Below are 113,539 nucleotides of genomic sequence, written 5' to 3'. Positions count from 1 at the left end.
AAAACAATACAAATTTCAGATACGGGTACTGTACTTATATTTACAAACAATGTGAATTAGTATAAAAGATCATTACAATATTTTAAAATGTAAAAAAACGAAGTCCAAGAGTTACATACAGCCTGAAGTATAGGTCTACAAATGATTATGTAGTATTTCTATGAAGTATTTAAAAATCTAGCCTTATCTTGTGTAACTTATATGTTGACAAGTGACATTATAATGTAATGCTGAAGGCAATACCGGTGTCAAGAATTATGTCAGTCCTATGTAATTGTTGCGAACAGGAATGCATTTTTTAAAAAAGAGTCAGAGGAACTTACAGGTCTGTAGTTAAATGGATCAGTTCGAATTTTATTTGGTTTAGGAATCATCACAATATTAGCGTGCTTCCATGTTGAAGGAAAATATTATAAGTGTATCATTGCATTATATATGTGTTAACTATACTATAGCTTTCTGGGCAGTTGCAAGAGGAGAAGTATTATATAGTCATGCCCAGGGGTTTTTTTTTGCGGGTAAGTTAATCTGTTAATCGTGTTTTTAACTTCAGCTGAAATAAATAGTTTACATATTGGAGACAGTTGTAGAGGCTGGTCTAAAGTATTATTCACTTCTAAAGTTGTAGCTTATTATTATCTTCAATGTCATTAGGTTTAAATTGGCTGTCTTAAATTTTGGAAAATATCTCAGTTTTATCATTCGGGCTTGTGAACCATTGATTATATTTTAGTTGTGGAATCTTTTTTTTTTTCTTTAGTAATTTGTCTTGTTTTACGCCATAGACTGTCATCCTTTAAATCTAAGGATTTTAGTCAGTTGTCTCCCTGTATAATTCTTTTAGAACTAATTTTAGTACTGGTACATGTATAGCCTTATTATAATTTTGCGAGAAGGATATTTTGTTCTTTGCCATAGTGCTCTGGCTAACCTTTTTACATATTGGAGCTGCAAAATATGCGGTGAAAATACTGTTTTTCTTCTAATCCGATTAGAGTTATTGGAAGAAGCCGTATTTGCTGCTGTTTTAATATTATTGACAAGTGTATTTATTGCCGTATCTATATCTCTTTTATCTTTTAGAGGAATCTTCAAGTTAGTAGAGATATCCAGAGAAGATCATTCCAGTTAAAGGGTGTCTTATGAGCGTCTATTTATTACATAAATTGGGAATAGCTGCTGATAATGTCAGAAGAAAAGGTAAATGATCTGAACTCAATTCATGCATAACTCTTGGAACACTGCAAAAATGTTGGAATTGTTTACCAATAAGAAATCAAGCAGGTCAGGCATATGTCCTGAATCTGGATAATGTATAGGTTCTAAAGCAGGGCTGGGCACTGGGAGCAAATCCAGGTTCTAAATGGGGATGCTTAATATTCATCCATCATGGCATCAGCGCTGTGCGGTGTTCGACGGGGAAGGAAGGGTTGAAGAGAAGTCATATGGTTCCCTGTGAGGGAGTAGAATCCGCTCTTGGTGCCCAGCCCTGTTCTAAAGGATGTGCTATTTCCAAATTGAGTTTAAAAATTTGATCATATAGCATAATGCCTTGGGGATTGGTTATGTTGGATCCCCATGTAGGTGTTTGCTATTAAAATCACCTCCTAATATGAATCTGAATTTCATTTCATGAACTATCCCCCAAATTAAAGTGGGTATGACATACTGGTCCGAAGCAGAATAGAATGAACCTATCTGATAGTCTGTATTATCAATTTTTATCTGTACTCATTCTCTAAAATTGCGGGAAGTTCGGTATGACACAAATCTGCTCTGATAATTACTGTAGATCCACCTTTTCTGCTTCCAGAGAGATGATTTGCTCTAGATATCTTATATTCAGATGTGAAGAAGTTTAGATTTGGGGCAAGTTTAGTCTCAGTAATCAACATTATGTCAGTATGATAAGTATTCAGGAAGAAAACTAATTCATAATATTTTTTTTTTTTTTAATTTATTTGACAATTTTTGTACATTAGTACTATCAATTGTGCTTAAATAATTAACGTTACAATAATATGAGACTTGTGGAGAGGGTGACGTCCATTAACGTTCCTCAAAGCATCAACAAATCAGTGTGCCTTTTCCTCTTGAGGCGACGATCAGGCCGTGCAGGGGGCAGGTTCCGAGGAATCTGGTTGATTAAGTTGTTAGAATGTGTTGACAATGTTGCAAATAAGCGTGTGTAGGAAGAATGAATTACAGTGTCTATTTTGGCTAGGTCTAGATCTGAATGAAGTGTTTCATTTCTTACGTACCATGGTGCTCCAGTGATTATCCTTAGTGCCCGATTTTGGAATGTTTGAATACGCTTGATTTGGCTTATAGAAGCCGATCCCCATAATGAACATCCATAGAGCCAAATAGGTTTGAGAAGCATTACATATATTAACCTTTTGTTGGAAAGGGAAAGACTAGAGCTGGAAAGTATTGCTTTCAATCGATGAAGTCTGTATCTTAATCTCTGGAGGGTGTAAGTGAGATGTTTATTCCAGGTCAAGCGACTGTCTAGGATGAGTCCAAGATATCGTATTTCTTCATGCTGTGGTACTGGTGAACAGTTGAGGTATAATGGAAGTACTTTTTCTTTTTTGAGGTATGTGAATGTTACTGTTGATGACTTATTTGTGTTCATGACTGTTCTCCATTTTTTGTTCCATATTTCAATTTCCTGAAGAAAGTTTTGTAGAATGGTTGTCACTTGTTCACCAGTATCTCCTTTGCTAAGGACAGCAATGTCATCAGCGAACTGAGCTACAGTTAGAGAATCTGATTTAGGTGTTGGTATATCATGAGTGTAAATTAAATAGAGAAAAGGGGCTAGAATGCTTCCTTGAGGTACACCTGCAGAAATATATCTAATCTGAGACTGTATACCTTCGTATATTACTGAATAAGTTCGTCTTCTAAGAAATGATTGAATTAAACGGTAGTATGTGTCAGGAAGATGGTTTTTTAGTTTGAATAAGAGGCCATTATGCCACACTTTATCGAACGCCTTTTCTGTATCAAGGAAAAGGCCTAAACAGATTTGTTTCTTTTCATAGGTGTCAAGAATTATGTCAATAATCCTGTGTAATTGTTGCGGACAGGAATGCATTTTTCTGAATCCAAATTGAGTATTTGGTAACAATGATTCGAGATGCGTTAATAGTCTAGGTAATAAAAGACGCTCAAATATTTTTGAAAAGAGAGGCAGAAGACTTATAGGTCTGTAGTTAAATGGATCAGTACGAATTTTATTCGGTTTAGGAATCATCACAATATTAGCGTGCTTCCATGTTGAAGGAAAATATGATAAGCGTATCATTGCATTGTATATCTATGTTAACAGTACTATAGTTCTTCTAGGCAGTTGCAAGAGGAGAGGTTGTGTTATATAGTCATGTCCAGGGGCTTTTTTCGCGGGTAATCTATTAATCGTGTTTCTGACTTCAGCTGGAGTGAATAGTTTACAAATTGGAGACAGTTGTAGAGGCTGGTCTAGAGTATTATTCACTTCTAAAGTTGTAATATTATCTTCGTTGTCATTAGGTTTAAACTGGTCTTCTAAAATTTTGGAAAATATCTCAGTTTTATCATTCGGGCTTGTGAGCCACTGATTGTCATATTTTAGCGGTGGAATCTTTTCAGTTTCTTTAGTAATTTGTCTTGTTTTACGCCATAGACTGCCATCCTTTGAATCTAAGGATTTTAACTGAATGTCAGTTGCCTCACTGTATAATTCTTTTAGGGCTAATTTTAGTTCTTGTGTAGCCTTATTATAATTTTGCTTATGAGGAGGATATTTTGTTCTTTGCCATAGTGCCCTGGCTGATCTTTTCACATATTGGAGCTGTAAGATATGTGGTGGAAATACTGTTTTTCTTCTAATTCGATTAAAGTTTGAACTATTGGAAGAAGCCGTATTTGCAGCTGTTTTAATATTATTGGTAAGTGTATTTATTGCCATATCTATATCTCTTTTATTTTTTAGGGGAATCTTCAAGTTAGTAGAGATATCAAGACAAGATACATATTCATTCCAGTTAAAGGGGTGTCTTATGAGCGTGTATTTATTACATGAATTCGGAATAGCTGCTGATAAAGTCAGAAGAATAGGTAAATGATCTGAACTCAATTCATGTATAACTCTTGGAACGTTACAGAAATGTTGGAATTGTTTACCAATAAAGAAATCAAGCAGATCAGGCATATGTCCTGAATCTGGATAATGTGTAGGTTCAAAAGGGTATGCTATTTCCAAATTAAGTTTAAAAATTTGATCATATAGCATAATGCCTCGTGGATTGGTTACGTTGGATCCCCATCTAGGATGTTTGCTATTAAAATCACCTCCTAGTATGAATCTGAATTTCATTTCATGAACTATTCCCCAAATCAAAGTGGGCGTGACACGCTGGTCCGGAGCAGAGTAGAATGAACCTATTTGATAGTCTGTATTATCAATTTTTATCTGTACTCTTGAAATTTGTACTTCATCCTCTAAAATTGGGGGAAGTTCGTTGTGACACAAATCTGCTCTGATAATTACTGCAGATCCACCTTTTCTGCTTCCAGAGGGATGATCAGCTCTATATATCTTATATCCAGATATGAAAAAGTTTAGATTTGGAGCAAGTTTAGTCTCAGTAATCAACATTATGTCAATATGATAAGTATTCAGGAAGCAGACTAATTCATAGTATTTATTATTTAAACTCTGGCAATTCCATGTGCTGATAATGAAACTTTTCTGTGGAATGTTATTCATTTTGCAGTACTCTTGGGAGTAACAAGTTCAATGAATTAACCAGAGGTTGTATTAATGATATGAGCATATCTAGTTTCTTAATCATATCAGAGAATAATGCATTATTTGCGATTAGGGTATTATCTACAGTACCTTGCTTGTTAACCGAAGATGCTGCAATACTTGAATATAAGGGCCGATTGGAAAATTCCCTGTGTACATCTGAAAATGGAGAGTCCTGTGCAGGAACCTTTTTCAGCTCTGGAGGGGAAGCTGAAGTTTTATCTAAAGAAGATGTTCCTGGTGCTGGTTGAGATCTATATGGAATTGTCTGATGCCTAGTTGCTCCTCTTTGTAGTCTTGTATGTTCAGGACAACCTCTGTAGTTGGCTGGATGATTCCCTTTACAGTTTGTACAAATGGGAGGAGTGTCTTTTGGTTTATTACATTTCTCTGTAGGGTGAAGACCTTCACATTTCACACATCTTGCAGTCTGATTACAGAAGTTTCTTGTGTGTCCAAATTGTTGGCATCGCATACATTGTACAATAGTTTTTCTTGGTTTAGGCGGCTCCACTTTTATTATTCCGTTATAAAGTCGGGTTAAGCTGTATATTTCAGGATTCTTAGGATTGTGTTTTAAATCTAGGAAAAATAAAGGTAACGGTAATTTGGTGATTGGATGTCTAACTGGTAGCATCTGTATAGGTTCATAACCCAATTCTTTAAGTTCTGACATCATGAATTCTATATTACAACTGTGATGTAGTCCCCTGATGACTACACGAAAAGCTTTCTCAGATTTCATCTGATATGTATGGAATTCAGCATGATGTGATTTTAAATAATCAATTGCCTTTCTGTATCCATCTATGAGATCCATATTTAGCTTCACTTTGTTATTTTCGATAGTTATGTGTCGAAAACCGCCACAGTCCAGCGTTTTGAGCTCATTAAGCATAGAATTAATATTCAGAATATTGTGAATATAAATTGGTGGTGGTTTCTTTGGTGTAGATATTTCCATCTGAATGTGATACGAAGACTCTTGTTGGTCTCTTTCGTTCAAGTCAGCTAAAGGTGCAAATGCATTTGATGTCGGTATAGTGGTTTCGTGATGTAGTTTTTGACGTTTTGTTGAATTTGTATCAGTCGCAGAGTTGGACATGTTATTTTGAGACATATTAAATTAATTTATACAAATCAATGTAATAGAAGTGATTGTTTGCAATATGAGATAGTCACTTGTCACTATTGTCTTAAGTTATGGCAAGATTCACTGATAATATTAAACACAATTAATAATAAAATAAAACTTTTCAGTAGAATGAAATGTCACAACACATCAATGAGTTCACAATTAACAATTATTAATACATAACAAATATTATTGAACACGAATTCCTTTTAAAAAACTTAATATTAAGAGCACACAATCAATCTCTATTCTGCTTATTTCACCGCCTTCTTGATCCTCTCATAATATTTATTATTTAAACTCTGGCAATTCCATGTGTTGATAATAAAACTTCTTGTAGACATGTTGTATGGTCGTTAATTGCAGATATAAAAGTATCTATCATGCCACGGACTGTCAGGTCAGGTCTCTTCATCACTTCTTTAGCTAAATTCTACATACTCTGCCATGATGATCTCACCACTGATCCAATATACCTGAGAGGTGGACTGGTTACCTGCCCAGTGAAGACACGGAACAAGCAGCAGGTTCCCACACACCAAATGTGTTCTTATGCCTACCTCTGGTCTATTCTGTCTGTATGGTCCTTCCATTGCCTGTATCGTATTACCGATTCACTTAGACTCTCAATCCCCAGCACTTTTCTTATGTTTTCATTACATTTTTTTTATCTATTAGTCTATGGGATCCGGATCATTCATCACGAATGATATGTCTCATAGATGATTCATCATATATTGCATTTTCGTTACAGGAAGATTTGCCACAGATTAAACTTTTTTCACGGGACGATTTGTCACATGCTAAGTTTTTGTGAGTTTCTACTCCAATTGATTTTGTTATTTGTGTAGGGTAACAATAAGATTTCCATGATAACTTGGTAAAAAAAGTATTGCGTTCTTGAAAATTTAACAGATCATGAAATTACCAAACAATATGGTTTTACACTTTCCAATGATCTTCAAAACCTAAGTGCTTTCGCATTTGCTGATGATTTGGCTCTCGTTGGAAAAGATGAAAAGTCAGCAACAGCTTTCATTGATATGGCTGAAAGTAAATTAGATGAACTAGGTCTTGAAATTAACACTATTAAAAGCAAGTGTATAATTCTCGAAAGAGGTATTTTAACTAAAGGAGCTCTCATTTCACTTCATGGATCAGCTATATAGAGTACTGATGATAAATCTGAAACAATTCGATATCTGGGAGTTGATTTTCGCGACAAAATATACTTAGATAAAAAGAAAATTATAACAAGTTTAACACGTGATCTTAACAATCTTACACAAACTCCATTACTGAAGTCTGATCAGAAATTGAAGATTGTGAATGAATATATATGGCCTGGGCTCATCTATCCTTTGCAATGTGCTCCACTTGATCAGCTCCCTGACGCTTTCTTAAAGATCTAGATAAAGTAATTAGAAGTGCTGTCAAAGAAATAATATCTCTTCCTGATGATACACCTAATGACATGCTATATTCTTCTAAAAAAGTACGTGGCCTAGGACTTATTAAGGCAGAATGGGAAGCTAATATTCAGCATTTTAACATCTGTAAACGACTCCCACAAGTCAGTGATGATTATCTCCTTCTTGTCAGGAATCTTAAAGAGGAGAAGAAAACTGCTCTCAAGCACCTGAAAATTCCTGAAGCTAACATAACACCTCGAACTACTGGCAGACATCTACGTGATGAATTGCGAAAGAGATCGTTTGAATCCTGGTGTCAGTTACCTCATAAGGGGAAAGGTGTAGTCATCTATGAAGAATATCCAAGAGCCAATTCATGAGTCAGCACCAAAAAGAATTTGTCGTCTTCGGAATATATTAATGCAATCAAGATGTCCTGCAACCTTACTGCAGTGCGCTCCGTTCCTGGCAGAGCTTTCAGCACGAGCCATTGCCGTCAACCAGACTGCAACGAGACAGAAACTCTTGGCCATGTGTAGGGCTTTTGTCGGAAAGGAGAGTTATTGCATAACAACAAGCATCATGGAGTCCGTGGAGCTATCGCCTGTCTTCTTTGGAACAAGGGTTGGGAAGTTCATGAAGAGGTCCACTGCATTTCTGAAGACGACTCTCATAGAAGAGTGGATATAATAGCAATAAACAGGCAACAACAAAAGGCTATTATCATAGATCCAACTATACGCATGGAGAGAGATCTAAACCAAACTCCTCAGGTTGATCAGGAAAAGAGGGCCATTTATGAACCTTATATTCCCTACCTTAATGCCAAGTATAACATCCCTCTCTTCAATTGGTCAGTGACAGGTTTTATTTTTTGGTGCTCGGAGTTCTTTACCAAAATTTACATATAATTTTTTAAAACAATTATCAATATCATCTTTTGAAATTCAAAAAATCATCTCGCAAATTCTTAAAGATTCTCTGCAGATTATACAGTTTTATTTATACCACTCAGAAGGCCTTAATTAAGGGTATGCTAATTTTAAATAAAATCTTTTATTTATAAGTATAATTTTATAGTCATCTTCTAAGATTTTATTTTATAATTGATAATCAATGGTGCTTAATTATTACATTTTATTTTTATAACAATATTCATATTTAATTGATTATATTTGTTTGCTATTAATTTCCGGATCCTCGTGGTCATCCTTAATTAAGGCCGGACGAGTTATTTCTCTCTCTCTCTCATTCATTCATTCATTCATTTATTTTATTCCATAGATCTTACATGAGCAATGAAGCTTTAAGATGTGGAACATGTCAACATTTTACAATATTACAATTACAATTTTTACAAAGTTTTATAGTTTTACAATTTAGTAATTTTCTAAAATTTTTACAATGTTGTACAATTTTTTTTTTTTTTTTTTTACATTTTGGCGAGATGTAGTGAGATGAAATGAGGTCCGAGGATTCGCCAAAATATTACCCGGCATTTGCCTTTTCGGTGGGGGAAACCTCGGAAAAACCCAACCAGGTAATCAAATCAAAGGGGGTAATCAATCAAAGGTGTTGATGCCAAGGACTCGCCATAGACCATCCGGCTTCAGTCCCACGGCTGTGGAAAACCTCGGAAGAAACCAAAGTCCAAAGGGGGATCCAACCCAAGCCCGAACGCAGCTCTGGAACAGCAGCCCAGCGAGTCTGCCGACTGAGCTACATCGATGGCTCTACTAAAAGTATACAATACATAGCCAATCAGATTATTAAATTTACAAACGCAAACGATCATTCATAAGTTGAGCTATATTATAATACAAAACAATTTAATTAAATTTAAGGTATAAACAATTCAACCAGTTGTGATATACAGAAATTGATAATACATATCATGCAAACTACTTCAAATTACAAACACAAACAATTTATCAGTAGAGCTATATAGATTACTATTCAATTTAAAGCATATACAATTCATCGGCCAAAACTATACAAATATATACAATACAAAGTAGCATACTTTCATTAAGCTATACAAATTTGTGCAATTAATATCAAGTAGATTAATTCAATTTATAATCATAAACAATTCATCAGTTGAGCTATACATATTACCATTCAATTTACAGTAGGTCTATATACAATTCATCAGTAGAGCTACACAGACTAGTAATCATTTTAAGAACATATACAATTCATCAGCCAAACTATACAAACATATACAATCAAATTAGTTCAATTTACAAACTTATTTTCGTTAAGCTATACAATTCATATGAAGTAGATTAATTCAATTTATAAGCTTAAACAATTCATCAGTTGACGTATACAGTACATACAATTCATCAGTTATGCTAAACAAAAAATACAATACATAGTAAGTTAAACAGATTAAGTCAATATAAAAACATATTTTAGTTGAGCTATATAAAATTGTACATGTCATTTAAGTAGAATAATTCAATTCACAAGCATAAACAATTCATCAATTGTGTAGAAGGTATGAGTATGTAGAAATTTGGTTAATTCTTTTCTGAACCTTTTCTCGTTGTTCTTCAAATCTTTAAGATTATTAGGCAGTGCATTGAAGACTGTTATACATGAATAGCGAACTCCTTTTTTAAAACAGCTTAGACTAACAGAGGGTAGATGAAGATCTGATTTATGTCTTGTATTAAAATGATGAATGTCTTGATTAGTACTGAATTTATCTTGGTTCTTAATATACAGCATCATTAGGGAAAGAATGTATTCACAAGGTAAAGTCAAGATTTCTAAGTTTCGGAAAATATTTTTACATGAGGTCCTTTTATGCACACCGGCCATTATTCTTATAGCTTTCTTTTGTAAAACAAAAACGTGTTTAGCTTCAGACGAGTTACCCCAGAATATTAATCCATATTTCATTACAGAGTGAAAATATGCAAAGTATGACATTTTAAGTAAGTTTATATCACCAATAGTAGATAAGGATCTTAATGCATAACAGGCAGAGCTCAATTTACGAGTAATACATTCTATATGCGTTTTCCAGTTCAAGTGATTATCCAATTCTAAACCAAGAAACTTTGTGCTTATAGATTCTTTGAGATGAGTTCCATTTAATCGAATACTGTAGGAAACCTGAGCACTATTGTGTGTACTAAATTTGACTGCACTGGTTTTATCAACATTAAGTGCTAGTTTATTTGCATGGAACCATTCATTCATTAGATTCAGCACTGTATTAGAAGTGTTTATAAAATGATCGTATTGTTTGCTTGAAATAATTACACTTGTATCATCTGCAAATAAAATTACTTTAGATAAATTGTTTATGGTCAAGGCTAAATCATTAATATAAACTAGAAACAACAATGGACCTAAAATTGACCCCTGCGGAACACCATGTTTAATATTTCTAAATTCTGAATAAGTAACTTTATGACTATTTGGTACATTTATTTCTACTTTTTGTTTTCTATTTGATAAGTACGATGTAAACCAACCCAACATCTCATCTTTAATACCATAAAACTTCAATTTTTTTACTAATATACTATGGTCTACACAATCAAATGCTTTAGCCAAGTCACAAAAAATCCCACCTACATGTAGTTTCGAATTTAATGAATTTAGTATTTCATCCACCAAACTAAAAGCAGCATTCTCTGTCGATTTTTGTTTTCTAAATCCAAACTGTTCTAAAACTAATATATTGTTGGACTCCAGGTAATGATATAATCTATTATACATAACTTTCTCAAACACTTTTGAAAATGTTGTTAATAATGATATGGGTCTGTAATTAGCAATAGTACATTTATCTCCCTTTTTGTATATTGGTTTTACTATTGAATATTTGAGTCTTTCTGGAAAAATACCACATTGCATTGACAAATTGCATAGATAGCTTAACGGATGGGATAATATTTCAGAACAAGCTTTCAGAACTTTACTTGGAATTTCATCATATCCAGAGGAATATTTTGTTTTTAGTTATTTTATCACATGCATGATTTCTGCTGCGGTAGTGGGAATAAATTTGAGACCTAAAAACTCAGTGTTAAATGCATCAGTTAAGTAACCAAGTGCAGCATCTTCTGGACAATCTTGAATGTTTAAGTTCTGAATAATATTTATATAGAAGTCATTAAAATGATTTGCAATTGATTTTGGATTATCTATTTTACTATCATTGATTTTAATGCAAGTAATATTTTCACTCTTTGAATATCGATTAGTTTCATTTTTAATAATATCCCAAATAGTTTTAATCTTATTATCTGAATTTTGTATTTTTTCATTCAGATACATTTTCTTTGCATCTTTTATAACTTTTGTCAAAGTTTTACAGTAATTCTTGTAGTAATTAAGAACATGAGGATCATCACTATTCCTACTCATTAAATATAGATTCCTTTTTCTAGCACATGATATTTTAATTCCTTGAGTTATCCACATGTTTTTACTTTTACATTTTTTCACCACCTTGACTGGAAAACATTCATTGAAATAATTCGTAAATGTAGTGAAAAATGCATTAAATTTAGTATTAATATCAATGGTATCGGTACTATATACATTTTCCCAAGATTCATTTTGTAGACATGTATTTAAATGATGAAGAGATTCAGCATTTATAATCCTTTTTTTTATTTTTAGATTAACACTTTGGAATTTTTCACTCATATTGAAAACACTTAGAATTTGTGCATCGTGATCAGACAGGCCATTGACTAATGGTACTGTTGAATAGGAATTCAATCTACTTTTATCTATAAATATATTATCAATGGCAGTACTACTTCCAGCTTGTGTTCTGGTTGGAAAACTTACTGTGTGACTAAGATTATAAGTTTCAAGAAGTGAGTTTAATTTTCTTTTACGTGAGCTTTCTGATAGATAATCTATGTTTATGTCACCACAGATTACAAATTCGGTATGTGGTTTATAAAGTCTTTTCAATAATGAATCTAAGTTAGTTGTAAATTTCTTATAATCTCCCATTGGCGCCCTATAAACACATAAGATAATTAAATTTGATATCTCATAACCAATTTGTATTCCACAGATTTCAATATCTTGTTCAAGGCAAAAATCAGATATATCAATTTTACTAAATAATAGATCCTCTCTGATAAAAATACAGGCACCCCCTTTTTGGAAGACATCTCTACAGAAATGAGAACCTAATACATATCCATGTAAAGACAGTTGTAGTATTTCCTGTTGCTTCATATGATGTTCAGTTATACATAATATCTGAGGTTTATGCTTTTGAGTTGCTAAAGAAGTGATCAATTCATCAGTTTTTTGTTTTAATCCCCTAATATTTTGATGAAAAATAGTGAAGTTACTGTGTTCATTACTAGAAACAACATTACAATTTAGTTGAACTTGTTTCAAACACCTTACTGGTGGGAGGTTTAACCTAAAAAAGGAGAAGCCCTAGCATTAACTAACACAGGAATATTACAACTCTGCTTTTTAACATGGCTGCCTCTGATGCTATTAGCAATAAGAACCGAAAGGTGCTCCTTGCCTCTACCATTCAGATGCAGGCCATGTGACGTATATTCATACCTTCTTATAGGGCTTACATCTATCAAACCAATGTGTGATGCCCCAGGTCTCATCAGAGCCCGCTCAAGCCGCACATTCACACTCCGCACCCTCCTGCGAAGATACGGCTTGTCGTACCTGCTGAAAAGACTGAGAAATCCCACATTGGTATGGCTGCTCATCTCAATTATGTTGTTGACATCTTTCTCAATAGAATAGTTACAATCGTTATCAATACTATTACCTGGCCCACCCACTATAACTACATTGGCAATGAGTGAAATTAACATCCACTGTACAATATTTTAGTATTATTCAGCAATGGAGAGTGAAATTAGATTCACTTCAACCAAACGTGTGGGTATGAAGTTGATAAGTTAAGTATACAGAGGTTTCATGTTCACGAAACGATAGGATGTAAAAATAGGGCATCGTATAGTGTTGTGACCGACCAACATGAGGAATGTAAATCAACACTGGTATCTACTCCCGATAGCAAGTCCATTGTTAAAGAGTTTACTGAACATTCCCACGCCTCTGACTGGGGAAGAATTCAAGCCCCAAAGTGTATGAATTGGATGAAGACAGTTGCAAGTATATTACTAGAGACTCCAGCTCAAATCATACAGCGACATCTCATCTTGGAAAGGTACAGTATCCAACAAAGCAGCAATGAAACTTCCGAAAAGGAATCAATTCAGAGAAAAATATGGCAAAGTAGGAGAGAAAATCTATCAGAGCCTAAAAACTTAGACGAACTACAACCTATTGCTAAAAGATACACTAAAACTGTTAATGGCAAGAGATGGTTGTTATTTTTTTATCCTGATTCAGATGAAAAAGTTCTGTGTAGCTGGGGCTTCTCCAGATTTCTTCAGAACGAGATGGAAAAATATGACGGTTACAAAAATTAAGATAACATATTGGGATATCTGAGAGCCATTGGACACAATTTCTAAGTTTGTGTAAATTCAAATTACAAGAGTCATTCAATCATACTGTATCATATTTTTATGAAATATTCCAAATATTTACTGTGACGAATAGTTCATGTTATGTCACCAAAAAAAATGGTAACATAATTGATGTTGGGACAAAGAGTCCACATGACGAATTTTTGGGGATGAAACTTCACTATGATGAAATGTCCTAGACCCGAGTCTATCCCACCAAATGTAAAAATTTCATTTCTGAAACATTCATCTTTATTTTTTGTGACAACTCAATGGAGAAATTATAGTGATCCACGGTAATGTGTACTTAAACTGTTTACCACAAACTTTGTCCATGATAAAATACTGGTACTAATTTTACTCCATTTATATTATATTTTGGTTCAGGAAAAATACTCGTCTTTTACGAAAACACTCTTCATTTATTCACTGATTGACAGTACTACTGTGACTCAGTCTTATTTAGCTAAGTCGAACTGTTGCATCCTATAGAACTCTTAGGATAGTCATTAAATTATAAATTTTTGGCAATGTTGCTTTGACAGAATTTTTTAAAATGTCCATACCACATATTCTTTAGAATTTATTTATTTCTTTAATTTAATTCTGACATTTAATGTACTGTAGCTACATGATTCTCTAAAATGGGATAAAAACAGAAGTTGTTTCATAGAACATTATTCACTGATGTTCTGTTAAGTTATTTCAATAAATAACGGCTTCACTAGTTAATCAGATAACACAACAAAAAAAATGTAGGTTATAATGTTAACACAGTGAAGTTATTTATTTACTGTATTTATTTATTTATTTAAATAACAACAGTACATCAGTGATTATATAAGTGTCAAAAGAGTGTATTCAAGACTGAAGAATCTTATTATTTAACCACAGATATAATATTTTTTTTTTTTTTGTGTGTTTAATTTAATATCTTATCTTAGAATATGATATCTGAACGAATGCAAGTCATGATCTTTTTAGTTCTCATTTTAATGTTACTTATAAGTAGGCCTTTGTAGTAAGTTTTGTTATTTGTTTATTCTCTTAACAGTCTCTTAGATAACACAGTTATTACCTGCAATCGCATAACAACCTTGATTACAAAATTATACAACTATCTATGTACTAAGGTACCGGTATTGCCTGTGTTGCCAACTGGCGCAAATCGTCATGCTACATACATATAAGAGATTCTGACTCCAAATCATTTCTGTGTGTAACCTATATTGAATAACTGCATATGAATCTTGGGTCGCAGAGAATAATGTAAGTGCATTTTAAATTGAGGGGGTCGGCGCAACAGTGATCTAACCCTCCTCAATGCGAAAAATTAGATATTGAGACTTCTGTTGATTTTGACGTCAACTATCTTTCCTACGAAGTGGAATAGACCAATCCATCATTATATAGCTTGTTAGGAAGCATGTAATTTTTCCCCTAAAATAAGTTATAATAAAACAAATGACAAATTTTAAACTAAGTCTATAATGTAAATTCTTGAACAGTAATCTCATCGAAATCGTTAAATATTTGAAGGGAGAAGGGAGGAAGAAGTGTAAAAGAAATTGAATGTAACTATAACAAAAGTATACCAGATCAGTAAGAACTGAAAATAACATAAAAATAAATATTAAATGAAATGCAAATAATTTTAGAAAACTATATAGACAAAATAAAAAAAAAATCCTCAAATCCTCTTGATCGAGGATAGCATTTCCTTTTTGAATGCTGATTCTTTGTCGCAGATATTTCGCAGAACGGGAGTTACCATTGAATGGCTCTAGAATAAGTATAAGTATAAGAACCGAGATCAATGCACACTTAATCATGTCATTAATCTGGAAGTGTCTCGAAAAATCTGTCAGTGTTCTTTGGGCAACTTGAGCCATGGTAGCCATAGGAATCAACTTCAGCTCCACAAGGACGAAAACAGATCTTACATCCAAGTCTTAAAACTATGGCTATTTTTAATGACATATTGTTCCTTAAAGTTCCAATATTGGAAGATGGTATTGCTAATTTCTGGTTCCTTCATGCATGAAGCTCGTTATGTAGCTTGATCTACATCTGATGGAGAATATGCAAAATGAATCTGACTGATATTGGAGGTATGGATATGATCCCAGGATTTTTTGTCCCGGTAGACAGGATTAGAAGGAATTTCGTGATTAGCCTAAGCCTATTTGTAAGAAGAGCTTAAGAGCTCCAGCCATATGACAGATCTCGACTTAATCACGAAAATAGTCAGAATAGATGTGACCAAGTCGAAGACTTCATATTATGCAGACGACAAGAAAGAAACAAATATCTTTGACCTTACGGATTTTTACCGATATGGCTTGGCTCAACATGATTGACATCATATTTGTCTATTGTTGTATCAGCGTAATGCTGCATATTATACACTTATTGCCCGAAATGTAATGCTTTGAGAATGCATCATTACTAAAGATGTTTACCTATCTACAAAAATAAAAACATACAAGTTTAGAAGATGCAGTGGGAGGTACTTGCATATACAAAAGACAAAAACAGTATACACTCTTATTCCAATATTTTTAAATAAAGTGAAATCTCGGTATCTTCCTACACTTCATGTACATACAGAAGAGAAAACGCACTTAAATCAATGAAACCTTTTCACTTTCCTCAGCTTCACGTCGATTAAATACCCCCTCAACTAACCCACTAACCTTGTCACATACCTCGGTCTCATGTCACTTATCTATCCCTACATTTAACTCATCTAACCCATAATGAAACATAAATTAGACGTCAGTCCCATATGTGGTGTGTGGACATATCGAAGATTGGCCTAAAAATAATTTCGAAGTCTCATAGCATCCGTAAGAAAAATATAGAAGATGAACTTGCGAATTCTAAATGAGGCTGTAGAACAAGTGGATAGCTTCCAATGCTTGGGATGTACGGTACTATAAGCAATAACATAAGCTGCTGTCAGGAAGTCAAAAAGAGGATAGCAATGGCCAAGGAAGCTTTTAATAGAAAAAGGAGCATCTTCTGCAGACCTCTGGAAGAAGAATTAAGAAAGAGACTAGTGAAGTGCTTTGTATGGAGTGTGGGAGTGTATGGGGCAGAAACCTGGACATTACGACGAAGTGAAGAGAAGCGAATAGAAGCATTTGAAATGTGGATATAGAGAAGAATGGAATATGTGAAGTGAACAGACAGAATAAGAAATGAAGCTGTGTTGGAAAGAGTGGGTGAAGAAAGAATGATGCTGAAACAGATTAGAAAGAGGAAAAGGAATTGGTTGGGTCACTGATTGAGAAGAAACTGTCTAATGAAGGATGCACTGGAAGGAATGGTGAACGGAAAAAGAGTTCTGGGTAGAAGAAGATATCAGATAATAGACGACATTAAAATATATGGATCATATGAGGAAACAAAGAGGAAGGCAGACAATAGGAAAGATTGGAGAAAGCTGGGTTTGTAGTGAAAGACCTGCCCTTGGGCAGAACACTAAATTAATATATGAATAGCATCTTAATATGAGGTGCTCAGCGCACAAATGATCCAACCCACAAAATTTGCATATTGATTTTATTGCGTTAAAGAGCTCTTCATGTTCTCTTCAGTGTTAATCGGTCTAATCATCATTCCCAGTTTTCCATAATATTTCAGCATAAGTTTCGTTTGTGTGTCGCATTTCGCGCACTGTTACAAAGAGAGAAAGTGGAAATATAATTTCATGTGTTGGGCCATTTGTGCGCTGAGCTCCTCATATATTAGAATCAGTACCAGTTGTTAACAATAAAATTGTAAGAAAGTAATTTAATATTGTTTAAATGTCACGTAATATATTTGTAGTGATTACAATAACCTCTTGGACACAACATTAATCCGCGATCACTCACACTATGAGGGTCAATCTAACATTTTTATATTTTTTGCTATAATTTCTTTGTTTTTGATTTTGAATTGTTGTCCTTTTAAAAATGCCTAGTTAGATTATTTGGTCTTGCTGTGATGTCTTTTTCAAGTACCGTAGATGGTATGTTGGGAAGGGAGAAAAGAGTGTGGGAAGCAACGGGTGACACATTGTGTTAGTTCCTGTCTCACAGTGCGAGCTGTCAGATGTGTCTACTGTGAGGAGAAATCTGTGTGAGTGATCACGTATGTGATATTACAAGACAAGACGAGTGTGAATTTAACGTTATGGTTTAATTTAGTTGAATCTCATTATTATTCTGGACATCATGAGTTAAACGAAAATCATTAGTTGGCAGTAGCATAGCCAGGCTAATTGTTTTGGGTGGGCCAGATATGCAGGGTTTAGAAAGTACCTGACCCATCTCCTGACAATGCCACTGCTATCAACTCTCTTGAAACTCATTCTCTGAAGTCTTATTTAATAACATGCAAAATTATGATAAATAATCATGCAAGGCATACCTATACAAACGCTTCCTAAGGTGAACTGGAGCTGTCGAGATTTCCTAGCAATGAATCTGTCGATTGCTGATGATGGATCCTTCAACAAATCCCAACTTTTCTCTCTCTCTCAATGGATAGAATTGTTAGATTACAAAGCCTTGTGCTTGACATGATTGTGGAATTTTTCTTCGTTTCAGAGCTTTGAAAAGTTTCATATCATTGCCTTAATGAAGGACGAACATTTACTAACATCCATTTTTGGAGACTGAAGTGCTTCCGATAATGAATTTGCAAGAGCAAGAATATCGTCTAAACATACCAAATAAAATAAGGTGTCAAATTTTTCTAGCTGATGTAACAATTCAGTAGCCTCCACGGCTTCATTTTTATCACTGCCAGACAATTTTTTAGGCTCAATCCAACACAGTTAAATTGGTTCTTGAAGAAATGAACACTTTTTTACTTCTTACCTTAATGCTATCGACTGTAACTATAGCTCTGGATCCATGGTTCAGTTTTAATTTTGAGTATTTTTCATAAAAACACAAAAATTTACATATTTTTTGGGTAGGCCTGGGCCCACCTGGCCCACCCATTGGCTACGCCACTGTTAGTTGGTTAGAAGAGGAATCGAATGATGATCAGCACTCTATACCAGCTCCAGTTTCTGACTCAGATGGAGATACTGAATACAGCGAACACGATACAGCTTCAGAACAGTCAGATGAAAGTGATACTGAAATGTCTAATGAGAATGTTGGAGCTGGGAGACCAAGAAAAGTAAATGCCATTTATAGTGGCACTATACTCCGTTTCTGAAATCTGTGGAGTAGAGGAACCGAAACAAGTCCTTTGCGCAAGTGGTGAGTGGAGGGAGGCCAATCCAGTGACCGCTCTGGGGGGAAGCATTGATTGAAGAAAAGCGTATAAAATGCCACCCTTACCTATCACTTTCTGTCACGCGCATCTTACCCCTTAGGGGTCATAAGCTGATGCAGTCCATAATACACTTCCGCACTGATAGACTCCGCCCATTCCCTTGTCATAGGCTCCACACAAATGCGTCTATTTACTCCACAGATTCCAGAAATGGAGTGTAGTTATGTTAAGCCTATGTTTTGTTTATTAGATGATGATATTTTGAGTGCAGAGTTATGCTACTTGTATAATCAATAAAATAAAGAATATTAATAATATCACACAATTAAAACCATATAAAAATAATACATTATGAATTTTATGATTTATAGAAAATTATCAGATGTTAGGTACCACCTCACAATGTGAGTGATGGCATTACACAACAAAGCACGAGTAATCGCAGGCTTACGGAATAAATACTAGAGGCAGAAGAAATAGGCGGGTATGGCGAACTCCTTATTCACTACCCCCCTCTTATACCACTCAAAACCTGCTTGTTCCAAATAACTAACTCCTCCATTCACACGTTTCGCACTGTAGGAAAAATTAAAAAGACAAATAAAATAATAACATGATTTCTAGTACAACTACCTGATTTACTGAATATTGTTGTTTTATTTAATCAACTGTTCGAACACAGGTCTGAAACTCATAAGTGACAAAAATAAGGCATCACTCATGAAATAATTAAGCCAGGAGATAATGGGTTATGGTGGTCAGTTCTTTCCCCCTCCATTGTATACATCGCTGAATAGTAACATATTACACTAATCCAGTAGTGTCAGAGTTGTAAGCTCCAAAACCGGTTGTGGAGCTAGAGAGTGCAGTTGGAGCGTGAACTTGCTTATGTCTATGGAAACACTGGAGCATGCAACGAGTCATAGTGGAGCGCTCCGCTCCATTTAGTCTCTGTCTGACAACGCTGCACTAATCAGACTTTAGGTGATATTATCATTTATAATATTTCGCAAGTTAGTCATTTCACAAATGTAATAATTATTATAATGTAATGTAGACCTAATACGAGAAATCAAATATTTAACATTACTCACAAGTATTTTGTTTTTATGTGTTTTCAGAATATTGTATTGAAATAGTAAATACTAAATCATGTTTATACAGTTATCAACTTTGTGAATCATGAGAAAATTAAAGTGCAAAAAAATTAATATATTTTTACTGTGTGTATAAAAAATGTACACGTTATTATAACATGAACGAGTTTCTTAATAAAAAAAATACTTCTGTATTAGAAGCACACTTAAGAATGGCTTAGCTTAACAAAACAAATAACACAATAAGTATGTACAATTTTTGGTCCTACAGAATTTATCTGTTATGCTAACAACTGTTATTAGAGGAAAAAAAATTTGGCGGATTCGATCCAGTACTGTGGATTGAACTTCCGCGTAGTTCAGTGGTTAGAGCACTTGGTATATAGAACCAAGGACCTGGGTTCGATCCCCGGTGTCGGAGCAAATTTTTCTCCTCTAATAACAATTCTTACAATAGTATGACTTAAAAAAATCGTTCTGCACAAATCCTCTGAACCGATCTTAGAGAAACACCACACGCCTTGGCAATGGCCGTCTGCATTGATGATAGGATACTTTTAATATCTTCACAATCTCAGTTCTTTCAAGAAACAATAAACTTGATAATAACGCCTTTAGTATGACTTCTGATATCAGAGCTCAACTGAGACATGATAGCGATTACTTGGATGATTAGTATTTAAGAATACTGTTTATTATGAGTAATTAGTATTTAAAAATACTATTTTTATGATATACTATATTTGCAAACAAACTGTAGCACGATAGTATCACAGATGAGTACCTATCAACAACTAGCATTCGAACGCAGCAACAGGAAGGTCTCTTTGCTCAGGTCACAGTCTAGTACAGTGATGTCAACGAGAGCGCAATCATGCCTCATCGCCCATATGCACTGTTCAGAGCACGTACTGCACCGCAGGTACAAGTCACTGATGAATTCAATGGTTGTACATTATACATTGAGGAAGAAGTCGTTCAGTAAGTTTTAGGCTGACTGGACCCCTGACTTCTTACGAGTGAAAGAGACGAAAATGTTCTTTATCTGATATATGGAAAGCATTTAGTTACGAAGAGGAGCAATGTGAAACGCCTGAAATTATTAATTGATGTACTTAATGATGTATTGAAATTTTGTTGTTTTATTGACATTAAGTAGTAATAAATATATGTTTAGATGTACTGTATAGGTTCTTCCTCGCTCCATTGCATTTAAGAATACAGAATAAAGTTCAAAAGTATGGATGTTAATAGCATAGACTCGTTATGAATTCTGTCTAAAAAATTGTGAAGATATGTCGTCCATAGATTTTCAGTTTGACAATGGTCCGTACCATTGTAATGTCCTTTGGTTAAGCCCAGGAAAAGTTCTCTCCAGGTTCTTTGAATTGCGTGAACAGAGTCAAGTTGGAAGTTCGCTTTGCCTGGTAAGACATCCAGGGTGCGAATATTTGCGATGCAAATTATTTCTATATTTGGCAGTAAGCACGTATGTGAGCAATTTTCCTCACTTATGAACCTCACAAAATCAAGACTAATACCAAGATTATCAGAAGATAATAAGCGTGCTATGCTAGGTACCTACACAGTCTATTGTTCCTAGTAGGCCTACTCTCATCAACTCAAGCTTCATGACTATACACTAGACCAGCGATGTCAAGGTCAAGAGCACGTAGACGCTTCTGCATGCGATCAAGTGCTCACTGCTTGCAATGAATCTATTCCGCAGGCAGCAGCAGAGAATAAGAAGGGTGAGCAAAGTGAACTCTATTGGCCTGTCACTGCAAGATGAATTAAACTGTTTTTAAATAATAACGTGTTGTATTCATACAAGACAACAAGAAATCAGAACATGTTTTGTAGAGTGTGCCTCTCTAATAAATGCAATGAATTATAAAATAGTAGGCTACAATAAAATTGATAAACATAGCTTCTCTTAACGTATATAGTTTCAGATAATAGCTAGAATATAATTAATTTTTATATATTAATAATCCAACTAGTATAAAAACACTGTTTTCCTGTTTTAAACTTACCAATACAAAAGTGAAAGAAATTACAGGACATTATGCATAAGAAAAAATGAAATAATAGGATTGCAACAAATAATAAACATAGTATATTTTTTATCCATGTTGAATCTTTCGTACACTACTTTTAACACTTGAATATAAATAATTGATTAAATGGTGATCTTACTAGTGTTAATTATGTAAGCATGTGCGGCTTACAGCTGTTTCGGTGCTATTCGACACCATCCTCAGAGCACATGCTTACATAATTAACACGAGTAAGATCGCCATTTAATCAATTATTTATATTTTTTTATCATAGAGGTTTTAGATAATGAGACCTACCTAATTAATTGCTATGTAACTGTTACACACTTAATAATGTACTTATTATATAAACAGCACATTTCTCGAAACAAATTTAAATTCCTGACTTCTCGTCTAATACAGAAGTGTTTTTTTTCTTGTTTTTGCCGACACCAACCTTCTTATGTCCGGCGAAATTGTTTCCTGCAATATGACGTACCGGTACTACTTCGCATTGTCTGTGATGAGATGATAGTAGTGATCCTTGTGGTTAGCAACTATCTATGGATACATATTTCCTACGTATTGAGCTTCATGACTGTATATACTAGACTGTGGTTCAAGTCATAAACTGCTAGAGAAAGTGTAGAATGAGTAGTTTCCGCACAAAACCAAAAACCCGCCTATTTCTCCTGCCTTTACTTTTTATAGCATATTGGCTTTCCACACAAAATATCAACGTTGAAATGTAGGTAAGTCATGTGACAAAGGCATTCATCCTTAGTGTTCTGTCCACGGACAAGTCCTTCACTGCAAACCTAACATTCTCCAATCTTTCATATTTTCCACTTTCCTATTAGTCTCCGCATACAATTAATGTATTTTAATGTTGTCTGTCAACTGCTATCTTCTTCTGTCCCAAACTTTTAAAGACAATATTGGAACGATTTTTTTTTTTCAGATATCTCTGTCTCTGTGCAAGGTCACAGTTTGCGACAGGGTATGTTTGCAATGCTTTTAATGCTCTGACACACACGGCCATGATAGAGACATAATGAAAGAACTGTATCTCTGTTCATCTACTGCATGTTCAGTTCAAAGTGTGTCATGGCTCGCTGTATGTCGTCATGTGGCTAACCGATGAGCCTAGAGAATTCTATCTTCCTACACTTCCGCAGAGGCGTATTACCTATGTGCCAGAGAAGTTGTCTAGCAAGTACAGTGTTCATTCTGAAGACTACTTACCAATATGTACGGTAATGCCAGTAGTGGCAGGAATGTGAACTGTTTGGAAACACGTACTTGAGGTGAGTTTTTTCTTACTGTCGGGATATGGGGAGAGGGTTGTATGTATGTATTTTATTTCGTCCTAATGATCATACAGGATGATGTTGGACACGTCAAATTAATACTAAAAAGAGTTCTAAAACTAATACACATTTACAAAATAATGCTAATATATATAACATGGTGTATTTTACTGACAAATGATTGAGCACTACCACTAAAATTGTCAAATCTTCGCACAATAAACCTAGAATGAATAATTATCTATGAAACCTTTATCATCTACTATTAATAAATATGTACGTACAACTCAACATTTAATAACGATTACTTAAGACGATTACTTACGTACAGTATTTGTTGACATTAACTTCGACGGTCAACATGGACACGGAGCATTTGATTTGTATTGTGGAATGTTACTGTACGCAACCGATGATAACAAATACCCTGCATACGACTTGCCCGCACAAAACACAGTTCGAAAGAGGTTATGGTAGCACACAGACCGCCATCTGTTGCTACGACTTTCAAGTTTTACCGTACACGTTCTCAAGTTCAGATTGAATGCCTTGATTAATAGGCAACTTCTCTGACATAAAAGTTGAAACTCGCTTCAAATCGCTGACTCACAACAGTGACGTCATGACACACTTTGAAATGAACACCCAGTATAATCGCGTCATTCTTACGTCATTCAATATCATCATCTCATAAGAAAGTGATTACAGGACGCAGATAGGAAGTGATCCATTTTGTCAACCAGTATAGCAATTTATCAAATTAAGACATACCCATCCAGGTATTCGACCCGAATTCAGAATAGGGAGAAACAAATCTCTCTTGTACTTATAGAAGAATTGAGATAAACCATATGGCGATTGGGTAAATCTTCGATTCCGCTACACACAATACACGGCAAATAAAAACGTAACTTGATTAAATTTTTGAAAATAACCTCAAAATTGTTGCACGCCACTCTAAAGACAAGATGTGATCATTGTGAAAGCACACAATCCGAACCAAATACTTTCGTTTCTTATTACCCGACCAATGATTTTCTCAGATATTTTCACATGAAATTATCACGTAACCAAGTGGTGCCACCATTTTTTCAGTTGGTTATTTAACGACGCTGTATCAACTACTAGGTTATTTAGCGTTTGATGGAATTAATGATAGCAAGATGAGGTCGAGGATTCGCCATAGATTACCTGACATTCACCTTATGGTTGAGGAAAACCTCGGAAAAATCCAACCAGGTAGTCAGCCCAAGTGGGGATTGAACCTACGCCCGAACGCAGCTCCAGATCAGAAGGCAAGCGCCTCTGTCGACTGGCAGTACCACTATTACTGCTGCACGATGCGGGAAAGCACTAATTTCTTCGGTTCAGGGTAAATCTATTTGTGTAGATTACATATCTACCAAAAAGTGTATATGCAATGCAGACCAGAACTTAAACAAACCAAAACTAACTTGTCACTGATCCTCGACCTTAAGAAAACTCTTTTATTTACTTTTCCAGATATATCAGTATTTATAAAGTTGAATTATCTCTCAGACTCCCAGTTTCATTTCATTATGAAACAACGCAACACAACACAAATCAGATGTCAATCCCGTGTCTGGTGCGTGGCGAGTTTTAAGATTCAATGGCGATTGCGGTTGCGACATTATCACCAGAAACAAACATAAATATTTTACAAAACTTACAGAGAATTGGGAATAATAGCTCTTGCATTTCACTTTATTATTTAGGGTACAGTAACTTTGGTTAGAAACTTAGAAGTATTCGTCAGAATAGGAACATTAGAAGTATTCGTCAGAATAGGAACAGAATGAGCAAAATGACACAATTCTTGGAACAATAAATGATAATGTTGTTTCATTTGACAGATAATTTCTCAATTTTCTGCCTCGTTTAGATGTCTAGTTTATTCAGTTTCAAAAGACGGGCCCGAACTTAAGGTAAGACAAAGCATATAAACCCGTCCAAATAAATCAACGTTCTTTAAACATCGGGATGGTAACATTTACAAAGTACTTAGTGTTATCATATTTATAACCGTGTTTATGAGTTCGTAGACTGTGAAAAATAGATAATGATGTGCGTAAATAATACAGGACATATACCAGAGTGTCGTCATATTTACCGCTGTGAACCCTGTTCCTTATTGGTTATATATTATGACGTACAACATGTGGTTTGCCTCTATTGGTTAAATAGTGGTGTCTGCTTGAACAGTTGAAGAGAGAGAAACGCAACGTTGGTTAGCGATGTCACCAGGGAAGAAAGAAGGTGGTGTTGAACATGAAGCTGTTACTAATTTTCGTGAATATTTACGTATTCCTTCCGTTCAGCCAGATGTGAATTACGGTATGTTATATTATATGGATAATTAATCAATTATTTAATATAGTGTTGTAAATAATTAGGGATCCTAACGTGCAGAACATACTTTTCTTTTCTTTTTTTTTTTTTTGTTATCTCCAGGGGAGAACAAGTGGCAAGTTGACCTTTGCTTCTCAAAACCGAACTGTAAATGTTTGGCTGCATATTTTCTTTCTAACCTTAAATATTTCATTTTATAATCTTGAGTCGGAAGGCAATAACTTCTTGCAACATTCAAATGGGTCTTTGTTTGATTTCGTTCTTTAAAGTAGGCATCAGTACAATAAAATGTCAACCACACCCACTGTAATACCTACACTGTGAAGGTAGCTATAATAATTTCCGTAGTTACTAGTCTGCAGAGCTGTTGTACTACATGCAACGTACATAACCTTCTCAACAAAAGCAAACAATCTTCACGTCGAACGTTTTTGTTCATGGAACAAGAAATATTTAGAGAAACCAATAATTTTCAATCTTTACGTCTTGTTGAATATTACAACCGCTACAGAATGATGTGGATCTTCTTTGAAGTAGTTAGTAATTATTGGGGGTAACTATTAATTGGTATAAAGTGATTTATATAGGCCTAATTAACAATAGATCCATCAACCTTGCAATATCACTGGGCCAATCGAAATAATATACTAGCCTAATCTTTTCTCCCTGTATCGTTGTTAGAAGTATCAGTGCTGGGTTTAAATTAAATGAATTTTGATTTACTGAAAGATAATTCCACTTTTAAATATTTCCATTTCATATTAGTGAAAATACAGCTTTCAAGGTCATTTGGCAAATAAACGTAAAAGTTTCAGTAGTATTAATTTTTTCTTCTTTTCAAGACGCTTTCATGTATATAAAGTTTTTATCGGTTTTACAATAGACATGGGCTACTGCTATACCCAGAAACTAAATGTTTAGGGCTACTCTTAATGGATTTGAATAGGTGAATAATAGACTTAGGCCTACCAATGTTTTTGGAGACTTATAGACCTACTATTTATAATGTTAGGCTTTAATGATCACTTCAAAAAGAAATGGAATTCAGGTACAATAAGTTATACGGTAAATAAATTTATAGGCGGAGTCGGCCAGACCTTTAACTTGAGTTTTAAAACCAGAACTTTATATCACGATTCATTGTGTAGCCTATTTTATGCCTAGTATATATTACAAATTTTTCTAGAGACTGTATGTACTTTTTTACATACCGTAGTTCTTAAGTAGAAGTTACTGAATAATAATATTTACTGAAGGGGTCAGAGCACAAATGGTATAGGCTAATTTCATGTGGAAAAGTTTTGTTAAAAATGGGTAGCCTACTAAAAGTGAATTAATCTTACGTCTAGAGAACAATCAGTAAACAAATAAAGTGTTGACATCTGAGGACTGTGATAATTTGTGTAGGCCTACGTATTTCCTTGTAATATTCAAAAGCATAGGCGGAGTTATGGGGGTGCACCGCTCCCCCCCCCCCAAACTTGGCTGAACTCTTTTTCTTTTATATTAGAAAATATTGAATTCAAAAGATTTTTCTTGCTTTTGTTCATGATTAAGTTTCTGTGCTTAAATTGACGAATTTATGTCTTCATACCATGTGTCTGGACTATAATATTTATTTTAAATTTCTGAATGTATGAGAATTTCTATACCTCATTAGAGGAATGGAAGCACTATAATGTTTTTTTTTTTATAACAGCCTGTAAGTTACTGATGTGTTAGAAGTCCTGGAGGTGTTCAGGCCGCCACTTAGAGAAATATGAATAACATACTGCATAACAATGCAGAAAAAAGAAAAGTGAACCTGGTATAAGTTAATGTGTAACCTTAAGGACGAGATTAAATAAAATAATTAGAAATTACATTTCATATGATATCTCGCCTTTTTAAATAAACAGATAAATTAAATGTAAACTCAGTCCACTGCTGTGGAGTAATGGTTAGCATGTCTGGCCATGAAACAAGTGGGCCCAGATTCAAATCCTGGTTGGGATAAGTTACTTGGTTGGGGTCTACTTATCATCGTCCATACAATAACCTGAGTTAAGTTCACGGTGCAGAGTGCTGTAAGCTTACTTGTACAAGACCGCAGCCACTCACAGAATAGGAGTGGTAAGCACAATAAACCTCAGGCTGCAGTGCAAGTCTTCGGATCTCTCCTCTGTACAAGAGGAAAAAAAAGAAGTAAAATTATGTGTATATTTTGTTACAGTTTCTTTATCTGATAATACCTTTGGTCAATTCCACTGTGACGGGTGTTACTTTCAGAAAGAGATTCTTCGAAATTTAATTGGAATACAATAGTTAATAAAATATTTTACTAGTTCTTTTATACTCCAATGAATCTCCACTTCTTGCTTGTCAGACACAACTAATTATTTTTTTTCTAACATTATTTGTCAGGTGATATAAGTGAAATAAACAATGTGACAGGCGTAACATGAAAAAGACATGTGTAAATTAATGATACAGTTTAACTGATAACTCTGTGAAGTTCACAGTTTGAATTAATTGTGTTACCCATTTTCAGTGAGAGGAAAGTTCAAGGAATCGAGTGATATAATGGATGTAATTAAAATATTAAGCCTTGCACTTAAAATTCAATTAATTTTATGTGACGGGTGTTACTTGTCTGAAGAAATTTCACATTTTTTTTTTTGTTCAAATCATAGAACATACATTTTCTGTAGTTCACTACATAGACTTAAGAGTACTGGTAGCCTAATATCAATGGTAGACATATGTTTTCAAAGTGTGCAATTTTTTTTAAGTTAATTTTCACTTAGTAAATTACAAATATGATGTTGACAGGTTCAAAATTGTACTTCTGACGCTTTAAAGTAAATTAATACAAATATTTAATAGAAACAATAAAAAATATAGCCATAAAATCAAAATAGTGTGGCTAGAAGAACATATTCGCTTTTGATATTAAACTGTTGTTCCTAACATAAATTTACTTTTTAGTATATATGCTCACTTCAACAAATGCTAAATATAAATTTATATTTCTCACAATGGAATTTAATAAATTTTACTAAAACTGTAATTACAAAACAAAATGCAGCATCATATTCAGAGCTGTCTCAATTTTTACTATTTGGCCAGTTGGACTGGAATTTCGTACAAGGGTGAATCACTGAAAACACATGTGTTTATTAATGCAGCTTTTCTTGCCCTTTAGTTTCAGACTTTCAGTTTTGTTTTCTTACTGTGAGCAGTAAGTTCTTTTCTTGATAGCTTCTTTGTTCTCCTAAGCTTTTCCCTCTCTCTCTCTCTCCTTCTGTAAATCTTCATATCTGTGTTGTTTGGGTAAAGGGAGATGTCATAAAATGAGCTTGATGATAAATGAAAATTAACCTATTTAATAATGTGTTGTGGGAACTACCTGCAATAAATCAAAATACAGAATTCCTGTGTTCTCCGTGCTCTAATTTTGTAACACCCGTCACATTAAAACACTTCTTATTTTTAGTTTAAAAAAAAATTTAAAAAATATTGTACTTTTGGCATCATATTTCGACTTAGCTATCAAAAATTGGTGCCTTCAGGACAAAAACTGAGAGCAAGAGAGTGACTTTAAGCATATTCTGTGACGGGTGTTACATAAAAACACTTATTTTAAAAATAGCAAATTTTTAAGCTCACTGACATTCATAAAAGTAAATTGACACTGATTTTAAAGTCTTTTCTTTCTGTCAATAGAATTACAACAGAGAACAGCATTGTTTATTAATTTTAAGTTATGGTTTGGCAACAAACTGCCAAAGTAAATTTGACAGATCAAAAGTACACACTAAAAATATTCACTTCGGATGTATGTAAAACAAAGATTAATTAAATAAATCGAACTTTTCTGTTAATTTCTAAAAATATGAATTTCCCTGAAGAAAATGATATAAAGAACACGAAATTTAATTTTTAACTTCAATGTCCAACCTATCGTGGAATTGACCCTTTATTAAATGATCATATTCCGATATACTGTACCAAGGTCAAGCTATAATGGGGGGGGGGGGGAGGAGATAAATGCTGTCCCCATAATCTCGTTATATCGAGATTCTATGGTTTTGCTTTGCCCCTCACCTCCCCAAGGAAACGGTTCTCTCTCTATGTTCAAAAGTATGGATATTTTTGGTACAAAATATGCCATTAACTCCATTTTGATGAAAAGTGGAATTAAGCCTTTTGTGCTTTTGAACCCCTTTTGTAGGTTATTGTTTGTAACGTAATTTTTTTTGTGAATCTCTCAAATGTAGAATATTTCCAATCTCAAAAATTGTAAAAGTAAAGTAGGCCTATTCCTAAAAAAATTTTGAAAAAAAAAAAATTCAAATGGAGTTATTTCAAGATCTTCTTAACTTTAAAAATAGTGGTCACATACTTCATTCAGTTTAAATTCCGTTTTTGGGCCCAAGAGTTTTAAAGTCCAGTAAGCTGACATTGGACAAAATACTCATACATAGTGCTATCTGCTGTACCAAAGAGGATTATTGAAATATACTGTATATTATTTGTACTTACCAACGGTATGGAAACCCAATTATAGGCACAGAAGGCTCACAAAATGTCATTTGTACTTATGTACCAAAGAAATTAAAAAATATATTTGTATGGTACTCATTTATATGGAAACCAAGTGACAAAGGAAGCTGAACAAATATATTTTAGTCTCTAATGATTTGGCAGCAGGGTTATGACTAAGGCTGTGAAACAGAATGCAGAGAATGAATACAATTTCTTATCTTTTCCTCTCGGGATTATTGTATGACACTCCTATGCGAAGAGTTATCTGCTCTCTTGACCCACCTGTGTATATTATTTACAGAGAAATGTGTTCCAAAGTCTGTTTTTTTTTTCTGTCTCAGTTTTTCGGCTTCTCTTTTCTTCTTCAGCCTCTCCAATATTTGATGTTCTGTGTCTTCTTTAGTCATTTTCTAGAAAAAGTATAAAATGCCGAAAAATTCAAAACTGACCGGTATTTTATTAGTATTACATAGCCTACTGACAGATTGCTAAATCATACTTCAGTAAATAAAATGCCTAATTACACTGTAAGAAGATTGTCAACCTCCGGGTAAAGATGTCAGCCTCATGGTATAAAAAAAGCCAGGAGGCTGACAGTCAGAAATTCTTATAAAAAAATGGAATAGACAGTCCAGGAAGCTGACATTTAAAGAGTTCATTTTTTATCTCCAATATATGAAATATTTAAACAATAATTTGAGGTGGGCGATATAAGCCTACATCCATAAAAGACATGTGTTTTTTTCAACCTTCCCTTAGAAGTTGTGTTGGACTTCAAATTAGCAACATTTGAGAGATTCACCCTTTTACAGACTTGAAACTAATCTTATAAAGGAACTATCTGTTTAATTAACTAATGAAAGTAGTGTTGTAAGGAAATGTTTCTTTTATCTAATACAACTTCTTTTCCTTTATTTTAACTTTGTAGAATAGCATGTTTTCATACTCAAAATTATATATCCAAACAGCGCCAGCTTGTCACTTTAAGTAATGAGGTATTTCTAATTTAGAAACTTCTGTAGAAAATATGCCTTAATAGCTCTCTCTGTGTGAGTCACATTTTTTACCTAGCATACTGAACCATGACCGAAAAAAATCAATGAAATACTATGACGTGTATGTGTGTGTTAGAAAGAGGGAATTTCACATCTGTAATGTAAGATGAAGACTGTATAGTATGAGAGGGTTTTAAAATAATCTCTTTATCTCTCTCTCTGTAATAAGTATTACCAAAAATTATATTTTTTAAATTATATTTCTGGGTTAGCAAATGGATAATTCAGAATAAAACAAGCATTTTTTCAAGATAGTGTTAGAATAAATTATTTCACATTAGTAGGCCTGTCATCATCATCATCATCATCATCATCATCATCATCATCATCAGAATAAAACAAGCATTTCTTCAAGATAGTGTTAGAATAAATAATTTCACATTAGTAGGCCTGTCATCATCATCAATGTCTTATAGACACCACTTTTAAGGATACTAGTAGGCCTACAAGGACTTTCCTTTCATGTGTGTTTGTGGCATCTCTTTAGTTTAAATAACTTACTGGTATATAACTTAACATTTCGTAATTCAATTTTATACGTGCAATTGTAAAGTAATTTAATCCTGCAAAACCCGTCCTAAGCAATAATGCAGCAAAGAAAACAACAGAATATACTTTTAAATTAATTAATGGTAATCAGTGTTGGCATGTTTAAAACAAAACAGTTTAAGCAAAGTGTTCAGAATTGTTTAAAACAGTATCCGTTGATTAAAACATGTTTTAAACACAGTGTTTAAAATCATGTTTGCCTTCTATTCAGGCCTTTATAAAATGTTCAGTTATGAATCTACAGTGGTGCTCCTGACTTTTTTCCAAACAAACATTATTATTAATAAGGAATTTTTGTAGGATATACAGTGCAAACAATCTGAATACTATATCTGCATATACGCCTACTATCTAAAGCAGGTTTCGTTATATTTATGAAAATCCACTTTAAAAGGATTTTAAGATGTTTTTATATAATAGGCTATTCTAGTCTCTTTTACTTTCCTACAAACTTAGCTTAAAATTTCAAAATGAAAAACTGAGCTATAAAATAAAATTTCGAAAGTATACCACAGGATACCAATTTTTTCTGTTGTATCACTGAGCCATTAAACCACCAAACACCACTTCTACCTCATGAAATGTTTTGATTGTTGAGTGTACGAAAAAGACGTGCAAGTTTGGCAGCCTTCTCTGTGGTACAAGTAATCATTCCATCATGCTCACTAATCGATATTCAACAGTGGCATTATAAGAAAGCAGAAATCCGGATATTCAGTTTGATTTGAAATGTGTCTTTGTATTTTTGTTGTGTTGTCTAAGTAGTTAATAGTAAATCCAAAGTAATCAGTGTTTTAAGTATACTGTCTACATATTTTGGGAAGCAAAATTCTAATGATGAGCATCTCCATAAAAAAGTGTTTATTTAAAGAAGTGAAAAGATGTATACAATTGGCTTGTGCTCACGTGAAATAATCCCTCTTAAGCTCACAATAAACCACAAATGGTCACACAGGATCAGATGCCCCACTGTTTTAATGAAATCAGAGTTATGACTTTGTACCAATTCAAAACTGGACTGTTAAGCTTTTTTTATAATGTTGTAAAAAATGATTTCTCACTGTTAATACGAGATGATAGATCTCCAGAGAAATATAAGCAATCAAACTGAGGATAAATTTGAAAATATTATTTTCTTATGAAACTCGTTATGTTTAATAAAATTTATTATTTTTTTGTTAGTAGGATATTAATTTTATGAATAAATAATCTTATTTAATTTAATAAACAGCATGATAAACTTAAAATGTCTAAAATGCTGGTTTCCCGAATTTTTCTTAAAAATCTGGAATTTCGTTAATTTTTACAATACCCATCTGGCAACCCTATGCATAAAACATGTGTCCTGGTTGGCGAGTTGGTATAGCGCTGGCCTTCTATGCCCAAGGTTGCGGGTTCGATCCTGGGCCAGGTCGATGGCATTTAAGTGTGCTTAAATGCGACATGCTCATGTCAGTAGATTTACTGGCATGTAAAAGAACTCCTGCGGGACAAAATTCTGGCACATCCGGCGACGCTGATATAACCTCTGCAGTTGCGAACGTCGTTAAATAAACCATAACATTTTAACATTTAAAACGTGTTTAATTAAAAAAAAAGTCAACTTTGTCATTTTCAAGAGTTAAAAGATTAATCAACTCAAAATATCAGCCGTTTTCACGAAATTTCAATTAATAAAAGATAGGAAAGTCTAAATGTACAAAATATGTTGTTGTTGTTTTCTAATGCCAGGCATTTGACAATAAAGTCATTTGACCTCTTGCACTCCAATATTTTTCAAAGATATTATCATGACTAGCCACTGAAGCACAGATTTTGAGGTGTTCCGAATCCATTTCTTGGTTTGAGTTGCACAATGGGCAGTTAGGCGACTGATATATTCCAATTCTATGCAGGTGTTTGGCCAAACAATCATGGCCTGTTGCCAATCTAAATGCAGCTACAGACGATTTTCGTGGTAAATCGGGAATTAACTGTGGATTTTGATGCAGAGAGTTCCATTTTTTCCCTTGGGATTGAGTTATCAAATTTTGTTTGTTGAAGCCTAAGTATGTAGATTTATTAAATCTCTTCACAGAGTAATACATAGATTTAGTAACAGGTCTGTAAGTAGCAGTGCTGCCCTTCTTTGCTAAAGCATCCGCATTCTCGTTTCCCAGGATTCCACAATAGGATGGTATCCATTGGAACACAACTCTTTTATTGAGTGATAATAACTGAGAGAGCATTTTAGTTATTTCTGCTGTTTGAGATGAAGGTGTGTGTTTAGAGACGATTGATAGAATAGCTGCTTTGGAGTCCGACAATATAACTGCATTCCTAAATTTATTGATGTGGCATAGAAGATTCCTGAGACATTCACTTATTGCAATGATTTCACCATCAAAACTTGTTGTTCCATATCCAAGAGATCTATAAAGTGAGAAGAGACAGCACGTAACACCTGCACTGGCACCTTGTTCTCTGGAGATCAAGGATCCGTCAGTGTATAAATGAAGCCAGTTTTGTAGAGGGTACCTAATATTAATTGTCTCTAAAGACAATTGTTTCAGCATTTCAGTGTTTACTTCTGATTTCAGTATTTCTTCTGTTAAATTTAGATTATATTGTATATTTAATAGAGTTAAAGGGTTTGGTTTAATTTGTAAGTTTTCTTTTAAATTCGGGATATTGATTTTCTGTTTTAATTCTTGAACAATGGATATGAAACTTTTTTTAGTTTTCAATCTACAAAGAGGACTGTATGAATGCCAATTGTTACCTGGTAATCTGATAAGTTTTTCATATTGAATCAGTGTGCTTTTTCTTCTATTGTCATTTTGATGCTGTTAATATTAGTGAGGAATCTCATAGAATCTATTGGCGTTGTTTTGATTCCACCAGTAATGAGTCTGAGAGCTTGGTTTTGAACATATTCTATTTCGTTTATGAAAGGTGAAGTAATTAAAATTTCTGCGCAGTATGTCAGCACTGGCTGTATAAACATTTTGTATGTAGTGTTCAAAGTATTCCTAGAGCATCCCCATTTCTTTCCTGCTAGTCTTTTTAGAAGGGAGAATCTTTTACGAGCTTTTTCAGAAATGTATTTCAAATGGTTGCTCCATATTAACTTACTATCGAAAATAACTCCAAGATATTTGGATTCATAAGTCCTAGAAAGGTGTTGGCCATTGTATTGGATATTGAATTCTCTTTCTTTTTTACCAAGTGAAAATATTTGGTAGTTACTTTTTCTTAAATTGAGTGTCATCAAATTTGATGTATTCCATTCATGTAGTTGATTTAGAGCTTTAAGAGCAGAATTTTGAATTTTGTCTCTATGTCTGTAAGATCCGGAAGTCCACAAACTTATATCATCTGCAAATAGTGCTGTTTTCATGTTTGAATCCTCTAATAGGGAGGGTAAGTCATTTATATAAATAGTGAATAAAGTTGTGCTGAGGACAGAGCCCTGAGGTAGACCTCAATATGTTTGTCTGTAACTAGAAAGTGAGTTATTGGATTTAGTGGCAATGAATCTTTGACTAAGGAATTCTGATATCCATGTGAACATATTGCTGGAGATACCTAATTTCTGGAGTTTTAGTAATAATTTATTTCTCCAAACCGAGTCATATGCTAACTGAAAGTCAATAAATATTGCCAAGGTATCTTCTTTCTTGTTAAAACTGTCTTTTATTTCTTGTCCGAGGCGTATGACTTGTTCATTGGTAGAGTGTAGTTGTCGAAAACCGGCTTGTCTTGGTGATAAAAGATTTTGGGATTCTAAATACCAAGTTAATCTGTTGGAGATCATGGACTCCATCATTTTTGCTATCATGCTTAATAGTGCTATTGGTCGATAACTATTAACATCATGAGCAGGTTTCCCTTTTTTGTGAATTGGTACAACGATTGCTTTTTTCCAAGCTGCAGGAATTGAGGTGTTCCATGATAAATTGAAAATGGATAAAAGTACAGACTTGGCATTTTCCCCCCAGATGTTAAAAAAATTCGGAATGAATTTGTCGGGGCCAGGAGATTTCTTGGTTTTTAAATTTTGTATAGCTAGAGTTAATTCTGTGGAAGTAAAATTTTTATGAAATATTTCAGGTTTTGTACTAGTAATATTGTTTTTATTATTTTTATGTAATTCTCTTTTGATAAATTTGTCAGTTTTTTTGATATTGGGATGTAATCTGTGAGAATTTGAGAAGTGTTTATTAAATGCGTTTGCTATATCTCTACTATCTGTTAGTGTTTTGTTGTTATGAATAATAGGTTGGCTAGTATTTTCCTGTGTATTGGAAATATTCTTCAGAAATTTATATGTTTTAGCGCTATCGGTTCTGTAATTAATATTTTCAATAAATTTATTGAAACTGTTCTTTTTTGCTGTTATGATGTACAAAATATAATTCCTGAGTATCCAAGGAAAAGTGCAGTTGCATCCTTTCGATTACTCACAGAGTATGACTAAGTTATATGTCAAAATACTTGAACAAAATTGGAATTTTTTCCTTCACCACTTTGTCCATTCTGCAGTCATCAGAAAGAAAAGCATCAGAATCATACTTATGTCCAGCCCTTTCCTCTAAACCTACTGTGTCTGAAAAATACAGGAGAGCAAGCGAGTTAATGGTTTTAATGCCAAGAACTCAGCATAACTCATAATTCATAAAGTAAACATCCATAAGACCATAAATAACTTAACAAAGTGCACTGGAAAACTAGATTCTGTGTTCCATAAACTTGTTTCACTTGTACTTAATTATCCACAACTTCACGTCCAAACAAACAACTTTTCAAGATTAACGCACAAACTTCTGTCACGTTTAATGGACAAAATCACTTCATATACTGGAAAAGTTGTCTCAGCGTATACTGATGTGACTGGAGCATACTTAAACAGTGCCATTCTGGCTCAGGAAGCTCACCATCACACCTTGTCACACCTGTAAATCTTTAACTTTGTTGTGTTCTGTATTTCATTCTTATTCCTCTCGTGCAGAAAGATTCTCATGTAACTGTTAAGACTAGAAATTTTTCCTGATAAGTTAATTTAAATTTAAACTTGTCTATTTGCACACGGTAAGATATTTGATCTACATTCTTCTCTTGCCGTTGATATGTTTGACATGTTTTCATGAGGAGGATGAGTTTGTATTTCTGCTGCAAATTGAACCCAACCATTGATTTACGAAATCAATTCATAATTTTAACACCTTCGTTTTATTTCTATCATAGCTTCATTCATTTATCGTCATGGTAGTCTTCATTTTATTATGTCCTGATTAAAGGATTGATTCTACAACTTTATTATCTGAAGACACTCACTACCTAGCAAGGTAGCAATATGTGAACATTACAGAAAACAGGAAAATTGAAAAAGTTAAATGTCTTTTCTGAAGGAAAAACACCATGTCTCTAAAGTAAGTCCCACTTTTAGTAATTTATAGCGCATAGCCTGGCGGACAACTTATAATGAATCAGATAACATGTGCAGGAAAGTCCATCCGGTTTTGCCTTGTTCTAATTACCCTTACCCTGGTTGGCCACAAGTGACACTGTGTGCAACAATTCAACAATGGCGTTTAGTGATGCAAAAAATTGTATTGTATCTTGCAATTAGATAGAAATGATTATACTACACGATGCTCTTTTCGGACGAGTTATGAAAAGGAGGTACCCAGCAGGAAGGTGATAAAGAAGTCTCATCATCAATTTGTCAGAACTGGTTGTTTATGCCCACAAAAAAGACCGGATGTCCAGGAGTTTCTAATGAATGTGTTGAGCATGTATGGGAGTGTTCTCAACATAGCCCTCAGAACCATCTTGTGGGGTTACATGAAAGTCAAAGTCTACGTGCCACCTCTACCACGAGACCTGCAGGATCTATGAATGAGGACTGAAGAAGCTGCAGCCACTGTGACTACTCACATGTTATCCAGAGTCTGGCAGGAGTTGGAATATTGCGTCGATATTTGTTGTATCACACACAGCGCTCATATCGAATTGCTTTAATGAAACAAAAACCTCGGAACCTTGTGTGCCATATGAGTCATCAAATCTAAATACCTAGGAATAACATTTAGCAATGATTTCGGCTGGGAGGAACACGTTACTGACACAGCGGGAAAAGCATGGAGAGCATTACGCTTTGTGATGAGGGTACTAAGAAAAGGCTCTGATAAATCCAAAGAGATTGCATATACGTTACTAGTTCGTCCAATAATGGAATATGGTGCTACATGTTGGGATCTTACAGATTAGAACATGTTAAGACACTGGAAAAGATTAAGAAACGGACTCTTGAGTATTGTCGTAATAATTCACCATTAAAATGGGACACACGGACAGGAGAACGCAAATTTGATTATGCACAAAATTCAAAACATACATAGATGAGCCTGCCTGGAGAGAAATAAAAAATAGATTGCCAAATTACTCTTCAAGGAACGACCACTCATATAAATTTAGAGAAAGGAGACAGAGGATGGACACTGGAAAGTTTTCTTTTCTCAATCGTACTATCAGGGACTGGAATGCTTTACCTGCAGACTTACTAAAGGCTTTTACCAATAACCAAAAATATATTTAAAAATAGGCTTAAGGATTTTACTAATAGATGGCAGTATATTATACACACTACTTAAAGGGTGTAATTGATGTTTTGTTATTTGAAGTATTGTATCAGTGAGAAGTGTGTTGTGTCAGTGAAGTGTGTTTGTGCCAGTGAAGTTTCATAGTTTATGGTGGTAGTGCAAAGTATTTGAACAGCGAAATGTTTTTGAAGTGTTAGTGAAATCAGGATAGTATCAGTGAAATGTGTCGCAGTTCCAGTGCAATGAGTTGACAGCGAAATGAGTGTAGTGCTGAAAGATACTTGTGCATGTACGAACATATCATACTCGTGGGTTTTAGTTGGATCTTAGGGTTAAGATACAAATTAGATTTACTTTAAATGTTATTTTAAGTGATCGTGCTTCATTTAATTTGGGATGCTCATTATTATTATTATTATTATTATTATTATTATTATTATTATTATTATTATTATTATTATTGCTATTAATTATTATTAACTTAGTATTTATTAATTTTAATTTTTATTGTTTATTATTAATTGTCATTATTGAGTGTAATTAGTTACCACTGCCACTGGGTATTAAGTTATCTGTTTGCAGTGTGAATAAATACATACATAGGCCTACATACATTTACTGAGATTAAGTAGTATTGAATAAAAAGAATATTAAAGTGGGACTTACTTTAGAGACATGGTGTATATTGTAGTACCTTTCATTCCTTTTAATGGTCATCATGTCAGTCAAAAAAAAAAAAAAAATAGATATAACAAGTTGACTAAAGGAAAAGCAGCAGGGTACTTCTTATTCAAGGACATACTTGGATGTAGTTAGTGTACTTTCTGTTCAAGGAAACATTTTGATGTAGTTGATCAGTATTAGTGAATATGTTTTTGGAATTAATGTTCATAGATATGTTAGAATGTATATACCGGTACTGTACACATGAAAATATATATTTAAAAAAAAGGTGGCTTTGTCCATGCCATCTGTATGTCTGTGTACAGTGATTTCTCCTAAACTATTATGATTTCAATATTTGATATATTAGTCAGTTGATTCGAAATTGATGTACATCAGACATAATCATTTCTACTAAAAATAATGGGTGTTTAGGCTTATTGGGGGGGGGGGAAGAAAAAAAACACACACACAACAGTGATTTATTCGAAATAAACTTCAACTTTTTTTTTTTAATGCAAGATATACCTATGAATGATCAGTATGTCCCCATACTTCTATGTTTTGGAGGAAGTACCAGTATAATTATTATTTTATCTCTTGATTAATAATTTTAACACTATCATTTGGAATATAATTTATGGCTACTACTAACCTGAAACTATTCAGATAGGTACTTACAAACTTAGTTTACATTTAACACGTGAAAGTGATCATAATAAATATATTCCTAAATTATTATTTACTTAATTATACTTCAAATTGCAATATTAATATTCATTTTTTTTAAATAAACATAACCTAACTATAGCTGTTACAGAAAAAAAATATATAAAAAAATGTTCCTAATTTATTGTAATAAGATGAATTACTAGTTACAGGATTATGTCTGCGATTGTAAAGTTATTGACACAAACTTTAGATCATAAAGACATCTACATGAATCAGTTTTCCATAACTTTAATAAATGTAACCATAGCTATTAAACAAGTAAAACAAGGAGAAAAAAAGACACTTCATTTCTGTGTAAGAAAAGTATTCTTTTATGAATAATCATAAAATGTGGTCAGAATTTCTTTCTTGCTACATATAATTCAGCAAAAGCTAGGAAAGACCACTTGATCTAAATAGATCTTTGTAATAAGGATTACCTGCTTTTCATAATCTTTTTTGTAAATCAATTTTTATATCTCGAGATTCTGCATAAAATGTTTTCTTTGTTTAAAAATACTGCTGTTGCTTAATAAGGACAGTAATATGGATTCTAAGTATACAATAGACTTTTGCTAATCTGACAATTCCTTGCACAGAAGGGTACCAGATTAATGAGAGTTCGTAAAAAATATAATTAAATTTAATGTTATAAGCTGCGCCAACCACTTGTACTTCTAAATCGAAACTAGAATGTTCTGCAAGGGACATTCCATGTGAAATTGGGCATCAAAAACCATTACAAATGTGTAATTCCTCGAAAAAATTATACTTATAGAGGACTAGGAGATACTGTACTCTGTGAAGTCTGTTCTCGTTTAAGTCCATTAGTTTGCTTGTTTTAATATGTTAACTTTGTCTTATTTCAGTAAAAATTTCCAGTTTCAAAGGACATAAACTTGACATTACTTATGATAAACATTCCAACAAAAGTTCATATTATAGGTGAGAGTACGATTTTCTTAACTATGCATGTACCATATTTTATATTAATTTTTAACATGATATTTCATAGACATCCCCATGTAACAGTAAAAATAAAAATTTCAGGTGATTTCTCTCTCTCTCGAAAGAAATTTAATCAATTTTAATTTCGGCATTACATAAAGAAGTGTTCCTGTAAAAAAAAATATATATTTCGTTAAATTATATTAGCTGTGCCAAAGTCCCAAGTTGGGTGATGGCGTGCACACACTTTACATACTTCTGCACACATGACAGCAAAAATTTTCCTGCACTGCTAGCAGAACGGCAAATTAGTTTGTCTAGAAGGTACGAATATGTCTTAGCTCCTATAATAGTAATTCAGTCGCTGTAATTTTTTTGATTGATAGGTCAGTGTCTAAGGAAGACATAGAAAAAAATTCGAAATCAATATCTTTTTTAAAAGCAAGAAAAAAATATTAATTTCGAAGTGATCTTTTCAAAATAGAAATTTACATTTTCAAAAGTTGGCATGCAGCAAACTTTTTTGTTTTTCATGTTATATGGGAGAGGGGCTCAAAGCAAGAGAAATGTTGAGCAAGAAAGGCTGATGTATTGTTAGTCCACTTGAGGTATGTAGATATAAAGGGAAAAATTGAGCCGGTTTCTGGTACAGTTCCTGGGTAGCTTAGTCGGTAGAATGTTGGCGTGCTCAACCAAAGGTCCCAGATTCGATTCCTGGCCCTGGAACAATTTTTCTCTTGAAATTATTCAAGTCAGTTTCACCTGAAAGCCAGATTTGCATAATATATGTCACTGTTCGTTAACAGACAACCTCAATTCAAGTGACACAGAGTTTGTGTACACTCAATGTTGGGCCTGACTTATTGTCAGCCCACTTGAGATATGGGGATATAAAGGGAAAAAATTGGGCCGGTGTCTGGTACAGTTCCTGGGTAGCTCAGTCAGTAGAGCATTGGCACGCTCAGCTAAAGGTCCCATGGTAGAAAACTAATCTGATAGGAAAGATGCGGTGTTGAGCTAAGGTGGTGGTGTACTAAGGACAGAGTTCCCTTCATGCAATTAAAATAGCCTAAATAAAAAAAAGAACATGCTTGAGTAAAGGTAAAATCATAAAGGAGGACCCCCCTGAAATATTTTTTACGCTCAACTTTCCCTGTACATTTGTGAATTAATGATGACACTAACTTGTCAAAATACTTTCGATGTGCTTAAGGAATATTGTTTCTTATATGAAACACAAAAATGCTTACAGAAACAGAACAGACTTTGAGACATTAAACATAACTACAGATAGCTTTGGTAATGGTGTGAATGAGAAAATAAAGCAGGGACTTGGACTTGGAAATTGAAGCTTTATGTCAATCTTGTTTGTTTATATCCAAGAAATTTTAACGACATAAAACTTGGGGCCTAAAGCCACAACTACTAGAAGAAGTTGGCAGAAGGTTACATATTTTTTACATTGGAGACATAGCAGACAATGTAAGAGGAAGTGAACTGAACAGTGTAGCATTCCATTGGGAAAGTTAAAATGTTTGATGTTAAAAAAGTGCACAATTATAAACACAGATGTGTGTATCTGATGAAGAAAACGTGACTTTGTCATTTGGCGCAATGAACTATATCTAGAAAACAGTTCATGCTCAGCTTATAAAAACTGTCTTATAACCTCAAAATTTTGAAGAAATGCGACTTGTTGACTAATGGGTTTCCTGTATGTAAGTTGTGCGTGAAAAAAACTTTCCCAACTTTGAAATTAATTAAAAATAGGCTTAGAACTATTATGATGAATCAAGAACACTTGGAATCATTCATGTTAATGGTAACAGAACGAGATGTTCTTAATAATGTATGTTTAGATTTCTTAACAATACAGGTTGCTTAAAAATAGCTACATGATGTACTCATACCATAGTATGATACATCAGTGATCCAGCCTTAGAGGCCATTCTTATTAAGATATCATCAGTAAGTTTTGTTTCATTGTGGTTTGCAAGTACTGGTTTGTGAAAGGAGTGCATATTATGGGCCGAATTTTATGTAATTTCCAGGCTGAGTGTATTGTTCAGTTTTGTATACATACTCAATTATCTTGATTACGAAAAATGTATTCCCAACAAGGAGAAGCCCTCACCTTCATCATTGAAGTCATAAGGATGGATCTAATCCTCGAAAATTTGATGATTATCTAGAATAGAGTTTTTTTAATCGGAGAGCAGTATTAAAGTTACTTGCATTGATCAACCATTTACAGTAATCTTTCTAAAACAGTGGAGTGTACAAAATCTACTAACTCATGAAACATTGTTTAAATATCGAATTCGAGAGCAATTGGTACTAAAGCCTTCACTTCCCCCTTCAGTAAAGAATCTGAAGATATATGTGACGAGTACAGAGAATTCTTGTGAAGACTGATCCACTTCAGTCTCTATCTAACAAAATCTGCTGGCAGACAGTGAGTGGTCGTACACCGGTATACGGACAAGTCCATACACACTTCTCTATGCAGACAGGTCCCACTCCACCCCTTACTGCTTATCTTCCTTGGGACAGGCATTCTGGACTATGGTCATTAAGCCAACAGAACATTACCACCTAGACTGGCCTGCATAGGAACTGTCTGTATGTTCTTAGCAAAATAAAATTCGATGGAAACAAATTATCTAACTTAAATCACATGAAAATTATTATTTTATAATCCCTTTAAAGAATGTACTCATAGTTGGTGCAATTATATAAAATTATATCGAAACAATGATTAAATGTTAGTGGAAAGGGCGAATGAAAATTTTGGACAAAACCTGCCCCAATGCAGCTCCAATTACTCATACCACAAATTTCACACAAACTGTCAAATATTAAAACCCTTCAACACGAAGCTTTCGGTTACCTAAGATAAGGGTTGTACTTTTAAATTTTCAGTTCGACATCATACTGTTAAAATTTCAAAATTCGAGTGTGACTTACTTCATTAACTTATCTCTTTTTAAATTGTTAATTCAGTTGTCGTTGGTATGATTCCAAACAGAATGTTGAAATTTCTTCATTTTCGTCGTGCACTGATGGACTGTAAGTCCTTGTGCTTTCACGTTGTCTTACACAGAGGCCTTGTGACATGCTAATCACATGCCCAGATAGTCTCACAATTTGTTTTTGTTTGACGAGAATGAGAATGGAATTAACCGCAAAGGATGATGATGATGATGATGAAGATGAAGATGAAGAAGCCTGAAGAGTAGAATTTACTGTATATATTATGTAACAAAACACACACTGTTATTTCTCAAAGATGAAAGAAACTTTCTCTTGGTAATATTGTGCTTTTTTTAAACAGATGATTGTGTTAAATTCCTGAAGAAGCAGGCGATGAGCTTGGGCTTGCCAGTGCGTGTTTACTCTGTTGTGTTGGGAAAACCAATTGTAGTGCTGACATGGGAGGGAACAGAACCAACTCTTCCTTCAATATTGCTGAACTCTCACATGGATGTAGTTCCGGTATTTCCTGTAAGTTCTTAGCTGGATATTAAATGTAACCTAGTATTTTAAATATAACAATAAGATGTCTAACAAAGGAGGTCACAAATGGGAAGTGCATACCAAGTTGTTGGGTAATAGATAATAGATGTAGATGGTCACCTATTTTTCTAAAAAATTCCGTCATTAGTTTCTTGACCGGCAGTATGCATAGGTTGGAATATATATTATATGTACAAGGTGATTGAGGAATAGTAAATATTTAGAGGTGATAGTATATACGAATATGTGTCCAATTTTCAGTGGTTATGGAGGTACAGCTGTTTGAATGTTATGCATAACAAGTGTTACATGTATGTATGTATGTATGTATGTATGCATGTATGTATATATGTATAGGCACACACACACACACAGGATGGAAGTGAAATAACCTTGCAGATTGAAGGGACGATAGGGTACACGTAAATGAATAGAAAACCTATATTGCGTTTTGTGATTAAATGTACGGTTAATTAGAAAATTAAGTTTTCAGTTTCAGCAGTCTGGCAACATAGCCGTTAAAATGCTCTACTCGAGATACAGATGTAAGAGGTCAACGAACTCGGTGAGTCTCCGTACGTAAGTTGCTGTCTACCGAGACGTTGCCACAAGTTTGCTTCATGCAGTGCCTGGGGGTTTTTAAATTAAATTTGCACAAAAACCGTGCACGCTATTGAAATATGCTAGGGGGTATAAATTATTCTTCGTTAGATTTCCTATAGATATGGGCAGAAATCACGATTCTACTGGCAATAGTTACTGAATAGATTGTTAAACATTTGGGAAAAAAACATTTTTTTTTTCTGAAAAATCTATGAACATTCCTCCAATATGGTATTATATTTTTTTTGTTACATGCAACATGAGCTATTCACTCTGGAAATCTGCAAGGCTATTTCACTTTCACCCTGTATATATATATTTTTTTCAACTTTTTTTTTATAGTGACAATTTTTATATAAATTTTTTTATATCCTTCTCGTGATTTTCACATATTTAAACTCATTTCTCTCATACCAAACTGTCCATAACTAGGTGTGTTGGATTCTTCTTTTCAGACCCAACAATTTGGTATAGATTTCATTAAAATATCACATTTCCCCTTCGCGACCTCCCCTTGTAGTCTGTACACATATTTTTCTCTGAACTTCAATTGTGATAATTGTATATCTCTTTCTCGTATGAGTTTAGCGGGTCTTACATGCTCTCCATCACTTCCTCAGAGAAGGTATTAAACATTAGAATATAAGGAAATTCCTACTGTCTGGGTGTCTCAGTCTTATGTGGACTATATGCGACATTTCTTGGTACTGGTTGATACCTAACATTACACACACATGATGTGTTTCGGTCAGTCTGAGTCAATCATTGTAACATGGCATGTGTGTGTTTAGAGTGCGGTATTTCTTTAATTTAGGCTTTTTTAGAATATTTTGTTTTCATGTATGATTCTTATGTAATAAAGATTCTGCTTGTCAAGTTCGAAGATTATTTGCAGAAAGATTCCCTGATGTGAAGGCTCCAACTCATGAAACAATCCATAAATTAGTATGTAAATTTTGGGAAAAAGGATTTTGACAGAAAAAACATTGGATGATTATTGCCTACAGTTTTGAAAATTCCCCTAAAATCCATAAAGTAGCTTGTGTAAAAGCAGCAATTCCTTGTTCTTCCATGCACAGAGCTACAAAATTGTAAAAAATCAAACCATACAAAATTAATGTTTGACATGAGTTATAACTGGGCAGTCCTGAAAAAAAGTCGTATATTTTGTGAATGGATTGTGAATTATATGTATGTTGAAGAAATAATCCATATTTTATTTTCATCTCAGTTTAGGTCTGGTTCCATATACACTGTTATGTAAATTGATAAAATACCGCTACAGGTTCACTGTAGAACTAGACATTCATGAAGTTTCTCTACATCAGGAGTGCCAAACTGAGGCTCCCGGCAGAGCCGCTATAATGTTGTAGTTGCTGTCAAGGGTATAGCCGCATTGACCGAAGGTAGCCAAATGTTTCTCACCAACGCAAGAGTAGAGGAAGTCTGCAAACGCGCGATATTGAAAGACTAGTCAGCTCTGTATTAACAGTGCTTTTTTTAGAAATGAATTTATGTGAGAGAAATGCAATGTACATTTTGAAGGAACAAATTGCTTTCGTAGAAAGTTGACAACGCGTTCTCATCATAACAAGTTCAAGAATGTTAGCATTAATTTTCTTAGCAGTCATTAACCGAAGATAATTAAACAAGTTTTTTTTTTCCGACATTCTGCTACGAATATAAGACTTTGTTAATTTCATTAATAAAAATGCATCTTTACAAATATAAAGTTGTTGCGAACAGTGAAAACACATTTGCAACAAAAGCACCTAACGTAGAAATCGTTCTTGCCTGAAAACTGCATCGTGCCTCTTTGTTCATCTTGTCTCTTTTATGCAGAGGATGATCGTTATTAGGGTTTACACTCTTCACTCATAATTTATTAGATTTCAGATGTTAAACGTAAAGAATACACTATTAATCGTGGTTCAACTTAATGACATTCACTTAAAATGTACACAAGAGTAGTAGCATAAAATAAGCACAGTATGGTTATATCAACTCTACTCTGTTGAACACAATGAATGCACTTTTTTATATTTCTCTGCTTATGTATTGCATTCTAGGCATTAGAGGGGGTTGCATTTAGTTTGTAATATCCATCACTACTTTTCCTACCCATGAATTTCATCTTTCGTGTAATCTTCTGTCCGAACCCCATAACTTGTTTTTAGATTCGTCTCCACAGAGCAGCGCCACTCGCATTTACATGGCTTGTCCTCTGTTGCTACAAGAACCGAAGAAACCTCACCTTTCAGTACGCTGTTCCCGGGAGAGCCTCAAGCACTGAAAAAGCCTCAGTCTGGCACACCTGCTCTACATGACAAAGTTGGTGTATCCCCCTGAGTCCTGAGACATTTTTGTTTTATTTTTAAAGTTCAATAAATTTTACACTTAAAAAAAAAAGTCAGTGACATGAGGAAAAATGCTGAAAAAATTCTGCAGGTTACAGTTAGGGCACAAATGCAGGTATATTATACTATACTTTGGGTTTCTGCATATATATATATATATATATATATATATATATATATATATATATATATATCTTATAATCATATATGAAGTATGGTATAGTATGCTATACTCTCAAGACTCAAGAGGGTATAGTGTGCAACAAGTGGGTAAGGAATTGTCAGACCATTTTTTACATAGCATAAGTCTTCCCTCCTCCCATCGAGTATGGATACCTATTTCAGGATCCGTGGTGAAACAAAAAACGGCAAACTTCCAAATGCTTATTGCAAAATGTTAATATTATTAATAGTTAGTTAGAGGACTTCTGTGATCATGCCCAATGACGTCACCTGTTCGCACTATGGGCATGAGGGTGCCAAATTTGCGTATAAAATTAGCTGTACCATGTGGCCTCTCTCAGTAACATCTGAACATTGAGAGCAATTACAGGCCTGTGGGACTGTTTGCTTTGTGATCGCGAGTTCTGCAATATTTACTTTGAGTAAATCATAGTGAACAATTTGTTGTGAGCTGGGACTAATTTAGGGATGTTGCTTTATATGAAGAGAAAATGTATTTCATGCCCTTTATTAATCGTTACTGGTATACGTACTTCTTATCGTAAACCTGTGCTCGTCATTTATAAATCAATATAAAAATAAAACGTTCAAACTAACACATCTACTGTTGTTTCATTCCTGAAAGTGGTGACAGAGTCAATGTGCCAGTGTATCCCTGATATAGTGCAGAATTTTTTTTTCCAAAGAAAAAATTAATGCTGTTAGGTATATGAATCAGATTTTACATTTTTTTTCCTCAAGAATTGACTGAGATGGAATGAAATTACGCATTACTTCAACTGGATTTCTCAGTGAACAGTGAACGTTTTCCTACTAATTAAGTGTTCCAGCCTCGATTCCCTGAATTGATCTTTCTGTGATTTTATCTTCTGGGTTCATTAAAAAATATTCCATGTAATTGTTTGGTGTACCATTGGTACACATATGAAAGCTGTTGCACAGGCAGATCACATTAAACTGAGACACTCTGTAACATACAGGTATTAGAGTTAGTCGTACAATTTACATTTATATTTAGCTTGTAGTTTTAATTTTTTTACAATAAAATTATTGTTGTTTTAGCAGTAGCTACGAACTGGAGTGTAATGAGAAAGAAAGAAATCTATTAAGTTTGCTAGAGTAAGACTTTTTATACATACCTGGGTAATATTTCTGACTATGACTTTCTCTTTTCTAGTTCGTAGTTGTAACATGAGTGAATTTTATGTGAGTAAATGTATGATTAGACAAGAACAAACTTCAAAATAAAAAACAGCATATTCATTCATGCATTAACTTTTCTGTAAGAAACAATAACAAAGGAAGATGAATAAGTGACGGTGCTGGAGGACACTTGTACTTTACAAAGAAGGACGTAAACAGTTTTCCGAATATTGGAAGAAAGAAACTTGCTTTCATATGTATTATTATGACATGATATCTGTAACATTTTACATGAATAGGTTATTGACAATATGTGAAAGCTGCATTCACAGGTCTGAATTTCATCTATGGCATGGATGTTTGTCTGTTGTCATTAAGTTTGTTTCTGCAACAGTTTCCAATGGGTTGCAATAATCATGAGCACGTACACTTCGACTTTATGAACAGTAAAGTCAATGTGCAAACCTTCGGAAACTGCTTCAGAAACAAACCTATTGTAATACCCTGTGTTATTTTAAGTGGAGATCCAGCAACTTCGTCTCATTCTCACAAGAAATAATTGCAATTATTAAAAATCTAAAGTCAAAAATCTCCTCAGGGTATGATGAAATAACAAGCAAAATATTAAAAGCGAGTTCACACATTATAGCTGGCCCACTAAGTTATGTAACTATTCAATGTTCAATGGTATATTCCCCGAGAGATTAAAATGTTCAGTTGTTATTACTATCTTCAAAAAGGGAGAAACAATGTCTCCAGAAAATTACAGACCCATATCACTTCTACCAGTCTTCTCCAAAATCTTTGAAAAAGTAACGTTGTTGTTGTTTTCTAATGCCAGGCGTTTGACAATAAAGTCATTTGACCTCTTGCACTCCAGTATTTTTCAAAGATATTGTCATGGTCAGCCACTGAAGCACAGATTTTGCGGTGTTCTGAATCCATTTCTTGATTTTAATTGCACAATGGGACTGATGTATTCCAATTCTATGAAAAAGTAATGTATAAAAGATTGTATCATCATCTAGAAAGATACAACATTTTGGATTTATGAAAAAAGGCACGGAAAATGCAACATTTAATTTAACTGACAAAATTCTGGAGGCAGTTAATAAAAAAATTATAAGTTGGAGAGATTTTCTGTTGATTTATCCAAAGCATTTGACTGTATAAATCATAAAATGTTGTTAGACAAATTAGATTATTATAGAATTAAAGGCGTTGCACACCAATGGTTTCACTCATATCACTTATATAGGAAACAGAAAGTCGAAATCAAAACAACTATAAAATCTACCTCAACATGGGGAATTATTAATAATGGAATTCCTCAAGGATCAATATTAGGTCCCCTACTTTTTCTAGTGTTCATAAATGATCTTGTCCCCTTAATAAAAGATGTAGATCATCCCATATTGTTTGTAGATGCCACAAGTATAGTAATTACAGCCAATAACTCCAACACATTCCAATCTTCAACAGAGAAAATTCTCTTTAAAATATATGACTGGTTCTCACTCAATAAATTAGAATTAAATTGTAGCAAAACTAACATAATTCAATTTAAATCGTGTCCAAATTCAGCCTCGCAAATTTCAAGCGCAATAATTAACAGTAGATCCCTATTAGAAACAACAACTAAATTTCTTGGCTTAAAAATCGATAATGTGTTAAACTGGAAAAATCACATTAAAGAAATTACCCCCAAACTAAATTCAGCATGTTTTGCTATTAGATCTATGCAAACGGTAGTAAATATCAATACCTTTAAAACAATATACTTTGCGTACTTCCACTCAGTAATGAGTTTTGGAATAATATTCTGGGGAAATTCCACAGACAGTAACAGTATATTCCTACTATAAAAAAAGAGTAATTAGAGTAGTAGTAGGTGTCAAATCTAGGAAATCGTGTAGGGCTATTTTTAAAAAACTACAAATAATGCCCATGGCTTGTCAGTATATTTTTTCGTTAATAATCTTCCTTGTATGTAATTGTGAAAACTTTGTAACTAATTCAATAGTTCAGAGCATAAATACACGTCAAAAAAATGGCTTTCATACTCCATCGGCAAATCTATCATGCTCTCAAAAAGGTGCGTTATATGGCAGTAAAAATTTTTAATAGCCTCCCTATTGATTTAAAAAATGAAACTCAAAACATAAGATTATTTAGAGCCAAATTAAAGAAGTACCTAATTTCTCACGCCTTCTATTCTGTAGGTGAATTCATGACATTCAACAATGCTTCATGAAATTGATACTAAAACTTTGTGTGGTACTAGTAGATTATATTGTAAACCTCGTCTGTATAGATTTCATCTAGACTGTGACTATAAATTAAGACTTTATAATAGTACCGGTACTAAGTTTTTTGACTTGTTCAGTATTCTAGCTGTGAAGCAATGTACGAATACCATGGAATGTTAATAAATACAATACAATACATCAGTTTGCCAATTGTCTAGAAATGTATTTGGTTTGTTGAGAGTTTAAATAAATACCGTGTTGACTTTGATTCATAAAAAGTTCAAATATTGACCAAGAGCAAATTTTTCGCGTGTTTTAATTACTGTGCAAAGAAGAACACAGACAAGGAAGCAGAAATAAAATAAATAAATAAGTAAACAAAATGAAGTTTTAGACAACTTTGTCAACTTAACCGAAAGAGTAATGGAACGGACTTCAGTCCTACATTCATAGACATCTATGACGTAGTGCAGAGGGCGGCCACTAGAGGGAACCCAAGAGTTGGAACTTAATCTGAGACGATTCTGTCCGATGCCGGGGTGGGTATCCGGTGTGGCTTAGTGGATAAAGCATCAGCACGTAGAGCTGAAAACCCGGTTTCAAATCCCGGCACCGGAGAGAATTTTTCTCCGTTCCATTACTCTTTCATCGTATGATGACGCAGAATATCTGCATGGAAATATCATATGTACTTCGGTACATTAAAATAATATATAACTTAACTGAAGTTAAGATTTTAGATATAAGAAGCTTAATGCTTTTAACATATTCATTTAATGTATTATACAAATTTTTATCAAGAACAATCATGCATGCATAAATATGTAAGTTGTTACTCTAAGACCAGTGAGTATAATATAATATAATATGATGTCCCTTAACTCCTTAAAAATACATCCAAGTTGCCTCTTATTGCATTGTAACATGCAGATTAATATCAGTCTTAAAAAAGTGAGAAATTATGAAATGTTGGAAATTTAATGCCTCTCTCTTCCACTGATTTCTCAGTGCTATGACTTTCTAAGATAAGAATGATAAAAAAAACATAAGAAGTACTCGTAAAATACAGTCATCCAATAAAGATAAATGACATTTTTAATATAATCGACATTATCATGAGATAGCATATTACTTAGTTTGAAAAATTGTGACTTCTCGAATGATAAGTGTTATTGTGTTTTAAAACTGTGTCAGTTCAACACGGTAAATAATCCAAAATTATACCACAGTTCTATCTAGAATATCTTTTGACTGTAAAGCAGTAGCGGCCAGTGATCGAAATACTCGGTGAGGCCAGATGCAACTAGTTTAAGTGCCTCCGATAGGAAATGTTTATTTATGATATTATTATTGTTATTATATTATTAATATTGGAGCAGTTAAACGGCAAGTTGTAGCCGATTTAAGTGAACACCATATTTTAACGTTTTGGTGGCTACTTCATTCACACACAACCCCCAGAATGTCTGGAGGACCACACCTGCTATGGAGTGCAAGAGGTCAAATGACTTTATTGTCAAACGCCTGGCATTAGAAAACAACAACATATTATTAATATCATTATTAACGTATTATTATTATTATATTATTAGTCTATTATTATTACTATTAATGAAAAATAATAATTTCACTCACCAAATAAGCTGTTATGCTGTGAGTTTCAGTGTGATGAAGCAACCCATATTATGTGTTGAAATTCCCCTTTCTTTCTTTTCTTTTTATTTTTTTCCTTTGACAGCAACAAACAAGGCCAACAGAGAAGTTTATTTTGCACCACATTATCACTTAACCATTTATGTTGCCCATACCAGGATGCAATAGAAACTCGCGTTTTATGATTATCTGTCAAAAAAATTGTCACCGATGTCGTAGATATCTCGGTAGGCTCTTTCTTTATTTAAAACTTCCTTTCTTTCAATATTATTTCTTCTCGAAAAAGGACACTCTAACAATGAATTAATTACACCAGCATTATTTCTCGCATTTGTTTCTGTTTATATTTTCCCGAAATACATAACAACATTGGCCCAGATTCACTAGTGTAGTACTACGAAGTACAATAGTACAACACTCTTGCTTAAGTCATAAACTAAGACATAAGGGGAGGGAATAGTATGGGTCTCTGCCTGCCAAAGACCTGGAATTTGTGTTATTTATGGCCTATTTAGGAAGACAAGTCATCATTGCTATTCCCACCCCACTCTACCCTTGAGGCCAGCCCATGGATGGGAGGAGTGAAACCTGACCAGGTCACGAGGCCAGACGAATTGTGCCTCAGCTACAACGTTTTAAGCACAAACTCAAAGCCCGCGAAAAGACACAAAATGCAGAAACTAGACCCGGCATGAGCGATCCTGGCCTTAGGAACAAATTTTACTGCAAAACAGGTCTATATACATCACAAAGTTTTCAAATGCTTCTACAGCGATATATATGCTTCATTCAAATAACTAATACATTATATAAAAATTTGATTTCAGTTAAGCCAAGTGACTGAGGCCCGGCCTCACTTGCCTCAGTCAATCAGCCGCCACTGCTGTAAAGTCTATCATTACTGCTGGAAAATGTTTATGAGCACTGTATTACAAGATCTCTCTCTGGTTACTCGTTTCTTACTTTCTCTTTATGCAAGGTGTGAAGGGAGAGAGTATTGTAATGCTGTAAAAAGTAAATTTCTAAAGTTCGACGAAAGCACAAATTTTCAGAATTTCTGATAGCGAAAAACTGAGTTTTGGCGTGCTCTTTTGTGCAGAGATTGTTTCAAAGCTGTTTGCACGAATTTTTTTTCTACGAGTTAAATTAATTGGGAATGATACAGATGAAATATTACTTCTACTAAAAGCATACGAGTTCTTTATCAAAAAACACAAACCTGTCATTTCCTCAAAATTAGCTTTAACAATTTATTTTTTCTAACATTAAGTTGTGACAAAATATTATCTGCGTAATTGCAAATAAAAATAATTTAGATAAAAAGTTCTAATAAAATATTTGCATAATACAAAAATATAAATTAATTAAAATAAAATTTTAACAAACTTCAATTAATAGTTATAAAACCAACAGACAAAGTATTCCGAAACATTAACTGTTATTCACAAAATTACGACTCTCACCAAAACTATTTCCAGACAATAACTTTAGGGCTTGAAGATATCTGTATGAATTATTTTGCAAAATTAACATAACCTTAGTTGTTACAGAAATAGAGCAAAAGAAAAAGTATATTTTTCTGCTGAAAGTTTACTTTCTTATACACTTGCAAATTTACTCACGTAATTAGTTTCTCTTTCTGACTACAAATTATTTAAAAACTAGCTAGGATCGCCCAAAGTCAGCTTATGTAAATGCTTAAGTCTTCTCTACCTGTCATAATTTAGCATTATACAGTAGCCTATATAAATAACTAGTTGGGATGCTACTTTTACATACACAGATTCATGATGAATAATTGTTTTATTACTAACGTTACCAGATAAAGTGAAAAGTGTGACTTTTATCCGAAAAAGCAGGATTTTCCACACAAAAAAAAGCTGGACTTGATAACATGACATGTGATGGGTATTTTTTCTATATTTTATGTAATGAGGTAAAGTGTTAAGTCTTAGTATGCAATGAAATTGATATAGAACTGTTAATAATAATTAATTTAATTAACTATTTTACTGTGAACATAAGTGTTTATCTTGTTTAATTTTCTGATTCTTGATACTATTCTGATGACCCAATTTGTTTGAGTAAATATTGGTGGAAATCACACAAGATGTTTTAAATTAAATTTTATAAGCATAATTCCTCTAATGAACTCCAGATATAGATGGCCCTTTGGGAATTGACGAGAGAGAAAAACAGAACAATTACTGAACTTCGCCTTTGTCTAGCCAGATGCAGTACACACTAAAACCAGGACATATCTGCCAAAATCTATACATCTGGTAACCCTATCTCAAACCCATTCTATTATTTATTTGAGATGGAAATAATTACTTACTATTGTTAACCTTTAATATCCATATTAATTTTAAACGTAAATTTTCGTAAATAGCAAAACAGTACAGAAAGGATCTAAATTTAATTATATTTACAGTAGAACCTCGATAATGCGAACTAATTTGGGACCAAGGATAGTTCGGATTATCAGATATATGGAATTACTCTACCTGAACTTAAGAAGTATTGTACACTACTACAAATATAAAAAGGTGATGAAAATCATCATTTTCTTCTTATTCTGCTTAGCATCCCTTTTTATCTGATTTACAGACCACTGTAGGTAGCAGAAAGAGCTTCATTGGATCTTTTCCAATATTTTCTCGTTTTCTATGCTTTCCGGTATTGTACATACATTTGGCAGTGTTTTGGAATTATCGAGATTCTACTGTACTTGCTGTAAACCATACAGTTTATAAAAGTAAAGTCAGTTAACCTTACGTTTAGGATTATAAAGTTTTATTGTGCAACGTAGTAAACGAAAATTTGTTTCGTTATTTGTGTGACAATAAATTATTTAATTTATGAGATGTTTTAAAGTATTTTCAAGAAAATAGACTACAAAGAGGAGTATCACTCATTACTAGAGCCTGGAAGTTTAGGCATTTATTTATTTAGGCAGGCCAAAAAGGCAATAAAAATGTAAAAAAAAAAAGGCACAATAAATTTAAATGATATCAACATAACTCACATTTTTACTTCGTAGTTGACACTTGTTGACTTATAAAATACTTTTTTTCGTGATTGTTTTTTCACAAACCTTACATAACAAAACTGTTAAAACTTCGTTAAAATAACGCTAACATCATGTTAACTAGCGTGTTGTTAAAAATTAAACATCCTATTAGTGTAATAGTGTTTCACCAACCATTTGAGGTACTTTGGTTAGGTAACATGATATTAAGAGTAATGTAACAGGAGTCAAAGAAGCAGTGATTGCATGAAAGTTTACTGAATGTGCCATTAGTTGGTGTAGTCATTTGTTTTAGCGGAGAATTGTACTTTTTACATTATGGAAGTAGGTAATTGTGAAACACAGGCACGCCATTTCGGGTGAGAGACATAGGCCAGTTTTACACCAATCCTAAACATATTTAGTATAACTTGTTGCTTGTGGGCCATCCCAAACCCCGACCTCCACCTCTAAGAGCGCCAGTCCTTATATACCCGTCAGTCAAGGCCTTCTGACAAATAAAAGCAGTTGACAATAGATATCTCAGTCGTGACAACCTCATAAAATATCCTATCAATTGAATAATCGATCTTGCTACGTACAAAATAATTCATCATCATCATCATCATCATCATCATCATCATCATCAACTTTCAGGTTTAGGCCTTCAGACCTGTTCCGTCCTCAGGGAATATCGTCAGTCCATCTTGTTCTTGGGCGCCCAACATCTCTACGTCCTTTGGGCTTATAATTTAGCATTATTTTGGGAAGTCGCGTTTCATCCATTCTAATTATGTGGTCATGCCAATTTCTCTTCTGTTCTTCTACTCTGTTATTCATGTTAAATATGTTCAGCTCTGTTCTGATATCAGTGTTCTTTCTGTGGTCTAGGAGAGTAGTCCCTGCAACTGATCTTAGGAATTGCATTTCCGAAGTCTCTATTTTCCTCTTATCTTTCCTATTTAAGGTCCAATTTTCGCATCCATACATTTGGACTGGTGTGGCTACTACTTCAGTTGCGTTTCTTTTGTAGTTTTCTGTCGTAAGTGTCTCCTGATGGTTCCGCATATTCTCCCAAATTTCTGAACTTTCATATTTATATCTTCGTTTTGGTTATATGTCACATTAGACCCTAAATATTGGAAGTTGGATACTTGTTCGATTATTTTATTATTTATAATAATTTTGCATCTAAGTGGATTTTTCTCTATAAAGGCCATTGATTTTGTCTTCGTAGTAGATATATTCAAGTTATATTCTGTCATTATGTTCTGTAATTTGAAGGATGCCATTTGTAGTCCATCTTCTGTTTCTTCTATGATAGCCTGATCATCAGCGAATAAAATTGTGTTTAAAACTGTATTTCCTAGTTTTGTACCCCCCCTTTATAGTATCTTGCCATCTCTTAATGGCCTCGTCAATATATATACTAAAAAGTGCTGGAGACATCGGGCAGCCTTGTTTAACACCTTGGTTTACTTCAGCTGTTGTGCCTGTTCCATTGTCAATCGTAATTAATGTATTTTGATACAGGCTTTGTATAACATTTATTAGATGGATGGGGTATCCTTTGTTCCTCATTATGTTCCATAGTTTTCCCCGTAAGACTTTGTCAAAGGCTTTTTCGTAATCCACAAATAATATGTACGTTGGTAGATTGTATTCTCTCCTTTTTTTGTATAAGCTGTTCCCTTATAATAAATATAGTCGGAACATGAACGTCCTTTACAAAATAATTATATTATATTAATACCCATTTCAGCCAGCGAGTACTGACGACCACTGCAAAATACGACAATTTAGTCCAGGGAGCATTCTCTTTTGGCACAAGGATGATTTATGTAACATGTTTCTAAATTATTAGTCTTTTAAATACCGGTACATTCTTTATTAAATCACTGAAAAAACAAATGTGAATATAGGAAGTGGAGTGAGTACGAAATTATTATTATTTTTTATTTTTTGGCGCATCATTTTTACGTAAATAACGACAAATAAAAACTAACATGCCACATAACATTATTTTAAAAAATACAGGAAAGAAGCATGAATATTATTCACCATTCTTAATGATCTTGGGATAGAAAAAAAAAACTTATGGAATAGAAATTACATACAAATGTGCGTGTAATAAACAATAACCAAACAATCTTCGATTTATCATTTCAAAACAACGTGAATATAGCGTGGATTGTGTAGGAAAATAATTTCTTATATGTTGCTCCCAATGTGCATCATTGTTAACTTATGAAAACAAATGAAAAATAACATGACATATAAACACTATTTGAAGAATGATAGGAGATATTAAGTAATATTCAGCATTCTTAATGATCTTCGGATGGAAAATAACAATGAAATATGTATAAAATAGAAATTACATACAGGTGAGCATATAAGAAAAACAGTAAGTAGAATTATATTATTTGATTAATAAGTTTAAATTACTCCAGGTTTAGTGTAAGAGTGGCCTATATCTAACGATGTCTCCCAGCAAATTACTTAATTTAAAAATAAAAACATCGTGTTAGTAGCCTAGATTGAATTTGTGTATTTTCTCTGAAACTTTCCAAATATTTGTAGGCAGTATTTTACATTAGATTGCCGAAAATTGGTTTATAGCGCAACATTGGCAGTGATAAAAGTGTGGAATATTTGTTCAGTGGCATTTCGTAGTGCTTCACAATAACATGTTTAGCAAGACTTCTGACTTCTGTTGCATTCAAACAATTATAAAATACGATAATTTGGTCCAGGGAGCATCCGTTTTATGGTGCAAAGATAATTCGTTTGGTGTGTTTCTTAATTGAAATTATGAAATGGCGTTCCTGTGCTTCACATTTAATAATAATTGTGATGTTGAATACTGCAATGGTAAGCGTTAACATTATTTTCGTATCTTATATAATATATATCTAACATATCTTCACACGTCATTGGTCATAATTACATGTGAACTGTTAAATCAGTGAAATAAAGAAATATCGTTTTGAAAATCTGCAATTATATTTGAGTATTAATACGAAATAATAATCACAGAAATATCATATCTCCTCTTTACTGCGGATGCAGTACTAATAATTATTAATATTTTAGTATTTATGAACATATCTGTTCTGAATAATTAAAAATGCTGAAGTAGTGATTGCAGCTAATTGTTTTCACTGCAGATATATCTCGATATAATAATGCGGTGTGTAAGACAATGTTCTCTGGAAGCCATGATTCACACTGTAACAGGACGTTAAGGATTTAACTGCGGGAATATGCTATGTTAATTTAAGAGTGGGTTTAACATGATGTTAACAGTAACAACAGTTGATGAGACATCTCTTCCGTTAAGATTCCTGTTAAACTGCCTTAATGACATGTTAAATATTTAACAGTGGTTGGTGAAACTGGGCCTAATAGTGTTAAAGCACGATTATTAGCAGATTAAGCACCGAAATAAATTACTTTTATTTACTAAAGTGAGTTGTTGTTTCATATATTTAAATTTTATACACATTACATTACAATTAATTAGAAAATTGCAAGTAAACAAGACATATTGCTTTAAAATGAACAAAAAAAAAACATTTATTATTGAATTAACTTGGTATTAAAAAAGGCAAAATAGGCAAAATAAAAATTGGCCCTATCACTTTGATTTACCCCAAATCACATTTATATCAATGAAAATAATGATTTACTTCCACGCAGTAAAAAAGGTATTTTGCCAAACATCCAGGTTATACTCATTACTAACATGATGAGTACCTGCATTGTTATGAAGTACGAAAAATGTATGAGAAGCATGTGCTATGTTCAGACACTAAAATTGTTTATTATATTAAATGCATATTGCATGAGTACTGGATTTATGTTTTGTGATTTTCTGAGCTCTAAGATCCAGTGTATGAGCAACAGTATGACAGAGCTTTGCTGAATACCAAACCTACACATGAAAATTAAGCTTCAAGGTTACAGCTTAATATTTGTGTGGGACAGAGTTTGTGTATTGCAATTTGCCATTCTTGCCTCCCTACCATGCACAGGATAACGGTAATTATTGTGTTAGGCGTGGGTGGCTAAAAATATTCCAGTTTGCCTTATTGCCCTATTTTACCAATCACTCTCTTTTAGTAGTGATAATAAAGTGGGGAAGCTTTATTCTTGATTAAGGTGTTCTTTACTATTTATATTTTGCTTTCTTATTTTGGAAAATGTTCCAGTTAAGGTAGTTGCTTACTTATTGGAACGGATTTGTTTGATGTGTTCGGATTTTTATTCTTTGTACTGCACCATTTTAAATGGAGTACATATCGCCCATTTGTCCATATCACCTCTGCCTGCATGACCAGATTCCATCCAGAATTCTGGCCAGAGATTGTGGAATTCTAAACGGATGATGACAGGTGTACATAAAAGAACACCATGTAAAAAGATTTTCCAAATTTAGAAATACGGACCTTACCTTGTGAAAACATGCTTTCCCTGATGATTTTTTATGTTAAAAACTAAGATACATTTAGGATTAATCAAAACATTCATAGTCCTAACACAAAACACAAATCAGATCTCCACCTACTCTCTGTTAGTCTCAGCTGTTATATAAAAAGTAGTTCATTATTCCTCTATTACGGTCTCCACTGCACTGCCTAAAGCTTTGATGGGTCAAGTGAAAATGTTCAGAACATAATTAACAAAATTTCTGCATACTCATATCTTCTGTATTCTTTATTGTTTATTTTTGTATAACTTCTGACTAGTTCCACATTCAAAGTTATAATGCTGATGTAAGATCTATGGAATTCAGTAAATAAATTAAAATGAAAAATACAGTACGAGCTTAAACGTGCAATATGTAGAGAAATTTAAGAACCATATGAAAACATGAACAGAAATTCCTTTGTTTTTTTTTTTTTCATCAGAAATTCTAGTAAAGTAATTGCAAACAATTCCCCTACTTTTATGAAGTAAACAAATATACGCAGTAAGTGTTGTTCATTTACATAAATACTCTGACAATGAATCTTAAATTTACAAGAACTCAGACTTCAAATTAGCAATGTGCTTCATACAGGAGTGTACAATTGAATACTCCCCCGAAATAAGGGTTTAAGTACATAGAGAAACCATGCATCGAGGGGGGGGGGGGGAGAGTATTGAATTATTTCTTTGTTATAAAAACAGAAGTAGTAGAAATACATTTCAAAGCCTAAACACAATGTGCTATAGTATTTTCTTGCGTTATATTAATTTTAAACTTTTTGTTTGATAAGCCAGTAGTCTTTCTGTCTTAATATAGTATTTTCTTTAAATTTCATACATCAGTGCCCGAAACAACACGTGCTATTAACTTAAGATATTGATATGAGATAATTTTAACAATTGTTTCTCCGTAATTTATTTATGTATTAATTTGTAGTTGCCTGTTTTCTGACTCCCCTAATCCTACTTATTTTGAAGATCTCTTGTATTCTCATGTTTCCTTGTTTTTCAGCATTTTGTCTATCAGTCTAAACTAGGCTGACCAGATGTCCCCGATTTCTGGGGACAGTTCTCAGTTTTGAGTTGCTGTCCCTGGAAATGAATTTTGTCCCCAGAAGTTTTGATTTTGTTTCAATGACATTTTACACGTGAATATTTAAATATCGTGATGAAACAGCTGCGATTCATGCACATTTCTGAACAGTTCTCAGTATGAGACAGAAGAACCAGCGAGCGCAGTAGGAGATATTCTGTATTCTTTAAGAACAATGTACCATTATACCATCTTTGTCTTCATTCGCATTGCACGGAAGCATTAGAACTGCTGCAGCATCCATTCTTAAGTAGTTCAAAAATAAGAAGTTTTGTGATAAACCAACTGGTGAAAATTGATATGGTGTTTTTCAACATTAAAAAAAAATTCTGTTCCATTTGAAAACCTTCTCAAATTAGTCATTAATCATGTGATTTCAGTCAGTAATTCGTCAGTTGAAAGACTTTTCTCAACAATGAACTCAATCTGGTCTGATGAAAGTCAAGAATGAAAATTGAAACAGCTTTGTTACAAGTAAAAACAAACTTTCATTTCTCATGTGAAGACCTTAGTATGAAGCTGTATGGGAATGAACAGATCCTTAAAAAGATACAATCTTCAGACAAGTACTTGTAAAATGTGTATGTTAGAGTTCAGGTGTGCAATATTATGTGAAAGACTTCCATACATGCCTTAGTACTGAAATTGAATTCTTAGTGGCTATAGTTAGGTATATATAGGAGTTACGTGTGTTTATTCATTTAATTCAGAAAGTTGAGATACTCTACAAATTTAGTGTGCAAAGTTCTATAATTGTATCTACTGTTACATGTATTTTCTTCAACATTTCAACGGATAGTGACTTGATAAGTTTAGTGTTTGTGGTTTTTCTTGAAATTGCTGATATCCCCTGCTGGACCGTAAAAAACCTGGTCAGCCTAGTCTAAACACAGCTTTGTCTCCTAAACTATTAGATATGATTTGTCTGTATTCCGTTTTTAAAAGACTTGTTTGGAAAAATTGGGTAGGTTGTGTGAGGGATAGTACTGCAAGGTTTTAGCATGAATATGTCTAGGTGTGAAAAATGGTATTTGTATCGACTCACACAAACTCATTTATGTTCCTTTGGTTCCTGGACCCCACAATGCTTGTGGCTGAACTCATTGCCTGAATCTGTCCCACATTACTCGCCTTCACAGCCTTGCTACAAGTGGCAGGGGGCACTGCATAAGTCTCACACTCTGCTCCATTCGTCAGCTTTTGTCATTTTCTGCTGGATCTCTTGTTATTCAGCATAGTGGACCATTTTTAGATTCTTCAGACTCTGCTCTATTTGTTTGTTGTCTTTTGTAATTCTGATAACATTTTTGCTTCATATAGTCTCACACTTTTCCAAAGTGAGTCAGTCCTTTAACAATTTTCGTTCAGAGCTGAGACAAAAGAAGTTAAAAGTAAATGAAGTGCACTGTTTTGACGAGACGAATCTGACAGTAGTGGTACGGTCGATGTACGACTGCCCACTGATGAGATACAGGCCCCTGGGACTCGCGGAACATTGCATTACAAGGTTATTTTGCTCAGGCATGCAGTAACTCTAAGTGGCAGAGAAGAGGATTTGGAAGTAATGCATAACAAATTTTATTTTCCTTTGGCTACATAACCCCAACACTCCCATTTATTTCGGTTTAGTGGTTTAACAACAGTGAACAAAATAAATCATTAATAAAATCATGACATCAGGTTTCACTACATGGTACACAGTAAGGGAGTGATTTTAAAGACGTATTCACGTCATAAGTCGTCATTAAAACAAGCAGAGATCAGGAATGTCTAAGCGTCCATGTGTAGTCATTGGAAACCAATAAAGCTTGAGAAATGTGCAGATTAAATTTCATAAAGTTTACTCGAATAGTAAAGTATATAATGTAATAAGAAACATATAGATACAGTAAAAGTAGTTTTGTGAATATAATTAGTAGGGAACAGATTTTTATGTACTAAAAAACTTGAAAATATTTATTTTCTTATGTAGTAAAAAAGTGGAAAATATGTGTAAAAATTGTAAAAGTATTTTGTTTCAATGTTACAAAATTTTAAGTACCTATGTATTATAAAAATATCACTCATCAATCATGTTGAGACAGTAGTAGGTTCAAATAGGTCACTACTGCAGTGAACAATAAGACTTTCTGCAAGTTTTCCACCACAAACCAATGTTGGCTGTCTCAGAACAATGCACGATACCAGGAGAAGGACTGTTTAACATCACAAGAAGTTAGTCTTGCATATTTCATCAAAGGAATGTCACTGACACACAAACTCTGTTTCACCAATGTCTTCTTGCCCTTCCAAATCTTTGATAACTTTTCACATAGAATGAAATTTGTAATTATTTTCAAATACATTTTTAAATTTCTGCTTAATAGGTTCTATTTTGCGACCTTTAAGTAAATGAATTTTTTTCTCAATGCCATCCACCTCATTAATTTATTTGTCTCAGTCAACAAGTTTGTTAATGTTTCTAATTTCTTTATACAGTGACACAAAAAGCTAAAATTTGCAGATATGTGAAATAATTCATTTCTTAAAGAACTATCCTTACATAAGTTCTGGAAAATTTCGGTTGTTGAAATGTCATCCTTATTTAGTTCATCTATCATTCATTTAAAATTTTCAAAATTGTCTGCATAATATACTATTGCTTCTAGCCATGTCCTCCAACGACTAACTATGGGTTTAGGTGAAAATGTAAGATCTGGATTTTTGGCTTTGAACAAATCAGTTCTTGTTGGGGCTTTCACGAACATTTTTTTTTACTGTTTGACAGCAGACAGAGGCTAATAAAAGCGCATTTTGTTTTTATTGATATATAGAATTTTCAATAGGTCTTGGTAGAACTGGAATACTAATGTGAAGTAATTAACTACATGAGTTTTTATGCATTACTCTGGAATTGAATCCTTGTTTTCATTTACAGGAGAAATGGACATATGACCCTTTTAGTGCTATTAAAGATAAAAATGGAAATATTTTTGCCCGTGGGTCACAAGATATGAAATGTGTGGGAATTCAGTATTTGGAGGCTGTACGTCGCTTGAAGTCCAAAGGAGTTCGTTTAAGAAGAACTGTTCACATTTCATTTGTGCCAGGTGAGATTATAACCTTCATTAACAGATTTTTAACTCTGTGTTTTTAATGTTAAATTAGCAGTGGACAATGTAATTAAATTATTTTATCCATGACCATAACAAAAAACATGCCTTTACTAAGTACTTTTGCGTGTGTAAAGTAGGCTTTTATTCAACATTACTTTATTTCACTAGTGAGATAAGGACTTTACCTCACAGTTTGAACTTTATCTCACAGTTCATTAGTATTTTCCTAGTACCCGGGCATACACATATACTTTTCCATTCAACTATTACTCAAGAAGTTAATATATTAGTTACTAGATGTCACTACCTCTACTTCTTTATTACCATTTCTTAAATATACATACACTCAATCTCTTCTCTTTTCTCTATCTGCTATGTCGTAATTTGTATATTACATCCATATCTAATATGCATCTTTTTAAAATTTTGTAATAATTTACCTTTTGGGATGCGAGGAGACTTGAACCTGCGAAGTTGGGTTTATAGGATTTTAGAACAACATGCGTTAGCCAACAGAGCTAAACAGACACGATAATTAATTAAGTTTTAATATTCCTCTTAAGTTTACAGAAGTAAAATGTGAAATTATTTTAATCACATTAGTCCCGTGAACACTTCTATATAATCCCTGAAACTTCAAAAAGACGAAAATACACGTTTAAAGTGAAAAAAATATATATTAAAATTATATAATTAATTATACCATTCTTTACTAATTATACCATTCTTTACTAATCATGGTCTCCTACATCATGACCTACCTAGTACACGTATTGATTCTAAAATCCATGCCATGATATGTGATTACATGAGGACTTATTTTCAACATATTTTCTTTTATAAAACATAATTTTTCGTTATGGTCATGGATAAAATTACGTATGTTACTTGTGAGCGTGATCTTTATTGCACTCGTGTAATTTAAGCACTCGGTTGATGCCTCGTGCTTAAATCTTTCCACTCGCACAATAAAGATGCACTTACCTCACAAGTACCATAAATAACTATTCTACCCTATTTTCCTTTCTTAATCTGTATATAATATCAGTAGTAGTTTAAAGCAGATACTTGTTTATGGATAGGTAGAGAATGATGAGCCCCCTTAATCAAAAGTCCAGAATTAAAAATAAATATGATTTTAACATGTACATGAATTTAGACTGTGCATTTCTTTCACTTCTACTTGTTAGTTTGATTACAATAGTTTCCTTGTTCCAGTTTAGAATGTTTGTGAGTAAGGCTCACTGTTAGCCAAATGGATAGTGTCAGTTTTCCACATTGATAACCCAGGGTCAACCCCCTGTGAGTTCAACTGGAATTTATGGTGGCAAAGACAATACTTGGTGGTAGATTTTTACAGAGTAGTCTCATTTCCCTTACCGATATTCCACCATTGCTCCGTTATCATCATCATATGGTGAAATGTAGTTCTTCTCCCATGCTGCACCGAGGACAATGCAAATATTCATCATGAATCAGAGCCAAGCTTAATATTGAAAAGAACCATATAATGAGACAAAGAGGCAAATATAATACCAAAAGGATTGAAGTATGGTGTCAGTCCAATGCAGAAGCAAAATCCATTCTCTGGAATTTAAAAAATGAGACTAAAAAGAATAAATTCCATGTCTCATTGGGTAGTACATTTAAAGACCGAGAATTAAAACGCAAAGGCAACATTAATGAAAAAGATATAGACACTCTAAAAATTTTACAATGGAACTTTAGGTCTTTAAGAAACAAAATGGATTTATTAAAGCAAGAAGTTCAAGACAAAAAGCCTTCTATAATATGCATACAAGAATCATTTCAGATTGATGATATTTTAAAATTCTACAAAATTTGCTGACTACAAAATTATTAATCTGTTTCGTGAAGATAGAGAGGGTTGAGGTGTTGTTACCATGATCCACAACTCCATTCATGTAATTGAATCTAAACAACAATTTAAAGGCCACATTGAATACAGTAGGACAAAATTATTACTTCAAAATAACATTTCATTTTCACTTGTCAATGTATATATACCTCCAGGCCTAAATCTATTAATGAATGATATAGAACAATTGAGGACCGTTTTTGCAAAGCTTGCTAACTGCAAAATTTGCAAAATTGAGATTTTGAAGGATTTATTAACATAAGGCAGGCCTCTACATGATGTTCAAAACGTCTTAGTAAAATTGGGTTATTTCTCTTCATTGTAGTGTGTCAAAGTGTGATCGTTTTTTCAAAACTTGCTTTCTGCTATAAGTGATAGATACAGCAAAAGTTGCTTACTATAGTGTTTTGTCTCTCCTGTAAAATTTAGTTTTTTCAGTTAGCAAGTTTTGCAAAAACGGTCCTCAATTGATCCCATCTGATAGCAAGTTTATCATAGTTGGTGACTGTAACAGTAAACATCACATATGGAATAATGGACCCTCAAATCAATATTGAAAGATAATCTACAAATGGTTACTGAATAATGACATTTTACTTAATGACAACAAAACAGCATCAATGTGCAAGTACAGGATCTACAAGTACTCTGGATCTCTCTTTCTGCTCATCAAACATATATGATAATTTCAAAAACTGGAGTGTTAGTGAAGATCTGTTAAGTGATCATCTTCCTGTTTATATTACATTTCCATTCTCTACAAATAACTCGCCAGATAACATGCTACCTAAAACAAAATAGAAAATAAAGTCCGCAAACTGGTGTAAGTTCAATAATGAAATTACAAGATTTAACAATTTTAATGATGAAACAGCATTGTCTCAAAAAACTATTGATTCCAGAACTTAAAAAATTACTGATATCATCATAACTGCAGCAAAACAGTCTATTTCTACTATCAAACGACATTCCTGTAGACCTATGAACATCTGGTGGAATAATGATTTAACTTACATGAGAAAACAACAGCAATCTGCTTGGTGACAATGGATGAAAACGAGGGCAGTTAATGACAAAATAAAATATATTAAAGCAAGGGCAAATCTCAGAAGAAGTATTTTTGAACCCAAAAGAACAAGCTGGCAGCAATTTGTTGGGTCCTTAAACCCAAATACTCCGCCTACAACTGTATGGAAAAGATTTAAAGCCATAGCAGGCAAGAATTATAAACACATCACTCACCTTAAAGATAGCAATGAAACAATAATAACAGAAAATAATAAAAAGGCAGAACTCTTAATTTCACACTATGCCTAAAGGCTGACTAGTAATTCATCATGGCCTAAATATATGAATAAAGAAGAACAGTATCTTACAAGTACCGTAATTTTCAACTCATGTTTCATCATAATGATATAACAGATAATGCTTTTACCACTGAAGAAATAAACTTGGCAATATCAGAACTACACAATTCTGCTATGAAATCCATAACAGCATGTTATTAAATTCCTCTGATAAAATTAGGCAAGAAATTCTCCATCTCTTCAATAATATTTGGAAAACAGGTTTTTATCCTAAAACTTGGAAACATGCAATTATAATTCCCATTCTCAAACCAGGTAAAGACAAATTGGACCCTAAATCATATAGACCGATATCTTTAACATCCTGCATTTGTAAATTACTGGAACACATTGTTCACAGAAGATTAACCTGGAGACTTGAAACTTTCAATCTTTTAAGCCTATATCAGTTTGGCTTTAGACCATCATGTGCACAACTGAAGCTCTATTATATTTTGTTCAAGAAATTTATAAAGGTTTCACAGAAAAGAAGACCACATTAGCTGTAATGATAGACTTTGAAGCCGCTTTTGATAATACTCCACAAAATATATTTTATTACAATCTATGAAACTTGGTATCAAAGGCAGAATGATAAGTTCTCTACATTCTTTTCTTAATGAACGAACAATTCAAACCTCAGTAAATAATCATTTATCTTTATCCAAAAAAATTACAGGTGGTATACCTGAAGGTTCTGTTTTAAACCCAAATTTATTTAATATAATGTTACATGACCTACCTGATGTTGTTCCACCTGAGGTAAGAATAAGTATCCATGCAGATGATGTTACAATATGGGCTACGAACAAAGATCCAAACAAATCATTAAGAGTTATACAAACAGCTGTAAATAATATCAGTAATTGGGCATCCAAATGGAATCTATCTATCTCACAATCAAAAACTGAATATATTGTCTTCACAAGAAGATACAGCTTAAAACATTATAAACCTCACATTTATTTGAATAATCAAGAAATTCAGTATAATCCAACTCCTAAGATTCTAGGATTAATTTTTGATGAAAAACTTTTATTTAACCAATGTTGCTTCACAGTGTCTACCACGATTAAATCTCTTGAAGATCATAGCTAATAAGAAATGGGGATCAGATATCACGACAATGCGTCTGTTTTATAATGCTTGTATATGATCAAAATTGACCTATGGATGTGTAATATGGGGAGGAGCATCAACAACTCATCTACAAAAAATTTCTGTTCTTTAAAACTCAGCCTTGCGATTATGCCTAGGAGTACCAAAAACCACGTCAACTGTTGCCCTAGAAATTGAATGTAATATTCAACCAGACACTATATATTACAAAAGGATATAAAAATACATTTAAAATTGCAAGCCTCATCCAGATCTCAGATGTTCTTCAAACTGTCAGATGATATCCTGTGTAATTTCTATAAAATAAAAAAAGAAGAAATACCAATCTCTATCACAGACACACTCTGTGCTAAAACTCCAGTTGTGAACGAAATTACTCCACGGAAATGGGTGATTCCAGAACATAGCATACAAATTCCAGGAAATCATTCCAAAAATGATCCTCCATACATTCTTAAGTTAGATGCCATGATGGAATACTCTGCAGCACTTATAAGGATCACCTTCAAATTTATACAGATGGATCTCTAAATCCTAATAATGGGACATCAGGAACAAGGTATTATATTCAAAATATCAAGAAAGTTATTTCATACCATGTTCATCCTCCTCCAGTCTTGACACTGAATTGCTAGCTATTGATGCTGCTCTTCAGTGTGTTACTCAAATTTCTGAAAAATCTATTTGCATACTTACCGACTCCAAGGGGGCTAAATTTAATATAATTAAATATGTACCAAACCTATATGCACATAGAATTATTCCCATTCAGAAACAACAAAGCAAACTAAAAGAACTCCAAAAGAAATAACATTTCAATGGATACTTAGTCATTGTGATATATCTGGAAATGAGAAAGTCGATAATATTGCAAAACAGGCAACATATTTGCAACCAAGACCTCTTGAAGTGATATCTGTATCCAGTGCTTTTGCTTCAGTAAAGTCTCATTTTACAAACCTATGGATCAACAATTGGCTCTCTTCTGACAAAGGAAAAATTTTACTGTCTGTACAAAAGAAACCAAATGACCTGGAAATGTACAAAAACTTGCCCAGACATGTTCAAACATTTTTAACAAGAGCCAGAACAGGTCACATTGTCACACAATTGTACCTACACCGATTTCACATTTCTGATAATCCTACTTGTCTGTGGTGTAATAATCTAGATGAAGATCTGGATCACATTCTTCTATATTATCCATCCATAAACCACAAAAGAAGTAAATTAAAATCATCAGTACCAGTTGCAGAAGACACAGCCCTTCAGTATATATTGACTACACCAAAATTCTGGCTACTAGGAACAGGCATCTATAATGAACATCGATCAAAATACCCCTCATTTCTCGTGAAAAACAACAACTGAATAGACTACAGTGGACTATAGTGGACTTTATGTTGTCAGCAAACAGCTGGATACATTAAGAAGTTTGATTGATTGATCATGAAAATGATTTTGTTATTTAATTGATTCCTTTCCAGTCAAATGAACTTGTCTGTTATTGTTATAATTATGATGTAATGCTGTTCAGAATAAATTGTTCTCTACCTGTTTCAAAATGGCAGACTTGTGAACTCTGGAAGCACCGTATAGATTCATTCAATAAATATAGATGACATTTATAGGATAATACAAGGTGAAGGAGTTGGCTACAGGAGTTGAGAAAATGTGCTCTAATGTGAAGCTGTTTTATTCTATTGGCATCCTGCTCTTACTATCTGAGGCTCAATCTTGAGTGTAACCATAGTCAGTGTTTAGCAACGAATATAACACGAACATAGTAGGGTTATGATCTCTAAAAATTATGTGTAATATTGAATAGTGATTTTGTATTTGTGAGACATTCATTAAATAATCTTTATGGAGAAGTGTGGCAAGAATGAATATTTGTACATGATATCAGCTATCAGACATTTTAATCAATCAAGTTTTGATCTTGTTCAGTGATGAATCATGATTTCATGTAAGTAGTTATTCATTAGCCAAAATAATAAATTGTTGGAAATATGGAAAATCAGCGTGAAATGTTGGAAATTCTTCATGTTGCAAGTATTGCTGTTTGGTGTGAAATCAGTGCTTACAAAATAATTGGACCTGTATGTAATATTTTAAGAGACTATAAATTCATATTTTTCACTTAATATTGACTTAACTCTTAGTTGACAGAAGACGAAAGTAATTATGCAAATGTTTATGCAGGATAACATCACTGCACACACTCCAAATATTAAATTATTGCAATTTGTAAAGTCTAAAGTAATCACAAGGATCAGATTATTAGGTGTTAAAAATTGGGAAAATATTTATTTTTTATGTGTTAAAAGTCGGGAAAATATGCGACAAAAAAGGAAAAATATTTAATAATGTTTCAATTATTTTATGTGAATATAAACAATATGCAATATTCACCAGTATAAATTATACTGTCTCGCAAACTGCTGAAAGAACTACAGTATACACAATGAGATCCATTCTCAAATTGACCATCACAAGTACTGATGATTATCGCGGAACTCTGCCTTGTACTGGGAAGAAGAGCATCCTGGCCATAGAGAAACAACATACACTCCTTAGAGACATGTTTATGATTGGAAACGAAAACAGAGGCAGCTGATGTTTATGAAATTATAATAAAATTGCTTCCTGAATCAGCATTATGATAACTTAAATGACACTCCTAAATGACACACCAATGTTTATGTGTATTAGTTGCACTACAATTTTTTAGTGATGACAGTTCTTATCACTTGAGGTGAGAGAGAAGATTGCAATTCTACAGGTCCACAGATAAGCAATTCCGAGAAACAGTTGCTAGCTGTCATGTCTAAGCAACTGCACTGAACATTCGGATGATGATTAATCTGAAATGGAGCTTTTGTCGAAAATTATTTGATGAAAACTTAATTTTTATGTGAATATCATGCAAATTACATAATGCGGAATGTGCTTCTAAAAAGGACGCATAACTCATGAAGGATGTGTGTATGTATGTATGTGTGTATATATATATATATATATATATATATATATAGTCTAGAAGCAACAAAATTATAGCCATGCACAAGTTTAATTTTCATGCTATGTTCAAAGAAAACGTGTGTTTCAATATAAACTGTGACATATGTTTATGTTTTTGGGTTGCCAACAATAAAATCAAGCCCGACTGAGAAGAAAGAAACATAATTATAGCAGTTGCTAGGAATAGAGAAAGGCAGGAAGTAAAATAAAATATTAATTTTCATTATATTTAACATGAACAGAGCCACCACAGCTTAGTCAGCTAAGGCACTTGCCTGCCGATCTGGAGTTGCATTCGGTCACGGGTTTGATTCCTGCTTGGGCTGATTACCTAATTGGGTTTTTTTCTGAGGTTTTCCCCAACTGTAAGGCTAATGTCAGGTAATCTACGGCGAAACCTCTGCCTCATCTTGCCAGATATCATCTCGCTATCTCCAATTCCATTTATGTTAAATAATGTTGTAGTTGATACAGCGTCTTTAAATAACAAGTAAAAAAAAAAACATGAACAGCCAGTCATTTTTATTTATATTAAGTGAAATAATAGATTTAAAACAAAATAAATCTCATTTGTTACGTGAATATTTACTACAATTCTCTGTCTTGTTCAACAGATAAATACGTGTTTATATGATAACCTTTTCATTTTGCAGATGAGGAAATTGGTGGAAAAGATGGAATGGCAAAATTCGTCAATACTGCTGACTTTCTGGAGTTAAACGTCGGATTCGCGTTGGATGAAGGCATGGCAAGTCCAACAGAGCAATTTCCTGTGTTTTATGGGGAGCGAAGTATCTGGCGTACGTATAGTGCAGACATGTTTTCTACTCATATTAAATCATTTGTGAAATATTTATGTACAAGTGATTCTTCTGTTGCTGTAAAGGTTTGCTTTTCTAATTATTATTAATTTTATTTTTTTATGCTACCAAGCAATTTTATATTGCACGTGATAATTGTGTACCCTCCTTAGGTAGTGAGGAAGAAGGAAGATGGTGTGAAGTAGAACCACTGACTGGTTATGTAGGAAGTAATGAGGTATATTTATAAATGAAAAAAAAAATCATGTTATTCACATTCCAGCTATTTAAAAAGAATGATTATTTATTTATATTATTTTTCTGCTTATATGTATATGTGCTTTCACGCTTATGTATGTATGTATGTATGTATGTATGTATGTATGTATGTATGTATGTATGTATGTATGTATTATTGATTTTTGAGTTTACCTTTTATAATTTTGCTGTAAATGCTTGGACAGATTTTGTATTCAGTATGCGACGTAATTTATCTGAAGAATATTCTTATATCTCCAAACCTTTATTTCTAGGTAGGTATATTTAAAAAAAAATAAATTGAAGTTTAATGCCATAATTATCTAATTTTAAAATATTTATTACGAGATAATGAGCACATTAAAATATATATCTGTCCATCCTTTCTGTCCATTCTTTCCAGTTTTATCGGGGAGAAAAAAACTTAATTGTTTACAGGGTTGACAAAAACCAGTTAAAAAAACCAAGGAAACCGGTTTTTTGTTTAAACTGGCTATAACAACCCTAGCACTGCGACCTGAAAGATCTGTTGCACATTCCCGTCATGATATCTTGCCAATCCAATAGCTTGATGTTCTTAATGAACTGAATCAAACTGTGGACTGGAACAGTTGATAGCTCATCAAGCTTTGGAAAATTTTTTCCAAAGATGAGAGCTCTTTGATGAGTGAGTGCATTGCAATCGCACAATAGATGAGCTACAGACTGTGAACAACGAGCACAATCTGGGTTGATATTATGTCCCGTTCTGTACAGGTTCTTCTTGAGGGCACAGTGTTCTGTAAGGAATCCGACTGCCCAGCGGAGCTGTTTCTTGCTCAGTTTTAACAAGTCACTTGACCAGCTTTTGTTAAAATCTCTTATGAGGCCCTTAGAGTGTCTCCAGCCCTCATTTGAGTTCCAGTAGTTTTTGTGTTTCTTAAGAGCCCAGTCCCTGATAACCTGCTTTACTGGTCTTAGAGATAGTCCCAACGCAGGCTGGGATCTCGGTTCCCTTTTTGCCAGTCTCATCTGCTCTCTCATTACCCCGAATCCATGCATGTCCCGGCACCCATTTCAGTTGAACTATGTTATGTTCAATCAGTATCATGAGGACTTACGGCATTCCGATACCAGTTTCGACTTAACCAAGGGGGCTTCAAGTGCCTTAAGTGCCGCTTGGCTATCTGAAAGTACAAGAATATGTCTACGATTGTAGCACTTCCTGATACTTTCCCTGCAACTGGCAAAGATGGCAAAAATCTCAGCCTGAAAATGTGTGTCATATTGGCCCAATCTAAAAGAAAGCTTGGTGGCATTTCCAAATAATCCAGCACCAGTTTCTGACTTGGTTTTGGAACCATCATCGTACCAGACTGGACCCTTATTGTTCTGAGGTTTAACCTGACTTCCATTCCCTGCGCTCTGGGTAAGTGACAGTGAATTTCTTGTCAAACGGAACCCTTGGTTCCTAGATGTCGGTTCTCATATTGAGAATCTGATAAACATCGCTGTCCCAAAGGAGTCTGATGTGATCCAAGTGTTCAATATTGAACACTATTGTCTGGCAACAGATTCTGTGGAATATCTAGAGGGCCTCAGCCTCAACCCAGATATGTAATGGGGTGGGTCATATCAGCATTTCCACCACTGCTGTGGGAGTTCTAAATGCTCCCGTTATTGCTATGCAGAACACCCTTTGAAATTTGTTAAGTTCAGTCCTTAATTTAACTCTTGGCCACCACATAAGTGTGGCTTAAGAAAGTAAAGGTCTTACCATAGTGATGCATATCCAATACATAATCTTAGGATTTAGACCCCAAGTCTTACCAAGCATTCTTTTACAGGTCCAAAAAACTCTGTTGGACTTGGCAATGCAGTAATCTAAGTGCTTTTTCCAAGTTAGTCTCTTGTCCATGATGAGTCCTAGAGTAGAGTATCCTTTCATCAAAAAGAGTAGGTTCCTTCAAGTTCTCTATAGGCCTCATTCTAGTGAAAGGTGCCATTACCGTTTTATTGGGATTAACAGAAAGTTTGTTTCTGTTGCACCAGGCTTCAATCTTTTTCAGTGCAACTTGAAGCACTTCGAAGGCTGTATTAGGAAATTTCCCTTTAACAATTACAGCAATATCATCTGCAAATCCGATAGTAAAATACCCAGCCCCATTGAGTTCCCCCAGCAAGGCATCCACAACCAGGTTCCAAAGCAGAAGCGAAAGAACGCCACCTTGAGGACAGCTCCTAGCCGTAGTCATCTATAGCGTTTCCCCAAATAGGTTCATGGTAATTTGCGTGTTATCTAGCATAAAGTGTATCCATCTACAGATAAGTATAGGGACATTATGCTCTTGAAGGGCTTTTGACACCACTTTGCAGGAAGTTTTATCAAATGGTCCTTGTATATCTAGAAATGCTCCAATGGCAATTTCCTTAAAAGCTGGCACCTTCTCAATAGATGAGACAACATGATGAAGTGCTGCTGCTATAGATTTACCTGGTAAATAGCCAAGTTGGTACTTGTTTAAAGGAAAATCCTTCAGTACTTTGTCCCTAACATGTCTATCCACTAATCTCTCCCATGCTTTAAAAAAAATGAGGAGAGGTTTATTGGACGATATGCCTTGGCCTCGGCATAGCTAGGTCGCCTAGGTTTGGGTATAAATATCACTTTGGTCTGTCTCCAAGCCAATGGAACATAACCAGAGGCTAGGCAGACCCTATAGATTCGTCAAAGTAAATACTGCAGTGAGTCAGTTCCCTGTTGCAGCAAAGCAGGCATGATCGAATCAGGACCTGCAGACTTATATGGTTCAAAAGAATTAATGGCCCATCTCTCTTTAGTAACAGTGATCACATCCCTGACCAGGTTCCAGTCCTCTCTGCTCGAACATAAATGGAGCAGATTTGGTCGCCCCAGATCAGTCATTGATTACTTTCTACCACTTTCGAGTCCGGAAAATGAATGCTTGCTAGATGAACCAGTGTTCCCATACCGGACTGTGTGTAACTACTCTCTTGTAGTTCGATTGTGCTTACCATCTTGTGGGCACCTTTAGCCATTAGCTTCACTAGTCTTGCACTGCTAGGAATGTTTTCAATCCCCTCGCAGTGCTCCCTGGAAGCCCACCTTTTGGCTTTGCAAATAGTCTTGTGGTAACTGGTAAGCTTCCTCCAAGAGGTGATCCAATCACCAGTTCTTCATGCAAGTTTGAAGAGCTTCCTTGTTACGTCTAAGTTCGTTGAGCTTTTTAGACCACCAAGGAACATGCCTTCGTGAACCAGCAACTTTAGTTTGACAGTTATTATGATAGGAGAATGGACTGTTGCAACTGGTCAACTGCCAACTCCACATCTATTTTTTTTAGTTGGTTATTTAACGACACTGTATCAACTACTAGGTTATTTAGCATCGAGATTGGTGATAGCAAGATGGTATTTGGCGAGATGAGGCCGAGAATTCGCCATAGATTACCTGGCATTCACCTTACGGTTGGAGAAAACCTCGGAAAAAACCCAACCAGGTAATCAGCCCAAACGGGGATCGAACCTGCGCCCGAGCGCAACTTCAGACCGGCAGGCAAGCACCTTAACTGACTGAGCCACGCCGGTGACTTCCACATCTATTATAGAATGAATGTTCCTAGAGATACCTGATACCAGTGCTGAAAGGTCTTTTCTGTATCCATCCCAATCAATTTTCCTCGGGTTCCTATTGATCACTGGATTAGTGATCTGAGACTTAATTCTAAAATAGATGTACTTACAATCGGATGCAGAAGTATCTGATGATACATGCCAGTTTGAAACTACGTCCTCAGCTATTTAAGTCCCTAGTGTTATGTCAATAACTTCCCTCCTCTGTGTATTAGCAAAAGTTGGTTCGTTGCCTTTGTTAAGAATATTTCGGTAGTACTTACCAGATATTCCGCAGCTGTTAGCCTCTTGGATTGATGTCAGTGCTTTCCCACAGCACATGGTGAGCATGGCAGTTGCTAGGATGATTTCCTCACCTGCCTTGTTGCAATGGGGGATTAATCTCTTGACTGTCTCTGATGGTGGGTTAGGTTCATCATAAGGGAGGTACACAGATGAGAACAATAAAGTCCTCTTTCTGCCCCCTTCCATTACGGAAGTTTCAATAGTTGTCACATTCCTAGAACAAAACTTCACTTGAAGCAAAGCATTAATCCAATTTCTAACATAAATGCAGGTTCTTGGCTTTTCAGAATTGGGACTGTAGAATTTGCCCCCAGTACTGTTAACTCCCCTGATAAAGTCCTTGTATTCCTCAGCTAGCTTCTCGCTCAATATGGCAGAAGCTGCCTTACAGTGTTGTAAATTAATTTGAATTATTTTCATAATTAACAAATCAAAACACTTACCTTAGACTGCTGCCTCCTCTTCTTCCTCAGCTGCCTTTTTACTGGGATCGAATATGATCTTAAAGGGACCCCTGTCCATCCCAGTAAATGCAGTCAGTCCATTGTTCTTGATTTTGGCAGCTGATTCCTGGTCAATCATCATGATTAGACACTGCCTAGTAGAATCTGTCTGCCTGTGAACTACTTTCCAGTGCTCTGTACAGAGTCCTTGGTTAAGCAACTGTATGCATTAAAGAACACTTTTGGATCACCAGTTGTTAGATCCCAGATCATAAATGCCACCTTAAATGGTTTAGCAAAGTCTTTAGCCTCCACCACCTTAAGGACAAAATTGTCCCTGATTTTAACTCCATTCAGATGTCCCTGAAGTCAGCTGCAGGAATCCTGATTCTCACAATAGTAGATCAGAGCCCCATCTAGAAGTGAAAACGTTGTGAGAAATGGTAGAGATTCGCCAGATTGCACCTCATCTATCTCCCTCAGGATCGCCATCTGAATGTGCTTGACATCTTTGACTACAAGCTTGTCATCAGGATAGGACACCCCAATGATGGCCATCTTGTATGAAGCTAATGCTTCCCTATAGGATACTCCAAGTTTAGTGCCCCTGTCTCTCTTAACAGGTTTAACTTTTGCCAAAGGTGGTATGTCTGTACTGGTCCAGTTCTTTTAGAAGTCTCTGGCCCAGTTCAGCTCCCACTACCGCTAGGTTGACGAGAGGGACCCGGTTTTGTAGTTCTCCCAACACCTTTCTCCTTGGCCCTAGCCCTTTGCAATTTCCTCCTAGCTGCCCCTGATAACTTTTTAGTGCTCAGGTGCAGCCGATTTATAGAAGAGGCAGTGATGCTCATTTCCTTGTTAGGTAGTAGGTTTCCCTCAACTGGAGAATCCTTGTCATCCCTCTTTGTTATAAAATTTTGTTTAAGTAGTTCTTCCCACAAGTACCGGGGAAATAAAGGTCACCTAACACAGAGCCCCGATTGTATTGGGAAGGCTAAATACTGCAGGTTTTTGCCTGGTGCCCTGCAGAGATTGTTAATGACACTTATTTTACTACTCCAGTGCTATACAGCCCTCAGCACGATGCGTTTACACCTTGGCTTGAGTAGACCAGAGCCCATATATGGTAGCGGTGCTCCAGCTGGGAGACCCACTGTGGTCCTCCAACTGGGAGTTCCTTTGGTTTGGATTTTGGATGGTAAGCCTCTTCTTTATCTGGTACCTTCACCGTGACCTCACTGGTATGAGTAACTCTGCCAGTACATCTTCCAGTTTCATTGGATACACACAAGCCCCCCCCCCTCCCCACGAGCTTCAAGGTCATATGGCTTGTAGAGGGGGAGGTAAGGTTAATTTCTCCTGGTTTTTTCCTTGGAATCTAACATGTATTCGAGAAGGTGTGCAGATTTAAGGGCATGTTGTATCTTTTTTAGAACTTTTTTCCTAGAAGACTGGTCGTTAAAATTCTTCGATTCTTTCCACACAGAAACCGACTCTGAGATGGTGTAGTTGTTTCTTTGTACTTTGTCCAATGCTGTTGAAATGGGTTTCAAGAATGATATGAAATCTTCAATGATGAGATGAAATCTTCAATGTTTTTCTTCAAATTTAGATCAGATACTTGTTGCACAATCTCATCAATCACTTCACGATTGTCTTCACATATTTTCAGTATGTGAGCCCAACTGCTATGAAGATTCAAGACATTCCACCATACTATAATATCTGACTTCAATAGGAAGGACTAGTTTAGATGATACACACCGATACAAACAAGAATTGACGAAATTATTATTTCTGAAATATTTCACAACACTGATCGCACATTTTGTAACATGTAACATTTGGAAATCATGACTTAGAAGATTTTGTTATAGTTACTTATGGCTTTTAAGGAATCCGGATGTTCAATGCTGGCCTCACATAAGCCTGCCATCGATCCATATACTATGCAAGATTAATCCAGTCTCTATTATCATAATCCACCTCCCTCAAATTCACTTTTATGTTATCCTCCCATCTACGTTTCGGCCTCCCCAAAGGTCTTTTTCCCTCCGGCCTCCCAACTAACACTCTATATTGATTTTGTTATAGTACCTGCATTATCTGTAACAGATCTCACTTTGCAATTTGTTTCTGTTTCACATTTTTAATGCTATTGACTGTCACATGCTATGTAATCAGCAGTATGAGGATTTCCAGAGGTATAATTTCTGTCGATTTAATAAATGTCATCTTTTGAAATTGTTATTGTGATATAAACAATAGGCTTGTTATGAATATTTGACCATTCATGGAACCTAAAAGACATAATCTCACTTGCAACTACAGTATATTGCAGAGTTTCGACCTTCCTTCTTCAAAAATATAATCAGAGAAACCACTCACTTCCTTTCTAGTTGGAGGCCGAAGATCTTGCATTAATTTAAGAAACTGTGATTGTTGTGTAGACTTCTAAATATAGAATTAGAGGCAAATATTATGAAGTGGACTACTTTACGATCCGAACTCTTTTTCACTGTTGGAGTAGTTCTAGTAATGTAGATATCTAAAGAATTATCACTTCCAGATCCAGATGTGTTTTATTTAAATTGGGAAGAACTGCTGTTCCTGTTTCTGACTTAATAGCCAACAATTGCTAAGTTGGCAGATGTAGTGACCTTCATGTTGAACTGTATATAACAGTACCTAAAAAACAAGCAATAGAAAAGTTTAATCTTAATTTTAGAAATTAAAATTAAAATATAAGTGAAAGGATTAACAGAAGGAAATTATCATCATACTGCATTAGATTTTCATTGGATGATTTAGGCTATATAAGAATTCAGTAGCACAAAAAAAATAATAGATAAAAATACAAAAATATTTCTGGTCCTAGTTTTAACATTTATCTAATCCAGTTTATTGTATGTAACTTACGAAAGTAATATACACACAACAGAGAGCATACCTGATCATTCTTCACCTTAAAGTTCACTGTCATTTTTATTTGCGAAGATTGTGAAGAAAGAGGGACACTTAGAAAAATGCTTCATGCTTGCAACTTCACCTTCAACTTCATGTCCACATTTCATGCCTGACAAACTTCCGTGTGTTTCAGCCTTTCAGCTTTTCGTGTTATACAGAGCTATTATTATCATACGTCCCAGAAAAGAGCGGCCAACTGGTTGGCCGTGCCCTGCGTGGTTTCTGCCGAGAGCATAACCATATTTCTCCGGCACTTCCAATATATTACAGTGCTAACAATAAATGTTCAATAATTTGGACTTACCATGCTCACAGTCGTTGCTGAAAATGACCCATTTGCCGCCACACACAACTGACATCTTCTGATAAACAAATGAACAACACTCTAAAGTTCCACATCATTGATAGCTTGGATTTCTTCTCGTGTATAGTCTTTTAGTTCATCTATAGAATGAGGATTTTTCCTATAAACCCTACCTGTTAGGCCGGGTGCACACAGAATGAGACGCAGTGTGATGTGGCGAGGCGAGACGTGATGTTTTGCTTTACAATGCCTCGCGATAGCTTAACATGGTCTGCTCGCGACAACTGATTTGCTGGCTGTGTGGTTTTAGAAAACTGCCCTAGGCTAGAAAATGGTGTCAGTGAAAAAGGACTGTCTATATGAGAGATTCCATTGTATTTTTGGTTATTATTTCCTAAGGATGCCTAATATGCCTAAAAATCTATAGAATTTAAAGAATCTTAAAATTAAATACTACTAATGTAGTGCACAAACGTCATTTTGTATGTTTGACTACTTCATGACTCACAATAAAGAAAAATAGTATATTAAATCAATAATGAATGAAAGTATAGAGCATAGAAGTAGGCCTACTACAAATTATTATTATTATTATTATTATTATTATTATTATTATCATCAATATTATTATCCACCTGGTGCTTTCATCTCATTTCCAGTTTCTCGTATATTTTTAGAAGCCACATTATTGTCGTGATATTGTTACAAAGATTTTATAGCACGTATATTTCCTGTACTAAAACAACTAATTTATCCGCATTGAGCTCCATTATGAATAATGTGCACTACACAACAACAATAATGTCTGTAGATGGTTGTTGTTGTTGTTTTCTAATGCCAGGCATTTGACAATAAAGTCATTTGACCTCTTGCACTCCAATATTTTTCAAAGATATTATCATGGCCAGCCACTGAAGCACAGATTTTGAGGTGTTCCGAATCCATTTCTTGGTCTGTAGATGGTGAAAGCGTGCAATCATAACCACTGCTAATGCATGCGCAGTATACTGCAACTATCAGTCTCCTCGCGATGAACTTCTAGCAGTCATTCGATGTTGTCTCTCTGTGTCTGCTCGTGACCGTCGCGCCGCATCTGATTCTGTGTGCACCACATCATAAGAAATCAATGGGAGACAAGTACCATGAGACAAAATGTCGCGTCGCATCGTGCCGCGTCTGATTCTGTGTGCACCTGGCCTTCATGTTCCGCATAAAGTCACAATGTGTTATATCTGGGCTTTGTGGAGGCCTCAAATTATTACTGATTAGTCTCGTACTGAAAATATGCCTCAATTTCCTCATTGACACGGCAGCTGTATGAGCAGTGGCAGAATCTTGTTGGAAATAAACTGACAATCATTCTGCATATGATATGTTTTCTGATTGATTTTCGATTCTTCACTGAGCCTGTTTCTTTAAATCTTTTAGTGGGTCGTCTGATTGTTTTGGCAGAAGGCACAGGTCTGTTTGGAAACTTCATTCGAAATTTTCGTCTTGTTTTCGCACATCACCTTCTGCCTTTTATGTACGTATTGTACATATACACACATTCACACAGTGAAAATTTGTTACTAGGCATTACCTAAAGACATAATAATCACTAAACTTGATACACTAATGTTGTACACTTGAAGAATCGAAGCTAGGTGGTCCGGGTTCGAATCCTGGTCGGGGCAAGTTACCTAGTTGAGGTTTTTTCCAGGGTTTTCCCTCAACCCAATACGAGCAAATGCTGGGTAACTTTCGGTGCTGGACCCCGGACTCATTTCACAGGCATTATCACCTTCATTTCATTCAGACGCTAAATAACCTAGATGTTGATACAGCATCGTAAAATAACCCAATAAAATAAATGAAGCATCGAGAGTCTCATTACACGACTTCAAAGCACACTGAATGCCATACAGCTACTGGAGCTCAATTGCATGGGACAAACAGTTAGCTTGCGGCGGAAACCATGCAGGGCGCTGCTGGCTGGCCAACCGGCTGCTCTTTTCTGGGACGTATAATAATAATAGCTCTGTATATACTATATTACGGTGAATCGAAAACATTTTTTTGTAAAATTGAAAAACATATTGCATTATATTGAGAAAAGTTGGCATACAAAATTTCAGCAATATAAATTAATTTCTTATCGGAGCGCATTTACTCCATTTTACGAGAGAATAAACGGGTGTTGGTGATTGTGGTAACAATAACGCATTAATTATAATATTTGTGTATTCCATTTTTTTTTCTTTTTTTGCAGACATGTTCATACACTGTCCAGGTACACCTGGTCATGGGTCTTTGCTGCTTCATGATACAGCTGGAGAGAAAGTTCGTATCATCATAGATCGTTTTATGGACTACCGAGAAAAAGAGAAGAAGAAATTAGAACAAGACCCAAATCTAACAGTTGGTGACGTCACCACTGTGAATCTGACGCAATTAAAGGTGACAATGACTCTCTGTGCTTTTTTAATGTTTTGTTATTAATTTTAAACCTGAAGTAATTTTCTACATTCTACCCTTGCTTTGAGACTAAGTGTGTCTCTTGGATTATGTTCATCCTGTATTGTCTGAAGCAGTGCTCCATGCTCACTGTATAACAACATAGTTTTACTACATTTTGAGTCATAATTAGAGTCCGGATTTATGTGTACTGAAAGGTAATATTTTTACTTAGTATAGTTTATAAACCTACAAATTCCCCCATTCCTTTCAGATGCCATTCTTGTCATTTAGTTTTTCCCATTGATACCATTAACCATCTTTAATCCTGCTAACTTCCATTTACAAATCGACGTGCAGTTTACAGGATGTATTGTCTAGTCCTTGTGACCAAGTTCTCTATTGTTACACTTTAGAGTCTTGTGAACTGTACTTAAAAATTCCCCTAACCGATACCACATCCATTCAACTATACTCATTGCCATTCTTAAATTTTAGTACACATAAATCTGGGCCGTAGTTTTAATCCTCTCAAGAGTGAGGACAGAATAGGCTGGAAGTCTAGTCCTCGAAAGTAAGGCATATTTCAATGGAACTTAAATAGTAGGCCTATATTCAGTACTTCACTGTATAGCCTGAAACAATCTTTATTTCTCAACGTAATTCCCTCTGAGATTCATACACTTGGTCCACCTGTGCTGCAATGCTTCTGTACTCTTCTTGTACACAAATTCATGGAGGTCTGCAAAAAAGCTTTCTGCTGCTGCGGTAGTCTCTTCATTAGACCAAAATTTTCTTCCCAGCCAAGTGTGTTTTGACCTTTCCTTTGGGAAATGAAAGAAGTCTGAGAATGCGAGATTTAGTGAATAGTGGGGGGGGTGCAGCAACAATTCGAACCGTAGCTCGTTTAGTTGTTCTCCCCTTTGCTAGATAGTCAGTCACGATTATCCGCTCAGAATCACAGAACACTGATGCCATGACTTTCCCCAGCTGATTCGATAGCTTTTTCTTTCTTTGGAGGCAGAGAATCACTGTGTTTTCATTGTTTCGATTGCTGTTTTGTCTCTTTGTAGTATTGGATCCAGATTTCATTAGTGGTCACAAACTGCCTCAAAAATCGGGCATATTTTCCTCGAAAGTTGACTTCAGACTTGCTTTTTTTCCAGTGTTAACAAACGTGGAACCCACTTTGTGGGAACCTTGGACTTGCCCAAGACATTTACTAAGATATGGCACTCCTGTTCAGTTGAGATATGCATAACCTCGCTAATTTCTCGCACTTTCAGTCAATGGTTATTCAATACCATATTGTGGATTTTTTTCTACGATGATTTCGTCACTTGATGCTGTTACTGGACACCCACTGCGAGATTCGTCTTCTACACTCTCTGGGCCATATTTAAATAATTCTGCCCATTTTTTCACAGTCAAAAACACTGGAGCAGATTCCCCCAAGGTAGCATCCATATCTGCTTTAATTTCTGTTGGACTCGATATTTTCCATTTTTACCGATCTGTTCGGCACACTGACTTCAAAATAAAACTACACAAAGTGTAGTCAACAGAAAATTGTGATGTTTCGTGGTTGAACTAATGTAAAATAACCGCTACCAGTGGCAGCATTGTTGGCACATTTTCAATGCCATCTATGTGTCAGGCCACAAACTTTTCAAATGCACCTTGTGTAGATGTTAGTTACATTGACCTAGAAATGTCATCATGCTTACAATTATAAAAATGTATCTCGTATTTAACACCAAATTAAATAAGTACCCCCTTTTTTTTCCACATGTGATATCTGACCCCTCTCACCTTGTCATATTTGTATCCAAACTAACTAATAAAGCCATTGGCTTATCCTTATTTCTCAGAATATATATATTTAGGAAAGTGAATTAGTTAAGTAGAAGTCGTAAATTTCTGCTTTTTTATACTTAGTTTTTAGGGCAATATGAAATATAAAGAACTTTTCTGCATTATAACAAAATTTATCTCTAGATGTAGATTCATTTTCTGGGCTGAGAGGCCGTGGTCTATTAGTTGGTTTTATACTATACGTTTCGTCTGCAACTGCGGCAGACATCTTCAGTGGAGTGGTATCCGAGGTCGCAAGACTCTTCTCGGCGTACCTGAGGCAACTGATCAGTTGCCTCAGGTACACCGAGAAGAGTCTTGCGACCTCGGATACCACTCCACTGAAGATGTCTGCCGCAGTTGCAGACGAAACGTCTGGTATAAAACCAACTAATAGACCACGGCCTCTCAGCCCGGAAAATGAATCTACATCTATAGACTCCGGCCGTGAAAGCCTACACTGCAAAATTTATCTCAATAAAAAGTTTTGTTAATTTTTGGTACTAAGAAATGATCAGTGATTATTTTTGGTGTTTGCAGTAGAAAATATTACGCTGTTAAGATTTGAGAATTTGTATTTGAAAACTGTTGCCTCTTTTTTTTCCATGTCTGCACTGATCAGTAAGAATGGTGAGGTGAGTGTGAAATTGGTATATCTTTATGATAATACTATAACGAATTGCGAGGATTTGTGATATGTAATTAGATATTGCAGAATGAAGAATTATATTGTACTTAGTAAGTTATCATTTGTGAACCACTTCGTGCACTAATTTTAGGGAATTTATATCTTTACTAACTTCATAAATTTTTGTTTTAGTATTGAGATCTCAGAAGTAAAATACATATATAAATCTACGTATTACTCTGTGAAAAGATTTATTAAATCTACATACTTAGACTACAACAAACAAAATTTGATAACACAATCCCAAGGAAAAAAATGGAACTCTCTGCATCAAAATCCACAGTTAATTCCCGATTTACCACGAAAATCGTCTGTAGCTGCATTTAGATTGGCAACAGGCCATGATTGTTTGGCCAAACACCTACATAGAATTGGAATATATCAGTCCCCTAACTGCCCATTGTGCAACTCAAACCAAGAAATGGATTCGGAAAACCTCAAAATCTGTGCTTCATTGGCTGGTCATGATAATATCTTTGAAAAATATTGGAGTGCAAGAGGTCAAATGACTTTATTGTCAAACGCCTGGCATTAGAAAACAACAACAACATACATGTAAAAGGTAAAGGTATCCCTGTAACATGCCATGAAGGCACTTGGGAGGGCATGGAGGTAAAGCCCCATGCTTTCCATGACCTCGGCACTAGAATGAGGTGGTGTGGTTGGCACCACGCTCTGACCGCCTTTTACCCCCCGGGAAAGACCTGGTACTCAATTTTATAGTAAGCTCAGTGAACCTCGGGGCAGTTCAGAAAGTTTGGCAACGAGAAAAAATCCTGTCACCACCTGGGATCGAACCCCAGATATATATATATATATATATATATTTATTTATTTATTTATTTATTTATTTGTGTCTGCTCTTGTACATATCACTGTTACCTTATAATTTGTGTGTAACATTTCTGAAAAATTTCGCAAGCAGTTTCTTTCTCATAAATTAATGACATTGACTTCAAATGAGGGAAAACTATAGTAGACGGCATATCTCTCTCTCTCTCTCTCTCTCTCTCTCTATATATATATATATATATATATATATATATATATATATATGTTGATGTCTTAAATGGAAGAAAATATTTTTCTGATAGCTCCTTGCATAACATGAGTATTTTTATTCTATTATTATTTTTCAAAAGTGATTTTCAGTTTGAACTGATAGGTGTACAAAATAAGCAGTGCAAAACGACAAATACATAATCAGAAATCTTAATGTAGAGTGAATGCCGTTGTCTAACCATTTTAAAAATTAAAATTCACTTTTCAAGTATTAAATATGAAATAAATCATTTCTCAGCAACTATACCACCTAAAAATATGGGATTTTAACATTCATGAAGGACACAGTGAGCTCTCTATAGAATATATCTCCAAGACTCTATCTTAAATAGTCTTTCCCAGTGGAAGGGATTAAGTGTACAGTGGCATGATGCGAGGTCTGAACTAGGCAACGCTCGGAGGTGGAACATGCAAGCGATTGGCAAGTGCCTCTGTCATAGCTTCACCTCACCGGCCATCGAATATGCTGTGTATTATAGTGGATATTCATATAGAAGTATATATGATTGAAAAAATATTGCACATTGAAATTGAAGTGTTATGGAACAAGTGACATATTAAATATGTGAACAGATATATTCTAGGGAATGGATGTAAATATGCGGGAGCAGGTAGGTAGATATATTTGCGTATGTATTATCTATATTTACTATTTTTTTTAAAACTGAGAAATGTAATTTTACTTCAAGGTATTGATAGAAGTGTGTGTGTGTATGTGCGCGCGCGCGCGCGCGTCATATCTAACACAAAATCACATTTTTTGTATATTTTAAAAAGCTTTATTTCCATAATCGTAAAATTATCTCGGTCATTGAAATTGAGATACAGGAAAGGTTTTTTGAGAAATCGGCATACTAACATGAGTTTTATTTTATGCAGGGTGGTGTTCAATCAAATGTTGTTCCTCCGGAATTGATAGTAGTTTTCGATGTACGACTAGCTGTGACAGTGGACCATGCACAGTTTGAGGCCATGGTGAATGGTTGGTGTGCTGAAGCAGGACCTGGTACATATATAGAGTTTGAGCAGAAAGAACCAAAGGTGCAGGTGACAAAGCTGGACAGCTCCAATCCTTGGTGGATTGCTTTCAGAAAAGCCTGTAATGATATGTGAGTATTTGCTTTCACACATGTTCAATACAATGGCATTCTGTATATTGTTGTTGTTCAAATGCTTAGACATTTGTCAACGAAGTTATTAGTCCTATTCTATATGTATATACATGCATATCTGAAGACTATCTGGACCTGAGGGTCAGTCTTACACATAAAATATTTTTGTTTCGTTTTCGTAAGTTGATAAATTTGCTGTACCAAAATCAGTGGCGTTTCATGGAGTGATTTTGTGAGCTTTAGTTTTTAACTACTCTTCATGAAAAATAAATAGATCTTTTTTTCGTTTTTCAGCCATGTTAATACTGTGTTTATTATATAGTATGATTCTGAAGTGGTATTTCTGCACATTTCAAACTTTCATCTATTTTCCTTTGCTGACTGCCGAGCTCAGTGCATAAAATTGTCTGCACTAGCTGTCCTGGCACACACTCGAATTTTCACTTTTCTCTTTCTCTGCATTGCAACTGGACACTAGCCCTTTAAATGGCTTTTGGAGGGAGTACAGCCTTAAGCTTTGGAATCTGTAAACGAAAGCTGATGAAAATTTCCGAATATGATCAAAGTTATACATTCAACCAGTATTCTGCATTGTTATTACTAGCTTTCACATGTTTTCATTGTGCAGTATTGTTTGTAGTGAAATGAATGTTGTTCAGGAACTCGTATTACCTCCATTCTGATATAGATGCTTAGAAGAAAAACTGAAATTAAACGATTTTCATCGATCTACACCTCTTCAACTTGAGCCACAAACCACTGGTAGTAGTAAGCCATATACCATACAAAAGATTTAACGAGACTTTGTATGACTATTAAAAATGGCTACATGATTGCAATGTTGTGGATGCCATGTCTTGCTTCCCATGTCTACTCTTTGGAGGAGAATCTTCGTGAACATAACAAGGCATTAAAATTCTCGCTCATCTAAGATATGCAAGGAACATAAATTTCTAAACATCACGTGGACAATGTTGTGACCATGAGTGTTCTGTACAATGAATGTTAGATCGCAGCTTAGTTCTGTATATGTGCCATCTTCAAGAATATACAACAAAGAGGTAAAGAGAAATTAACTTATTGTCTTCTTTTTAATTGATACATTAAAATTTTGTGGAGACTTCAAACTTCAACCTCATGAGCATAATCAAACTGAGTCAACTAGGTATATGTTTTGAAGTATCCAGTGGTTTGCAGAACTATATTGCAAAACAGGATCCAATTCTCAAAAGTCACCATGAAACATCATCTGCTTTCCGTGGAAGTTGGCCTGGTTGGCGCAGTTGGTATAGTGCTGGTGGGTTGTGGGTTCGAACCAGAGCAAGGTCGATGGCATTTAAGTGTGCTTAAATGCGACAGGGTCATGTCAGTAGATTTATTGGCATGTAAAAGAACTCCTGTGGGACAAAATTCTGGCACACCGGTGATGCTGAAGTAACTTCGGCAGTTGTAAGTTTCGTTAAATAAAACATAACACTTTTTTTTTTTTTTTCGTGGAACTGCGGAAACTATCTGAATGAGGTTCTAGATCAGTGGTCTCAAGGTTAAAACTGCACTGGGCAAAGCATCGTTAGTCATTGCGAAACTGAAGGAACCTGACCGTAGAATGATGTAACCTTAAGAGTGCTGATTGTAATGCTTCTGTGATAAGACGTACACCCACATCACCTTTGATTCAGAACATGTTATTAATGTATTATATTTCACATTAGGCATGTACATAATCCGTAGCGTGTGACACTATGAATTGTCTCTGCGTAAGGAAAATGAAAGTAAGCTTTCTGAATGGATATATTCCATATATGTGTATTCAATCATATTTGGGAATGATAAATAACTTACTTGTACATTGTAACATTCATGTTAAAGAGCCTCAAAATTAAAATTAAAAGTGTAAAATATTAAAAATGACGAAAGCTAATCAATTATACAAAATTGTATAAATGAATACTGTACATAACCTATACACATTATACATAACCGAAAGTGAAGTTGTAAACAATTCAAAATTCTTTTTAAAAAGATGAAACTTCTTGGATCTATGCTCAAATGATATTCTAAGATCTTTGAAAATTTCACTGTATCTAAGATGTTGCTGGTGTGCTAAACCAGATAACCCTTTAACATTCCCGAGTTTCCAATAACGTGAGCCTCATGATAAAAGATTTGATTTTATCATACATGTCAGTTATTAAGCTATCTTTCCCTTGTATGCTTTTGATTAAGATGCAGTGATATGACTAAGAAAGGCTAAATCTTGTATCCATTCCTCATCAATAAGCTCTGGTATTGGGTGCTTCAAGACTGTCTAAAAATTCCTTTATCTCAACCTTATTAGTCCCACTCTCTGTAAACAAATAATCTTTTCAAACTTTCTCGTAACGCATAGTTTTCGGATTTTCTAGCCACTTTAGAGAGAGCCACTAATCTACGGATGCTAACGGAAAGCAATGTGTAAGTGACCGTGTTGATCTGTTCACTTTACCGGGTGTTTAACATCACTGTCACAAACATACCCGAATGCTTTTCTAGCTGCCCTCGTGAGGGCAGCGTTATTTCGGAAGGAGCGACGTCTGCCCGATTAGCTCATGTTTGAGATCGCTGTTCTAGATAGTATGCTGGAAGTATTCCACAATGATATGTTGGAAGGATATGAACAGCAAGTTCGTTAGCATCATTTTTGGTGAGACTTTCGACGTGTCAAACATATTCCAGATAGTGATAATATTTTGCTGTGTAAAAAGCAACAGCAACAGGAAACTTCTATGTTGTATTATCACCAGTATTATATTTGTGAGCTTGTGTTAAACAACAGTATACTGAATATATTACAGTTTATCCTTCTATCAAGATTATAGAAATGTTTAATATTTTTGTAATTTTATATTCTTTCTCTGTTGTAGGAAGCTTGAACTGAAACAAGCAATATTTCCTGGTGGCACTGACAGCCGTTACGTGAGAGGAGTAAGTTTAACATAAACTTCTATATATTAGAGATTAAATTATTATATGAGAAACAATTAGATCTTACAGGTTACATAGAAAAATAGTGCAATGTAATTTGCAAATATTTTCTGATACATATTATTTAAGTGATTTAAAATGATTACTAATAAGGAAAACTGTGTGAAAATTGCTAGATTTATTATTAGAATGTATAGTATTTTGAAAGATACAAGTTTTCTATGTCAAAAATCAATTTTGAATTCGAATTAGTAGGCATTAAGCTATAGAGGAAGATCCACCGACTTAATTTTCGTAAAAAATTGAACACCTAAATATCTAAATAATGAAATCTTACTAATTGATGAGAATTTGATATTGACAACCCCCAAATTAATGCTGTTGCTTTCTTAAGGTGTGCACAGGACACAATAATTTAACCCATTGGTTTCAAAGTTAAATCATTTGTATGGCTAAACAAAGTAGAAGAGAAGAGAGAGGTGAAAAGCAAGAGGAGAGGAGGAACTTGAACATATTTTGCTACTCCTGGTTATATTCATAAGAAGTGTACAATCTTGGAAAAAAGTTTTGTCTCACAGATACTTTATAAGTTCCAGAAAGGAAGCAGTGCGCATGATCAGACTTACAACAAAACAAACAAATTTTATTACTTCAAATAATCCTCTTTTGAACCAGGTCGCACATCCTCTGATCATACGTACTGCCTTCTTTCTGGAACTTGTTTTTTTTTTAAGTTGGCTATTTAACGACGCTGTATCAACTACGAGGTTATTTCGCGTTGATGAGATTGGTGATAGCGAAATGGTATTTGGCGAGATGAGGCTGAGGATTCGCCATAGATTACCTGGCATTCATCTTACGGTTGGGGAAAACCTCGGAAAAAACCCAACCAGGTAAACAGCCCAAGCTGGGATCAAACCCATGCCCGAGCACAACTTCAGACTGGCAGGCAAGTGCCTTAACCGACTGAGTCATGCCGGTGGCTTTCTGGAACTTACAAAGTATCTGTGCGACAAAACTTTTTTCTAAGACTGTTTATCATAGTTTGTATGTTGGTAGATGGTGAAAAATTTGGGGAGGGTAAAAGTGAATCAGTTCGATTACGAGGTTACATAGTCTCAGTAGAGCTGTTAGTGTTTTAAACTAAAATATAACTGACTCATGAATACTCCCTTTTCCCCTCTAATGAGACGGAATCTTGTGACCACTGGTCTAGCTGCTCAGCTACACAGATTAAAGAAATAGGCCTTTTCAAATGTGTACTCTGCATTGAACTGACCTTTGTGATGGACACAATTTATTACAGTGCATAACATTGAGAAATAGAAGTCTGAATACATGCCATTAGAATACAAAATGGAAAATGCAAGGAATATAAGAAGTAGAGCATTATCAACCAAGATCCTGAAGTAATTCAGGCATCAACTAATACAGAAGCAGTTTGACATTGCTAATTCGTCATCTGTTACCTCACTGAAAGTGCGTTTCATTTGTCATATTTATTCACGAAAACTGTGAATTTTATCAGTAATAGTGACAGACACTCATAGTATTATTACTCGTTTGATTTCTAAATGCACATGGCCATTTCTCCAAGCACTGATGTTGAAGTTTACATGCAGTAAAAAGTATAAGGCGAATGCTAATGAAATCGCAGTTATTACATTAATAGCTTCATTGCCAAATGCAAGGCACTAGACAACAACATTGTGTAGTTTCCTCTCGCATTTACAGTATTTTATGGAGGGTGGATTGTGATACACATAACTTTCACATTCAGTATGTGTACACATAACTTTCACATTCAGTATGTGGACTAAATTAGACGATATTTATTATTAAGAATACAAATACAGTCAAGCCAGAGAAGTTCACCTTATTTGACAGTCAGCACTTGATCTATTTTCCATTTCATAGATGTTACATCAGCATTGGTACAGAAGGAACCAAATGATGTGGAAATGTACAAATCTTGCCCAGGCATTTTTAACAAGAGCTAGAATAGGTCACATTGTCGCATAATTGTACCTACATCAATTTCATCTGTCTGATACTCCTACTTGTCTGTGATTTAATAATCGTGATGAGATCTGGAACACATTCTTCTATACTGTCCATCCATAAACCACAAAAGTAAATTGAAATCGTCAGTACCAACATGCCTGTTACGACGCTTAACACTACATTTTTCATCAAATCACCACTTTGGATTTGAAGCAGCAGCTTGATATTGACACTTTGTAGATGTTGTATGATTATTCTTATATATATATATTTCTATTTAAAGTTACAGAAGACACAGCTATGCAATATATATTGACTACACCCCAACTCTGGTTACTAAAGTTAAAAATTATAATTATACAAATATATAATACAGAGTAAGCAGATTAATTCATTTTACAAGCATAAACAATTCATCCTTTGAGTAAAAGGTATGAGTAAGGAGAAATTTTGTTAATTCTGTTCTGAACTTTTCTCCTGGCACTTCAAAGCTTTCAAGATAGTGAAAGAGTGCATTGAACCACAGCCCTCTCTAGTCATGGCCCAGCCTGGTAAATGTGGCAATGCCGCAGCCCATCCTATCAGCTCAGCAATGTGCAATGTGTTTTAATGTAAGACGCTCTCCTTGCTTGTGCATTTGCACCTATATTTCCATTGTTATGATGTCTGTGATAACATAAACTTTTCATAACCATGACAGATAGATTTAGGTATGTATAGTGCTGAGTTGCTTAAATAACTACGATAAGACAATAAAAGCAGAAGAATAATATTGTAAGTAGTTTCTGCTTTCCTAGAGATCCCAAACTACGCAGTAAATGTATTCATTGAGTTCCACAGGCAGACTGGTCACCAACCAACAGATCTGTGGTATGAAAGGAACATTTTCAGGAAAAGTGACTTGAGCTTTATTGAGAAATACACCAACAAGGACAAAAAACGAATTTTCGTAAACGCGATCATCCAATTCCGAATGTGTTTCCAAATTTTCCTTCATATCTAAGCAGTGTGAGTGGAACCAAATGGAAAAATCCGTAACAGAGGAGAGAAGAAATTGACAGTCGCCTTAAAAACCGAAAGGATGATGAAAAGAGAGAGGCAGACAAAGAAAACTATGTCTGTTTTTTATTTTAGTAGGTTATTTTACGACGCTATATCAACATCTTAGGTTATTTAGCATCTGAATGAGATGAAAGTGATAATGCCAGTGAAATGAGTCCAGGGTCCAGCACCGAAAGTTACCTAGCATTTGCTCATATTGGTTTGAGGGAAAACCCTGGAAAAATCCTCAGCCAGGTAACTTGTCCCGACTGGGAATTGAACCCGGGCCACCTGGTTTTGTGCTCAGACGCGTTAACCATTACTTCACAGTTGTGGACTACCAAGTAAATATTGTCATTACCGCACCTTCAATAGCCTATCTAAGAAAACTTTTCTTATTGTTTAAAGTATCCCTTTCTTCAAAATCTGAGAATAGACAGTTCTTGAAACATGTTAGGCAGTATTCGGAGAGTGAAAATATTGTGAAGATTCAAGTATATCAAATTCAAGTAAAAGGAACTGTAGACTACAAAAATGGACGATTGTTTGGGATTGCTGCAAATAAATAGATGATCTCGTGAAAAGTGTTGTACCGGGAACTTTTTTAATTGGTGCTGCATTTTGGTAATTTTAAAAAGGTGAAAAGTAATAAGACTTGTTGCGGTGAAACAACTTGAAGGGCCAGGTTCAGCAGAAATATGTAAATATATCTTACAACAAATATATGTATGTGGATCGGAAAACATTGTGTGTCATAACTGATGATAATAGGGTGAATCGCATAATGTGTAATGAACTCACTAAAGATTCAGGAAGTCATTACTTTTCCTTTGAAATAGAAAAACGATGTAACCTACTACTTTTCTCGCATTTAACAGCTATGCAGCAGGTTAGGATGGCAACTAATGTGCTGTTTGACATTGCCACGTAGTGTATGCCGGGCCATGACTAGAGAGGGCTATGATTGAACACCATAATACATGAATTGTGGATTCCTCTTTTATAACAACTGAGACTAATGGAGGGTTTTGCGAGCAACATTAGTACAGATCAGCCACACACAAGAGTATTGAAATGTTTAAGCTACAGTAGAATGATAAAAGTAATTAAATCATCCCATTTGTACCAGGCACACCAGGAATATACATTCCCGATGATGTGTGGGACATTGTTAGAATTTTATAAAATTAAAAAAGAAATTACAACCATTAGCAAACTTTTAAATACTGTGAAAAAGAAAATTAACTTTTCAGGGAAAAGATATTTTTTTTTTTTTTTTTTTTTTTTAATAGCATGGACAGTAATGACAGCAGTTAGACACAGCAGATGAGGGTAGTGCCACCAATTTAGTTGACAGATGTGTGCCTTCTATTTCCGAATTTTTTTAAGAATAATGTGTGTAACAATTTACTATCATATTTTATTTACCTTTCAGTGACAGTGCCTATTATACAAAAGTTTTCATTATGATTGTGTAGTTCCATCTTCTGTTTTCTCCATTCTCTGCCATACAAATAGCGATATCAACACACATGAGGCTCCATATAGTTAATATCTTTTCTTCATTTTCGTCATCTTTACTGTTTTTAAACATCTTGTTTTTTGTCTCATGCTTTTGGAATGATTGAATGATATCTTAACATTATTAATTACTCTACTATTATGCTAACTTCTCCTAGATAATAAATGCGACTGATCAAGAAATACTTCTAATGATAAGAGGTGTCACATTCTCATGAAAATCACAAGTTAATTGTATTTCAGTTCCTAAATACATATTTACTTTGTTGTTGTTTTCTAATGCCAGGCATTTGACAATAAAGTCATTTGACCTCTTGCACTCCAATATTTTTCAAAAATATTGTCATGGTTAGCCACTGACGCACAGATTTTGAGATGTTCTGAATCCATAGAAAATGGCAAGTTGTAGCCGATTTAAGTGAACACCATATTTTAATGTTTTGTTGGCTACTTCATTCACACACAACCCCCAGAATGTCTGGAGGACCACACCTGCTGTTGGTCGACGGGTCCACTGGACCTAGCTGGGAGATCTTGTTGATCACCAGCTTTCCCTCCTTAAGCCACTGGAGGACGATTTTAGTGCCATAGCAGGTCAGCACTAGGAACAGAAAAGTAGGAAGGGTAGGAGGGAAAGTGGAATGAACTCCTAGGCTTCGAATACTCTAATACTGTCGGGGTCGAAGAAAGTAAGAGTTCAGTCAGAGGACTGGATAGGAAAGGGTAAAGAGAGAATTAGTATTGAATAGAGACTACAGAAAGTAAAAATGTTTTTCAGCAGTATGGTATCGTAGGCAAATCTTCAGAGTAGGTATTGAGAATGGGCAGTCAGAGTTTCAATGTATAGAGGAGAAAGAAAGGTGTCAGGTCTCTCTGCATTGTAAATGCAGTTAAGGCTCTTTTCATTGTCTTTAAGTAAACTCTACCTGGTAGCATTCACTTCAGCATCTCTCTCTTATTTCAGTCTGGTAAGTTATGCATTGGTGCACTGGTGTATGGTATTTCGTAAGTCCTTGTCTCTTTGACTTGTGAGAGGAGAGGAAATTTAGGTTAAGATGAGTTGTCCCAGAATATTAATCCATATTTCATTACAGAAATTATGCCATTTTAAGGGTGTTTATGACGCCAATGAAAGATAGGGATCTTAATGCATAACAGAGTTCAATTCAGGAGTAGCCCAATATATTCAATGTGCGTTATTCAGTTCAAGTGATTATCCAATTCCAAACCAAGAAATTTTGTGCTTATAGATTCTTTGAGATCAATTCCATTAAATCTAAAATTAAAGGAAAACTGAGCACTATTACATGTACTGAATTTGATTACACAGGCTTTATCAACAAAGTGCTAGTTTATTGGCACTAAAGCACTCATCCATTATACTGAACACTACCGGTACCTATATTAAAAGTGTTTATAAATTATCATATTATTTGCTCTAAATAATTACCATACAGTTGTTATCATATGCAAAAAAGATTACCTGGGATAAATTATTTAAATAGTTGAGATTAAATTTTTAATATAAACTAGAAACAATGCAATGAATCTAAAAGTCATCTCTGGGTAACTCCATGTTTAATAAGAATTTTTTTTTCCACATTTTAGCTATTTATACAAAACCGAGTAAATGCAAGCCTCAAAAAGTTACATAATGTTATTAATACGAGTCTAAACCTTTTATTTATCATAGACATACCTCATACTGTGACTGTTCTTAAGTACCCACATTAGGGAAGAGAGATGGCAACATACCTACTGCATTACCATTACAATTTTCTTTGCTTCTTTCTAGCCCTCTTGTCTTTCCTTTTGACTCAGAACAAGATAGGGTTGCCAAATTTTTTGAAGAAAATACGGGATGCTAAGGAATCGACAAAATTTCGCATAGAAAATTGACAAATTATTCAGTTTAGTTATGGTACTAAAAGCAACTTCATTCTAACTTCAGCATTTAGGCTTAAATTAATAGGTACCGTAGAATGAGGTGAAGTGACACAGTTTCAAACTTAAGTGACTTGCATCTTTGGCAAATGTGTGTTCATTTCTATGTTTCATGCAACAAAAACATGGATCTTGTATTCTAGTTTCTTATTGCATACCGAAATATTGTGAATGGATAGCTGTTTTTAATTTATTTAAAAATATATTGGTGTCTCACTCCACCATTTGGTTTGCGGTGAATTGATACATCAATTATTTTTCATCAATTTAAGACGATTTTGGGCTTCTATGAAATCTTAAATCTTACCTAGGAAAAAAAAATTCTGGTATATGTCACAACCTGCAGGCCTATAACCCCTTTGCATTTTTATTCTATTCTATTCCTACTTTATAGCATTCCTATTACACAACTTAACAAATAAACAACTAACTACTGAAATGATCTCATTAGGTTTAAAAGAATAGACACCAATGTACTGCTACAAACAGCATTTCGTTTGTACCCACAATAAAAGTAAAGATAAAGACTAAATACAGTAGTTCTGAATTCTAGATATACCTGAGTATACATGTGAGAGGGAGGGCTTGAGAATGGGCTTTTATATAGGTAGGAAAGCTGGCGAAGGGAAATCAGAAAACTGAATATGATGACTAATTCTGTTGTTGTTTTCTAATACCAGGCGTTTGACAATAAAGTCATTTGACCTCTTGCACTCCAATATTTTTCAAAGATATTATCATGGTCAGCCACTGAAGCAGATTTTGAGGTGTTCCGAATCCATTTCTTGGTTTGAGTTGCACAATGGGCAGTTAGGGGACTGATATATTCCAATTCTATGCAGGTGTTTGGCCAAACAATCATGGCCTGTTGCCAATCTGAATGCAGCTACAGACGATTTTCGGGGTAAATCGGGAATTAACTGTGGATTATGATGCAGAGAGTTCCATTTTTTCCCTTGAGATTGTGTTATCAAATTTTGTTTGTTGAAGTCTAAGTATGTAGATTTAATAAATATTTTCACAGAGTAATATGTAGATTTAGTAACAGGTCTGTAAGTAGCAGTGCTGCCCTTCTTTGCTAAAGCATCTGCATTCTCGTTTCCCAGGATTCCACAATGGGATGGTAGCCATTGGAATACAATTCTTTTATTGAGTGATATTAATTGAGAGAGCATTTTAGTTATTTCTGCTGTTTGAGATGAAGGTGTGTGTTATAGACTATTGATAGAACAGCTGCTTTGGAGTCTGACAATATAACTGCATTCTTAAATTTAGTGATGTGAAATAGAAGATTCCTGAGACATTCACTTATTGCAATGATTTCACCATCAAAACTTGTTGTTCCATATCCAAGAGATCTATAAAGTGAGAAGAGACAGCACGTAACACCTGCACCGGCACCTTGTTCTTTGGAGATCAAGGATCCATCAGTGTATAAATGAAACCAGTTTTGTGGAGGGTACCTAATATTAATTGTCTCTAAAAAAATGACTAATTCTTTACCAGATTTATGATTATCGGTATTCTGAGTAATTTCACTTACCGATACCTACTCTACTTTCATCTAAACTCTCGGCCTCATCTTAACACATCTTAAAACTTCAATGCTAATGTAATATCTATGGAATACAATAAATGAAATGAAATATGCCATGATGCTATAATGACGAAATGCAAGAACAAGAACTATGTTACTACAACTTTACTTTGTGGGTAGAATCCTGTTTTTGCAGATTATGCATGACAAATAACATAACTGAAGGTATCGATTTTTAAGTCTTGGCATACATATTTTAGTGTGTACAAGTGTTGTGTTAGTAAAATGTAAATTCTGCACCATCTGAAATTCCAATTGGGTTCAATGTATGTTGAAATTTTAACCATGCTACAACAGTAAAGAATACATGCTCATTGTTTTATTTTGTATTCCTTAAATCTATATGTAAGGTGGAGTCTTTGTATGCGACTTAGTCCTTACGTTTGAGTGGGAAAAGCTCGAGAGTATCCACCAATTTGTACTTCCTTGCGTCCAAACATATCCTAGAAACAGTAACTTTGTGGACTTCAAGGCTTCACAAGTTATCTTGGACACTAACTTTGTGCACTCCAGGCTTCACAGGTTAAGTCCCAACACTTCTTAGTTGAAATTTAAAAAAAAATTGTACACGCAAACTATTTTCGCAAGTGACTGCATGAAACACAATGTTGTTTTCACTATTAATACTTTCTCACATTAATGATTCATTTAGTAACATGATTCCCTTTAAAAGTAGCTCTTATAAACACGAAATACGAAACAAAGACAAGATTGAACTGTGATACACAGGGGCGTATGCAATAAGGGGGTTACTGGGTTTAACCTTCCACCCCCCCCCCCCCCCGAGAGTGTGTACCGAGTAAACCTGAAAGCATCGGACTCTTAATTGAGATATGTATCCATTGCACAATTTATATAATTTTAATTTGAAACTATCTTTCCAGTATCATCGTTGTATTTGTCACTATGTTTTTGTTTACATTTTTTCAACCCATCCAGTGTATAAAATATGTAGGAATTTCATTTGTCAAAGATATATCTTTTAACTTTCACTAACAATGTATTATTTCGTTCTTGTATAAGTATACTTAAAAAAGATGTTGCAATTACAGTATTTGCTAAAATTAAGTTCTATTTAGTTATATTGGTACAATGTATTATTTGTATTCCTATAATGTCTATTTGCATTTAATTGTTTAGGCAATAATTTAGTGCTGGCACAAACGGAATAATGAACAGTGTTTATTAAAGCGCATGCTATATTCTTGTTTAATATCCAATCATCTATAGTCTAATGGTAAACGCAACTATAGATTACAGACATGCAGGATGGCACTGCGTTACATTCCTACCAACACCCCATGACCACCGTGCAGACAGAAGTAATATGGCGTGCTTGCGAGTTGGTTGACTGTGCTCGAAGTGTTATTTAGAGATGTGAAAGTGTGGCTGATTTTATAGATGAACATAGCCATAGTTCTATAACTGCTTGAAATCATACCCATATTCATACGACTTTTTTTACTCGAAACGGCTTGCTGAGTAACTTTCGGTGCTGGACCCTGGACTCATTTCACTGGCATTATCACCTTCATTTCATTCAGACGCTAAATAACCTAGATGTTGATACAGCGTCGTAAAATAACCCAATAAAATAAAAAAATCGAAACAGCTTCAAAAGTTACTGTCTTTCTTCGTAAATCACCCTGTACAAGAACGTACCTGCACTTGTGCACAGTATGTATTGATGTATTGCTTTCCTTGTTGCAATAGTGTCAACTTCTTTTAATTTAGTAAACATTTCTTCATGTGCATTATTTTTCTTAATTCGATCTGAGTACTCTGAATATTTAATTTTTCAGACATGTGGAGTTCAGTAAAATTAGTAACAAATTTACTGAAATGTCTCAGTTCAGCCATCATCCACACTGTCAAGCCATTTAGCCACCGACATCAGCAATGAAAAATACCGTGCTTTCTTAACTGTGGAGGCCACACACTGACCAACTTTCACGTGCACGTTTGAGAAAGACAGTTGAAATCAAGCTTCGACAGATATTTTTTAATGCTGGCAAGGAGGACAGTTTTCAGCGACACACACCTTGGTTTTGCGATTGTTTTGCCTGTACAGTTTCATCCATCTGATTAAAACTGAGTAAAAAGAACGAGGTCTGTGGCCACTTTAAAGGCTTTCTGAGGTTCTTACCTTGCTGGACATATAATATATCATAATGCTTCTTCCTTGTCTCCTTCTTTTGTGCCTATATCTTTATTTCTTCCTCTCACTTCTTGATTTACTGCATCTTCCTTCTTCTCTTTTTTTCTTTTCTTTATGTACTTCACCTTCTTCTGCTGCTCTTACTCCTTCTCTTATTTCTTCATTTCAAGTAGAATTAAATGTTCATTGCGTTTTTCTAGGTTTCTAGTCAGGTTGAATATTTCCACATTGATTCAGCCTTCCAAGGTTCCTCTTGCCATTTGGTATCCTACTCTAAACAGTTTTCTGTTTTCCATGCAGTCATGTGCTCATTTCTATTTATATGTTTTATTATTATATTATTATTTATTTAATCATTGATGTATTCACTATTATTCTTACATACATATTTATTCATACATCATGCTTACTGGCTATGGTACACCACCACATGCTTTATACTGGCTACCCATAACCTTCTAATTATGAGGTGTGATCATTAAATTCCGAGACTGTGTCTACTGTGGCCAAAGGGATCACGTGATTGACACACACGCGCAGCAGTGACACTAGACAACCTTGAAGAGACGCGACACAAAGTTTCAAAGCGCTATCTTCATTGAGACCTCTGTTACACAAGGTTTTGTTAGTAGGTGCATCCGCTCATAATGGACTCGAAACTGCAGCAGAGAGCCAACATCAAATTCTTCGGAAAATAGGCAACTGAAGCCCATGGAATGTTGAAGCAAGCCTACAGGAATGAAGCAGTGAGTCACGCAAGGTGTTTTGAGTGGCATTCGCGTTTCAGAAATACCATAACATTGCTGAAGGACGACGAGAGACCAGGTCGACGACACACATGCAACACTGCCGAATATGTCGAAAAAATTCGACAAATTGTGCATAATGATCCTCACGTCCATTTTGAACATGAATGACCAAACTCTGAACAGAGAACAAATGGATGTTCCATGACGACAATGTGCCAGCTCACAGAGCTCTCACAATATGCCAGTTTTGCACCCGTAATAAGATGGTTGTTGTTTCTCACTCCCATATTCAGATTTGGCACCCTGCAACTTTTTTTTTTTTTTGTTTCTGAAGATGAAATTGAAGCTAAAGGATCGCCGTTTTGGAATGGTGGAGAAGATCCAATGCGAATTGCAGAAGGTGCTTGACAGGCTTCAAGAACGCAACTTCCAGGAGGCATTCCAAAAATGGTAGACCTGTTGGGATCAATGTATAGTTGCGCAAGGGAACTACTTTGAAGGGGATGATAGCCAAATTTAAATCAGATAATTTTATTTTCATTTATGGACAGGTCTCGGAATTTAATGATCACACCTCGTACAATATTTACTATTTATCTCATCTTAGACTGTGCTTTTTCTATGTTTTATGCTATTTTTATTGTTATAATCATAACCTACCAAAAAGTTCATCCACTCTTCTCTGTCCTATTTATACACTCAAACTAACCTATTTTTACCAAAAACACGTCCCCTCCACAACAGCACCTTCCCCATTCATATTCAAGTTCTGTATTATAACAAGTTTTATTTAGTTCTGTGTGTAATGTTTATTTTATGATTTTGTTAACTTGTATTCATTGTGGGTATTCTTCTATCATATGTATACATTAGTATTACCTCTATAATTCCATTTTAATTTAATGTTTTTATCCAAGATTGTACAGTTTGGGCATTTCAATATGTTATTGGCTTTGTATGCTTGATTTATAACTTCCAAAATTCTGTTGTGATGGTACTAAATTACTCTTGGTTCCACAAGTAAAGAACCTTTGTTGCAGGGTTGGGTTCAGGAAACCATAACTCTGACTGACACACTCCCCCAATTAGTGAAACTGTGGACAAAGATACCGTCAGGAGACCACCGAGAATGCTGTGTTGTGAATTTTCCTTTTTTGAAAGAATATCCCTGCCACTGCATTATGGTTTCAGTTGTGTCTTAGCGCGTCGTGGTTCTCAGTGAATTTACATTGTTTAATTTCTTTCGGCTGTGGATAAACTATAATAATAGTGAAGTGCCTTCACAGCCACAACCAGGGCCTTCTTCTGAAATGACGCCAACTAAACGTAAGAATTGTAATAAATCGCCAATAGGAAAGGGGACGAAATTACGAAAACAAAGTTTACTTATAGTACAAAATGTTAAGAAATTTGTTAGAAGAATAATTCAAAATGGTGGAGTTTTGTAAAGGAGGAATATTAATCAATTGGTGAAAGAGGCGACAGGTTTTAGTTTAAGCAGTATAAAGAGAATATCAAATATTGAAGATCCATCCACATATCACACTCTGGAAAAAAAAGGGAAGAAAGAGAAACTGTCCTTTTGAAAAAATTGATGATTTTACACATGATCTTCTGTGACAAACAGTGTACGAGTGCTACAAGAGCGGAATGTCACTGACAATAGAATCCGTAACGCATACTATACGGGAAAAAAGTAGTGGCACTGACTACGAATTTTCTTATGGGAAAAGTACTGTTCATAGATTACTCCGAAGTATGGGGTTTTTACATAAGACAGTGAAAAGAAAACCCACTAGAGCTGAAGCCAGTAACATCATTCCTGGAGGTACTCGTATCTCGAACAGATAAAAGTTGCATTTGCAAGGCTACAATGATGTGTATTTACTGTAGATGAAATCTGGTACGACAGTCATAATGTGTCTCATGAAAAACTGAACAGATGACTCCGAAAACTGTGTGGTACCAATATCAGGTGCAAAGGATGACAGAATTGTTATTATGCACTGTGGGGGGAGTTTCGGTTTCATAGATGGTGCTCTACCTGTTATTCACAAGAAAGTGGCAGATGCACCTGCAGATTATCATGGCACAAAGCTCTGCAGTTTTGGAAGAGTGGTTCGAAAATAGTGTCCTGAAAATGCTACAGAAGCCCTCTGTAATAGTACATGACAATGTACCTTATCACAGTTTTCAGTGTTACTTTTGTGTAGCAAATAACTTATAATAGAACCAGAACCTAATCTTGTTTACTAAATTAGTTAGGCCTAGCCTACAGCATATACAGTAGACTAAATATAAATATTTCAATGCACGATGGCATAACAACAGATATTGTTTACTTTCCTTAATCTAATAACAGGCATGCTAACCACTTGGTCAGTGATGACCTGTCGTTATAGTAGTAGTAATAGTAGTAGTAGTAATAATAATAATAATAATATTATTATTATTATTATTATTATTATTATTATTATTATTATTATTGTGCAACTGATTTAATTTCTTCGTAAATAGAAAATACATTGAAAAGAATCCAACCAGTTGCAAAAGAAAATATATTTAAAGAGTCCAGCCAAGAGCAACGTGCCAACAGCTGAAAGTTTTAGCAAGATAACTTCCCCTAACTGACCTGTCAATCACTGTCATCTGTGTAGAGTGGTGTGAGGTCAGGGTTCTTTACTTGTGGAGCCGAGAGTAAGTAAAGCTTCATATTTTAGGCTGATGCAAGAATCCTTTGCCATGTAAAGGTAAAAGTGTTCCCATTAGGTGTCATATTGGTGCATGGGGGGGTGGAAGCAAGGAAATGCTGTTTCGTGTTTTCATGATCTCGGCACTACAGTGAGATGATGCCACTCCAACCACCTTTTTACTCCTGAGAAAGACCTAGTATTCAAATGGCCAGGAGGCTGAGTGGACTATAGGGCCATTCTGGAAGTTTGATTACGAGAAGAATCACCACCTGGTATTGAACCTAGGACCTCCCAATCCATAGCCAGTTGCTCTACTAACCAAGCTGTGTTTTGGTAACAACTCTGTATAATTTCGTATAATAATGAGTTTTTTTCTTTTCTTCTTTTTTTTTTTTATACAATATCAGTCATAATAACGTTGTACCATGTGTATACTCGTATGTATTAAAATAAATTGATTTGTTGGCATTATTTTTGCATGCAAAGATTCTTTATGCCAATCAAACAGACAAAGCCAAATATAAATGTAAGCTGAACTCAGAGCATAGTTCATGAATTACTTTAAGATGGAAACCCATTTCAGGTTAATAAGTGCAGTACTTATAAGAAATTTTCTTCTTTAGGTTGGCTTACCAGCTTTGGGCTTCTCTCCGATGAATAAGACGCCAGTATTGCTTCATGATCACGATGAATTTCTCAACGAGGACATTTTCTTGAAGGGCATTGACATATACTGTCAGATAATTCCAGCTGTTGCCAATGTTCCTCCTCCAAAGAAGTGAACTTAATTGTCTTCGTGGGTCATGTAAGTTGCAAGAAAACAAAAACAAAATATCCTTTCCCAGTGTTCCAGTAATCTCCTTGTGGGTACTCGATATGTCTATTTTTATAGGCTTGCAAAGATGCCTTTATGTAAAGCGTGAGGAGTGATTGAGGCTGATGAATATGTATCATGTTGAGTAACCTTCTTCCTATTACTTGCCAATGAAAACTTTTTATTTTGTCTAGTCTTTAAGATTAAAAACAAATTACTTTAGAAAAGACTTGGTTGTTTGAACTGCATAAATTACTTTGCGTTTCATCAAAGTACAATGACTGATTTATGTGCAGTTCCCCTTTCAAAAAACTTTTAGAATTCTTTTTTATTTCTATTAGTACAACGCACATTTTATCAAAAATAAATACAGTAGGCACCAAGCGTTGTGATCACAGTATTTTGTTTCCTTAATTCTGTTAATTAGAGAACAAGAATTAGTTTAAAAATTATATTTGTGACGTGAATGAGTTGTATTAGGCTAAACAGTTGTACTATTAGCAAAGCATATCCATCAGTTAGGGACTGGAAATTGCAATATTTCCATTGCCAACTGTATGGTTAACTACATTTACCTGTACAGCACAACTTTTCTGCTATACTTTCATCTCCTTCTCTTATTTGGTAAATGCATATAAGTAGAACATTAAAACATTGAACATATCTAGCAGTGAAAAAAATTAAGGTCAAAAGATATGAAATACCCACACTATTATATTTTAAAATGTTGGTAGATAGATAGTCAGGATCAGGAGTGATCAGGCATATGTTACTACCTAGTAACTGTCAGTTCTACGTGAAATTGTAACTTTAATTCTGATAGATTTTAATCTGTTAATAAATTTGAGTCACAAAATAGCTGTAGTAATAACCAGTGATCATATATACAGGTACCTACTGTACTTCAGACGTCTTTCCAAATGTCTTCACATTATGTTCACTTTTATTAACGTTTTAAAAATATTTGTTTATTTTCGTGCAGACTTCCTGATTTAGACCTCGTTTCATTAATTCTGTAAGCAAAGAGCAAATTTGTTTTTAAATATTAAATAAATTATATTTTATATGGAATCCTTTTTAATAGATTAATGCAAATCTAAATCTGAATCTAAGAAAATATAGGTTTGAAGTACTGTAAGTCAAAAAGATACATGTGTAGTGTTACATGATTGCAAAGTAATGAAATCTCACTCTTCATCATTTAGATTCACACCCTGCCCTGATTTGTTACCTCCCTAGGTAATAATGGAATGTAAGATATGAGTTAAACTGTAACATAGGAATACTTTGCACTTTTTTAGATACATTCAGTATCTGTTTACATTTGAGGAAATGTTGTAATGTTGGCTTCATGAACTCCCATAAAATTAAATTTTAAAGAGAATGTGTTGAAATTTTTAGCTGTATTTCAACGATAAACTTCTGACAATAAAATCAATCTTACATGTCAAAGAAAAGATATTCTGCTCGTGGAACAAGAACACAAACTGGCAGACATGATGAAAGTCTGATTTTGATTATATATTCGAGAGAAATCTACATGAAAACTTTCTCCAGAACTAGAAGTGTCAAAGTAGAACTTAGGTTATCATCTATGTTTCGTGAGACAGGCAACTTTCTTTCCTAGATGAGAGCTGTCACTTTTAGTATTTTTTTTAATGTCATTGAAAATCCTAAGATGTTTTTTCTCGTGTTTTGTCTACGTGTGGCCGTTGTTGCTCTATATACAAACATAACTAACTTTTCCTCAATGTTAAATGAATTATAGTGGTTGTAATGTCTGTTGCTATGTTAAAGTTCAGCTCAGCTTGCATTTAATTACTTACTCGCTCCACTCTTCACCTTCATGGCTAAGATTGAAGCGTATCATCTGGGTTTTGGGGTCTTTGGCACAGAATGTACATCCTTCTCGTGTTTCTAAATTACCATAATTTAATTAGTATAATAATTATTATTATAACCTTTTAATAGGTACCATTGTTTCCTATGTAATATTTTCATTTCTAAAAGACATGTTTACCATTCTGTGCAGGAACCAAGAATGGTTATGTTATTCAAACATTATCCACAAAGACGTAGAAATCTTATCATAACTGTAACAAAAAATTCTGCAGAGTGTAACTATTAGTATAGACTGTACAGTGTTTCTCATGGTGCTTTATGTATGTCAACTGCAGTGATAACAGAAAATGTTTTATAAAAAATGTATATTCTAAAAAAAATAGAGAAAGAGAGAGAGAGAGAGAAAGGGAAAGAAAAATGGAAACACTAGTAGCTTTATCTGTCTAGGGATGTAAAGTTATTCTACATTCAATACTGATTCTTTTTTTTTTTTTTCCAAACCCTAACTAGTCATGTTATTGTGAAATTTTGCAAATGGTTCAAGAAAATGTTGTCTATATTTTATAAAAAAAATGTGGAGTACTGCAGGTTGCATAATCTGTGCATTTTATATGTTTTGATAAAATAAGGAGTGACTTGTTGAAGTGATTTATTTTATAACACCCTATTATCTCAAGTCTATGGTCATATCATTGAAACTCTCATTACTAATATTATTCTTGCATTGAAGCCTCAACACTTAGGAAGTTAATATCTGAATATGACAGCAATTCAACATTTGTAACTTCTTCTTTCCTCTTCACCTTAACTACTAACAGAAATTTACGTAAATTTTTCAAAATGTTTTCACTTACAGTTGCATAATTTCTTATATGCTATTCTCTTGTTTAGTTCCAGAATTTGCTCTTCTTTAAATAATTTTCTTAGGTTTTGCATTCCTGGACGTTACAACAATATGTGCACCACATCATCTCTCTCTCTGCAGAAGGGGCACAAATGCTGATTATTTTTAAATGCATTGTGGACGAGTGTGATGATTTACAGTCTTATCACCTAATGATTAGATTCATTTGTGTTGATGTCACAGTTCTTAAATTAATTGCGTTGATCTGGTTGGCACAGATGGTAAAGTTGGTCTTCTGTGCTCGAGATTGCAGGTTCGATACCGGCCCAGATCAATGGCATTTAAGTACTTAAATGTGATAGCCTCATGTCAGTAGATTTACTGATATGTAAAAGAACCCCTGCGGGACAAAATTCCGACATACCAGCGATGCTGATATAACCTCAGCAGTTGCATCATTAAATAAAACATAATTTACCTTTTATTTAAATGAATTGCTGTTTTTCGGCAGCTGTCGTTAGAATTTCTTCTATTAAAATTGATAGTTTCTCACTAAAGGACTAGATTTCGCTGCCTGGATAATCTGTGATATTTATGGCGGACAAGTTTTTTTTTTTAATACTTTGATTTACTTTGCCATTCTTGTTTTGTTGATGTTTCATTATTGCCAGATCATTGGCTTATGGTAAATATCCTCTGTAGTTTAAAAGAATTGTTAAATAAATTCCAATGAAGGCTGAAGCAGGGCATAAGATTTGTTGTTATTCAAAATGCAACAAGTTATAAGATTTTCAGGGAATGGAGCATTCCTTTTATGATTTGTATTTTGAGTCTGGAAAATATAGTTTGAGGAAGAGCTTCACATATTAGTAGGTGATCTCCATCCATTGATGAAGCCGAAATTTCAATCTTGTATAGATAATTGGTCAGGAAACGGGGCAGCCAAACTACAAAAGTCTCTGTTATTAAAAAGTTATTGTAATGTTATCATTATTTCAAATGTAAATGTTTACAGTATCTTAATATTAATCTGATAGACCTTTAAATATAAATATTATTGTAATGTAGGGTATCTGAAGATGCAGATGTTAGATTAACTGCAAGGATTCTTTGGTTATATGCTCCGTGTGAAATTGTTCATGTGGCAGTATGATGAGATGTAAAAGTTTATCTTTATTTTCTGCATGATATAATTTATGAAGAAGCTGGAATGTTGTCTGAGAAAGCAATACAGTGTTACCTCATGGAAACTAACTTGTTACAATAGGTACTGTTTTTGTCCACCAGAATTTCCACTTTGACTTACCTGGATTTAAGCTCAGTGGCACTTTAAAAAAATCAATGCATGTGATGAACTTACTAAGGAATTAATAAACATTAATTATAACTTTCAGAAAAAGCACGATTTTAGTTGGCGTGTAATTTAATGAGCTGTAGAATTTGACTTTCCGAATAAAATTATTCTCCAGACGTAATTTATGTAATTAAAGAATATTTTGATATTGCATTGTGTTAATAGATGACATGCATGTTTAATCTAACTGTAAAACGCAAATTATAAATTTGTATCATTGCCTTTTGTTACATGTGAAACTGTCACCATTACCATCATTTCTCGACTAAATCGTGAATTGTCACACTTTACAGAGATTTTCGTCTTGTTCACGTAATTCTGTATCATAGCTTGTTTTTGCTGTCATTAATTCGCTCATCACATAGGATTGTATTGGAAAATAATAATCAGTTACCGAACTTTACTTTTTAAATTATATCGGTACTCATTTAGAAAATAAGTGGGTTGAATGGATTTTATGTGACTTTGATAGAAAGCGTTTTTATATACTAATCAAAACAAATCGAAGAATGCAAATCTGGCTTTCAGGTAATAGCTCCCTGTAAAGCAGGTTTGAATAATTTCAAGGAAAAATTGTTCCGGGGCCGGGTATCGATCCCGGGACCCTTCGCTTAGCGCACGAATGCTCTCCCGACTGAGCTACCCCAGGAACCATACATGACACCATCACATTCGTGCGCTAAATGAAGGGTCCCAGGATCGATACCCGACCTCGGAACAATTTTTCCATGAAATTATTCAAATCGAAGAATGTTTTACTATAAGTAAAGTGGTACAAATAATTTGCATTGTTATAATGTAGTTGCTTATGGAGATCATTATGTAGTTACAATGAAAGTTAATTTAGTTTAATTTATGACAAAATTCATGTTTTCACAGCTGATTGTACTTTGCTGCGGTGACAGAGTATTTTTACAGACAGTGATAATGTATTGAAGTTGTGTAGTGGAAAACAAGAGCACTTGTTCATTTTCATAGGAATAATAGGGAGAAAATGTTTACTTCCAAAACTTCATGAAACTATGATTTCCAACTTTCTAAGATTATAAACTTACAAGACTGAGCTGCCTAAAAACCAAAAAGTGAGAATGTTCCAGCAAAATCAGGGTAAAGAAATACAAAATATTTGTAATGTGGTGAATTTCACTACTTCCTGTTGAGTATGTGCATTTAAACCATTGTCAATTCGAGGAATATAATTTCATGACTACAGGATAAAAATGGGGGATTACCATAAACTCCATTCATCAGGCTATTGGTATTGGCTTCTGTAAAATCCATAAAATTAGAGCAGTTCCAAAACGTTAGTGCAGAAAGTTTTCAGAAACAGACAGTGTGGATTTTTAATATCCTGGCTCATAAGTAGTCTACTTCAAAATTGTTGAAGGCTTTAATGAAAGACAAACTTCGTAAAGAAGAGTTTCCTAAACTACAGTTTATGTTATAAAATAGATAAAATATGGGAGCATCAAGTCATTCTTCTCATGAAGCAGATGAAAACAGGTTAATGTCAAAATTTCACGTTGTACTGGACAGCTCACTGAAGCAGTTAACAGTTTCTCTACTTGAAATAAATGCATGTGATAGTGATATCTTAGCAACATATGTTTGTAATCATATGTATTTCCTCTTTAATTTTGTTCATTATAGGATGAAATATATTTTGTCGACATGAATTTAATTTTTGAGGGACCAATCTGTTACTTTTTAGAGGTATTTATGTTTCATTTAAAATGTGAATTGTATGTAATGTATGCATCTCAAACGTATGTGACGAAAATAGTTAACATTTATATACTATCATTTAATAACTACAAGACAATTGAGCTGATAAAACTGATAAAGCAATTAAAGTTCAATGTGTGATGACAGTAAGTGATTAATATAAATAATAATACTTTTATCTCAATATAGATGGACAAGAAAGTCGTAAAATAGTAAAATATAGAATGAAACTGAATATTTTATTTTATAATAAGCACCTTAAGGTCATTTTTATGTGCTTAATCATTGACATAAATTACTGAAATCATGATCACTTTTCTTTTTTTCGTTCCTTCATGTTACTCTTTTCCTTCATCATCCACATTTTTTCTCCGTCTTTACCAATTAAAATCGAAGGCTTGTTCCAGTTTCAAAAGGAATAATACAGTTGAGCTCAAAATTCTTACATAAATAGCTCATAGATATTCAGTATACGCCTAATGCAGTAAGTTTTACGGTAATGAAAGCAAAGGAATTTATTTATTATTCAAGTGTAGAGTGAACCAAACAAACAGTAACTGAAGAAAATGGAATAAGGCTTATAGTCAACTGCCTTCACATTATGGTATTATAATGTACTATGTTTCACTTTCATAAGGGAACATGTTTAAATAATGGATTATGAGTAAATGCTTTGGTAAAAGGTGCAATAATTTACTCAAGAACCATTACAACTTGGTGATCAGTGATTTCTAAGAGCCTACAAAATAGAGCAGACAATTATGACAGTTGAGTAAACACTATACAAATCAGCCTTACAATATTATAAATTTGTACTATTTACTATTAAAATAGCTTTAATTTTTTGGAGAGTTGAAAGAGATGGGAGTAGTATTTACAGTATTGTAACTGCAATGGGAAATAAGAACATCGATTTCCCGACGATTCCTAATAGTATAATAATGAAATGAGCTTATTGTTTAACTTTTAAAAGACAGAGTCTGTCTGTTTATAGTGTGAGAGCATCATATGGCCATAATAACACCTGCATACTTTAATTAGAATGGTTGCCTTTCATCCCACTTATATAAACTCAGTTAACTGTCAGTACTGGAGTAATTTTAATATTACTATAAAGAGCCTAAAAATTTTAGACTGTTAGTATAGACAAACAGACATTAATCTGTTTTCACCTTCAAAAATATTGGTAAAATGTACGTAAAAGCGTTGTAAGTCAATTAATTACTGCTGTTGTACACATTACTGATGATGACTTCGGTAAATGTGAAGCTCAATTTTATATAATGGGTGATCTGAGATATGTGCTAAAACAAATTTACTTTAACAATTGTATAAAACATAATTCAGATATAATTGTATTATTTTATTTTGCTATCATTCACCATAGGTATCAAGTTCCATGTTTAAATTAAAAACAAGTGTGTGTGCTTACACAATCTTGATAATATAATTTTATATATGAATGTATTTTTGGTTTACATTTTTAAATTTAAATCTGACATATCTTACTGTAAGTTGAAAAGAAAAAAATAATTGTACATTGATCTGAAGAATAGTTTCACAGCCTATGGTATCTTTGACTGAGGTGGTAGAGTAGGCCTATACCTATATTTTTTATTAGAGTTGACGAATCTGAATATTGACGTATGTTCAAATGAATGTGAATGTATTGGTACAAATTGTATACGTAACTGAGGAGAAAATTGTGTGAATATTTTGATATTTTTAATTAATTATTTTAATAAATTTTTAGACAGCTATTCTTAAAAGTAGATCTTTTAATGCTAGGCAAACATGTTTAAATAACTAGCACATGAAAAATATTTTTAACTTTTTCAACTGTTTGCTTCTATTGTCAGTAATTTCTCATCAGAGTCACACAGCACAATTGCAATGGATCATTAAAACGGTTTAAAAATGACTAAAATATAAGCTACACAAATTAAATAAATTGCTTCAACAACTATTTTATTAATAACTATATGAAACAATTAAGAATTACCAAATGCAATAAAACAAAATTATGGACACCCAGGTTTGAACTGGGAACCTCTCAATTTGCAGTCGAATGCTCTACCACTGAGTTACACCACCATTTGCTTTCAAAGTGATAAAGCTTCACTTTCACAATGAGGGGAAATTGTCTATACCAGCACAAACAGCTGTCTAAAAAATAGTGTACGACACACACATTAAAAATAATTTTATTTTGTGAGCACAAATCTCATTTCAGAAACAAACCTGCTTACAAAGTAAAATGTCATTTTTGACAGTTGTATCGTAAACAACTGCTGGTATTATCTGAAGGCAGAAAAGAGGGAAGACTGGAAAATGCTATCTTTACAGTGAAGGACGTGCCCTTGGGCAGCAAAGTGTGAATGAACGAATATTATATATAGGCTATATATATTTTTTTTCGAATAGTTTATAGAGTGGAGTACATATATTACACAAATATTAACAATAAAATTATGCCAGTTATCGATATGAGGTAATTGATGATATATGTATGGAAAAAAGTATTGTTTAAAAGAATTAATATGTGCATCTTTGCTATACTTAAATATTACAAGGAAAGGATCATTTTTATTTTAATAAGTAAAAAGTTTAATTCTGACTGTTGAAGTAAAAATTAATTTTTATATAAATTTTTATTGCATTAAAAATAATATCTGGTAAATAAAAACTGGGCATCATTTGAGAATAAATCAGTTTCTGGCATTTAA

General features: G+C 34.3%; 1 protein-coding gene across 1 annotated transcript; it reads left to right on the top strand.

Annotated features, from left to right (window-relative positions):
• The first annotated feature begins 25,773 nt into the window (after positions 1-25,773).
• Positions 25,774-107,390, top strand: LOC138715322 (aminoacylase-1-like). The gene is made up of 8 exons (XM_069848104.1): positions 25,774-25,926; positions 44,313-44,482; positions 64,176-64,347; positions 72,375-72,521; positions 82,663-82,850; positions 87,331-87,560; positions 90,467-90,527; positions 104,858-107,390. The coding sequence occupies exons 1-8, from the start codon at positions 25,827-25,829 to the stop codon at positions 105,014-105,016; spliced, it is 1,227 nt and encodes a 408-aa protein (XP_069704205.1). The 5' UTR covers positions 25,774-25,826; the 3' UTR covers positions 105,017-107,390.
• Positions 107,391-113,539: the final 6,149 nt, after the last annotated feature.

The sequence above is a fragment of the Periplaneta americana genome, chromosome 15 (genome assembly GCF_040183065.1).
Source record: "Periplaneta americana isolate PAMFEO1 chromosome 15, P.americana_PAMFEO1_priV1, whole genome shotgun sequence".
Lineage (NCBI taxonomy): Eukaryota > Metazoa > Arthropoda > Insecta > Blattodea > Blattidae > Periplaneta > Periplaneta americana.
The sequence above is the reverse complement of the archived record's forward strand: the minus strand, read 5'-3'. Positions and strand labels throughout refer to the sequence as shown.

Coding starts and splice junctions, on each gene's coding strand:
- LOC138715322 (XM_069848104.1), top strand. CDS start 25,827: ATGTCACCAGGGAAGAAAGAAGGTGGTGTTGAACATGAAGCTGTTACT. Junction 64,348..72,374: donor TCACATTTCATTTGTGCCAG/GTGAGATTATAA, acceptor TTCATTTTGCAG/ATGAGGAAATTGGTGGAAAA. Junction 87,561..90,466: donor AGAAAAGCCTGTAATGATAT/GTGAGTATTTGC, acceptor TCTCTGTTGTAG/GAAGCTTGAACTGAAACAAG.